We start from the raw sequence: 144,179 nt of genomic DNA on the forward strand, positions 1-144,179 counted from the left end.
TGATCGTACGGAGCAGCCGTAGCAGCACGTCTCTTGAAGGCCTCTGCTGCCTGTTGTCAGGTGTTTGACTGTTCTGAGACATGGGAAGATGCATACACACGCAGAGAAACATGTATAGAGGAATAATGAGTATAACTGCTTTAAAAATAAGATTAAGATGAGATCAAAAAATGAACCAGACCCTCTCCTTAGTCTTCAACTGTACTGTTAGATTTTTACATATTTTTCAAAAATCCATTTAAAAAAATTCCTTTTACTGAAGAGGTATTGTTTTCATGTTCCCCTCAGTTAATCATTTTAGTTCTAACAAAATATTGTCTTTCAGATTCTGGCTGATACTTGTATTTTTAATCTCCCTTGCTTAGATAATGCTCTTTCACTTCAAATATTTTTTTAAAAATATTAAAATGACCGGTTTCTATCTTACAGCTAGATGTTTCCCTTGTAGGCGTAGGCAGACGTGGTGCTTAGGGACACGGTTTAATGGTGGGTTTGGCAGCGTTAGGTTAATGGTTGGACTCAATGATCTTGAAGGTCCTTTCCAACCTAGATGATTCTGATTTTATGATTGAAGTTTTAATTCTTTAACTTTAGAGACAAGTTCAAACCTGCTGATGTCTGTGGTCTATCATTTGACTTCCAAATTCCTAAAACTGTTTTTTAATTTTTGCTGTTTTAAGAAATGGCCAGATTTTGATAGTAGAATCATATCTAAATTGATAATTATATCAATTTAACAGGCTCGGCTGAACCTGCAATGGCTCAATTTAGCCAAATTGTTTTACTTGGTCTGTTCCTACCTATCTAGAATCAATATAAACAGACATTTCCATACAAGAACCAATTGTTTCCATATTTATCGATAAAGATCAGGGGTTTTGCTGCTTACCTTGGGATTCTGGCTATGGTCTGTCAAAGGTTTCTTGTAATGTCAAATAGACCGTTTAAAAAACACAAAAGTGAATAGGCTTGTCTAAAAATGTACCCAAGTTATCTTCGTTCAGTACTTCCAAAAATACATTGAACCTTAAATCTTGATGGCTGGGTAATGGAACAATCGAACAACTAGAATAGTTTCTACTTTTTAGTGGAATTTTTTTGTCATAGAAACAAATTTTATTATGTGAAATGGAGAGAGTATGGAGACTGTAAACCAGTTAGATATCCCAGTAAAGGGAAAAGGCTGGAAAGAGACACCAGTTTAAGACACGTTTCTACTTGTCACCAGAAACCAGCTAAAAAAATATGCCCAAGAATGTGCCTTTTTTACTGTCTTCTAATTAATTTTATAAAATTCTTCCAACGAGGCTGAAGGGATTTCATTAAACAGAATTGCCGTATAAAGATCAGTTAGGGGAAAGCAATTTAGTGAGCCACTTATTGACACAAAATAAGCCTTTATTTAAAAGATAGTGAAATATATTGCAAAACTGTAGGGTTGCATCTTCAACAAGGAAGGGAAAGAGCCTTTCGATGTATTGTAACAAACCGGTAAAATATTTCATCCAGTATTTTATGCGCGGAAACAGGGGAGGGAGGGAGGGGGAGGATGCAGCAGGGGTGGCGGGAGCTGCCGGGCTCTTCCTGTTCCCTCTGTTCCCGAGGCTGCTCCCAACCCTGCCTGGCTACGGGCAGAGGATGCTGCACCGCCGCTTCCATCCCCAAAGCCCAGGCAGGAAAGGCATCAGCTGAAGCACGTCTTGGAGATCAACAGAGCTTTGTGGTTTGTACTGGCTTCCTCTGGCGCCCAGAAACTCGCTTGATGTGCAGTCACCAGGCAGGGGAATGCAGCAGGACTGGGACCAGGGCCAGGACAAGGACCAGGACAAGGGCCAAGGCGAGGGCCCCTGGGAGATAGCCGGCAGAGGGGGCATTGGCCAGCCTTCCTGTCCTCCTGGCCAGCACCAGCAGGAGAAACCACCCCTCTGAATAATTTCCCCTCCAGACAGCCATATTGACGAACCTGGGCTTCAGAAGAATTGCTGATGGACAACTGTGGAGGGGTTGTTGGGTTTGGGGTTTTTTTTTACAGCTTTAGGACCCAGTACTGGAGGGAAAAAACACCCCTTCTGGAGGCTTCAGGCTTTTAGCAAAAGGCCACACTTGTTGGGAGGGGCTATGTGTCTGTGAGCAGCTCTGCAAGAACCATTTGTTGTAGTAAATAACCACAGAATAAACTGAAATCTCTAGAATCCAGAATAAGCTGTGCTGCTAGTTGAAATTGCTGAAAGAATATTTTTTCTTTTCCTGCTTCATGCTCAGCTCTTTCAATACCTTAACAAAACTGTTAATGCAGGGAAGATCATTTTGATCCACAACAGTTGTGCTCCGCTTTAAAACAGCGTTAAAATGTCTCTTAGTATTTTTTTAATTAGGCAATTAATAGTATAGCTACCAAATGATGGCCACGCAGACCCATGACCTTTGGAGAGGCATCCCAGGACACCGGGGTCTCTGCGGGTGACACACAGTGCAGATGTTGACAAACAGTGCAGATGTTAATGGGCACCGAACAAATACACGGTTAGAACATGATGTTCGTCTTGGGTTCAGCAACTTTGTAAGGCTGCAACACAGGGACGATTGTAACGCGGTCTAATTGTGCTAAATACTGACTGGGGATCAGCCTTAAAATAATTACAGGGTGGCAATAACTGCTTTTTGGTAAACCATGGTTTTTGAGTCTGCGTTTAAGCCCCAGGAGTTTCACCTGACTCTGTGTATTGTCAGACCTTGCTGGTTGCCAAAGGGGAACTTCAGGGTCCATGAAGAAGGACGGAGGGGGACCTCGACGTGCCCGTGTTTCAAAATCAGTGTGTTCTTCTAGATGTTGGACGGGTGATACGCTCAAACAATTATCTCCAGAGAATTGGCTTTATGGAGGACCGTGGTGCATTGCCAAATGACATTGTGTTTGGCTGAACAGTTCGAACAAATTGTTTCTTTTGGGATTACGACCAAAATAAATGGAATATTTAACAAAGGAGTTAATGCTCACAATTTGTACAAGGCAAAGCACGCGACCAATTTCTGTGTTTTAAACTAAAAAAGTCTGTGTCACGTTGCTAAGAAACAAGTTGGAATTTGACAGTCAAAGACAAAATATTACGTTACAGCCACATAAGGTGTTTTATTAGGTACCCAATAGTTCATTTTATTTAACAGTTGTATGTTCCATGAATGATATATTCTATGATTTTTTTTTTCTGAAAAGCTCTATTTAGGATAGTTATGCTTTTAATGAGTCCAATTATAAATAGTAAATCAGCACAAATACATGTTGTAAGAAGCAAGATATTTAATTTTCTATCTTCTCAGAGTTATTTATTATCTGAAATTGTTTGATGTCTAGTGACACAACATTTTCCCTTTTCTCCTTTTTGTTTTTAATGCTTCTGGGTTACAAAAACATAAGCGTTGCTTTGAAGCCCAGTCCTGGTTCATTAATGTCAACATCAAGTTCTGGCGGTGGAAAACTGGCATTGTTACAGCTTGTGAAGGAAGTTCGGGTTGCTTTCGGCATTCACGTTAGTGATGAAGAAGTTCTCTCTATAGTTTCTGATGTAAAGACGTATTTAGATATTTAAATTTTGTTTGTGATACATTTGAGATATTCTAACCATAACCGGTTTCTGAAGACGCTACGGTTAACTGATAGATGTGGGAGAGTGGTATTATCAGTATTCTGGGGAGACCTCATAGCAGCCTTCCAGTACCCAAAGGGGGCCTACAGGAAGGATGGGGAGGGACTCTTTATCGGGGGTGTAATGATAGGACATGGGGTAACGGCCTCAAACTGAAGGAGGGGAGATTCAGGTTGGATATCAGGAAGAAATTCTTTACTGTGAGGGTGGTGAGGCACTGGAACAGGTTGCCCAGGGAAGCTGTGGATGCCCCATCCCTGGAAGTGTTCAAGGCCAGGCTGGATGGGGCTTTGAGCAGCCTGGTCTAGTGGGAGGTGTCCCTGCCCAGGGCAGGGGTTTGGGACTAGGTGATCTTTAAGGTCCCTTCCAACCCGAACCGTTCTATGATTCTATGATTCTCTCGGTATTAACAGCCCTCACCATTAACATACCGGCAGGGGAGCCTGTCTCCCGCCCCTGCCTCACTCCCACAAAATGCACTTCCGCTGTGGGGAAAGGGAGTCTTGAAAGAAAGAGATTGTTGAAAAAAAAGTGCTCAGATTCTGTAGACTATGATCTCTGCAAAAAAGGGATCATTTCCTATTTATGCATTAAGCAAAGTACGCTTTCTTCTCCTGACTTTAGATTGTGTCTTTATTCAGCAATTAAAGCATGTATGTCAATTAAAAGGTAAAAAAGCATTTCTGAATTCTTCGTTATTTTTATTTTAAAAACTTGAGTTAGTTTCTCGTATGAAAGAGAAAATGTCTTTTTGATATGTTTGTATAAATTTTGAAATTCAAACTTTTACCACTAGCTGTTTTCTGTTCCAGAGCTTTCCCTTCTCCTCTCTTCTCTTTTTGCAATATTCAACATCCTTACATAGCTTTGTGTAATCTAGTTTTCCTGTCTTTGTGAATTACAGTTTACAGAAATGATTAGGACTGTTGTCTTTCCCTGAGAAAGACAATGTGTCTAATCTGTTACGAAGAAATCCTGGAAAAACTGTAAGGATTTGGTATCGGTCCATTCCCATTAGCCTACATGTTCACTCAAAGTTGGGAAAAAACCTGCCTAAGGTCATATTGAGCACCTCGGCTTTGCAAGAAGGCACACGCAGTGGTCTATGTATGTCCTGGTTTGAGTGACGCAGGACTAATTTATTTTCTAATGCTTGGTAAAACTGCACTTTTAGAAGACTCCAGTGTCTGAATCTCATGAAAATATTTACTTTATAGCCAGCTATGGTATATGGGTTTCAAGGTCTCAGTGTTTTCGAGCCTTGCCAGCTGTGGGGATGAGGAGAAGCGAGAGCCAGGCGCTTGACCCAAGCTGGCCAAGAGGATTATTTCATCCCATGAACAGGACATTCAATACAAATTAGAAAGTTTCCTGCATGGTTCTCTCTCTCCCTTGATGGCAGTGGTCCAGAGAACTCCTTGCCCCGGTGACGGACCCCTGAGCCCTCCCCTTCCTCCCGAAGCCTCAGCACTCACAGTGTCCGACGTTTGCTGTCCACTGCTGGGAGTGCACAGCTTCCTGCTGATATAATCAGCTCAGTATAATCCTTCTGCATTTTATATTGGTATTGGGATCAATATTGGTTCTTTAGTACTATTAATGTTAATTATTTAGTCTTATTCTATTAAATCTATTTATATTTCAACCCTTGTATTTCCTTGTTTTTCCCTCATCCCCTTCCTGGGTGGGGAGGGGTCACCAGGTGATAGAATAATTGTCTAAACAACAATAAATTGTTGTGGGTTCCTCAAACCATGACACCATTATTCCATGCTACTCGTAAAACTCATCCCTACTACTAGACTTTCGTCAAGGGAGGAGTCAAGATGGTAGTTTGTACAAATAAACTTCTTTGTTTTGTGTACGCTAGATCTTTACGCGGCAGTCTAGAACATAGGGATAGGACAAAATAAAAGAATCCTTTCCGGAGAACAAATGGAGAATGCTGAAATCTGGGCAAAGGAAAAAGCAAAGATCCTCTTACGTGGTATGTACAATAGTAATTTGTGATGCTTACACTTTCTCCTAGTTTGTCAGATCTTTTCTGGTCTCTGCAAAATGGTGACATTCTCCCCCAGAGGTTCATCAAAATCTTCATTTTTTTAAGGTGGTGGGTTTTTAATATAAAGAGTAAGACTCTCTGACATGCAAGGTCCATCTTTGCCTATTCAGATGGGTTATTTACCCATTGAATAAAGGAATTTATATAAATACATATTTGTATTTTACTAGTTCAGAAGCAGGAATTGTAATTCTTACAGTTATTCTATCTATCTGGTTTTCATCTCAGGCCTAATATTCTCATAGGTAAGCAATTCTGAACATTTTTGTAAAATCTCAATTCAGTTCGTTGTACTTCTATAAAAGATCACCCTTTTTTCCAAGTTACAGAAGAAATAGCCCTTCATGGATACAGATTTTTTGTTCATAAGTTCCAAGCAGCTTAATGAAGAATATTCACAGTTGAACTGGCCTTTTTTGCGTTTGTTTTTTTGGGTTTTTTTGGTAGAATTTACCATAGAACTCTCAGAAAACTGGACACAACCCAACTGAAACGAGTGCATTCCCGGTGCAAATGGAAGGCAGCTTTTCATTTTTCTCTAGAGTGAAATGTTGCCCCTTTTTTGAAAACACGATGGTGAGATGATTAAATGGCAAGTGCAGGATAAATTTCTCTTTCCTGACTTCAGTCCAGACATCTAAACAGAGAGATGGTCACTGATACTGCTCAGAAAATTGTTCCAATGCAAACAGGTCTCCGCTGTACGCTCCGCTTTTGGTGGGACCGGGCCATGCAAAGGCAGGGTTATTATGGGGCAGAGACATTCTTTCAAGCCTCGATGCTACATTAAGATTTTAGCGAAGGATTAACGCTAAGCATTTCAGCTTTTTATTTCCTTCGTAATATTTATTTTAAATTTTCACTGGCCCCCTTACTTCGGTGTGACTTTACAGGCCACCTGTCAGACCCAAAAGGAGGAGTTGTTAGAATTTAAGAAGTACACCACTTCGTAAAGGTCTTCTTTCCAGCTTAAAGCTCCCAGTACACGGCAACCGCCCTGCTTTGAGGAGCAACACCCGCTGCCGTAGTTCATGGTTTGCTGCAGTCTCTCTCCAGTAACTCTGGACAGGTGCCACATCTACCTCAAGCCTTTATAATTCAGGAGGCATGAGCAAGCTAATTTTTTTGGTCTTGTAGCTAACTGTTTCTTGAGCTTGTCTTTCTTTTTCAGATTACAAAAATATTAAGAATGTGAAGCTGGTACCAGTCCTGGAGTGATACCGAAACTCCTAGTTTTGAAGGGTCACAAATCCTGGTTCCAGGTGAAGGGGAACAGTGCTGGTGTTAGCACAGCTAATCCCACTGGGAATGCATCTTTGGAGCCAAATACTTCTCTGAGTGGCTCTTTAGTCCTTCAAGATTGGTCCTGAAGAACTAACTGAAACATAAATATGACAGCAGATAGCAAACCATTAGGAAAGGTTTACCCACTGCTACTGGATGTGCGTTCCAGCTTTGTCATGCTGTACATATTTACCTCTATGGTTGTTTTCTAGATGTATCACTCCAGTAAAGCTTAAAAGTTATGTGCCCCAGGGACATGAAATAAGCATATGGAAAAGCATCAGGACAATGTTCTGCTGCTCAGTCCCTGGTGGATAAGAAACAAAATATCACTCACTCACTTTTTTCTAGAAGTTGATTCATCTCTCCTCTCCTCTCCTCTTCTCTCCAAGGCTCCCTTTATTGACAGTAGAAGGAAACAACAGTTTTAAAGGAAAAGTTAGACGCTTATTTTAGTATGAAATGAGCAACCTTCCGGAAGTTCCTCTTACTCTCTATTGAACCATGAACGGTTTAAAAAGAACTGCTAAACCTCATTTAAATAACAGATAAGGAAGTCCTAGAAAGGTCACATCAGAGAAGGCTAACAAACTTCACTGAATGCAGAACATTTTTATCCCACCCTAACCAAAACTCTCCCAATTTCATCATGAAGGCAGATAAAGGAATAAAAAAAGTCCAGATCCAGGGAAGATCCTGAAGGCTCGTTCATCTCCAGTGCTCAGGGAAGTTCAGCGCATTGCACACAACCCTCCAAGTATCACAACCTGCAAAGCAAGCAGGAACAAAAGTGAACTGTACATACTCTTTTGGAAGATGTAAGCAATGGATGAAATTTCTCTCTCACTTTTTCCCCCCCCCCCCCCGAGAAATACAGCTGTTTGTGGTGAGTCATAATTCCAAATGCTCAAGGTTGTGTATGAAAGTAGGAAGACGGTCTGTTTACAATGACCTTGTAACTGAGGATATGGCCTACAATGCTTTTTTTTTCCTATTACCCCAACCGAAACATAAAAAATCTGAGACAAAGACAAAATACATGTTGTTTGATTTTCTCAGCAGTAGTTTCCATATCTCCTTCAACTTCCTGGGTGATTTGAGAGTAGCTGTCTCTGCCTCTGTAGGACCATCTTGTTTATTGAGTGCCATGTCTCTCACGGTACCTGGCAGTACGTGCCACAGAGCTGTGGCGGATCCAGAGAGCTCCTGTTTACAGGATGTGCAACTTGCCTGCAGAAATTCCAGGAAACAGTCTGCTTGCCATGACCTCAGAGCAGCCATTTCAATCTACCACAAACCATCTGACAACAGAATTGTATTTGCACGGTACACACGTTCACTAGGCTTTTTATGACTATCTGCTGGTCACACATCACGAGAATATAATCTCTCACTCACTCAATTGAGTGATTGCTTGTTCCACTTTTCAATCAACAGCTGCTAAACCCAAAGATTTATCCCAAATGTTTGCTTAAAGAGGCAAATGATTTCCATTATAAATAATTAATCCAGCAGCGTTTTTCTGACCGTGCCCATTGAGGTAAAGAGCAGCTCTATACATTAGGAGCTAACAGGGCTTTAGCTCCTTATTTAGACAGAAAAACAAATATTCTAAAAGTTACTACTTACATTATTTTTAATGCAACAATTACTTTATAGCCACTGGGAAGATTTCAACTGATCCCCCAGAACACCTCTACCAGCCTGAATAGCCTGTTCCAGGTGAGTAGGAGCTTTTTTCTTCCACTGAAAACATACCCAAACATGCCCCAGGAGGCAGTCTTCGATACTTGCTGTGATCACAAGTGTGCTAAATTATTATGTCCAAATGATGTTTTTTTTTTTTAAATTGTGTCTCTTATTCTATTTTTTCCGCACAGTTGATCAGCATGGTTGTTATAAGATAAAAGCTAGTCACGTGCAGAAGCGATTCTCGTCACCTCCTGACTGCAATTTTTTCCTTGTTTGCTGTCTAGCAGGAAGGGAGGGAATAAGCAGACACAAAGCACTGACTGCCTCTGCTCTAGGTAAGGGTGGATTTAGAGATTTACTGAGATTCAGCGAAGGTGAAAGAAAGATTATGTAAATACTAGATTTATTTTTTTTTCATATGTCAATGAAATTATCTGTATTCTCTTTCCTCTGAGATAGCCTATTTCAGTGAGTCATCTCTGTAACTATCACTTCTGAGTTGAAATGGGTTCAATCCTTACATTGCTTGAAAACTGAAACAGAAATATGGCAAGCAAATTATTTTTAGCGTATGGATTAGTTGTGTAATACTGCTGGTCATTAACCACCAAGAATGGTTACATTGATCATTTAAAGACAGTTTGAACTACAAATGAACTGAATATGACTTTACTGGGGATGCAAAATTGCCACAGTCAAAGCCTTCTTAAAATTTAATAAGATATCTGGACTGGTCTGGCAATCAATTTCGGCAAAAAAAAAAAAAAAAAGTTACAGTGAGGTATGAGATGAGGAGAGGAACTCAGTGACATCATGATCTCCAAGATTGTCCCTTGACAGTTTTTAACATACTTCTGGTCACCTTAATCTGCAATGTATTGATTTCCACAAGTGTATTTGTGTTACTCTCGAATGTCCCTTAGCTGTCAAAACACATAACAACCCATCGCTTTGTGTACTCTAACTGACATGCCAAATAGTATTCGGTCGGATAGCAAGATTCTTGCTCCTCCATCACCAGTAATACTGTCTCCTAGCAAGCTGTTTGGCTCCTACTACAGATTCCAGAAATCAAAGTGCTGCCTGAAATTCTTTATTCACTCATTCTGCTATTGTTTTCCTTCAGATTTGGGATCTCCGGATGTGCCTCCAGATCTTGTGTAAACAGATTGAGTCTTTGTTTATTATTGAAATAAACAAAATCCAGCTACAGTCTGCCTAGCCAATATCTTCTAGCTGGAATGGCATCTTTGTTCCCATAAAGAACTCAACAAATTGAAAAAAGCATAAGCAAAGCTTCCATCCAAATAGCAGATTCAGCTGCAATGAACATTTGCTGAACATTCTGTATTTTTCAAGACTTTTTTTTTTTTTATATTTGTACTTTACTCTTTAAGTGTTATAGAAAAAAAACAACCCAAACTTCTGCAATACTAGTGACAATACTGATTGAAAAAACATCTAAAATTAGAAGACAATCAAAAAGTTCTTTGCAGATCTACAGCCCTAGTTCGCAGTTAATGACTGCTCCTTCTCACTGATTGAAGGAGATTTTGTCATTTTAGCAGCATTTTAGCCTATTACCAGGTAATTTGCCTATTTGAGAGATACCTAGACTCTTGGTCATCATCAATAAGAAGATCATACTCTCATCAGATAAGGAAAATGTCTAATTCACTTCCATTCTTTCAGTTCCAGTTTCGTTATTGAACTGAGATAACATCTACAGCCCATGGTGTCTTAGTCCATTAAGGGCTGGGAATACAGCACCACTTAAAATACTTAGTATAGTTTCCTCTTGAGCTAACGACTTTCTCTCCTCAAAACATAAACTTGAGTAACTCAGAAACAACTGACAAGGGGTCCCAAGCCTGGTCCTCTTATCCTGGCAAATATAAAGCCTATAAAATTCCACCTTCGTTTGAGATTTTTGTCAGCACATGGAATTAGAGAACCAGAAGGTTGCAATTAGTATTTTTTTTTTTAATATAATTTGGGTGTAGATATAAGTAACTTCCCTAATCAAGCGAAGACATTTGATCTTTACTCTCAAGCCTGTTCAAAATGATTGTTTCTTTTCACAGCCTTTGTAGAATCTGATGCTTTTTGGACAATTTACTAATAATCTGGTGATCATTGCTTATTTGAATTTATATTAACTTACTGCCAGTTTGTATTTATATTTTTTTTTAAATAAATAAATCTGATTGTATTATTTTCTACCTGAGATTGTGCTTATTATTTCTGTCTCCTCTTTTCTGTTATGTGACCTTCCAGTATTGTTTCATTTTGTGCTTTGTTTCTCTTTTGCCCACCAGGCTTCTTTCTCATCTGTTATTGTCATCTTGTTTCTGTACCTGGTTAATATTTTCCCTCTTGAGTCCTCACATCTACCTGGAGCATTCTCAGCTTGTAGTTTGGAGACACTGTAAAGAGCACCAAATAGCAGTAAAAACATTCCCCCCCCCCACACACATTCTACTGTTCAAAGCTGCGTCCAGGTAGTTTTAGGACTGACAAAATGTATGTATTGGAAAAAACTGTGGGAATGAAACAATTCTGAGGATTATTTCCTCTCCCTTTTCTGTTTAGATAAATCAACGTGCACAACAAGGCTAGGTGGACGATAAAATTGCTGACAGAAATGGCAACTCAAATCAGTAAAATATACATTATTTAAAAAAAAAAAAAGCTTTCTATGAAAGGACGGAAGACAGGACTCAAAAAAATCATCTCAGGTTATCCATACAGCAAGGTACACTCAGAAAAGTTGACCAAGACTGTACAAGTCCATTAATACCGAGCAGGAGTAATGACTGAAAGTAACACAAATGGGTTAACGCTAGGCCTCCGGAGAGGTTTGCTCCCTGCAAAAAAGATAAACATGGGCACCTGTGGGAAAAACTGTTGCAACACTCCATCAACAATGTGGCACATACCACTGCCAGGCCTTCTGAGGCGAAAGTGGTTTTATTTAACAGAAACTGAAGAGAAGCACCTGTAACTCTGTCTCACGCCTGCAGGGTGTCATCATGCTCAGAAGCACCAGGAGGTGTGTGTCCAGCAAGCCTCTACAGCCATGGGGCACCAAGGCAGTGGTGGTCAGGCTGCCCATCCAGCACTGTGATGCCCATGTCCAGGCATCGGGACTTACATCCATTGCAATTCCAGAGGGGCAAAGTGACACCCGCTGTGAAGTCCTCCTCATGTCTCCTGGGTTCTTCTTAGGCTGGCAACCATGCACAGCTTTTGGATGTGCCTCTTTGTAGCCTTGAGCAGCTGGTAGCGATCAGCATCTCCATCCTGTCCCACCTCTGTGAATCATCAGGATTTCTTCATTGCTCTTTTTCTCCAGATCTGGATGTCTTGTGGAACTAACTGCATGCAGATATGCTGGGGTCTTGATGACCTGCTAATTTGGGTGCCATTAGCACAGCCCATGCTGAGAGCCCTTTTGCTGCTGTGACCTCCATCTCGCGTCTCCACACCCAGACATCACCCTTTATTCTCTGTTCACACCAATTCCAGCCTTTCTATTATGGCTGCCTACACCCAGAGGCAGAGAAAACAATCATCTAAATTGTTTTGATTACACTAAGAATGTTAGTACGCTCTGCTGCTGAATGGGGTGGGTGACCAGGAAAAGGCTGAGATACTCAAAGCCCTCTTCCCTGGTCCTTTACTGGCAAGGCCAGCCCTCAGGCCTCACAGATGTCTAGGCCTAGTGGCAAAATTTGGAGGAGGAGACTACTACCAACTGTCGAGGAAGGTTGAGTTAGGGCCACTTTAGCAAACTTGGGTGTTTCCAAGTCCTTAGGGCTGGACAGGAGGTGCTTGTGAAGGCGCTGAGGCGCTAACTCATTGCGCTGATTCCTATGATCTTTGAAAGGCTGTGGCAATCAGATGGGATTTCCAGTTACTGGAAAAAAAGCAAAGGTCACATCTATCATCAAAGCAAGGTGCAGGAAACTACGGGAGAGTCATCCTTACCCAGCCTCTCTTTCAGAGACGATCATAAAGCAGATCGTTCTGTCAGTCATTTCCGGGATGATGAAGGACAAGAAGTTGATTTGGAAAAACCAACACAGTTCTACCAACATGATTGCCTTCTACGATGAGATGATTTGCTCTATGGTTTTGGTGATAAGAGCAACACACATTGATTTTAGCAGGGTTTTTGCCACAGTATCCGTAGCAGCATTGTGGTCCAGTAAGGGAGGCATGGACTGAAGTAGTGGACAAGGTGGGTGGAAAAGGTGGTGACTCACCACCCGCAAGGTGGGTGAATCACTCTACTCAAAAAAGTAGTGGTCAACACTCCGAAATGAAGTGGTTATGAGTGGTGTTCCTCAGGGCTTAGAGGGGTGAGACTAGATGACCTCTAGATGTCATAAATGATTCTGTGATCAAGCCTTGCAGGGCACTCAGCAGTATTTGGGTCCTCATATTGAAACCACAAGTCATTTATGTTCCTGTGGATTAATGGGTTAGGCTGCAGCCCAGGGTCGGTATCTTCCTTGATTCCGAGTTTATACAGTCAAGTCTGTGTGATGTGAAGCAGAAATGCATCGAGAGTTGTTTCCATTTAATACACTTCTCACCGTGAGAGAAGTGCTGCTAAGGTGGCCTGACCATCAGCGACCTCCCCCCCAACTCCAAAACACAAGCACTGCATGAAACAAGTCCATTCCCTGCGTCCTATTTGGGGACTTCTAGTTGAGACCAAGAGGTGAAAATGAACCGACTTTGCAGAAGGATTTTTAACAAGGATCATTTTCTACTTCAGACCCACAGCATTTTCATTAAGCGCTCTCTGTTCGTGTCCCCATCTCACATGGCATTGCGCTATAGGACTCTGACTCCAGCAGCTCCCAGTTAAAACAGTTCACACTTGTCCAGGAAACTCTCCTCTTTCATGTACCCTTTGTGTACCTCTCTCTTTGTATTTTAAATTTAACTAATTAATTAAATTAACAGCTGGTTTCTTTGTTTCTGGCTGGGGAATTTACCCTGCTCCAGCTCCCCTCCCTAAAGTTAAACATCACCGAACAAGCTTTCATAAGATGCAGGCACTTCATTGTTCTCTTTACACAAGATCTGGGCAGATACTGTTGGTCTTTAAAGCCTGTTGTATTCAGCCAACACAAATGATAAAGCTAGGCACAGACTTCACAATTCAAACTAAATTCATTAGGTTTAGACACATTTTCCAAATCTTCATATGGTATATGAGTACTTCAATGTTTTGTGGTGGTTTTTTGGGGAGGTGTATGTTGTTGTTTTTTTTTTTTTCATTAAAAATATGTTTCAGCTAGGATGGAGTATGCACATTAACTGTGTTGCTGGACAAATGATTTCATGCTGCATTTAATAGTGCTATAACAGTTTCACAGTTAGCTTTCTGGATTCTGCTGACCCGCGAAAGCAGCTTATACCAGTCCACTTTATGCTCCTCTCTCCTTTATAGCAAAGGCTTTTCTAAGACTCTTTCAAAGCACTTCTGTCATTTCTTAGGTGATTGCAATAGTTAACAGTGAATGTAATGTTTATGTAGCTTTTAGCACCTGTGCATTGCATATCTGAGATATTAGATTGGACTCGGTCTTCAAAGGCTGCGTTATTCCTGGTTAAGTGACTCAAAACAGACTGGTTGAAAATCCCATAGATTTGGACAGGATAAAGCACGGTATAGATTTTATTCCCATTACAGTGGCTCGATGGAAACTTCTTAAGCACAAGTTTTTTGGGTTGTTTTTTTTTTTCTTTTCTTTTTTAATTGTTTCACCCAGGTCCTAAACACAATTAACTCAGGGTTTAACCTCTGTGAGGGCTTAGTTTTCCTGATTTCAGTTGTATGGGATCAGATTTAAACCACCACTTATTTTTATTTTTTTTTAAATTTTTTGCTTTGGAAGGGCTGTAGTTGGCGCCGAACTGGAACTTTTTCCCTACGTTCCTCCCCTTTGGGGAGCTCTCCTCAGGTGACGGCATCTGTTGCGGCGTTGGCGCGTTAAGGACAAACTTAACGAACTCCAAGGGCTCCTTTCCTACCCGCCCCCCTCCCCCGTCGCTAAAATGTCTTATTTTAAGATGTTTTTTGCTTTTCCTGAACCCGGCTGAGTGACCGGCCGTGATCTGCGGCGCGCTCCGCCGCACACCGATCCCCGGGCAGGGCTGGCGGGGGGAGCCGGCCGAGCCCTCACCGGCGCACCGTGTGGGGAGCGGGTACCGCCGCGGGAGCAGCCGCGAGCGCCCGGTTCCCCGCGGCGACCCGCCGGGCACCCCGGGGTCGCCCCGCCACCGCCGGCCGCCCCCTCCCTCCCTCCGCGGTGACGTCACCGCGCGGTGACGTGTCTGCCGGGCGGCGCGGTGGCGGCCGCCGGAAGCGGCGGGAGGCGGCGTGGGGCCGGCGCTGAGGCGGGTTGGTGCCGCCGGAGCGGGCAGCGTCGCAGCGGCGGAGCTCCGGCCCTTTCCTTCCTTCCTTCCTTCCTTCCCTCCCTTCGCTCTTCTTCGCTGCAGCGGCGGTACCGATGAGCGGGCTCCGAGCGCCCGGCGGGCGGCCGGTGGTGGTGTCGGCGACCGCGGTGCCGACCTGCCTGCTACTGCTGGGGCTGCTCCTGCCCGCCGCCGCCGGCGGGGGATGCGAGGTGGAGGCTGCGGACATCGGCGGTGGCCGGCGGGGAGGACGGGGAGGCGCCGCCGCCGCCTCCTCCTCTGCGGCGGAGACGGCGGCGGTTGTGACAGGTAACGGCTCCCGCGCGTGCAGCCGACGGGGCTGGGGCGGGGGTGGGGGAGCATCCCGCCGGTCTTTGCAGGGGGAACGGACGGACCCGCCGGGATCCACGGTGCTGCCGGGCGCCTCCGAGCCGCCTCCCTCCGCCGCGGTGCGGCTCTGCAGAGGGCGGGGGGGTGGGGGGGGTCCGGCTGCGGCGGCGGCGGCACTGCGGTACAGCCCCGTCGGGGGCCGGCCCTCCCCGGGAAGGAGCCCGCCGCAGGATATCGGCAGGATCCTGTTGAATAGCGATATTGTTGAGAGCCGGAGCCGCCGCTTCCGCGTCGGCGCCCGCGGTGCCGCCCGCCCGGGCGGGTGTCTGGGCCCGGCTCGGCGCGGTCCCCGGCGCCCCCGCCTCGGCTCCCCCCGCCGCCGGGAGGATTCCTGGCCAGGTGCCGGGCTCCCTCCCGGCGGGGATGGGGGGGTCCTCAGCGGTCCCCGGGGGAAGGAGGTGAGGCCGCTCGCCCCGGCCGACTTGCAGGTCCTGCCGTATCGCAGCACAGCTGGCTGCAACGCCGGCCGGCAGCCCCGGGCTGTGAAAGACAAAGATGTCCATCCCGTGCCCTCACGGGGGCTTCAGTTCTCCAAAAAGGCGTGGAAAGCTTTTTGGCCTTCATTAATTCCCCCCCCTTTCCCCCCCCCGCCAAAAAAAAAAAGTCAATGTATTCATACTACTGTACTTAGGGCAAATGGTAATGCCTGCAGTTAAAAACAAGTTGCACCAAACACATTTGAAATAAATAATTTCAGCAGGCTTTGACGGCTCTGAATTGCTTGTATGCATTCTGAATCTGTCTGGTAATGAACAGGAGGAAGCTTTATGGTCTTTTGACTGTTCACTTAGGAAAATGGGATTGGTGTGTGAGGAAATGCTCAAAAAAACATTTAGAAGTTTGTCATGTCTCATAACGTACTTTTTGAAAAGCTCTCTAATTGGAGGGAGTGTGCAGAAGGTGGAAGAAAGAAGGAAAAAACCATACACTTTCTGAGTCAAAGTAGTGTGTGTTTCTTACCAGAAGAAAAACTTCTGATGTTGTTTGGAATAGTATTACATCCCGAGCTAGAATTACTGAACTTCAGTGGATGAAACATGCGTGGGTTTCTTCTCGATATAACGTGTATTTTAATTATAATTAGGGAAACTTCAACGTTATTCCTGAAATAACTCCTGAGATGGAGATGCAAGGCTACATGATCTAGCAATCTTTTTTGAGGACACAGCGTTTCTGAAATCTAAATTGTCCAATCTGTTGTCTGGCCGTATAAACTAAGGAAGCTGGAACATCCGCAGTCTGTGAAGCAGCAGTCGTACCTCCCAGGGGTGTTGAGAAAATGATGTATTGGAACAGCTTCCCCCCGCCCCCCCCCCAGACTGTAGTTAATCTGGTTGTAGGTGGTATTAAACGGTTCTTGCTATGTAAAGTGCCGATGCTGTCTACATTTCATGCTTAATCAATTTTGATGTGTCAGTCTGTATGGAAAAAAGTAATTTTTTTTTTTTAATATATTTTATGGGCTGTAAAAGTACTGAGATGCTTGTCAGCTGTTGTGGTGCCCCCCCAGCAGTGAATCTGGTGAAGAAATACAGTCATTTGAGAAATCTAACCTGTTATAAGTGGATTTTTTGTGTTACATGACAGTTTGGTCTGGAAAATACGTATGGGTAAGAGCCATCTTAGAATCAGTTTTAGTCTTTAGGAGGTTTTTAACAAAGTTCTGCGTTCACACGTTTGATAAATACGGTATTTCAGTTGATCACATAAGTTATTTGCCTGTCTGGTGACTAACCCCCAAATAGTCTTAAGTTACTCTTTGCAAAGCTGAAAGAACTCTTGAAGGTTGGGAGAAAACCACGTGACATATTCAGGGGGTGATTTTTAGTTATGTTACCTATCACTCTTTCCTTAAAAGATAAAACTTGCAGATGTGCCTTCGAGTTAGGAGGGACTGCCGACACGCATGTGGAGAAGAACAGAATAAACTTTTAATTCAGTCATTTTGATAGGTTTGAGAAGTACAATCCAGAAGATAAAAAGCTGCTAAGTATAAAATGCTGCACTAGGAAGAGGCTAACAGGCGCTCGAGTAGAGGTGTATGGGCAGCACAGCTGTAGGAAACAATCCAGGAGTCTTAGTCATAAATTGATCTGAAAAAACAACATTATGTAGCTTGCAAAAGCGGGTGCTGTCCTGGGATATGTCCAGTTTAAATTACAGAAGGCTTTTATTTTTTTCCTTTTTGATTGCACTTTGTGTCTAGTCTTGAGTATTAAACAAAAAAGTACAGAGGAAAGTAGCAAAGTGGATTGAGAGGCTCAGAACCAATGACTGATGTAAAATAAAAAAAAATTGCTTTATTTTGGGGGGTGGAAAAGGCTGTGGGGGTGTGTACGTAAGAAATAGTTCACATAAGCATATTGATTTTTTAAAAAAAAAAACTTTTTCCATTTTCTCTGTGGTTAACATGTAGGTTAAGAGGAAGTAAATTGTAGTGGGCGAGATTCAAGTTAAATATAGGCTGGAAAGTTTTTACCTATAACAGTCAGATTACGTAGATTGTTCAACAAGTTCCCATTATTGGCAGCTTTTATTGGATTAGAGAAGAAGCTGGCAAAGATAATCTAGACACTTGACAGAAAAGGGATGTGTGATGAATTTTAGGGCTAGGAAAGAGCCTAAAATTCTACTGCTATATTTCACCAGATATTCAGATATTTACTTAATTGTTTATGTAGATTATGATTACTCTTGTTTTCCTCTGTATATGTGCCTTTTTAATGGTAATTTATAAATGACAGCTGTATACGTAACATCTGACACTGCGCTGAAGGTATTTAGTCACGGTTATGAAAATCAGATCAACAAAACTGTTTCCACTGGTTGGAACCCCGTGAGCCTATTTTCTATTCATTCTGTCTCTGCTCATTCACTACTTAATTTGGTAGAAAGTTTTGAGGAACCTTCTGCTCTGAGCCTGAAGATAACACCAGCTTTTCACATTCAGTTTATTCATTGACTTTTAATTAAGTTGCTTTGTAATTCTGGATAATTGGGGATTCTTTTCTTGTTTAAAAGTCTAAATTTAATCCATGATCATGGATTAATCTGGCTGCCTTCCAGGTGAAACAGGGAACGTGGACCTGTATTTGGCTAATAATTTTCTCTCAAATAATGTTGAGATAGACCATTTTTAACCACAGCACTACATTGTATTTACTGAAGAAAGAATGGACAACGTAAGGTAACCTTTTCCTGAAAGTCATTGAAATACCTTTTTTTTTTTTCCCTTTTAATTGAGTTTCTGTTCTGGAATTTATGCATCATCTTAACACTCTGAGCTCTTCAAATTAATCTGACTTCAGCATCTGAGAAACGAGGGTTTCTAGAAAAAGTGTATTTTCAGCTGCAACTTCACAATTGGTTTAAGCCATTCTAATGTGGGTGGCTGTTGAAGGGTGGCTTTCTTCTTTGGAGCTGACCCCAGCTGGCCGTGCAAGCAATATTGTTAGCACAAGAGAGCTAGTAGGATTAGGCATCCTCATCCCGGTACTCGCAGCCCACAAGGAGGGAGGCAGTTCCTGCTCCTTTTCTGCTTTGTGCCCTCTTTGCCGCCAGTGTTGTGCTGGGCACTGTCTGCTGCTTTAGCTTGCAGGAATGTAAAAAGAAATGCAGGCAACAGAAAACCCAATGGATTTGTTATTAGATTCTTTCCTGACGTGCTTTAAGCACTAGCACCAGTGCAAAGAAGAGAGAGGATGGGACTGTGCAGGTGGGGTCAGCAGTACAGAAGGGTGGCACGAGCCTAGCTGTCCATAGAATTGCATCCCTAGGGTGACTGTGAAACTGCGGTAGTGACCTTTTTGGGCTTGAATGATCCATTTGGAAGTTGGTGGCTGTGTGTGAGACTTTATGTACGGTGGAGCAATACAAAGAGTGCAGTGACTCTTGTCACGTAGCAAAATGATCTTTGCATGATTATTTTGGCATGCACTGGTCTTAAAAGGTTGTGAGCTATGAGACTTCTGTCAACTTGCCTGGCAAACTGCTTTTTAAGGATAGTAGATTTCTCTAGTGATGAAAAATGAATATTTCAGGCTTTTCTTATTCCATGACTTCTATTTGTTTGTCTCTAGTTAAGCTCTTCATGATCTGGTCTTACCATTTCTGTTGGGAGGACAGAAATTTTGAGTCCTTTCCCCTCTAAGGGATGTCAGCTTCAAGCTGTTATTTACTTTCTGTCAGCATCTTAATGCAGTTGTCTGTCCCTGGAATCTAATTAGTTTCTGCTCTGTTATGTTTTGTTACGTTTTTAATTTCTTGGAATATTTTTTATTTTTAGTGATAATCAATAGGAGAAACCCAGCAGTAGGAGAAATCCAGCAAAGAAATGCTGTGCAACAAGGTTTCCAGGTTTTGATAGCTCAATCAGCGGCTGGTGAATTGTCACAACTACAAGATAGAGCTAAAACAGCTGTAGTTGGCTGGATTTGTAGAGGCTTTTGCAACAAAGATTAAAAACCAGTCAACCAGGAAAACCCCTGGCCTTTAAGTAGCTGGGTGGCATTGGAATCCCACTCAGAGATAAGATCTCAAGCATTTGTAACTTCCTTTGCCCACAGCTGAGTTTTTTTGCCTTACAGCCTCCCAGAATTTTCATTGTAACTCTTCAGCGCTTCTGCTAGTGCGGTCCGCACCTTCTGCCCTGTGAACTTGTTTTCTTGACCGTCGGCCTCACCTCTTCTGAAGATTTCTCTGGGCTTACTGTTGGGAATTAGCCAGGTTATTTAGCTGGTGTGTTCTGTTTCTTGTCTTGCAGTAGTCTGTAGTAGACCCTTTTTTAAACCCCCTCGGTGTCCCTCCGTGAAATTCTTTGACTCAGTATCATCCCCCCATCAGCAGGTTTTTGTGTTGCCCTTTCAGCTGTGAGCTTTCTGAAGGCAGCTCTGCTTTTCTGGGGACCTCCTACCAGATTCTGGCTAGCTGCTCCTACGCACCTTGGGCATGACTCATTTTCTTCTAACTAACCTCAGTGATGCTGATCTATCATAACTAGGTTGAGCTGCCATGGATTTGTCAAAGGAGGACTGGACCAAATTACAGAGGCAGTTGATCTTGATAAGATTTCCCATGATGATAGTATCACTGTGAAAAACACCTGAAAATGTGCTTTCCTTTTTTTTAAAGTGTGTATGAAGTAAGCAATTTGATATCCTTTTAATTGATTTTTAGCTTGTGTGCTGTAAATTGTATGTCCTTTTTGTATGTAATACCTGTTCTCAATCAGCTTCAGGGGAGAGGAACATACCGCAAAGAGCTGTGATGTTGTTGGAAAGCCAGGAAAATTACTACAGTGGGTTTTTTTTGGGGGTGTAACTTTTAATGCATTGTTAAAAACTCAGAAGTCAAAAGTGTATTATTTTACATAAGAGTTGCCTCTAATTTACTGCAGAAATCCTGGTGCATGGGAAGACTTCATTGGGATTAGACTGTTACATCCTATCTGTGAAACTGGCATTTTAAAATACAGGAACTTGAGATGTTTATCTTGACCACATATGGTATGTGTTAAGAGTAAATAACCACTATTTATGTTGTCTTAAAATAAGCATATACGCATTTTATAAAGTAAGGTGAGTTTCAAGTTATTATATAAGTTAGTGTTATTCTGCCTTTGGATACTACTGAGTCTCTCCTGTTACTATGGAAACTATCTTTGCATATCTGAAAGCGGGGAGGGGTGAATAAAATGATAATGCACTGTTAAAATTTAGAATCGGCCGAAACAGAATGTGATGATTGTCTGGGTACTATAAAATTTGCATTTGTTTACTTGATTTCTGTGAGCACTTCAAACTTAAATGAAGAGAGTTCATTACTGTGTCTTTCATGGCTTTTTTGTTTTGTTTTTCTTCTTATGGACCTTGCTCCTTTTCCTTCGAATCGCAAAAGCATGTAATTTTTCAGAGACCTGTTAGAAGAATCCTTAAATCTGTATAATGAAAAGTACTCTAAGAGCTTTAACTAGAACCTGTCTTGGAAATTGAAGATAATGTACTTGTCAGAACAGTTAAAAATTTGATTTAGCAGCACTCATAATAGAACTGTTGACTCATTTGAGTCAACAGAATTTGAGTTATTGGGTAGGAACCACTGAGTTTTTGAATCTCATTCTTGTGATCTCTAGCAAAGATTAAGTATATCAGGAGCAAATTTCCTCTCTATGCAGCAGTGTTGCACTACTGCAGGTGAATCTGGCTTCTCGGGTGATTCCTGGATGCAGAGGTGGGAGGGAGCTCGTTGCTGACTATTGCAGCTTTTATCGCAAATCGTAAATAGCACCACAGAAACTCGTGTAAATTGGAATGGGTGTTGAGGGTGCTTGGGTTGGGTGAAGCTTTAACTTCTGCAGTAGCTCAGAATTTACAGGAATGCAAAGATAGCTTTGATCCTTTTCCTCTAGGCAATGCTTTCTGTTTCCTACCTCTTCTTCTGCATCATAAGGCATTTAAAAACTGTCACCAGCCCGGCCCTCTGGTACTGTCTCCAGTTACAATTTTAATACCTTGTTTTTGATGTACTTTGTTTCTGTGGTTATTGTTAATTTGTAAAAAATTTTCATGTGCTCTGCTTCTAAAACTGACATGAGCACTAGAAGAGTAATTTATCTCAACATATTTAAAGCTGTGTTTAAAAGCAAACAAACCTTGTGGTAGAGTAGTAATTTAAACAATTTTTTGTTGAATAAAATTTGGTGAAGACATTTTGGATTTCTTAGCTCTGTGTAGTTTCTCCTTAGAACGGGAAACTTTCTGTACCTGAAGGTGTGGTATGAATGCTCTTTCTGGCTTTGTGGTTTAGAATAAAGAAAGGGGTCAGTTGTATGTAATTGTTAAGCACATTAATGATGTTACACAGATAAAGGAACAGTTTTTCTCATTTCCATCAGGCGACTGTATGAACTGAATTAGTTAAAATTCAGAGTTCTCTGCAAGTTAAATATGTTATTTAGGATGGAAATTTTCAGACAAATGTTATTTTTTTCTTAATAGTAAATAACTCCTCTGTGCTCCATTGAGATTGGTCGTCAGTAACTCCTGAATGTTTCTTGATTATTTTTCTGTGTGTGTAGCATTTCATGAACGAGTGAATGGCTCAGTAAGTGATTTTTGGTTTTTTAGATTTATACTGCTGTCTCTGTTTACATGTTAGAATATGTTCAGTGAGCTTTGCTAGGAGATTATCTACATAACTTTTGTCAATCTGCTGATTATTTTTTTTTAATCCCAACCACAGGATTTTACTTGAAATGCATTCTTCCCTCCTACCCTCACTAGATGCAGTAAGCAGGTGAATTTTGTTTGTATGCCTAGATCTAAAGCAAATAAAAAGAATAAGTCTTATGTTGTTTCTCTGTAATTATAGTCTGAAAATTACAAGTCTGATAAGCTTTTCCTCAATTTGAAATGCTACCTAGTATTTTTATTTGAAGAACAAGAAGTATTATACTGTTAACAAATAAACAAAAGTACTCAAACCATGTGGTCTGTGATGATTTTGAAACAAATATGAAAGTTAATTATTCTGAGTAGGAGACTTCCTTCTACTGTAGTTTTAATCATAATTTGCTATATATAGAAGATTGCAGGATAACTTTTTGCTGTAACATTGTAGCCTACATGAAAAATACTGTTGTCTTATTTTCATTGCCTAAAGGATTAAAAATGGTTTTGAAGTGGAAATTAATTTTCTTTTTTTAGTGCTAAGTATTGTTTACACTTTCACTAAATATTAAAACTGGACTATATAATATCATGTAGCTCCAGTACTTCTAGCATGATGTGGCAGGAAGGAAAAATATATTTATAGCCTTTCCTACTTGTGATTTTTAGTTGCAAGTGAAATGCATCATGACAGCCCTGTCTTCCCCAGAGTATATTTTTAATTTTTCTTTGAAAAAACTTAACTTTGCCTGTACTTTTTTTGGCAAATGGCTGCCTCAATTTCTTCTCTCCTTCCTCTACTGAAACACTGCTGTCAGAGCCATAGAGAGTATTGTAGTTACTTTGGAAACAGTGCAGTAATGTGCCTGTTTAAAGTACAGCTAAGAGACAGTGAAATTGATTAGATTGACTTCAATGTATGAACTGTATTACGTATTCTCTGGGATTTCTTTCTAAGACTGCATTTTAAGTAAATTAATATTTTTGTTTTGATACTATGAAACTGCACTCCTGATAATTGTCTTGCTTTGGTTGTGTTGCAGGCAGCGATAGGAGACCTGTAGTTCTGCAGCTTTTGAAGGATGTTGCTTTGTTATTGATTTAAACTGACCTTGGTGTGGGCTGTTGCTGCAGAAAGGGGTGCTCCTCCTTTGTGCATGTTGCTTTCTCTCCGTCCCTCCCTGTTCTGCGTGTTCCAGCTGCTCCCTTAACATTATCGTGGCTGGAGGTGAGCTAGCTTGGGGAAATTGGTTTAGCTGGAAGTTGGTATTAATTTTTTTTTCAGCAGGTTCTGGTCCTTGCTTCAGGTCAGTGCACAGCTGCACAAGGGCACCTTTGAGAAGATAACAGCTTTGGAGAAAGGTGGTATTAACCACTTTAGTAGAAGTCCATGCATGCCAAGTAAATAGTGATTGAGAAGGGTGGATAAGGGAGATTTAGCTTGTCATGGAAAGCAGTGTTTTAAACAGATGTTACCAACTGTGAAGTTGAAAATGGTATTCAGAATTGGTAAGGAAATATTTCAGCAACCCATAAAACTTGTAGAGGGAGACTTAGATTAGCAATAGAGTCAAAGTTTCAGTAGGGCTTCTTAAAGAGATTAGTTATTGCAGAAGATAGTAACTTAGATTATAGGAAAATCCAGGTTTTGGAATGAAACCTTTGTTTTAGGAGTTAATTTGTTTTTTTACCAGTTGATTTATTGTAAGAGAGAGATCATGTCTCACAACTCGAATTACTTCCAGGCATAACTATTTGCTTCTATAAAGCAAAACTGATGAAACCTGATTTTATTAATACAGGATAATGACGACATGTCCCATTCTGAGGCAGCTATAGATGTTTGAAGGAAAAAACCCCCAACCACCTATCTGAGCTCTAAATGCATCCATTTGACTACTTTTAAACTCTGTTATAAAGGAATCCAAGTAAAACTGGTTTGTTTCCTTTATTAAGTAAACATCCTTCCTAGGAAACTATGCATCTGTGTTGTGTTTCTTTTTTGTCACAAACGCACTCGGACACTTGTTTTATGTTGCTTCATGTCTGTTTATAGTATCCTGTGAACAGTAGTCAAGGCTCTAATTTCTCTTGATGTTGACGAGTGATAAAACGTCTTTATTTCAGCAAAATGGAAGCTCAATACACAACCTGGTCTGGGATCTTGTCCACAGAAATTGCTGTTTCATTACACAAGTGATAAGCAATCACAGGTAAAATGTTACCTTAATGGGAAGGTAAAGGACGTGTCTTCACAGTACTAGATGGTTACAAGTGGAGCGTTATGCTATTTAGCTTAGAAATGAGTGAAAGTTTGATGTGTAGTGGGATGATGAAGGGGGATTCAACCTAAACTGTTGTTGCTCTGAGAGATCTGTGATGGTATTTAATGATACTGTGTGGCAGAGTGATGATGGTAGTGTTAAAGTGCAAAAAAGTGGGGCAGGGAGAGAAAGGAGGAAGGAGCTTATTTTATTCAGTGCTTTCATACTGTTAAGTGTATACTTGGACTGGATTGAAATGAATAACTGGAGCTCTGATTAGCTGTTATACTGGAGATTTTTGGGAGTAATAGTGGATTGTTCTTTGGAAAAAGCTTGGTTGTTGGTCAGTAAGAAATACTACAAATTATGAAGAAAGGCAAATAGTATACTAATTGTTGTCACTTGAAAGGATATGTAAAATTAGAAAAGGTTTGCATAAAGCTTGCCAATGCTTTTGTATATATGGTTTTTTGTATGAAGAGAAATGAGGACTTCTTGGTTTTAAAAAACCTGCCCTGTGTCTGTAGTTCATTGGAAGTTAAAGACAATATATATTGGCAGCTGTGGTTTAGGCCTTCAGCTTGTCCTCTTCCTCATGCTGAGCTATTTCAGTTTAGCTGTTGGGTTAATTTTCTGCTGGAATAACTTGCTGAAATTGGCTAAGCAAAGGTCGAATGAACCCTGGGCTGGAAGCAAGGAAGGCCAAGGAGGTGGAGGGAGGGACAGATGGATGGATGGAAGAGTGCTGTGGTGGCCAGATGAGTTTCAGGTCTTAGGGAGGATGTGGTAGACCTCTTTGAAATCATGAGTATTATAAAGGAGGCAACTATAGGAAGACTGGTAGTTATTTTCATGCCGTGAGACCTGGGGCATTCATTGAAAATCAGAAGAAGGTTTAAAAATAGGTATGTCCCCCCTCTTCCCATTTTCCTGGGGGAAAGGAGACAGCAAACCTGTGTCAACAGGTAGTATTAAACTAGGAATCTCATTGCAGTGAACTGTTTTGCAAACCAAAAATGTGTTGTTGTAGGGAAAAATTGTTCTTGCCATCACCCTTTGTAGTGCACCATCTGCTGCGAACTGGTGCTGTGCAAGGTTGATCTAGGCGGACACCTTTGAGTCAGCATGGCCAGTTCATATGTTTTTGCTAGTCTTCTGTGAAAGTGCAAATTGCCATTGTGTTGTTTGAGACAAGACAGTTTGGCAAATCCTTGCTGTTTTCCATTAGCACTTAATTTTTGGTTTTGTGCAAATGTTTAAAGTGACTGCTAATGTAGGAAAAATAAGGGTAAAATGGTTAAAGGAGAACGTCACTAATGTTGTAAGCTGCATCATAATTTATACAATAAATGTTTGGGAGGTGCTACTAAGTGGGGGTTTTCAAGTTGAGGACTGGCAGAATTTTTGCTGGAACTGACTCACTTTGTAAATTGATTTTATTGAACTGTGTTTCTTCTGTTGATTTGTATTGGTTTGCAGTCTTCTAAATTGTATCCTAAGGCTGAAATTTATTTCCTGCCAGAAGTTAGTAAAATTACAATGACTTTTTTGTTTTTGATTTTTTTCACCACTTCTAGTTTTCTATGCCCACAATGCTGTCAGCAGCAGATTAACATTCTTACAGAAGCCAAAGAACAAGACAGCCATTGTCTTGTTACCCAAATTATTGCATTTATTCTTTAAATATGAAAGTACTAGTTGATTAGTCATTCAAGTAGAATTTTTGTAAGTTTTAGCACAAATGTTTTAGTAAGTACTTCTTTAATTATGGTCATTTGTTGCTCTGATACTGTATTTTTTGGGTCTATGAGGTGTTTGAGAAGACTTTAGGCAGAGGAATAAGCATACCAAGTGAAGATACTGAGTTTTCAGAATACTATTGTTAACCTGCTTAAAGCCTAGATGCGTAGTGCCTTGCTATCTGTGATAAAAGAACCTGTCTTTAGTCTTTTACCTTCAGACCTGACTGTAGGCTGAAGTGGAGATTTTAGGTAGCTGTAGTGTTGACAGTTTTGAAGATCAATCAAGCCGTTGCTGAAGATCAGTCAACCGAATTGGCTTTGGAAAAAGGGGTTTTCACTCTGTAGCTCCTACCAGGCCACTCTCATCTGCAGGATGTTGAGGGAAAATAAATAACTTTTCAGACTTTGTGGCCTCTTGTTTGTTTGTTTTTTTTTTTAAATTTTTTATTTTTTCCTCCAAAAGGTTTCTAAGGCTTATTGGAATGAAAATAATTGTTTAACTGCTTCTTGTAAATAGTTTAAGTGAAACTGTCTGGTCTTGCCATGGGTTTTGGTCTAAAAACTGACTGCAGAGGTGTTTCATGAATGTGTCCTAGTTCAGTTTGCCTTTTTCAAAATTTTTTTGGTGTACACAATAAAAATGAAAGTGGAAGTGAAACATTCTACTAGTAACAAGGACATTTTGCACATGAAAATTAAGAGAAGTATGGTGTACAAAGGAGTGAAAATTCAGCTTGCTTTTCCATGTCTGTGCTGTATTTTCAGTGATCATAAAGGACAAACTTAATTCTGGTCTGTTGATTGGGAGCATAGTAAGAGACTTGTTAGAAGCAGGAAGGAGCATGTATTTCTCTATCTAGACAGAGCTATAATTATGTTTTCCTTGGCAAGTTTTGCATTCATAATTTTGGAGAAGACAGACTTAAATACGAAGTTCTCTGGAACACAGGTGAGAATTGGAAACATCAACTGTAAACTGCTGTGGAAAACAACAGCATTTGTCTTGGGATCGCCATGGAGGCTGCCATTGTATAACTGCTTGGATATTTCAAAGAGTGCCTTCTGTTTGGCTAGGTAGTGAATTTAAGATCAGAACTTGAGTATAGATCGTTCTGTATTGTGTGGAACTAAAGCATACAAGGCATTTCTCTTCAGTATTTTACTTAATCCCTGGGTTGTTGGATACCTAGTGGAGGGCATACTTCCTGGATATTTTCTTGACGTTAATATGTGAAGTAAGTGTAAGTTAGAGGCACAGTAGAGTGGATTATGACGTTCATACTGGTGGCAAGTACAGGTGCCAACGCTAATAATGAAGCTCTCAAAGTATTGCAGTTTTAAGTGTTAGGGTGAGGTAAATACTGTACTTTTCCTGTGCATTTTGTCCAAGAGTTGTAAGTAGCCTGTTATATTTGCATGAATAATGAGCCTTTGTCTCTGACATGTTCACTTGTTTTACGAAATAACCTCACATGATGGTCTCGGATTTCTCACTTAGAAGTGTTTTGAAACTTTCTTCCTCTTTGGCCTATCTCAAACTTCTGTTAAACACAGATTACTTCAAAGTGCAAGTTCTAGTTAGTTGGTTTGTTAAGCAGGCAAACTGCTTGATTTTACTGATTGGATATTAGTCATTTTCTGTTTACTAATTGAAATGGATATGAACTTCAGTGTAATGAAAGCTACCTCAATTATTTCTTTCCTAACCTAAAAGATTTTAAAGATAATGGGGTATACCTAGATATATCTGAATATGGGTTGAATACTTCTGCTATCAGAAATTTAGATTTTATTTTTATTATGGTGTCATCATCCACAGGATGACTTTCAAGCATCTTCTAGCTCTTGTCCGGTTGTCATTCCTTTCGGAGGAAATAGGGAAATAACAATTTGCATTTGGTTGGGCAGGCAGAAAGCTTTGCTGTCGGCTTCCATGCTGCTTCCAGAAGGGGTTGAAGCATGTAGGATGGTTACTGGGGGCGTACAGGGCCCAGAGCAGAGGGAAGCAGCCAGCCCCAGCAGCAGCTGTTGGTGCCCACACTGGTTATTTCCAGCAGTGAGCCTGCTTCCTTCTCCTTGGCTTTTGTGCCTGGCTGTTGCTCGTGCTGAGGCTATTGTTGTTATACTGGACTTTGAGAATGTGGCATCATTTACGAGCTGGTGTTTCAGACCATGCAAACTTCATGTTGTGGGGGGAAAAACATGCTTAGGTAGCAATTGCTATGCACAGTTTCCTGCTTCACCTATTCGTTATTTTCATTTATTGTTTAACACTGTTGAGTTTGTAGGGCCCAGACACGTTAGTGCTTACACATGGTGTTACTTGATCAGAAGCTTTAAGGATGGGATTCGTTTCACACCTCTTGAGGTGTTGGCATCTGAGCTAGGAATCTGGGCTCCTTCTATAACAGAGTAAACTTGTTTTGCCATGAGGTAGAAAGCCCTGTTTGGACACGTGGATCGCATCACTAACTCCACTCGCTGTGTCAGTTAGGTTTCTGTTGAGCGTGAAGAGGACACTTACTTCAAATACATGGAAAAAATGTTGCTCTCGTAGCTTTATATGAGAACTGCTCTAGAAGCAGTGCCTCCTCCTGTTTAAGGAGCCTCTAACCTGTTTAGTTATAAACTTAAAAATACATGACTCAAATAGTGTTTACCATGTTTCTTTAATGTGTTTAAGTTTTTTTTGAATGCTACAGAATGAATAATTACTGCACAGGTTGGATATTAATTTGGTATTTATGTTCACAGTGCTTCTTAAGTGCACTTAAGTTTTGTTTTCTGTGTCATTTAGCTTTAAAATGTTGCAGGATTAGGTGTCAGCCAATCAGTAATACTACCTAGGAAGCTATAATTAATATGTTACTCAGGAGGGGAGGTGGTGTTAACTCCTTCTCCCCAGCTTTGATAGCCTTGTTAGCCATAATTTATTACTTTCAGAGGGTTTGAGACTTCTTAGTAGATGACTTATTTACTAGAGAAGATGATCTATGCTTGAATTCACTTCAGCTTTTTAATGGTTTTACAGACCTGAATGGTTGGGTTGTAGTGTAAGGAAATTAATTTTTTTTAGGATGTGAAGTTTCATAATGTATTTTGTAAGATTCTTTTAAATACCTTATCTGTTAAGTCGTGCTGTTGCATTTGTCTTGCCTTGCCTCCTCCACCCCAACAAATCTTGTGCATGTTTGGTATGTTCTGATTGAGTACCCCAACCTCCTTAACAGGCCTTCTCACCTCATGTGATTCACCCCTTAATTTTTGCTCCAGTTTAAGAATGGAAAAGGAATACTGAAAAGCTAAATACAGCCATTCTCTATAGCTAAACTTTTTATGCAGGAATGTAAAATGCTGGGTACAATAGCACGTAACTGAAAATGCCATGTAGGTTCCAGAAGGAATTACCATGCTTTGCTAGATTTTTTTTTCAATGAATATAAGGTGCTCAGCTGGTTTTAGATTATCTGCCTTTGTTCATAAGGAGTACCAGAAGAGTAGACTACCATCAGCTGGTGTAGTTCTGAAACTCTTTAACAGAAATATTTCAGATCTGTAGATAAGACTGAAGCATGGCTATGGAAAAAGGAAAGAACAATTCCACCTCTGCATTAATTGCATCTGGGAACTTCCAGTAACACTTTGTACTTCATAGCAGAATGTTGTGCTAAATTAGAAATTGTGATATTCTCGCCCACAATTGTTCAGTATCATGCAACTGTGATTGGTTTAGTCACAAGCAGAATACTGGTCTGCCTACTCTGTCTCTGCAAGCTACCATAGCATTGGAGTTGCTTTTAGTGGTTCATTACTATTCATACGTGTTTTGCAGTAGGAAGGATGAGGGTTGTGGGCAATGTCTTTTTTTCTGATGGCATAGACTTGTCTTTGAAAGATATTAGAAAAACAGAGAAAACCCAAAATCTTCAAGAATGTTTGGTGACACATAATCTGCAGCTTGTTAGGAGGCTACAGTTGTCCTGTGCTTAAGGATCTTTCAGTAGACAGTTGGGAATATCTGATAGGATTATCCTAAGTTTCTGTTCCCTTTTTAGGCTAACATTGGAATCTGCAGAGAACTCTTGCCTATTATATCTGACTAATGCAAATTGCAATAAATCAACATTTATGCTTAAGCTCTGTACTGTACTTCTAAGCACAGCTGAATGTGTTTTGTGTAATAAATAATATATTTAGAAGTAGTGATTTGTCTAATGTAGAATGACTTATCCTGTCATGTAATTTTTTTAATTAATGTCTGTCTTTCTTTTTTTTTCCTCTTGGGCAAAACTCTGCCTTTGGATGCCTGTCCAACATTACCTTCACTTTTGGTCACGTGTGTTATTTGCCTCCTCAGCTGAATGTCTAATGGAACTTGTGAAGCAATGTGTTCAAAAGAAAAAAAAAAAAGAAAGAAATCTAGAAGTAGATTTCTGTGAAGCTTTTGCTTTTCTGTTGTTCATAAGGTGGTTCAGTTCAGATAGGGGGTGAATGATACGAGCGTGAGTACCTGAGAAATCTGGCATTTGTTCTTAATTAATAAGTATGATGCAAAGCCATTTAGATTAGTTAAGGCCTCATTACTGTCTGAATTTACTTGGACTTTTTGTGTCTTCTGCCCAATTAACGAATGCCTGTACCATTGCATTCAGAGTTAATGGTTGACCCAACACTTAATGTTGGGAATGATTTTGGTGTTGTCTAACACACTTAATATATGCAAAAGGACTTTATATGTGGTATTATAGCATTAATATCTCCTCTGAACTGGGACCTTACTTGTGTATAGTGATGCTAGTAAATAACTGAATATTCCATGCATATGAAATATTCCATAATTTAAAGTGGTGTAGTCAGCTTTCAGCAAAAGGTGTGTCAAAACTAACTCCTCTGTTCTGTCCATGCACCTGCTTGGCATAATGTTTAATGTGCCAACCAGCTGCCACTGTTGCTCGACCGGATTTTAGAAAGTAGAGAAGAAATAGGAAAATCGGAGGCAAATTGGAAACTAATGAGAGATTGCCAGTATGGTCCCATGAGTGTTCAACGGAAGATGGATGCTGGCTGAACATGGATAGAGAAACTAAATAAAAGTGAATGGTCAAATGAGGGGCCGGAGGAAAGCTCTGTCAAGGGATGGTGGCAAAGATTGTGTGCCACACAATGCATTGTAAAAATGCTGCTTCTAAAAAAAAAAAACAAAAAAACAAAACAAAAAAAAAAACAAAACAAAAAAACAAAACAAAACCCAACCAAACCAAAAAAACCCAAAAAACAAAACAAAAAAAAAACCCCAAAACCTTGGTATAATGGCAATTAGACTTACAAGTCATTAAGATAGCAGTGGTGACAGATTTGTTTTGTGTAGCATTTAAAGGCTTGCATACGCAGTTCCCTGCAGTAAACAACTTGGGGAAGCTGGGAAATGTTGCTTCGGATTATTCCTTCTGTCTCATTCTTTTGGTGTGTTTGTTCATGTAAGTAGACAATATTTTGTCATAGCTCTTTAATAAACAAGTATAAAGCAAAACAGAAATGCTAAATTAAGACACATCTTTAATTATGTCATTCATTTTTAGATGAGAAATGTGGTGATTCTGAAATTTTCCACTCTGAGGGTGTCTGGCAGGTTACAGTGTGTATCCTTTATTCCACTCATGGCATACTCTTGCATACTTTTGTTACGTGACTGGAAGTTGTTGGCTAATTCACTGATAAAGCACCTCTTGTTTTTAGGGTAGTGTTTACTAATTGGTTTACTTAAAGAAAAAAAAAAAAAGAAGAAGAAAAAAAAAACAACCGAAAACAACCCACAAAAAAAACTTGGTTTAGCAGAATTTGTGTAAGTGTATGCATGAGAGCTGATTGTCCAAAAATTAGTACTGCTGAAATTATGCCACAAGAAACTCTAGAGGCTTTTTTCACTTTTAGCCTTACTTACGAGTACTTGGTTACTTCCAAAGACTTGGATAACAGACAAGGAGGATTGTATGCATGTATCATATTCTTCTGTTACCTAAATCTTTTAAAAGAATTAATGGAATCAAATTTTGGATGTGACTGAAGATCTTTACAGACCACTGAAGTGGTGTATTTGGAACAAAGTGATCCTGGGCAATACTTTTACTGCTTTTATAAGAGAGCAAACTTACGTGCATTTCTACACAGCGTCTGTTACTGTTGTCTGTTATTCAGAACCATTTTGCTAAAATTTCACTTCCTGATGGGGGAGAGGTTTCAATTCCTGTGGTGTCAAGTTTCACTAAAACACTGGTGTCTGCTTCTTTACGAGAAAAGCCATGTATATTATCCATGGTGTTGTGGTGTGGAAATCCATGGAGGTGCTTTAGGAATACTGGAATTGTAGGTTTTTTTCCTGGAGACGGCTCTTTCAGATAACAATTGATGCTATTATTCACAAATATGCTTTTAGTCCTATTGTTGTGTGCTTCTCCCTCCCCCCCACATTGCTCCAGAAGTGATTGGTTAGAACCTTGTTTAAGGACATAATAATTGTTTTACAGAATTGGAGAAGTAGCTTATCTAATATTTTGAAATAACCATCTACCTGGTGCTTGAGAAAAGGATATTGCAAGATGTCTAGCACATAGTTGCAGCACAGTGATTCAGTATAACTTCCTAAAAAAATCCATTTGCTAGTTGCCTTATGTCCTAAAGTGTGAAGACTTGTTCCAGGCAGCTTGATTTTTATCTTACCTAACACAAATGTGGCTTTATGTTCCATCACATAGATCTCACTTTTAAAAAAGTTCAGTGTCTTGGACATGATGATCCGTAGAACTCATTGTCATAGCTGTGTATTACACCATGTAAAGGCAGTTTTGGTTTTGTATGGGTTTTTTTGTGTTGTTTTTTTTTGTGTTTTTTTTTTTTTAAGCTATTAGCTTTTCAAAATATTATCAACTGTAAAAAAATGTTGCCATTTGGTTTATTTTCCTATTCTTTGTTTTCTATCCTATGCCTTTTGCATATGAAGATCTCCCCTTTCTTCCTTTAGAATTATGCTCCTTGTTTGGAGATGAGCACAACAGCACACAGTACTCAAGCAAGCAAGGTGTAATTACCTCTGGATTTCTCCATTTAGTAACTTTTAATAGCTGCTTATTAAGCAAATAACTTAATGGAGTTAACACCAATTAGCAATCTTTTTGGTAAGAAATTCTCTGCTAAAACATTCCGGTGTGTATAATTACCTCAGGTGACTTACTGCGCAATCAGTAAGATCAGCAATGGTCGTTTTCTCTGCACCTTCGCCTCCACATCTGTCTCCACAGCTCGGGCTTGGATTTCTCTTCACATTGTCATAGATGGGAATTGCTGTTAACACGCTTTACTTCGTCGACAGCAAAATTCAGTAGGAAGGAAGGAGGTTGTTATGCTCAGTATCATTTCTGCAGTTGAACTTGTAGCTATTCAGCATTGATGGTGAAAAAGGAAAGTCTCAGTTTTTGTGTATAAACTGAGAAAGCCTCTGAGTAGAAGAGAATTGCTCCATAAGTTGTGTTCAATATTTCTCTGCTGCATTTGTGTCCCAGCTCTGAAGAGTTGTTTTTTGTTTGATTTTACATGTTGTTGTACCATCTCTTCTATTGAGTACAACAGCTTATGAAAAGGATTTTGTACGATTTATTGGCTGTTGGATTTGACTTCAGGTAAAATACTAGATTATCTTCAAGAAACAAAGTCAACGTTTTCCAGACAGAGCTCGATGTGGCTTTTTTTTTTTCCTCCTAGAACATATTTATGCAATATTTATTGTATTGATAAGGGAAGAGAAAACTCAAGGCACTCTGCTACACTGACTAAAAAGATGATGTTAAGGGGAAGTGTAGTTTTTCCGTATTTGGTAAACATTTTATGTTAAACAGCAAACAAATGGAGAACATTGTATCAGGAACCTATTGGCTCTGTGTGACGAAGCATTCTTGTGGCTCCAAACTGAAATAAACAAGGCAAAATTTTCTTGATTTCTGGTAATAAAATGTTTTACCTACCAAATGGTGAATACTACCCTGGTTTTTGGAGTAACTCCTATTAAGAAGCAATATTTTATTTATATATTGTGTGAACTTACATATTGTGCTTCTTTATGCACAAGTCTTCTTTGATAACGTTGCTTAGATTCTAGTGAGTTACAGTATCTCCAATTCTATATGTAATTATGGGAACATTATTTCCTTTAGTTCCATCACATTTCTTGTCTCTCTTTTGTTCCCTAATAGAAGGGAAAGCATCTTTAAAAAAAATAAAAAGAACAAACCCAAACCAACCACATATAAACATGTATTCATGTTTTCATTATGCAAGAATGAAATTCTGTTGTTCTTGTTTTCCCAAAAAGCAACAAAAAGAGAAAGCAAGATGCTTACAGATGTTTGGTGGTTTTATTTTTTTGGGTGTGGTGTGGGGTTTTTTTTTTTTTTTGTTACACTGTGATCTGGTTTATTGAAGGAAGGTTCTAGGTGGGATAAACAAATGGTAAGACTTTGTACTTGTTTGTCTTTTTAACAAGAATACCCCTGGCATCTCTTACCAGTAATATTAATTTGGAATGAAAGAACACAACCACCATTTTGGGGTGAAAAATAAGTGCATGATGGACCAAGTTTTATGGTTCAAGGGAATACTTTGCTGACATCTCTGAGCTAGTGTGAACTTTATCTGGGAATCTGCACGGCACCAGGCAGTCCTAACTGCCCACACTGAGAAAAGCTTGAAAGGCAGCCTTTTTAGTTCATGTACAGCACTGGAACAGATGAACTACCACCACAAGACAGCTTTAAGTATCAATCTGGCATTTCTGCCCTCGTGTTCCTCAGTTTCTGATGGCATAAGGATGTTCCTGTATCAAGTGTTGGCATGCTTAGGCCAATTTAAGATGAGCTTCCATCACAATGCGTAGCAATCATCTTTGCACGTCTTAAAACTTGTCTTTGTCCCTGTTATGATGTTTCCTTCATTCTCTTCTCTGCAAGGTCCTATTTGAAGAAATAGTTTTCAAAATCAAAACCAAAACAAAACGGTTCTGAACGTTGTTTGGAGGAGTGTGTATGCACGCAAAAAATTACTTTGGCTGGTTCAGTGGAAAAAAACCCGAACTGATCAACAATGTCTAAGTATGCATATCTGCCATTCTGTTGCTGATAAAATGAGAAACTAACCAGAATGAACCGCTGTAACATTGCTGGGCGGTGGGAAGGATAAAGAGAAGTAAATTGTTGACATTGCTTTTACAAATAAGAAATTGAAGAACTGAATTTTCAGAAGGAAGAGGGGAAGTAGTGGTCTTTGTAACCAAGTAAGAGCACTGTTAGGTCGCTATATATGACATAAATTATATTTATGGTTTAAAAAAAAAAAAAGGTTAGGAAGATGCAGTAAGAAGATGGATTTAGTATCAGAATGTGAAAACTGTCTGATGATAGTTTGATAACACTCCTTTCACAGATAAGGAGATTGATGAGAAGCTGGAATGAAAACCTTGTGACTGGAAATGAAACGTGGAAGACATTGAGAGAAAACCTGGAAAGGGAAAAAGAACAATATGAGCAAATCAGGGAGTAGCTATGTGCATGTGACAAGGTGAGGGGGAAGTGACACAAATGGGGAAGAATAGCAATCTAATTATTGTAGGAACTGACAGCGTTGAAAGCAGAAAGTAACAAGTTATAGTTTGCTACTCATTTTTAAATATTAAGCTTGTGTATAGTCGGCATAAGAGTTGTGTGCTTCTCCCGTCCCCTTGATTTACATTATAATACTGGTCCGTAGCCATATCTATCTGGCAGTATATGTAGCACCTTGTAAACTTGTTTTTGTGCTAGATAACAAGTTGAGTGTTTGGAGCACTAAATATTTCTGTAGCTTGTTCGAATCATGCTGTTTTCCTGGCTGTGAATTGAGCATGCAAAACGACAGGCTGGTGGTTCCAGCCGTAGAGTGCTCAGTGATGTGCTAAAAGTGATTATGTTCGCTTTGCAAGTCCTGCCTGAGGCGTGCGCAAGCAGAGTTAAATATTTGCACCCATACAGAAAATCTTAAGACCAACTTATGAAATCAGCTTTCTATTGTCTTCCTGAGTAGTTAATGACATACCACAGAGGCTGCAGCTTCAGATTGTGCTGGGCTTGTGCTGGGTTGTTCTTCTCTTTCATGCAAGGGACCTTGGGGTGGCTGGGCAGGGGAGCTTTGATCAGAGAAGGGAAGATGCGAACGAGAAGCGATGGGGTTTTGAGTCAGTTTGCAACCTCGGAGGTGACAGGAAGACACGATGCAGCAAACATGGCTGAATGTTTGGCCTGATTTCCTTGTTTCTGTTTGAAACCTCTCTGAGGTGTGGCTTCTATCAGCCCCATCTTCATGTGGGTGGATAATTCTCTAGACTACAGAAACCGATTAATCAAACTGGTGTGAGGGCAGAACTGGGGTGGCACTGTAAGGTTTGGGTCAAGATGCTAGGGGGGACTGAACAAATTCTGGACTCTGGCATATTTTTTTTTTTTTTAAGGCAAATGTAACACGAAGCTGTTGTCCAGGTTTGTTGTTGTTCAAATTAAGCTGATGGCAATTTAAAAAGCTTGATAACCATTCTCAAATTATTCCTCCCTTGTGGGTTTGACTGGGCTACTGCAGGTGTTTTTCTTAAGTAGGTCAATGGGCCTGTGCTCACTTATTGGTATTTGAACTTGGCGTATACTAATGTAGTTGATGGTGTAGCAATACCCATGGGATTAAAAATAAAAGCATTGAGATAAATGAAGTTCTTAGAGGCTGTTTGTATCAAGACATCTTGTGAAAAACTGCAGCTAAAATCCTGCTTGTCTTCATTTTAATTTTATCTAGTTGCTTGCTTTTTGTTACTTTGGATATTTTTTATTAAGCCATTAAGTACACACTTGCCCTCACGAATGTACTGGCTTTTGTGCATACATAGAAGTATACAATTTGACAAATGCTGATCTAATTTGAAAAGTGCAAGTGGGTGTTTAAGAATATAAAAGATTATCTCCTTTTATGACAGCTCTCACCCTCTTGCTGTTCCTTTTTTGGAGTCATTTCAAATTGACCTGCAGGTAGAAAGCTCTTTCAGGTAAGAAAAGGGTGTGCTTGTGTTCATTTAAGGAGTTTAAAAAAAAAAAAAAAAAAAGGAAGTGTATATATCATGTTGGGGAAGAAATACTTGTTACTTGTTTTTTTTAGGATAAGCGGGATACTTGCTTTTAGAGTAAAAGTCTGTGAAAAATGCATGTTCTGGAGCTGGCTACTTTACTTGTCATCTCACTGGCCTGCAGTTGTGGAATTTCTTCTGTTCGTGTGACCTCTCATGGAAAGGCACAGTTATGTGATGGTGAAAGGAATGATTCTTTTTTGAGGCAGTGTTTTTTTAGCAATATAGGATTACATTTTTAGTAATGTAGACTTTTTTTTTTTTTGAAAAAAGTCTCTGCAGGTATTTGCAGAATTCTGTTGTCATTTAAAAGATTGTACTTGTCTCTCAACTGTCCCGTTTCAAAGAGTTGGTTGTTTTATTTTTTTTTGTTTGACAATTTCTGTAAGTTTTTTGCATTCTGTACTTGGAATAGCAGATCCTTAATTTTTGCCTTGGTCTAGTAGTCTTGCGATCTTGTCTATCGCTTTAAAATATCAGTGTAATATTTATTTTCATTGCCAAGCTAAAAGAATTCTATTATATTAATCAGGTTTTACTACAACAGATAATCCTTTGTAAGGGATCAGTAAATCAATAGTGCATGTGATCTCATATGAAACAAGGGAATTTAAAGAACTCCAGTGTTTGTTTATTAAAACTTGGATTGAAATAATTACCATTATAAAAAACGCAAACGAAAACCAAAGAATATTTTATGCAGTGCAGAGATTCAATTTTACTGCCAGTAATTTACATTACCTACTGATTTCTATATTCTCAAAACTTGTAGATTAAAAAAAAAAAAGCCCGATGAATCTTCCAATTGTGTACACCAGTAAATTTGGTAAACTTAAATAATGTTTGATACATTGTTTTTACATGTCAGTTTGCTGCTTGAGACTGATTAAGTATTGTTATTTGAAAACGTTTGTAGCTTTACTCTGCTTACTAGGTAAGCTTTTCCTGGCAAGTGTTAAGATAAAAGATTTTAGTTAATGGCATTGAAGCCCGCCTTTCAATAAATAATGCTCAAGTTCAGTTTGTGCAGTTACATGGAACAGCTGATGCTGTTCAGAAAAGGCTGGGATGAATTCTTGTTAGTGTTTGGTTTAAACCCTGAATTTGCTTCAGGGTTTGGACCTTCTGTAAGGTGTTGCTGCGGGTAGTTATGCACAAATGAGCTCTGAGCTCAGATTGTTTTCTTGTTGAGGTAGAACTGAACTCTAATAGAGTAGATTTGGGTACCTCTTCAGGGCGTTGGTTGCATTAATTCTGCAGATCTCCTTAATTTCACTTCAATTTTTCTGATTTTGCTTGCTTCTCAGTTTTAGTGCATTTCATATATGCGATTATTTCTACAGCTTTCCAATCAAAATCTGGATGAAGTCTCAAGTTACAAATTCTTATTTTATGTGAATATATTGAATGATTTTTATAAGGTGCTTTTGTTACACTGCTCTAAGTAGATCAATAAAATCGATGGTTTACCATCTTATCTCCTTTTCTACTATTTCCACACCCTTCTGCCTCCCTCCCCCCTGCTGTTGACTTCAACTTAGCTAACAGCATCTCGAATCTTATTTTTGATCAAGATTGCAGTTGTAGTGCAGTAACTTATGTAACGCTTTTGCCTAAATTACTTTTTCTGCTTATAAAAACAGTGAAAGGATTTTGAAACAACCCTGTCTTTTCTCTTCTTCCCTCCTCCTTCTGCATATGAAAATTGTTAACCCTTCTCAAAATCTTTAGCTTTAAACTTGTGTCAGTGTTAATAGAGCCATTAAACCTTTTTTAGATATTTGTCCCTAGAGAATATTAAATGTCTCAAATTTTTATATTGCTGAAGGGAAAAGTGAGGCGTCTTACCAAAACAACACTGAATCTTACTGGAGCTTTAGAAAACTAACAGTGTCATAAAGTTTCTTTAGCTGTGGCACAAAGGTGTAGACTTTTGTAATAGATATCTCACTTAAAAGTACAGGTTGTCATTTACCTGGGGCTAGACATGGCTACATAAAGTAGAATTTTGGCTTTTTTGTCTTCATAATGTCGTGCATACAAAATATCTCCTAATATAAAAAGTATTTCTTATGGAACTACAAGATGCAAAGCAATGTTATACAATATGTAGTGTAGCTTTAAAAAAAATCTCATTCTTGAATGAACATGCCTATTCTAGTTGTGATAAATTCTTTCTTCTGAATGGTTATCACCCTATTGTCAAGCTCTGGGCTTCTACAGGCATACCAATTCTTAATACCCCGGTCTCTTAATTGTCTTTCAGAATGCCTTGGGTTCTGCTGAAACTTGTATCTCTTCATTATATACGATGATTGCTTTGAACTGATGTGATGGTAAAACCATACAGATTTTGCAAAGGCGTTCCTAAGCAGAAGTCCATTTGTATGCATGAACACAAGCCTTCTTTACTATGGACATGAGGAATACATATGCACATTGAAAGGCAGCAAAACCTGTGCATGTAAGATCCCATTTGGGATTTGATCAGGATTTTCCAAGGGTTTCTTCAGGTTTGCGTTGTTCTTTGTCTGTTATCGTTAGATATTTACTTAATACTTTGGGTTGTCAATGTGGTGGGTCAGCAACTTCTTCACAACAGCATGCTTCCTAGGAGTACCCTAGGAACGTATGGTGAGCATACAGTTAACATAAGCAGGAATGACTACTGGTATTACATTTTCATTAGTGAATTGGAGCCCTCAGTTTTGGGGGTAACTGTTGTTCTAGAATCTGCCTTTCAAAACAGGTGATAGAGGTGCGGGTTGAAAGGGACCACTGGAGGTCAAGCTTGTGCTCTAAGCAACAATTGTCACCATTGCAAGAACAGGTCATCTACACTGCTTTCTGGCCAACTTCTGAAATCCTCTAAGGGTAGCAACTCCACGTCCTCCAAGTAGCTTGCCATAATACTGCAATGCCCTCCTGGCAAAAAGGGGTTTCCTGATGTCTAACCTGACCCCTCCTAGTGCATAGTTTGACTGTAGCCCCATGTTATGTGGGCTGTCCCTACTGAGAAGGGTTTGCCATCTGCTGTCAAGCAGTTAGTTGCAGGCTGCTGTTAGATCACCTTAGCCTTCTCTTCACAAGACTACACAAGCCCAGCTTTCTGAGAATCAATGTTCTCCTTGAAATTGTATGGGATTGAAGCTTTGTTTTCTTTTAATTCTAATAAAACTGAACAAGTTCATCGAGCATAAGATTTGGAAAGCAAAAGTCTTAAGAACGTGTAGTAATAATGGATTCAAAATGAGCCTCCAGAACAAAAAAAAGTTGCATGTTGCAAGTATGTGTGTGTTCATATGTATACATACAGTCAAACAATACAACGTTTTTCCTTTAAAAAGTAAAAAAGTTTCCTTGGATATCATAGATTGTCAGTTGGCTTGTTGTAAAACTACAATCTGTTTCTGTATAGAAGATATTTAATGTTTTGCTTCCATCTGAGTGCTTTAAGATGTGCATTTTTGAATGAATTTTCTGCCTGGACGTTATCTGTGTGTTAGACCATGGAATATGAATAATAACAAGTAGTAGGCTTTGGAGAGAAACGAGATGAAATCTCACGTAGAAAGGTTCTTTCATTCAACTGAGTTTAAGAAGGTATGGGAGCAGAAAATAGAATAATTTCTTATTACTCAAGTGAGAAAAAGGAGAGATGGAGAGTTCAGCACTCAAAACATCTAACAAGACTGTTTCTTAAGTGAGTATTATCTTGCATGAGATAGGGAATTAGTAGCTCACAGAGAAGTAAATTTATAGAAGTGTTTAAAAGAAAGTTTTCAATTTGAATTTCTGATATGCCTAGATGGAAGACTACTTTTTTTAATGCCTTGACAGTTTCTCCTTTAAATCTTAAGATTTTAGATAACAACATTAAATTTTAAAGAAAAGGAAGGAAGGAAAAATTGAGAACTTGATGATTGCTAAGATAGTAGGGTCAGTAGTGCGGTATCTCTGGTGTAGGCTGTTTGTATTGTTGCCATAGGTAAAGGAAGTGAGCACGTAATTCTGCAAGATAGTTGTCGGTGTTAGCTTAGAATAAGGTGAGTGTACTAAGCTTTCAATTTGTGATGCTACCATTTTGAAGTAACATGAAACCAATGGTCTTCAGACTTGGGTTCAGTTATCTTCTTATAGTAGTCTCATCTTTGTCACATATACAAATATTGCTGTTCTCTGGTCTGTCCCAAGCACGTGTCTAAGACTTTTGGTTCGTGTCATTGCCAGAGAGAATTTCTGAATAAGAGGGGAATTTTGCTGAGAATATCCTCCTAGTTTGAAAACTTGCTGATTAATTTTTTATAATGTTAACTGAGTAAGTTCAAAAATACTTGTTTGTTTTGTAATTTTAATGGTAATGTAACCTGGCTTTGATTTGGCATGGGTTAGTAAAGTTTCACTTACATGAAAAGACCGTTAGCAAACATGTCAGAAGTTTTCATGTTAACTGGAAACTAGTGTTAACTTATGTGCTAATTTAAATATTACTAAAGAAATGAAACTTAATGAAAAGAGAAAACTGTTTCCTTTGCATTTTAATAGAATAAAGGAGAGAATGTAGCTCTGTGTTATGGAATGTAAGACACAATTATGTTACCCATTTTCTGGTGTCTACTGTATGTTGATTGTGTTCAGTGTTCCTCAGAAATGCAGAATAGACAAAAATTGTCCCCTTGCCCCTAGCAGATGACTTGGTATGAAAATTGCTTTAAAATGGTGACAGACAAAAACATATTTAAAGCGAAGATTTATGACCTACAAATTGTGTTAATATACAAAAAAGATTAAAATGTGTATGCTGGCTGATAGGTGCAACTGACATGGAGTCATTGGTTTTTAGGTGTTGACTTTCTCAGGTATTGTGTTTAGGGCATGAGAATAGACCTTGGAGATAAAGCCTGTAGAACATATGTTCCTTGTATTTGATTGAACCAAAGTGAAACTGCAAGGTCGGATAGCATTACAACACATGCTTTTCTTTTTGACATGTGAACAAAGAACTTCAAATGTGTTTTATTGTCTATGGAGGCCATAAATAAGCAAAAGGACACCTACAAAAAACAAGACAGAAACCCCAACATATTTGAAAACAATATTAATTTTGTAGAAGTGGGGTTTTTTCTATTTGTTCTATTTGTCACGTATTTCTGTTTCTATGGGAAACGGAAGATTTCGTGAAATTTGCTTCCTGGGGTTTTTGAAAATGTGATCTAATTGAATGTATTGAAATAGAATTAATCTTTCATGGTTCTGGTTTACTTTTTCTTAATGATGAACAGGTGGTTTTTTAACTTTTGGAAGTTATTTCCTTTTTGATAATTGAAAATGATGGGCTACCTGTTCATGTTGATATTTGATATATTAAAAAAAAGGTAATGTAGCGGAAACACTTATGTCTGTTGGAATTTGGCTCTGTGCCTGTTTTCCTACTTCTGTCTATTGCAGGGAGCAAATAGCAGCAGAAGCATTGGTAATGCTGTGCATGAGATACCCAGTCCCATTTGCACCACATGTCCACAAGAGTTTAAAAAAAACTCCTAGGATATTATTTTCCGTGCTTTAGCCTTTTCAAATCTGATAGATACAAATCAATAGTAGTGTTTAAAGTCTTATGTAAGACTCTAAAATATGCACTGAAATTTTATGTTTAAATAAGCTAGATGTAATATGTCATAAAATACCTGTAATGGCTTTCATAAGTAAAAGTAGTCATCATCTGGAAAAAGCTTACTGCCCTTCATTTCTTCTTGATTTTCCCGATGTGTCAGAAACATACGTTGGGGCTTAATCTACTTTAGTAGATTATGTATCTCTTCATGTTATTGATTACCTTTTAAAGGTAAACATTCTTTTGTAGTTGGTTGTAACCTCAATTGCCACAGTATTAATTTATACTTTTTTGTGCTTTCCCTTGAGCTTTCCATAAGTAGGTTCCTGGCTGTTTTGTCTCTTCAGAACACTTTCTTGTGTGGCCAATAATAATTAAAAAAAAAAATAAAAAATCCCTCAAACAAACCAAAAAAGCCCCAGACAAGCTCATTTGGATTTATGTAGCCAAGTATCATAGTTTGTCAGCTTTGGGACAGATCCTAATATGTTGTGTGGTTTTTTGGGTTTTTTTTAATAGTCTTACATATTGAATTCTTTCTGCATATTCTGGCTCCTAGGTTTTGGAAACTGGTCAAAAAATTGGAGCTTAAATGAAGGGACTACATAATTTACAGCAATATTTGGGACAGCCATGCTCTTAGCGGGCACCTTGCGCTTGCTGGTCTAAGTTTGTAGAGAAGAGGTATCTCCGACGACCCGCTGTTTATGATGTGGACTGACTGCAGCCAAAGTGGGGTATATCTGGAGTTTGTGACTTCTCTGGACTCATGGGGAGAGCCTTGGAGAAAGGGACAAATTCTGAGCATCCTGGCAGTGTTGTTAGAAACTGTTTTGTTAAATCTTGTGGAGTGTTTTATTTGCGTTTGCTATTACTCTAACTCCTGATATAGTGTTACAAAAGTCTGTGTTTTAGGTTTTATAGGCCACAACATTTACTTGACAAATTGCAAATTGCTTCAAGTGGAGAGTTCAGTGAGTCCAGCCATGAGTCAACTTGTTGCAGGTAATTATGTATATAATTTTTCCACTTAATAGTTAATTGCAAGAAGTCATCTAGGCCACGGCCTCGTCCTATGCCTCCTTGTGGAGAAGGCACGGATCTAAAAAATGGAGCTGGAGTTTTCCCCTCAAGCAGCGTAGGTGGTGTTCCACTGCATTACTTCCATTTTTCAGTTTATTGCTCGCCTACTGTGGTGCTGGCTACGTTCATTTGTAACATAGGGCACGTCAGGACCGGGGTTTAGCAGCAGCACTGGCAATAAAGTGCAGTTCTCCCTGCTTCTGCATGGGTTTCCTCCTCCTCCCCCTGCACCTTTGCCGTCACAAGTGTTTGTGCAGGTGTATCAGGAACCAATTCAGGCAGGATCTGTTTCCTGCTCCTTCCTGCAGCGGGATTGCACAAATGTGCTGATGTTGGTACGAGGAAGGGGATAGTACAGGGACAGGAACAAACAGCGGGGGCACGAACAGTTAGGAATCCTTTTAGCGTTAGTCTTTGGCTTATTCTGCTTTAGAGCATATGTGAAATTACTGCCTTGGCTCTTCCTTGCATCCTGAATATGCTCATGCTGTTGGGGAGCAACTGATGGTATTTGAAGCTGTACAAGTAGTATTTGGCAATGTGTGTTGTTCAGGCAAATGTAGAGTATTTGGGAACCTTACTGTTTTCTTTTGTTTGTGACTTCTCGAGATTTGTCTAGAGGCACAATACTACTACTTTAAACTTGTATGCAAATTGTATCTAACTCTTTTTGATGGGAAAAGCCATGTGCTTGTAGTATGAATTTGATTCTGTGTGGTGGTGTGTTTTTTTTTTTTTTTTTTTTTTTTAAATATCTGGGCTAGTTCTCTCTGGCGTTGTATGACTTATTCTACGTTTTGGAGTTCTTGTTTAATTGAACTGAGTTTCCTCTTTTTCTACTCTGCGTGATTCCAGTGCATGACCTTATGCGCAGAGTGTGAGTGTTTGATGCGTGCTCATTGTGTAAGAACTGGCTTCTATCTTATTGACCACCTTGACAACTAAGGAATACATACTGGAGAACTACACCATTTGCTGCTGTCTTTATGGGCCCAGAAATACATTGATCAAAACAGTATCAACCAAGATCTAACATTCTGATAACTGTAAATATCAGTATCTGTGTTGTCTGTGTTGCTTGAGCAATAGCATAAAGATGATATGTTTTTTCCAAAGATGTGTGACTATCTCATTTTTTTTATATTCTGAAAGCTTTTTTTTTTTTTTTAAAAAAAAAAGGGCTCTCTAGATCTTATTCGCATCAAGAGATGCATCAAATAAACCAAGGTGAACTGAGACACCATCAGTAGATTTGTCAGCCCGGTTTATCACTTGGTGAAATTCATCATGAGAAAAATATTTAGCAGCATATTAGTAGCAGCAAAACTGCCAGTTGTGCAATCTGGAGTTGGATGTGAGTGCTAACTGCAGAGCAGTTCATGTAAGCTTCTGGAAGTAGGATAGTCCTTAACTAGCCAGCAATCTGTACTACTAAATCTTCACAGAAGCTAATAGGACTATTTAAAGAAACTGATATTTATACATCCTTAAAATTACTGATATGTTGAATGGTGCTAAAAGGAAGTGTTTAATTATGGCGTTACTGATTAAATAAAATGGATCTATGCACTCAGCGCCTTTGTATTTCTGAAAGTATAAACATTGTATAGGCTGACAAATAAAATACTCAAATGCTAGAATCTTAACAGATTGTGTATTAAAAAAACAGAGTGCCCTGATGTAAGCTGCCTTTATTGTAAGTACAATGTTACATCTTTTTAATTTAGGTTTTTGGTTGTATAATTCTGATATGCTCTCTTAAAGTATAAATACATCCTGACAACATGTTGTTACAGGAACTCTGAGGGAACTGACGATGCTACAGATGGTGCTCACAGAGGATTAAATTTGATTCCTTGGTTAGAACAGTTAATAATATACGTACTAGATCAGATGGTGGAGAAGACTGAAGTAATTCAGTAATGTCAGCAATGTCATGCTTACATGCCTGATTCATGGATATAGGATATGATTATGAATCACACATGAAAACAAATATATCAGCGGAAAAACTTATGTGGTTAAAAGTATAAATTTAAAGATATATATAATTTGTGTAAAAATAATAAATATGACTTTAATATAGTCCTCTAATTTACAATTTTAGCATGTTTCAGTTTATTTGTCTGAAAGTGTAAGGATTTAGGTCTTAAGAGATGCTTTTTTGTTCTTGAAACCACATCTGTAAAACTTTTTATGCCTTTTAGTGAACTTTTTAAAAATTATGTAAGGTGCTAAAAGCCTTTTAAAGTGCCCCCCCCCCTTTTTTTTCCATTTTAAGAAGTTGTGAACTACCTTTTCAGCATGAAAAAAGCTTGTAGACTTTTAAATTAGCAGCCACATTATCATGGTGGTTATGTTCTGCGGATCACTGTCTTCCAGAAGAGTGTTTATTGGCTCATGCTCTGCTTAGCTCTTGAGCCATATCTGAATAGAAATTGGTACGCTGAATATTGACTATACACTTTCACCAGGGGGCTAAAGATCAGACTTCCAGATTAATGCACAGCAGGGGTGTTAACAAGGATGGAATTCTAAGCAAGATGATGAGGTTTAGGACATTTGCTTCAGAAATCACATGGACATATTGTCAGGCATTTGAAGGTGACCTGTAAATTGCTTTTGTGATTTCCTGACCAAATGCTATGCTACTGTTCTTCCTTAAGAGCTGACAAATTACTGGGCAGATTAAAGTATATAATGAGGGATATACTGCATCTTTTCCAGCTTCTTGCTGGTAGAAAAGGGAGAAAGTTTTTTAGTACAACAGTAAAGAACTAGTCAGACCTAAAATATATAAAAAGCGTAGATGTGTATTGTTACATGTGCTTAGATGTGTGTTATGCACTAATAGCCACTGAATGTGTATGAATGCACATCTGTAGTTTATTTCAGCTTAATGTTTTGTTGACAAATTAACCCAACTAGTAAATTCACAGTCTTGTTTCTTTCATAGCTGTAACTTCTGAACACATATAGGATGTAAGGCAAAAATGTCAACTGTTGTGTTAATTTTGTCTGAGTTAAGGGTATGTTTTTATTCCAGGTGAAGTTATGGATTTAGGTCATCTTTGAACCTAAGTAAATTTGTTTTTTCTTGGAGCTATTCTAATTTTAGATGTTAATAATTACTATAACACACAAAGAGTACATCATATGTTTTTAAAGGTGCATTAAATAATCTTCACTGTCAAATCAAGATACACGGATGAAAACTTAGCTTTAAACTGCATTAAGTATTTCCCTTCTTGGTTTTGTTGTACTAATACATACAAGTAAAGTGAGACAGACTTTCCTTTTGCTGAGAGTAGGTGTCAGACATCTGGCATTTTTTTTAACTTCTTAACTTTTAACTTTTTAACAAATTTCATATGTGTTTGTAGGTTTGCATAGTAAGTACAAGTTGGAAGGAGGAAAAAACGGAGAATTTTTGATGGCTTGCGTAAGATGCGTCTCCCAGTTTCCTTTCATCCTGCTTTGTTAGGGTTGGCAGGAGTTCCTCTTCTAAATCAGTCTACTTTGACCATTGTATACAATAATTGTCCAACTTCCTCTTCCCTTCAAACTGTGTCGTTGCTCAGGCAGGGTGTGGGAAGGAGATGGAAAAGCCATGAATCCATCTTCTTGATTTTTGTTTAGTCAGACAGAGCACAGTTGTAACTTCATAATTAATTTCCTAGCACTCTAAATGAAGTGTTTTTACTGATATTTTGTCTTGTCAGAATAATCCTTGACACGATTAACGTATTCAAACTCCCTTTTGCAACTTCCTTTTTAAATAAGCATTGCTGATTTGGGATAGTTGCTTTTAATACAGTTAAATTAAAACAAAATTAGATTTGACTCAAATTTAATTCTCTAGAGAATTCCTTTCTTATCTTTTTCCTTTGACTAAACATTTTTATTGCTATGAAGTTCTTAAATAGTTTTCTGAGATAGTGTATGATGTTTTTGAATGTCTTAACAGATGATCAGACAGTTAACGGTGTCTGCTGTTCTGCAGTTTGTTTTGAAGCTTTTTATCTAAGAAAGATAAGAAAAGCTTTAATCAAAACCTGTCACTTGATTTTTGCTAATGGCATTATTTTACTGAATTTCTGCTTTAAATAACAAACTGTGATTTCACTTTTTCCCTGCCTATAAAAAAAATGAAATTTGAGTTCAGAATTAGACAGCTTTTTTGTGGGTGTGGAGAAAGCAGAGATGAGCTAATGGTGATTTAAGGAATAATCAAAGCCTTGCTTGCCTCATCAAGTTTCAAGTTTCCATGCGGGGGAAAGAAGATAATCGATTTGCATATATTAAAAAGATACTGGAATAGCAGAATAAATGGACGCTTCTGAATAGTGATAAAACCGGAGGTTTAGATCTCTCATGCGAAGATCACTTGTATACATATTGAAGTGGTAATGTTTTATTTTACGTTTGTTTGAAATGTCATCTTTTTTTACTGAAGGCTGTTTGGTGGATTTTAAAAGTATTATGGCAGCTTTCATGGAGCTGAACTGCAAATAGCTGTGTGGTGGGTTTTTTTTTTATTTTCTTTTTTTAAACTGAATTGTTACCAATCCCTAAGCACCACACGTATTCAGGAACAAGTGCTTCAGATACCAGACCTTGCAGTCAGGAGTTTCATCTATGAGTCTCATCTGCTGTTATTGCATGAGTTTATAAACACAGTTTCAGAAATTACCTGAATTTCTAATATGGAGTATTGGAAAAACCTAATGTGAAACTTTACATTTTGAATTTCTCTGGAGACAACGATGTCCTGAGTCTCCTTTCCCGTTGCACCCCTTCCCCTTTCTCTGCATTTTCCTCTTCAGGGATCTCATTTAAGTAACAGTGTTGTGATTAGAAGATAAGCGTATTCTGCCCCTTTTTGTCAAAATTTTGTCTGTTTTTTAAAAATGTTTTTAGTGGAAAGATGTGCTGCAATGATGAACTTTATTTTTCACTCTAATCATTTAAATAAATGTCACAAATGACATTGTCAAGTTAACTGTTATATCCTGCTCAGCCTACTTGCCATATGGAGGAGTTTAATTATTAAGAGTAGGAGTGATTTGCTTTGGGAGCTTTTAATTGAAAGATTAAATGAAGCTCACTCTGAGGCTGTCTTTTCAAGCAGTTGAAGTTTTTAATGACACCTTATGTAAGAATTTGAGATAAAACCAACATGTTTGTTGCCTTTACTGTGAATACTGTGTTTTGAACATCTGGTGAAATTCTTCAAAACACTTGCTTTTCAGTAATTTCAGTAATCCCTACTGTACCCGACACTCAGATTTGTACTCAGGTCTTTAAAAATCATTGTTCTCTTACAGGTGTTTTTTGCCTTGAAAAGAGTCGTATTGAATTGATGAAGAGACTGTAATGCATGTCTCTGGTGTAAAACTAAAGCACGAAAGAAATGTAAGGAAATAGAAATCCTAGTTAGGTGAAGATTTGGCATTTGGCAAGGGGTTGGGGATATTGTGGCCACCTGCTCTGACTCTGGAAAATGCTAAGAAATCCTACTTCTGTCATCATGGCTTGCTGAAACATAGTTATTTTAAGCTGAGAGTATGTACTTAGGAAGTTGATACTTGTGCATAGTGTTTGCCTTTTCTGCGAGGCTTCCCTTTATCCCAGATGGCTTCTTAGGAACGAGGAATCATGAAACAAGGAGAATATAGTACACTCCGGAATTCATCAGAAAAAAGCAGTTTCAGAAACACTGAGGGCTTCCATAGGACTGCCATATGTTAGCATAAAAAAGTGCTCTTCCTTCCAGGTGAACGCTAAACATCCTCACAGAACAAAAATTATGTGTTGTAGCCACTCTCTCCAAATAGCTCCCAACTGCTAAGTTGCTCTGAGTGAACTAATGGAGAAATTTAAAGGCTTTTAAATTTTAAATTTGGAGGTGTGTATCTGGTTCCAGGTACCTCTGAAGATCATAAAGGTTTTGTGTCCCCCCTTATTTTTAAATAGGCTCTTTGAGGCATCGAAAAGACTAAAGGGCTCAGGCACTTTGGAGTCCAGATTGGAACTGCAAACACCTGGCCAGGGTTCCTCTGTCACAGGCTTTGGCACAGTCATAGCTTTTATGCTCCAGTGTCCATTTGCAAAAGGGTGTGTGTGTGAGATAACTGCAGGATTATTAGCTGTTTGTTGGTCTGTCAGTCCTTTTCATTCTGAAGCCTTTTGCACTCCCAACAGTTTAGGGAAAAGAAAATGCAGGATAGATGAAAGACTGAAGGTGCATATACATACCCTTTTACTTTGGAACTGTTTCTGATGGTGTATTCCTAAAATAAATTTCAAGGGCTTTGCTGACACGAACACTTGAAGATCTGGGTGTAGCTAACTTTCCTTACTGGCTAGTGTTGACAGCATCACGTTGTAAGTTTAACTCCTGTTGCATTCAGGAAAGGGTATGAAAAAGCTGTGATTCTAAAGTTTAGGGGAATTTCTAATTTAAGTTTTTCTTGTAGTCTCACCTTATTTTAGCCTCATTGAAAAAGAGGGGGAAAAAAAAAAAAGAAAAGGAAAAGGAAGAAAAAAGAAGTGTTAAGTGTTATTCTCCCCTTATCTGTAAATACAAAGTTTCCTGGATTACCCAGTTAGATAACTCTGTACTTGGTTCTATGTTAAACTGTCTCCTGTAAGATTGGTCTGTGCCCATGGCTTTGAGCAGGTCCCTGGACTAGTGTGGACTAGTTTCTCGTCTTGGAGCTAGGACAGTTACTGAGCTACTCAAGGCAGGAGGAAGGTTTGGTTCAAAAGCCTCTGCCAAGTTTGTTGAGCCATAAATTTGACATTTAATTATTCAGTAACAAATTCCTTCCTTAACATGACCCTAAGTTCTGACACTTCCTTGCTTCTGACGAACATTAAAAACTGGGTTGTAAAATAACTCCTGCCTAGAGTGACATATGGTGTGCTTCTATGCCTCTTGTCCACCTCATCTAATCTGTATCTCTTTTGTTTGCTCGTTCTTCTGCACTGTTTGTTAAAGGAAGGGTCAAATTCTAAGTTACCAGGTTCACTTGCTGAGTGAACTTCATCTCTGTGTTCTTTCCTGTGATGATTTTGGACTAAGTGTACTTCTGACAACATAACAGATGAGGACAGAAAAATCGGTCCCGATATGAAATTAAGTTTGGCCTTAAAGTACAATAGAAGGCTTGGAAACCCAGGACACCTTCAACAGGGTGGATTCAAAGTGAAAAATAATTCTCAACTAGTGTTATAATTTTTTGTGGGGCCTCAGGTCTATATTTGTGATGCTTGCTTTATCTTGAGACTTTTCCTCTTGACTTTTATCTTAATTAACTGGATGCTTGAGAAGTTTCTAACCATACTTAATGCTAGCATTAATCTGAATTGTTTCTGCCACGCAAATGAGGCAAAATACTGCATTTTAGAATCTCCTGCAGAGCTGCAGATGATTAAATTTCCATCAGCTGTTTTTTGGATTTGGTAAGGCTTCATAGGTGTGCTTGTGAAATGCTTTTCACTTATTCTTTAGATTGTGGCTTTGTAATGTCTGTTGTGGGTTGGTGGTTTTTTTTTTTTTTTTTTTTTGAGATTGTCCTCTGAACAATGGGGATGACAAGGGGGATGACAAGTGTTGTCAGTCTGGGAATATTTCATTTTACCATATGTAAATAAGCTTGAAGGTAAATCTGGATTCTGTTTAGAGTGGGTTAATTTTTATTACAGTCGAGATGTGGTCCTACTCCATGTTTCTCGGTCCCAAAAGGAGCAATTGGAACTCTATCGTCTCTTAAAAGAGAGATCAAGTGTTCCTGGAGCCAGCGCACGGGACATTTGAAGCACAAGCAGGCTGTTTACTTCTCTCAAGAAGAGCCATAGCTCTTTAAAGTGCCTTCATGCTTAAATAACCAAAAATGGCATATTTAAGATAAATAAGTACTCGGATTAAGAAACTGATAAACCTCACTTTTGAGAAAATGTACTCTGAGAAAACCTTTTTGATTTGAAAAGCTGGGCTTTCAGGCAAACAAAATGGAAAAACATTTGAATGGGTGCTTGCAAACTGTGAACAGTATTTATCTGACATTTTCTTCTGTGTAAGAATAGAACTAATTACAAATTAAACAAGTTCAGTGTGTTTGAGGGGCCTGTTCTGACAATTATGCTTTCTTCTAACTTAAAACACAGTATAGATCTAATCTTGCAGTACAAAGATGGTTCCTATGATACGTGATTGTATTTAAGTAGTGTCATGTTCTTTGTTCATGGCTATTGGAATTTAATTATTAGAACTTTGAGGTGAGTCATTACTATTGCAAGGGAAGCCTTTCTACACCAAGCACTCTGTATTATAGGGAAAAGTCCTTAAACCTCCCAACGATCGTAATTTTTTCATTGCAAGGCAAAAATCTAAAGGCTGTGTATTGTGCAAATTAAACCTTTCTAATGAAACAAAGGTGGACAAAGAAACTAGATTTTTTTTTTAATTTTAATTTAAAAATTTACTCAGTTTCACTCTTTTTTTTTTTTTCTCCCAAGACGTACTAGTTGCATTCCAAAGCTGAAAACATTGTGGTTGTCCTGGTTTGATGTTTAGTAATGTGTATTTCTGATTTATACGAAGTAGTTCTAAAACCAGCATGTGTCTGTTCTGGGGCAGTGTCAGTGAGTTTGGTTTTTTTGTAGTGATTTTTCTTTTTTTGTGGTTTTTGTTTTAATTGATACATGGGCACAGATAACAGGGAATTTAACTTCTGTATAATTAAATTGGTGTATAAAGTAAGAATGCTTTGGCTCATGTCTAGCTGTAGGGATCAGTCCTGTTAATATGCGTCTGAGGTTCCAGCTATGCCATGGTTGCTACCTTTGTACTACTGCTTTGTAGCCTTATGTAAGCTGAGTCTTATCAGCATCCATTATTTTTGATTATTTTTAAATTTATTGGTACAGAAATGCTAACACAATAAATTTATTTTTCTGTTTCTATATGTGCTTCCTTTTCATTACTTATATAAATTAGCTTTTAATAAATTCTGGAGTAACATGAAAGCTTAATTCTTTAAATAGACTAGAAGAAGCAAAAATGAGTCATATCAATGCAAATACAAATTGAGTCAGCATAGGAGTAAAGTGGAGTGTACCAGCTTATGGGGCTATTATGGCTATTACAGTGGGGATTGCTATCTTATTAAAGCTGAAATTTCAAAAAATTATTTCTCTATCCTTTTCTACCTTCTGCTCTTTGATGGTGTTTGGTACATCAGAATTAATGAAATAGCTTGCTATGAGTTAATACCAAGGTCTGTGAAAGACCAGTGTTTAATGATGGTTGATCATCAAGCATTGTGGATCATTTGGTGTGTGCCTTGTGGGAAAGAACAGAGAGATGACCATCCGACGTGGTGAAAGCAGAGCCATCAGATGCACACAAATTGTGAGCCTTCAGTAATGAATGCAAATGAAAACGTACTATTTTTGACCTGGAATCCTGGTCCACGGTGACTGCTGGTTTTGGTCAGAGCATACAGGACTGAGATACCGCGTATTATTATCAGTTGAATTTTCTTTATGCTGTGCTTTTTTCTCTTGCAGTCCTCCTTGAATATTTTGCATTCAATAGTACTACTTAACTTTGAATTTGATCTGCAGTGTGGTTACCATCCCTTTGTTATCTGTTTATGAAGCTATGACTGTAGAACATGACAACTCTTTTTCTCTCCCTCCGCTGGTCTCTGTTTAGCCAGGCTTTCAGAAAGGAACTTGGAAAATGTAGTGACTCTATTTGCTATTGCAGTGATACATTATTGGGGTGGATGATAGACAGAAGAAAGAGGTGGAGTCAGCGGTTACAGGGTTGGAAGAGAGAGTCAAATCAAACTATTCCAGCCTATTCTTTGGGCTTCCTTCCTGGATAAAAGGAAAAAAAAAAAAAAGAAAAAAAAAAAAAAAAAGAGTTGATTTCCCCCACTCCCTTCGCTTTTTTGGTAAGAATTATTATGTTACAGCTAAATTTGACATCTATGATGCTATGTGCAATGAAGTACCTGTACACATACAGAAATTTAAGCCCTTTCTTGCTTGAGAGCTTTATATTCTAGGTGACAGTAGCTAATATTTTTTTGTTTTTGTTCTTCCACCTCCCCCCCCACCCCCCCTGCCCTTCAGATCCCTGCAGTTCACTCAGCCCACCGTGCTTTACTGAGGAGGACCGATTCAGCCTAGAAGCTCTCCGCATGATCCATAAGCAAATGGATGATGACAAAGACGGTGGTATTGAAGTAGATGAAAGTGATGAGGTAGGACTAAAAAGCCTTCACTTGTGCATTCATGAGGTCTGTCTTTTTTTTCCGCCTGTTTTATGTAGCTGCTCTTTATGTTCCAGCACTTGAGTAGTCATTGCTGTTTTTCTTAATTCAGGCAAATGTGGAAGGAAAGTCTAATTTCTAGAATTGTCTGAAATGGAATATTATTGTCCGTTGTTCTAGCCTAAAGGAAAGTTTTATATGACTATGTATAAAAGCTGTTATTTTTGTGATTAGTGTAAAAGGTAGACAAATGGTGTTGGTTTAGCTTGCAATGAGGCAACTAAGAGTTGACCTGATCTGCCACCTAGTATTTTCGTTTCTTTTCTCTAAGGTTTTCTTGCATAAGGCATCTCTGGGCTTTCCTGTTTACCTTAGATCTCTTCCAGGCACTTCGTGGTGCAAACCAGTATCTGTTACAGGCAGCAACCTAGAAGGCTTTCCTATGTGTTTTTGCTTACATTTTGCAGGCAAGTAGTAAGCACCTCCTGCTGTAGGTTAATGGTAGTTTGGTTGGAAGGGACCTTTAAGATCATAAAGTCCGACCACCAGCCTAACTGTGCCAAAATCACCACTAAACCATGTCCCTAAGCACCACATCTACCTGTCTTTTAAATACCTCTAGGGATGGGGATTCCAAGACTTCCCTGGGCAGCCTGTTCCAATGTTTCAGACCCTGCCTGAAGTTTTTTTGTGATTGTACTTGAATTGCTTTGGTGGGCAGGCTCCTGGTGGTCCTGGCAAAGGACTTGCCCTTGTACTTAGTCAACTTTAACATTGTGATTCTTAAGATTGCTGGTTGGGAATGGAAATATCCATGTAGTTTCATTGTTCTTGTTTCTGCTACCTGGCAGTTGTTAGGTACAGGCTTGAGCAAGTGAGGGTATGAAGATGTCCCCTAAAAATGAGGGTGTTGCTATGTGACTCTAAAGCCCAATCTCACCAGAGGTGAGTAGGAGAATAACCTAGCCCTGATTTCTCTTCCCTTTTTTGTAACATCTCAGGGAAGATTGTTGTCCCTGAGTGAGTTAAGTTGCGAATTGTCATTGTCAAGTTTAATGTGATGCTAGTTACTTTTCTGCGTGACTGTGTACAAACAGCATCAATAGTGATTGATGCTTGGTTGACATGAGTTTTCTGAAGGAACACGTAGTTCCTTCAGAGAGAAGGTGGAGAGAATGAAGTAACATACTTTTTGACTTTGGAGGAGAAAACCTGTGCTTTAGGGAGTGTCATGGCGAGGTAGTTCAGGCACTGGAAATAGTCTAGCTCTGTTACGGCAGAATATCTGGTTATTGTAAATTAATGTTTGGGACAGGCACAATCCAGTCTGCAAACTGAAACATTGGTAATAGTGTGAAAGCTTTCTGAAGAGCTTCTCAGCATTGTGTGATTCTCGTGACTTGTGCTGCATTTGTTATACGTGGAAGTTAAGGAAGTTTAAAAAAAATACTGAAGTATTTATACATGGGGAAACTTTTTATTGGTATTCAAAAAGGATCTGTCCTGGTTTCCAGTGAACCATCTTCATATCTGACCTTAAGTTTCTTCCTGTTCCAGAGGAATGTCAAGATAAACCCAAGCAACAGAAGCTACTCTTAAAACCTCTTAAGATGACTGGAATTAGAACAGTTCATGACGGGTTATAGCTGGGGTAATGAATGATGAGTGAAACTTCATATTCAAACTACTCACTGTGCATAAAATAAGATGACTGAAACGTAGCCCTTTTTTCTGCTAGCTCATTTTTAATTATTGAAGAAATATTTAATTAAAAACCCACCTAAATTAGGTTTTTTTTGTACATATAGTTTTCATGCAAATCAGTGTTGAATATGTATTTGCATAGGGTACTTTCTTCTAAGACATTAAAAGCAAACCTGAAATTAATGAGAAATGCAATTTAATTGCAAGTTCAACTAGTAACCTGTATGTTCGTGCTGTAGCGCTCTTACTGGATCTTTACCATAATTTTAAAAGATCTGACATTTTAACAATATAGTTATGTAGTTGCCTGATTACAGTAGGTCTAAATGTATAGTAGGTCTGTGTCCTAACATACACTATTTCAAAACCAGATTTGTTTTTCTTCTGTCACAGTGGGTGATGCTGCTTGTTTTTATTAAGAATGAGGACTGATAATTAAAAAAAAAAACTTAATTAGAAGTAAAGCTCACATGAACTACAGGGATTTTACTTAACAGCAGGGTAGTGCATTTCCTGTTTCGTCCTTGCATGGTTTTTGCTTGCAAGACTCCTGAATGACAGTATATTGAGTAAGCTGATTAGATACTCATCGGCTTTTTATTTGGCAGGGGAAATGTGACAAAGTGCAATAACTTTCTGCTGTTTTACCAGCACTAAAACAGTGTTACAAATTACAAGTATATATTTACACCAAGGAAGGAAGTTCTTGTAAATAAGTTATTTTGAGAGGGGAAGGTAACAAGAGCTAAAGTTGTTGAACTATTTATTTTAGCTATTTTAATTTGCTAATCCAGTTGAGAACTCCCAACAGTGATTCCAGACACTTCATCTGCACACTGTCTATTATTTTTCCTAATGTTCCTCATGCCTTGTTTTATGTTGTAGTTTGTTTTTCCTCTGTAACATGAAGTCTCACAAAAAAACATTCTGTAAAGAGAGAATTTCTCTAGGACATAAGGGAATTTGAACTTTTATAAGAAACTTTATTTCCTCAAAAACTGTCTGACACTTGAAAGCCTTTTGTGTCTACCTTGTGTGCGCTGGAAAGAAGCTTGTGTTTGACCTTGATGAAATTGATGTGGGGAAACTTGATCTAATTTTTTAGCATGGGATTTATTAGTCATTAAAACACATGCGGGATTTGTTGAAGTCTTCTAAGGGAGATAGAGGGGCTCTAGTTTGAGCATGGACTGGTTAGATATTTTTTTCCTTATTCTTTGGCCTGTTACCTAGGTTAGACTAGATGGTATAACTTAGATTTATGAAGATGAAAAAACGTGAACTTCTAAATTCACTAAAACATACTTTTCTAATTCTAGATATTACAAAATACTTGAAAAAGGGAGCTTTTGTCATAGCTACTCATGTGTTTGAATTTTTTTTTAATTCAGGATTTACATAACTTTCCAATACTTGCCCTGAATTTTTAATATAGAATTAGGTACTTCAAGAAACATAACTGAAAGAAAAAAATAATTGTTTGGATCATAAATTTGTGTCGTACTTTAGAGTATGCTTTACTTTGCAGTTACTAATTCCTGTCACAGTGTGAAACCAGAGAGTATGGTACAGCAGAGAAGAGAAAAAGGGAAGAATGTGGAAAAAGTCTATACTTACCGTTAGGGCAGGCTAATATGAATTTCTCTATCAAATCTAGCTGCAGCTGTTATTACTTTATTATTAACATACAGAAGATTGCAATTAAGCTGGTTTAAAGAGGTAGACTGTAAAAGCGTAACCAAAAGGGAGAACTTATTACTAACTGATGTTTTAGTCATGTGTTGTGGGAGGTTATCTGCCTCAGGAAGCATCTGTTGCACCACGTGTACATGATTTGTTTTAATGATGAAGACACGCAAGCAGTAAGACAGACTTATCATATGTTAACTATTTACATAGGTTTTTCCTGTTTCCAAATGACCTCTATATGTAGATCCTGCATGAAGTCACTTCGTCAAGGAATCTCTCTGTAGAAGTAGAATAAGTTGATGTTTTTGAAATATTAGTCTCTCACTGAGTGTCTAACGTCACACAAAGCTAATGGCATGAATTCACAGCTTTGCGTGGGATCTTTGGATAGATCACTTAATATCTTGATATTTTGCTTGCGTTTTTTTCTGTGATTGCGCTTGCATCATTCCTTAACAAAAAACCCCAATGTAACATACCCCCACAAAAACACCAAAAAACCCCAAAACCAAAACAAAAAACACTGTGTAGAGAGGAAAAGACTGCAGTATTGAAAGCACAAAATGATCAAAGAATGACTTTTAACAGTATAGTCAAAGAAGTTGGAATCTGAGGGGTGATATGCAGAAGTGCCTGACTTAAAATGTTGTCTGGAGGCAAGAATCAAAAAGAATCTAGCTTTAGTGGCCTAAAACAGGGAGGAGGATTGCCTTCTATAGAGCAATTAAAGCAGAAGAAGTAGCTAGTATGATCTGATGAAGAATAGCAATAGTAATATATAGCACTTTGTCTGTAGTAAGTTTGACAGGGGCAGAATATTTGATAGCCCAAGATCTTCCTTTGAAGTGACTATTTCTGAATGGGTGGGCTCTGTGAAGCTATCATTTGAGGTCATATTTGCATCCAAGATGCAAATAATCTGAGAGGGAAGATGAGAGGTGAAGTCTAAAAGAGAAAAAAAAGTCATAGAATCATAGAATCATAGAATTGTTGAGGTTGGAAGGGACCTTTAAGATCATCAAGTCCAACCTTTAGCCTACCCTGACAAGAGCCACTTCTAAACCATGTCCCTCAGTGCCCCATCTACCCTTTTTTTAAACACCTCCAGGGATGGTGAATCCACCACCTCCCTGGGCAGCCTATTCCAATGTTTAATAACCCTTTCAGTGAAAAAATGTCTCCTAATATCTAATCTAAACCTCCCCTGACATAACTTGAACCCGTTTCCCCTCGTCCTATCACTTGTCACCACGGAGAAGAGGTCAGCCCCCATCTCTCTACAACCTCCTTTCAGGTAGTTGTAGAGGGTGATAAGGTCTCCCCTCAGCCTCCTCTTCTCCAGGCTAAACAACCCCAGCTCCCTCAGTCGTTCTTCATAAGGTTTGTCCTCCAGACCCCTCACCAGCTTTGTAGCCCTTCTCTGGACACGCTCCAACACCTCAATGTCCCTCTTGTAGCGAGGGGCCCAAAACTGAACGCAGTACTCGAGGTGGGGCCTCACCAGTGCCGAGTACAGGGGGATGATCACTTCCCTAGTCCGGCTCACCACACTATTCCTGATACAGGCTAGGATGCTGTTGGCCTTCTTGGCCACCTGGGCACACTGCTGGCTCATATTCAGCCGGCAGTCAACCAACACTCCCAAGTCCTTTTCTGTCGAGCTGCTTTCAAGCCACTCTGCCCCAATCCTGTAGCGCTGCATGGGGTTGTTGTGTCCCAAGTGCAGGACCCGGCATTTGGCCTTGTTGAACCTCATACCATTGGTCTCAGCCCATCGGTCCAGCCAAAGTCAAAGAAAGACTCCAGAAGGAAATAAAAATGGAGAAGATACAGAGCTCAAGTGTAAACAACTCAGTTAATAAATAATTTATAGAACTGGGGTGAGTTCAGTATGCGTCAGTATACCCTCCCTTTAGTGCTAATTTGTCGTTAAAGGTTTTATGATAAAGGAGAACCAGTTCATGCACTTACTATTTATTTTTATGATGTAATTAATTTGCTAGTCAAATTCTTGGTTATTTATGCTTCCTTTCTTTTAGCAATTAAAATGGTATATGCATCTGTACATCACAATTTATTTTACAGGCTTGCTAAATTAAAATAATAATGCATAAGTATTACTATTTTAAGAGAATCTGGATATACAAAATTTAACATGGAACTTCAATATGAAATAATTTTCTGAATTACTGCTGAAATAGCTGCCTATTCAATGTGTGTAAAGATGAGTTGGTGAAGTAAGTGTGGATATCTTTGTTCTTTAATTCTGTAAGAGATATTAAAAAAGAATGAAACATGATTTACTAGTTTGGACCAGAGACCTGTTCATTTCAATAATGTGTTCTGGACAGTAATGAGTACTAAATAGTTTGGGAAAAGTGGCAAGAAATTCTGTGACAGGAAATCCTGAAGAACCTAGTTGCCAAGACAGTGTGGTACTCCCCATTTTAAGTATGTATTTTGGATATTAGGAGCATAAAGGTGAAAAAACGCTTTCAGAACTTAATATTAAACTCAGGATGGCTCTAAGTGAATAGCCCTTCTGTATTCTTGAACAAAAGCAAATTGTTACATCTTGGAGGGAGTAAAGATTTAGCAGAAGATTTTTTGTGGGAGGGAGGGAAGTACAGCTATGTATGGAACAGATGTTAAAAAATAATTGATGACATGGTTCAAAAGCTTGATCTTCCTTTGTTTAGTGCATCTTGGGACCTCATTAAACTTCAGAAACCTACCCCAAGTGTTATAATTTCAGCTGGGAGAGGTTCCGCTGTAGACCGAGCTCTTGCTTCATTTTCTTTTCTGCAAATATACACTGGCAAGATGCTAAATGCCCTTTAAAGTTCCCTTAGTATTCTGTTATCCTTATTCTGATATCCTTATCATTTGTATAATAAAGGTCCTTAAACTGGTGTTCATATTTGTGTAAACTTGTTTGTACTTTGTTGTCAGCCAATTAGGCAAAATTCTATATGGCAGAGAAATACCTGCTGCAGTGGTTCAGAAACTGAAAATGTTACAGCTGTTGTGCACACCACTGGGGTGGCTCCTGAGTGTGTTTTACATCTCGCTGTGCAAGAACATTGTTATGAACGTTGAGCTTTTCCAACGAGTATTTTGAGCTTCCTAACCAGTGTAGCGAACCTTTTCCCCCAAAGCTATTGGGTTACTTTGATTCCCTTAGTCATAGATCTGTTAATAGAGGTCTTTTTTTTTGCGTTGAATGTTATCATTCAACTGCTAGTGTTTTGTCCCCATTCAGAGTGTCTTTTAGCCTCCTGAAGTTTTATAAGCAACTCTGAGCATGTCTACACAGTTTTTTCAGAACAGGGTAGGTAGGAGCCAGGTCTTGTCTGAAAACATTACTGTGACCGTGTTAGTCTGTGGCTGTGCTCGTGCAAAGAAGTGGTGGAGGGAGGCAGCGGGTGTTATCATGGGTACGGTTGCATAGAAACCTGTTCCAACGTGATTTGGATCAGACCTACCTCATGCCTTGCCTGCCTTGGAACTACTTAAGCTAATATGAAGCTGTCTGCACCTGGTTATGTAGCACTGCAGGCATTTAGTCCTGCCACAATGAAATGCCCCCTTGGAAATTCTAATGTGGCTTTGAAGAGATTGCAAAGTTTACTTTGCAGTAGAATAGCTACAGTTTTATTTTGAGCTGCAATAATCTTTTTTTTTTCTCAATAAAATTTCTAGATTACTACTTGGTAACACTTTTGAGGCTATGTCTATGTTTTTCTAGTAATGTTTTTATTAGGGTTTAATACATTTTCTTATTTTACTGTGTAACATATTTAGAAGCCATTCCTGTAGGGTAGGCAGTTGCAACCGCTGTCATACCTGAACGTTGCCTTTGTTGTCATACCATAGTATGTTGCCTTTTAAAACCACACTTGCCATCACAACTTAGTCTATACTGCACTGCAATAAGTCTGGTAGCAGTAGACAGTAGGGAATGTATTAAAAGCCCGTGTAACGGTGACCTGCTGTATCTGAAGGTAGAATTATAGGAAAACTGAAGCTGTAGGTTTTGCAGGTTTTCTTTTGAAGGATTAAAACTGAAGGGAATAATACTGTTTAAGGAATAGATGCTCAAGGAAGACAGTAGTATTTAGCCAGGCAATGTTACTAATTGCTTTTAAAGTAAACTTGTCAGTTAGAGGGTCTATTTTAAGTTGGTGAAACTGAAAATCATAAACTTGAGCCTTCACCCAGAACAAAACATAAACATAGCATATGAGTACTTCCTTCTGCAGTTAGCGAGTGTGGTGAATTTTACTTTTCCACTGGTGTTTGCAAAAGTATGCAATTGTTCATTTGCTCCTGAAGGAGCAAGCATCTCTTGCAACTTCCAGTTCCCATATTTTAACATATTTTAACTTTTTGTATTGTTGCATGTGGCTTTAGTTTGTAAGCACTCTCTGCCTGTCCAAGCAGTATTGGATTTTGGTGCGGTTTTTTTCCTCTTTTGGAAGGGTCAGAATTTTTTTTTGTGGTTCATGCATCAGGTTAGTTTTCAGTTATGAGTCGACAGGATTTTGATGAATGTACTAAAAGCTTTCTTTAGAGAAAGGAAGGTTGTGGCATACATGACTTTGTAACTGTTTTCCAGGGCTCCACAAGTCCTGTCCTCTCTAGAGAGCAGAAAGTTTCCTCTCCATCTATTACACTGCTGAACCTTGGGCTTTGGGATGGGAATCTTTGTAGAGGCAGAGTTGTTATGGTACTTTTGGGATCAAACCTCCAGTTTTGAGTCGAGGTGTGGTGGTTTTTTTTTTACTCTCTACTTGTTTTTGAAGTAACTACTTTGACAAATGATTTTTTGTTTCACACAGTTTTTACGTAACTTATCTGCTGCTTTCTTGGTTTCAACTTTGTAGTCTTAAAAAACTTTCTCCCTCTTAAGTAATTATGTTGGCTAAGATAATCCTTAGATATTTTTTTTGTTAGAGCTTATTCTTTTAACCTCCCTATTTTAGAATTATTTTTCTAACCTTTTCTTTGTATACTTAATGACCAGGGCAACAGAAGAGAGATTAGCTGCCCTGACAAGGAACAGAAAAATCCTCTTTTTACCAGAGTTGTTCTGTTTTTATGACTGACTTCAACTTAGGACACAATTCCTTTTGTTAAAGGAGAACTTCCATATTTGGCCACTTTTGAAACAAAGATCTTTTAAACAAAAGAAAGAGGTTTGATGTCATATATCTCTTCATTAGTAAATGCATTTATTCTTTGAAATGTGACAGCCCCTTTCTATCTCTGCATCCTGTAACTTTACCGTTGTGACCGTCCTGTGTCAGAGGACCTCGCTGAAGAAGTCATCAGGGTTATTCTCACAGGATCTGAGAGCAATATGGGTAGGATTGAACAGAAAAGAGGCTCTTTTCTTGAAGAAATTCTCATAAATGCCTAATCTCTCCCTCTGAGGAGTAACTGCGTACTGATTCCTAAAAGCAAACTGCTTCCAAGTTTGTGTGCTGGCAGTCCCTTTTGAAAAAGGGACAGAGTCAAAATACTCTGAGCAGTCTCTCAGTATAAACCAGATCTTTTCTACTGTCGTCCTCTTCTCCCGGGAAATCTTGTGCTTCGATCTTGGATTTGTTTTCTGTATTTGTGATGAAGTTTGAAACCGGGCTTTTCATTTGTTCCCCTCAAATTGTTGGCGGAGGCGGTTGTGTCCCAGCGCTGTGTTGCGGACGTGAATTCATGCGTTGACTCTTGCTCCCTCTGTGGGCTCCATAGCAGAACGACATCAAATGCTGCAAGTTTTCCATGAACTGCTGTTTGCACTGCCTCTCTGGTTGCCAAGGTAACCTACGTCCACCCCATTTTTAAAATCCGAATGCTTTCTTATAGTACCTTGTAGTGCTTTGGGGTGAGATATAACACCTTGAAAATTTTCTGTTTATCAGCTGGCGTCTTCCTTCTCTTCTTTATTCCTAACCCCGTATGTAGCGTTGTTACCAGCAATTCAGACTTTCCTTGACAGCATCTGTAACTGTTCAGACTTTCTCATCCGAAAGTATTTTACAACTTCTGCTGACAACTAGCAGTAAAGATAGAAGCAAGTTTGTTTCTTACAAACAAAACCAATATGAGGTGTGAGTTTTAGCTGAGGAGATGCAAAATGTGCTGAATCCTTTCCATATAGCATATATTCCATTCTGTTCCTCTTCAGGAACTTGATCCGGCCTACGTTTGGTTTTTTTTTTTTTTTTTAAAAAAACAATGTCCACACCCAACATTTGGAGCCTCCCAGGGCAGTGCACGGCCAGTCCTTAGGAAGCTGAAGAGCGAGAGTTAATGTGCACCTAAACCCACGTATGAAGGGAGACAGTATTCAAAGGGAAGGACCTATATTATATTTTTCTCTGTCTTTTTAGTGCATTTTGCAGAAGCAAAAGATGTGTTGGGGGATGGTAGCTGTAGGTACTCGCAGTCTGAAGGGAAAAGGTGAGGTGGGCAAACAGCAGCTCTTTCCCGCTGCTCCAACTGTGTGTACTTTAATCTGGAAAGTCTTAGGTACGTTAGTGGTTAAGAAGATTTCTTTGTTTCTTATTCTTTAATTCCTTCAGTTTACTCTTTGATAAACACAGTGTAGGAACGAATAAAATAATCCACCTTTGATTGCGTGTTAGCTGTGGAAATTGCCAGCTTCATGGTTGTGGTGACCAATTGTACCAATTTGGCAATTACTCAGTGCACTTGGAACATGGAATATGCAACAGGTTATGCAGCAGATATTTTTATATTTGCATGTAGTTACAGCAGTCAGTCCTTTTCTGTACTTACTGCACCCTTTGCAGTTGCTGGTCCATGGTGTTTCAGTTCTGTAATTGCCCCTGCCCCAACAGGCTGCTATTTTCAATTGTTCTTATATATTTCATACATTTCTCCTATGTTTATCAAGTATATACATGTATGCATATTTATATCTGTATTTATGCCTCTCATATGCATAGGCAAGAGTAGTTAAAAATGCTTGTGCAATTTGTATGGGCTAAATGGAACTATTTTAGGAATCAAAAGGCTTTAGAAAACTAATGTCTGAAAACCAAAAAAGTTTTGAAGTGGTAGATAAATAAGAGGGTTTGCATCCAATCTGTATTTGGAACCAAAAGACACATATGGTTTTATGATTGGATTAGGGAGGGCAACTACTATCCCAAGTCTAGCAGTTAAAGGAGAAACTTGAATGCCTTCCCCTATTTTTAGACTCACTTCTTAGTAAGAATTAAGTTTTTAGTAAAGGGAAATTGATAAGTGTTAACTTTTTTTGTGCATATTTCTGCTATCATACACTGCCTCTACTTATTAAAGAGTTAATATTATGGTTTAACATTGACTACTTTTCAGTCTTTCCTGCAGTTTCTTCAATGACGTAATCTCTAGGTTTGTTAGAAATGAGGCCTGTGTGCGAAGCTCTGCAAAGAAACTGTTACCAGGACTAAGTTTTAAGAAGTGGGATCTTCTGCAGTGCATCGCTGGCTTGGCCTTCTTCCTCACCTCTGCTTGAAGTCGTGATTACATACGACCAGCCAAATAAAGAGCTGGTTTTTGAGTTAGCTGTCATGACTACCTATAGCTGGTTTTCCTTGAGCAGTTTATTCTTCAGGAACTGAAGAAAGCAAGCAGCCTACTGTGGAAGATTACTTAGCTCTTGCGTTGGTTTTCTGGTGCTAATGTTGAGATCTGCATCCACAGAGACAGCTCATGCTGTGCTTTTAGGGACTGATACCTATGGAAGGTTTCCACTGTTAAGGATCTTCCTTTTTTTATCATGTTTACTAAAAGGCAAAGCATGGTATTTTGACATAGGCTTCCTATTAATTACTGTGAATGAAGCAGCTTTGTGTAATGCTTCTGTGCTTGGAGTGTAACCACTGAGGAATGATTAGCAAGAAGAAAATTGGCCCTAAGATGACTTCTGTTTTTTAACTTGATGATAGAATCAAATTTTTGTTGTCTAATCAAAATACTTTAGTAATACTTAATCAACACCTTTCTCTCATCCCTCAAACAGTTGCATTTAACTGGTATGGCAGGATTCAGGTATTACTCACGTGTAAAGGACTGGCGTGTTTTCAAATCTTACAAATCTTATTTTCAAGTAGGTGAAGTTGGTTAAATGACTTCGGAATAGAGAAGTACACAGTATGACTTGTGTGGTGCGTTCTTGCAATCACTGTAAATCTAAGCCACACTAATGTTCTCGTTAAACCAATGTACTAGTAACTGCACCTTCAGTTTTTCTAGGATTTAATCAGATCCTCTAAGAGTGTTTAACTTGCTTTCTGAGTCTTTGATGTAGTCCAGCTTCCATGAATTGTATGTTGCTTGCACGGGGAAAAGATAGTAAAGATTCTCTTCTGCCTGATTTCCTTGTTGTTTCTGTTTAGAAATTGTTATTTTGGCATTTAAGATGATGTTTTCCTCTTTCTCCAGTTCCTAAGGGAAGATATGCAATACAAGGATGCCTCAAATAAACATAGTCATCTGCACAGAGAAGACAAACATATCACCATTGAGGATCTGTGGAAGCGCTGGAAAACATCTGAAGGTAGGTAAAGAAGAATAGTAAAAATAATAGTGGTTATTGAAATAGACATAATTCAACAATTTTTCCAGCAGGTTGTTTAGAGTAGTAAATGCGTGACCTCTTAAAGCATCTTTATGGGTCTGTTTTGGTACTGTTATTTATAGGCGTATGTAAACCTGACTAAAAGCTCGTTCAGTCCAGCTAGTGTTAATTACCTCATGACATGCTGGGTGTATTGTAAGTAAACTAAGCTAGTTTACACACTCATCAGTATGAGGTTGTAATTTATGAAGGTAACCGTTGCAAGCGCTGAATTCCAGATAAGCATGTTTTTAATTTAGTAAGCCCTAAGGGCTGCTGTCATGGTGTTTTTAAACATTTATGATACATTGTAGTAAGTGGAAAGTCCAGTGTGCTTCCACTTCGATGTAAATTTTCTTTGTGCCACGAAGAGCTAGAATTCTTAGTCCAAAGCATTGTGGAAAGTGTTTTTAAACTTGGGATACAGGAAAATGGATTGACAAGCCAACAGCACCATCCCTCCCCTGCTTTGATTTGAATGAAATAAGTAAGTTGAGCCAAATATTCTAAATATCAAAAGACAGTACATAATGAGCAGTACAGTGTTCATTGCCAAATATGTTCCAGGATATACTGATTAAAAAAGAAATTTCCAGAGGTCTGGAATGTTAGAGTTGTTAGGAGAAAAATACTTAACTTTTTTTTCCTCACACCATTCAGAAGGTGTTGTGCTAATGGTGATCATATAGAGATCTAAAAGTTGGTATTATTCAAACAGCTAAAAGGAGGAATAAAAGAGGAATGAAACTAGGAACATGCCATTGGTTCATCCTGCTAATGTAGGAAGTCATTTAAGTACAGTCTGAGGTAATGCATTGGTTAAGTGTTTGCTGTGTAGTAAATATCTGTGTTTTAACTAGTGATTTTTAGGCCCATCTCTTCAAATATTCTGTAAATACTTATTCACTGAAGATCTTGTTCAATTAAAACATTGCAAATAGATTATCAGAGAAAATTTTCTCCATACAGTTCATCTAACTTCTGAGTAACTCTTCAAAAAATTTAGGCTATAGTGATATCAGAAGTATCTAATTTGTCTGTTGCGTATATCTTTGTTCCAGTTTTCTTGAAGGTAGCGAGAAGTGTGAGTAAGACTCGAAAGACTTTTGAGAGGAATGTCTGGTCTTATTGTGTCTGCTTATAATGTCTTTACTGTGCATCTTGTTGAGGAAACTAAAGTTGCACCACAGGGAGGCCCTTAGGATGAGACTCCCCAGCAGTGTTAACAGTGGTCTGGTGACTGTCAGAAAGCATGAAGCCTCTCAAATAATAAACTCTCTTCCTTTAGTATCAGGTAACATGGAAACTACTGCGTTTTGCTTTCTAGATGTTTTAGGAATTTTGATTTATTTGTTTCTTATGTGCTACTAGTTTATAGTGCCAGTTTAGTGTAATTTGACAGCATTAAACAAGAGGGTGGAAGGTAGTGTAAATGACGGTATCAGTAATTTGAAACTTTAAGTAGTCTGAAGTATCTGTGTGAGAATTACAAGCTCTAAATAGTGCCCTTGACAGTGCCCATTAGTGCCGATGCAGAGGTGTCTTGTGGATCTGCTGCTGCTTAGTTTATGCTGAGTAGAATTGCCCATTCCTGCCCATAAAGCTTGCTCTATGTGGATGTTTGCCTTAAGTCTTTGTCAAATAGCTTAAAATTGCTTTCTGTTTTAGATATTGGTGATGTGAGATAAGATTTGAAGGAAGAAAGTGAAAACATTGTTTATGGTATAGTAAGTGCCCAATTGCTGTTTGGTGTCTCCTTTTAGGACTAAGAAAAACAAAGGTTATTTTTAAGTAATTGCTTAAGAAGGATTTTATACAGTGAATGGAACCCTGAGGACTGGCTCCATTCAAAGCTTTAAAATTTGCCTAATAAAATAAAACAGCTTCAGAATTTTGCTTTTTAATATTTCTGGCACTGGACAGGCTTTTGGTATCCCCACCTGGTACAGCATCCTTAAGGGGTGATCCGTGCTGGTGCAAATTAAAGGAATTTCAAGGCTGCTAGAGGTTTTACCTGCAGGGAGGGAATCCTATTGTAGCTTAAATCAGCATCTAGCGTATTGTTACTGTGTTGTCACACAGTTTCAGTGAGCCCTTTAGTACAAAACAAGACTGTCAGTTTAGTTTAATTGATGTTACTTATGCTTTCTGTGGCCATTTGAATTTTTTAATCTCATAATCTAATTCTGCAGAGAACTCCCTTTAGAGGCATGGCTAGGAACCACCACAGCGTTCAAAAGCATAGAAAACACTGCTTTCTGAAAGTCCTTTCACTTGTGTTATTGTGTGTGTCTGTTCTTTAAATTTAAATGCTGGTATATGCTTGTTGTACGGTGTTTGCTTTGTCTAAGCTAAGAAATATTTATACACCTACAGAGTCTTTCAGCTATTTCAGAGTATCAAGCTTAGTAGTTAATGTTGAGTTAAAATCAAAGGTGCATCTTCAGGTTTTTTTCTACAAGGCCATTTAAGAGGTCTTAGTTGTGAGTGCAGCAAACGTGGCAAATGAACATTTATTTTCACGCCTGAAAACCTGTCTTTGTACAGTAGTCTTTGAAAGTTCTATGTCTCAAGGGTGTCTGCCTTCTTGCCCCCCCAACACACTCTAATGGGTGAAGATCATATGAACTTGCTGTCTGAAGAGAGATGTGTAGGTATTTAGTTTCAATAGTAAGGGAGTCTGTAAAAACAGCACAGGGGCCTTCGGCTGGGTAGTTCTCTGACCTGTCTTGGTGAATAGGTAGGGTAGGGTGCCGCATCCTTGGTGATGTAGCGTTGCCCCTGGGGAATTGATTTTGTAGCAAAGTAAAACTGTAATGGTTGAACCTGGAGTTCATAAATGATTTACTATTGTCAGACTGACAAGCTTATTTAAGCTTATTTTTCAGCTATGCTAGTGTAGACAAGAGAGCTAGAAGTCCTTATTTTCAGTTTTAGTGCAAACTGAAATATGAATTTGAACTCATAAAAAATTTTTACTTCCTGCAGCTTACCTGTCAAGCTTTGAGCACCACTTTGTAAAGGATCATTGTCAAAATTCACCACTGAGAATGTGCTCTTGTGATAGGGTTTCTAAAGAAATCTCTGCCTAGCATTGTCACATGCAAATAGTTTTGGATAGAGAGATGTGTTGGTGTGTTTTTTTTTTTTTTTTAAAAGAATAAAAAATTGTTCACGCAAAGTTATGTCTGTCCAGGAGGAGGTGGTCACTTTATTTCTTTCATGTGCAGACAAACTTTTGCAGACTTTATAAATGGATAGAAAACTTCCGTTCAGCACTGTCAGTGTGAAGCTGTACGCTGTAGCAGCTGGCGTGTAAAAGCCAGAAGTGTGATTATTTTTTTTTTCTTTGTAAAATCTGTAGGTAATATTTCCTTACTTTCTTAAAGCATCTGTAGCTATGAAAGGTTATGTAGACTGATGCTGTTATACAGGAAAATTGATAATTATTCTCTACATATTTAAATAATTTTTTTAGTGGGACTGTTATGCATGTTATATAGGTGTTTTGGGCATATATGAGAGAGATTTAATTGTTTTCCTGTTAAATTTTTTTCCGTCTTTCAGTTTTTTCTTTCAAACTCCTCTTCTCTGCTCCCATTTTGTGGTTAGTAGGCACGAGCCTCTGTGAAGATTCTTGTGAAAACAAGTTCTTAAGCCGTCATCCTAGGGAAGGTCTTGGTGCATTGCCTTAAATGGCTACAGCACCTGCTGACACGTGTTTTAGTTCTGCAGGGTTAGCAAGGACAAAAGGATTGAGACTGAGATCAGTTTAAGTAGATAAAAGTCACAAGATGCTGCCCTGATTTAAACTGAAGCAAAACACTAAATTATTCTGTGGAATTTTTAATAAAGAAATGTTTCTACTGGTTCCATGCCTGTTTGTTTACAGTTTGTCTAAGCTTCCTCTGAGAAGCGTATAATGAAAAAGGCAAAATGCCAGAAACACCTTGGTGAATGTCGGTGCTAATTTTTCTGCAATTATATTTGGCTAAATGCTCTTGCTCACTGTAACCTGCTTTCCTACTGCTTGTCTTCTGTGCCTTGATATTGTTTTTTATAAAAATTAAAGGTAATTAAACTGACTTTTTCTTCCAGTTCATAACTGGACTCAAGAGGATACTCTTCAGTGGCTGTCAGAATTTGTTGAACTGCCCCAATATGAAAAGAATTTTAGAGACAGCAATGTCAATGGAACAACACTTCCCAGGTGACGGTTTCTTCTGGATTAGTTTTAAATAATTCCCTATAGGTTGCTACTTTGGTGGGAACGCTATGTGAACTAAAGTCTAACAAGATATTGTCAAATGCAAGAAAAGACAAGTGTCCTTGCAGTTTTGAAGTGCTAGCTCCGTTTTTTTTCGGCCAAAATATTTCAAAATATAAATGCTTCTTGCCACTCCTTTCACTTTAGTTTTTTTCTCTTGCTGTTGAAGCTTTTATCTGTGATCACATAATTCTGCATGGTAGTGAACTTTCTTTTGAACAACTTCCAATCTATTGTATGGGTATCCATCAAAAACTTTCCACAGAACCCCTTTTCTTGAGCGTAACTACTAAATTTGAGTATTGCATGTGTTTCAGAGAGTTGGTGTCAGAAGTCTACAAATATACCATTACCTTTAACTATGCCACATGGTTTTATTTTATGATTATGCCAGAAATAAAAGAATAGGGAAATGATTGGATGTTCTTTGTTTGCCACATGCTGATACGCTTTTTTGATAGCGCTATTGTCATTGTATTATATTTCTCACTCTAATTGCATAAATATAATCTATATAACTGTGGGAAATGCTGTTAACGTATTTCTTTCCATAGACTGGTTTTGAATATAGCTTGTGGAATAGGTAACATTTTGTTTTATCATTAACAGGATAGCAGTAAATGAACATGCTTTCATGATCTCTCACTTGAAAATAATTGACCGGAGCCATAGACAGAAGCTTCAGCTTAAAGCCTTGGATGTTGTTTTATTTGGGCCTCTCACACGTTAGTAACTTTTTTTGGAGTTTTTTCTTATCTCTTATTTGTAAGAATTCAACAGAAAATACTTTCAGTGGCACCTGATAGTGTAGGTAGGACAGCTTATCTGTTTTGTGGATGTACTGATGGATTGCTTGACAGGCGTGTTGGAACTGGGCAATGAATTTAAAAAGGTTACCAAGATGCTGGGATCAGGACAAAGGTCCACTTCTGTGTGTAAGATTACATAGAAATTTTATTAGTGTAACCCTAGTTGACAGATTGATGTTGGCTTTTGTGTCACAAAAAGTCCTCTAAGTGTTGACTGTTTAAATTACACTTACAGCTAATGTTGCATTCAGTTCCCATTTAGCTAAGGCAGTGTAAGCTGGGCTGCTGAAATGAGAGGGGATAACCTCCCCCAAGGAAGCAAAAAAGGAGATGGTGGTGCAAATCCAATATCAATGTCTCTTGTGCAGACTCGGGTTTAAGTGCAGTTAAATTTAATGCAGCAGTTCTGCATCTGACCCATTTTAGCATGTGCAGGTGTTTCCTTACCGCATCACCAGTGGTCTGCATGCTTGGACACAGTTACAGATCTACTGTGCGTGTCAAGTATTCCTGAACTAGGAGGTCTTTCCAGAGCTTGGTGGTCAGTTTGGAGAGTAGTGAATGACTTTGCAAAAGTTAGGCCAGATGTGAGCTGTCCTGACTGATTTGAGTTAGCCTGACAGATCTGAGCTGAAGATTTTTAGGGAAAAAAAAAAGCACTTTGTGTTTGCATTATACCTTTAATGCTAGCAGGAACTGTCTTTTGAAAAGTTTGTTTAACAAAGGTGCAAGTGACTATAAAAGTTGCACTAACAAGTGTATGTGAATTTTGGATGTGATACTTTGACAATCCAGGTTTTGCTTTTAAAAAGTGCTGCAGTTAGCTACTTACCCTTTTAAAATCTACTTTCTTTTATACAAGTAAATTTTTAACTCAGCATAGGGTATTCCAGAGGGTGTAGACTGGGGAGAATTTACTCAAACGTAACTGAAGTTCCTACTGGTATAATAAAGTGTAATTGGGGAAACTCTCTCTTAACTAATTTAAATAAAGATACGAACTATGTACTGTAAAAGTTTAGTAAGCTTTCCTTAATCTAATGTATGTTTTAATATAGAATAAGTAGATTGTATTAGGGCAGAGTTGCTTCTGTTGTATGGAAAATTCTCTGGAATCCATTTGAAAGGTTGAAGGGTAGTTAGAGATGGTTTGAGGTAAGTGAGCTGGAATTCTGTTCAGCGTCTGGTTCTGTCACGGTTTAGTCTTGAGGAGGGGGAGAGGAATTCCATAGTATGTTGTCTGTGTCAACGAACTAGCTAATGATTGTGTTATTCTCCGCACAGGTCCCCCTCACAACTGGATGAAGGATTTTATATTAACAGTTTCTATAGTTATTGGTTTTGGAGGCTGCTGGTTTGCCTATACACAGAACAGAACCTCAAGAGAACATATCACAAAAATGATGAAGGACTTAGAAAGTCTCCAAACAGCAGAGCAAAGTCTTCTTGACTTGCAGGAAAGGTATAAAACCTAAAAAAGTTAATGTTTAGTTGTCCTTTTGTTAAATGCAAATACAGATCCTTTACAATCATAAATTATTTGCATTAAGCAATCTGCCTTTGGATTTTGTTCATCTTCATTTTGCATGAAAATTGTGGTTTTCGTGACTGTTTTTTTGGGTAGAAATTGCTCCTGGACATTTTAGCAGGCAATACAGACCTGGGAATTAAGGTAGAGAATAGAGGTTCAGTCTTTCTTACCTACTGATTTAGAAGTGTGTACTGTTATTTTCAAATAATTACAGTTTATTTTGGAATCCTTGCATACATGGAAATGAGAACATTTGTCCTGTTTTTGAGCTCTTAAGATTGAAATAGACATGGACTGATTACTTTCTATTGCTTATTTAGCAGGGTGAGAGTTGATAGTCTTCTCTGGTGCATCTCTAACTCAGTTGTCTATAAAGGCTTGTATTTTGATCTTCTTACACATTTAATGAAGGTTCACCTAAAAGTTTGCATATTTTGTCTGAGGTGGGCATCACATTGTGTGATGTATTTGCTGCTGATTCGTGAAGCTTGCACAGTCTTTATCATCACAGAATGGTTGAGGTTGGAAGGGACTTCCGGATGTCATCTTGTCCAGCCCCACCTGCTCAAGCAGGATCATCTGGAACAGGTTGCCCAGGACCATGTCCAGGCGGCTTCTGAATATGTCCAAGGATGGAGATTCTACCACCTCCCTGGGCAACCTGTGCCAGTGCTCAGTCACCCTGATGGTGAAAAAGTGTTTCCTGATGTTCAGACGGAACCTCTTGTGTTTTGGTTTGTGCCTATTGCCTCTTGCCCTGTTGCTGGACACATTTTCTCCTTCTGAGGACTGCAACTTTTAACAAATATGCCGTGTTATTTTCTCATATTTCTTGTTCAATTGTGAAGGCTTGAGAAGGCACAAGAAGAGAATAGAAATGTTGCTGTGGAAAAGCAAAATCTGGAGCGCAAAATGATGGATGAGATCAATGATGCAAAACGGGAAGCTCATCGCCTAAGGGAGTTGAGGGAGGGAGCTGAATGTGAGCTCAGCAGGCTCAAATATGCAGAGGAAGAGCTAGTACAGGTATCTGAAACTGTTTGTAATTTTAGTGTTGACTTTAAATTCATCCTGGTTTTATTAGATCTTTAAGAGTGTTTAAAGCAGCATTTCTCTAATGCTAGACTTGAATGGAAAAATTCTAACACCACTTAATGATTGTCTGTCAATCATGCTGTTGTCTAATAAAATAATCCTGAAACTATAAAAAGACATACACTTTGTATATTACCTTATCATAATGTTGTTGGATTCATGGAACAAAATATATACAGAGCTTTTTTTTCTATCTTGTTATCAGATGAGAGATAGTAGCTTTGTCTCACTCTTCTGAGTAGAAATAGATTGGATTTATTATACTAAATAAAAATGCTGTCTTACAAAAACATTTAAGCTTCAAGTTGGGGACTATAGGAAAAAATATCTGAGTATAATATAGTATATGGAAATTCATATGCTGATTTTCCTTCCTGACAGCAATTGGCACACACCAAAGCTCTGTAAAGCCGTAGTACGTTGCTGTGGGGTATAAGGGTGCTTGTATTTCACTTTCTTCTGCTGTCAGTTCTAGTGGTGCTCTTGGTGATGCTTTTATTTCTTTTTGACTGCTAGGTTCGCATGGCTTTAAAAAAGGCTGAGAAGGAGTTTGAGCTGAGAAGTAATTGGTCTGTTCCTGAAGCTTTGCAGAAGTGGCTTCAGTTAACGCATGAAGTTGAAGTACAATATTACAATATCAAAAGACAGCATGCAGAAATGCAACTAGCAATCGCTAAAGATGAGGTACCAACTCTTACTCTTCAGCTATTTAAAGACTTTTCTCATCTGTTGCTAGATACATGAAGTAGTAAATACAAATTATTCAGATAAATATTTGGAAGTTTTTTCTCCTCTGAGTTGTTTGCTACCTGTCAATATTGCTAATGTTTTGTCATCTGTGTTAAGTATATAACTCCTAGTTTCATATGTTTCACTTTATCTTTCTTTTTAGGCAGAAAAGATAAAAAAGAAGCGAAGCACTGTATTTGGAACATTACATGTTGCACATAGCTCCTCCCTGGATGAAGTGGACCATAAAATCCTTGAAGCAAAGTAAGAGTATTACCAGAATGCATATTCTTTTGTAATTATTTATTCCTGGAACAATAGAATTTTTTGAGAGTTATGGAATGTAGTGTCTTAGTGTTTTTGCACTTTTAAGTAGAAACATTTAAAAGATATTAAAGTGCAAGTATTTGGACAGTCCTAATGGATCTTCTGGCATGCTAGAGTGACTGCGTTTCTGTTGCTTTGCTTTATCATTAAGAGCAGTGTATCTGATTTGAATGTGTGCTTTTCTTCAGGAAAGCGCTCTCTGAGTTGACGACATGTTTGCGAGAGCGTCTTTATCGATGGCAACAGATTGAGAAGATTTGTGGTTTTCAAATAGCGCACAATTCTGGACTGCCAAGCTTGACCTCCTCTCTCTACTCTGATCACAGCTGGGTAGTTATGCCTCGAGTTTCCATTCCTCCTTACCCAATTGCAGGGGGAGTTGATGACTTAGATGAAGATACTCCTCCAATAGTTTCACAATTTCATGGTAAGTGGTGAACTCAGTAAAAGGAAAGGGGAAAAGTTCTGGTGGTGTGGGGTTTTAAAGTCGGGTGGGAGAAGAGTGCTGAAATTAAACCGGATTGGATGAAAGTCAAAAGGACCAAAATTCTGTCTAGCATTTCAGATGCGTCTTTTGGGACTTGCATAAACTGAAATCTGGGTTTTTCAATTAAGATAACATGAAGAGAAAGCCTTCATGTGATTTAAGTGGAGAAGTGGGGGGTAAATCCAGCTAAGGTTTTGAAAGTCTGCTTGTCATGCTTGGATTGTGACTTAGACAAAAAATTATAATGAGTAATGCTGAATTTCTGTTAGCACGTTTATTCTTTCAAATGGAGGAGATGGAATTAGTCTAGGGTCCCTTGAGCTACTAGGAAGATCACACCCTTTGAGAGGCTGCATGCTACGTAGCTTTTCAAGCATTCTTTAGTAGCTGGAGCAAAATCCTGTTGTTGTCCAAGGGAAGCTTTCAGGCAGAATGTTTGTGTTTTGGATACAGTGGGTTGTTCGAGTGTGAGGCAGAGAGGCCAAGTGCTGGAGGGAGGGAAGGAAATCCAGCTTTGGTTAAACTATGATCAAAAGATATACACTGGGGATTCAGACCACCCTCGTATCTTGAGTCATTGCGTCAATACGAGGGCCTGTTTCATGTGATTAACTGGACTCTAGAGGCAAATCAAAAAGATGAGCTCCCATGTAATTATTCAAACAAGCAATATCAAGCTGAGGAATGAGTAGGGAAGAAAACTTTTTCCACATGTGTACGTTTTTCTTCCAGGGCTGGGATTCTCAGAAGAAATTAGAACTGTATTTTAAAATGATGTAAGGAGAATGGTCGCCACTTTGCTGCATTTAGCGTGCCTTGGACACACGTTTTTCTTCTAAATGTACCAACCTTTTTTCTACAGGCCACATTGAAAAGTTCATTAATCCCCTTGCAACACTACTTCAAGTTCTGATCAGTCTTGTCTCTCTAGTCATCTTCACTGTGAAGGTTTTGATTTACACCTTAGCAACAAATTTCTTGCATGGCCCAGTAAAGTACGGATGCCTAGAGCCAAACTTCCAAGTTGGCATGGAGAAACCTGTGGTCTGATTTCAAAATGACGAGCTCCATTTACTATCTCAACTTTCCAGATGGTCTAAAATGGCAAAACACTTAGATATGTATGTAACACTTCAGACTTGTGATTTTTTTTTTTTTTTTAAAGTCACTCTTCTCATTCAGGTCTTGCATAGCAGTGAAACCCGAGAGTAAAGTGCAGTTCGTTCAGAGGAACTACAATTAGAGGACTATATACAGTTTGTAAGAGCATACTTAGTTGAAACTTTACTGTATGCTTTTGCAATTATGGTTTAATTTTTTGTTCAGTTCATTTGGAAGTATTTAGCTAATGGATGTTGTCTCAGTGATGAAAACTATCTGAATCTTAGCAATATTACAAAAAGTTTAAATGTGTTTTTCTGAATTTTCATAAGGCATGAGAGCCTGATTTTGCTGAAGTGACCACATGAAGAAAGTAGCTTCTCCTTAACTGACTAGCTTTTAAAATTGCTACTCAGTAAAAAAAAACCCTGGAAACACTTGGAAGTGGGGAAAGAGAGGGGAAAATATGCTGAGTGATCTGTTGTTGAAACCAGTTCAGGACTCAAATTATTGTAGTTTAGTTTGGTAACTGCTAAATTATTCACATCGTTTAGACAAAAATGACAAATGCACACGAGGAAGGACAGAAGCAAAATGGCTTTTCTTACTCATGAGGCTTCAGGCAAAATGCAGTGTGCAGACAGATCAGTTATGAGCAACGCTGCTTCAGTCTCTGGACCTGAGCTGTCTGGGCTGTTACCTTGCCCCAGCATCCTTTGGTTCTTAAGACTGACTAAATTTGAAGCCTGACAGACAAGGTTCTTTGTGCCACAGGAATTGGGATGATAGGCTAAAATGGTGTGAAGTAATAGATCTGTTTAATCGATCCCGAGCTGAAGAACAAAAGGGAATAAAGAAATAGGTGTGTGAGACTGGAACAAAGTCATTACAGTAAGGTGATGGTGAAACTTCTACTTTTCCATTGACTGGTTAGGATTCATCTGATTCCTTGATTTAATGCGTTTCATTTGTACTAGAAAATTCTAGATGTTAAATTGTCATAGCTGAATCCTTCATAATCTGCTGTCTATGCACCTACAAGGAACCAAAATGCTTGTAACTTCTCTCAAAATTCACTGATGTCACAGTCTTGTTCTTTTTTACACCAGCGAATAGGATGGCATCTGATTTACCTGGACACATAGTACCAATTTCCTAAAGGGATTCTTATTCTCTTATCTCTGTTCACATTTGCTTTTTTAGGAATATTTTTGTAATGACAGAAACTTATTTTTAAGCTGCCAACACCTGCTTTTCAGGTCAGTAGGGAGTTCATCATAAGTAAAATCAAAATTTTGAGTTACGTGACAACTGTCACGTTGGGACTTGTAGACTTTTCTCTTTTGCTCAGCCCTGTAGGAAACAAAGTCAAAGCGTTGGTGAAGGTGCAGCTACTTGCTGTTTTGTGAAGGTTGTGATTTCCTGCACTAAAAGAGGAATGACAACTCAACCTTTTCTGAGATTCCAGGAAGCGAATCTGTAATTTGCCTGATGCTAAACTGGCATCTCAAAAAACAAAATGCGTTTTGTCAGGCTAGATGTCCTTGTCTACAAAATAATTGAATTCTTTTTTAGTCTGTTGTGCTTGGTAAATGTTTTGAACATCAGTAAGCGTATGGTCTGTCTTACCTAAGCAGTGATGCATTCTGTGGGACAGTTTGAGGAGGGTTGTGAGAAATCCGGAGGTTCATAGCAGCCTGAAAACCGGGTTGTAGACTTATTTCAGTAGAAGTATTGCTCCCTAATCATCTTTTGAGGGAGGAATTGGATTAGGAACATTTTAGTTTGTCACTTCCCATTAGATACTTTTCTGGTCAAGTCTTGTGTTGCTGTCTCCACCCATTAGTATTTTTGTTTCCGGAAATTCATAGTTAGCCTGGCAAAAGAAAGTGTTATCAAATAGGAAGTTCTTGAGCTTAAAATACGGTTGAATTATATATTTTCTATCATGTTATATAAATGAAGTTGGTCTTCCATGTCTAACGTGACTTTCAACTTATGCAGCTGGCTGTTTGGTTAGGTATACCTACGTTGCAAAACTTTTACATATTCTTTTAAGCTCCAGATAGCCGCACAAGTAAAATACAGGATATTGTGTAACATACTAATTTCAGCACTGCTATTTTTAGTTTATAAAGGGTTGGGAATTTCAGTAAAATCTTTCTCTTTGTTCTCGAGAGAGCATAGTGAGCCAGAGCTTTGGTGCACAGGGTCAGAGTAACATTTGACAGGCACGAAACTGCTGCAGTTGCATCTGGCTTAGCTGCTTCATCTAACTGTAGAATGTATAAGGTAATGCCAGTCTTTCTTCCCTCTAAACAGTCTAGCAACGTCAAAGTTGTTTAAGAATCACTGTGGTTGAAGCAGAGACCTGCTATTTAGTCTTCAGAGTAGATATTGTTAACATCAATGTCATTTGGAGGGTTTTGGTTTGCTTTTTCTTTGCCTCAGGGTCCATTGTAAAACCTCCCAGCACACTGGCAAGAAGCAGTAGCTTGTGTCGATCGAGACGCAATGTTGTGCCATCATCTCCACAGTCTCAGCATGCTTTGCACTCCCCTGACCCTGACATCCTTTCTGTGTCGAGCTGCCCAGCTCTTTATCGAACTGAAGAGGAGGAGGAAGCCATTTACTTCTCTGCTGATAAACAATGGTACGGAGATTAGCAAACAGCACTCGAAACTCTGATAGGATTATTTGAGACTAACAGTTTAGAATTAGAGGTTGAACCAAGCCAAAAGTTAACGTAATCTGTAGGATAATATAAATTAATATAGTCCGCATGGAACAGAGAGAGTTCTTGTCTGGTATGTGTATGTAAATAGCTAGCATGTCATATACAGTTAAGTAATGTTACAATCCAGGGTGCACTGAACTAACCCTGATTCTCCATTACAATATGTTACTGGCTTTTACATCTGAAACTAGGATCAAAAGCAATGTCAGCTACTGGGCGAAGAGAAGATGGATGGTAACACAATTCTTACAGCATGTTGAGCGTGTACCTACTCTTGTTACATGGCCTCATAGGAAAAGGTTAAATTCCTTTTGGAAGGAGCAAATGAGCTTGTTGAAAGGTAGGGACACTTGTCCTGAAGAAACTTTTTGTATATGATAGGCTTAATTCTCCTTCTTTCATTTCATAACCTTTCTGACTTCACGTGCCAGAGAGATAGTTTTTGTTCTTTGAAGTGAGATACAAATGACTGATTCTGGGCAGATGATGCTGCTGCCCAGAAAAACAAGATTGCACAAATTAATTATCTTAAGTTTAGATAATAAAATGATGTAATACAAGTTGTAAGTTAAAATGTTTAACTAATGTTTTTTGTTAATTAACTACTAAGGAAAAGTGTGGGTGGTGCTTTTAGACTAATGTTATTGATTTTAAATTAATTTCCTTTTAAACTGCATGAAAGAAATAGTAGTTTCATTATGTTTTCTTCTCTCTTTGCTCTGACTCAGGGAAGTACAGGAAACAGGTTCGGAATGTGACTCCTTAAATTCATCCACTGGAAGGAAGCAGTCTCCTCCAGCAAGTCTTGAGATGTACCAGACCCTTTCTCCTCAAAAAGTATCCCCGGAAGAATTCTCGCTGGAGGAATCATCTACAGGAGACTCCTCTTCTCTAACTGCAGATATTTCTAGGGGCTCTCCTGACTGTGTAGGCATGGCAGAAACTAAGAGCATGATCTTTAGTCCTGCAAGCAAAGTTTATAATGGAATCCTGGAGAAGTCCTGCAGCATGAACCAGCTTTCAACTGGGATCCCAGTCCCAAAGCCTCGGCACACCTCGTGCTCTTCAGCCAGCAGTGATAGTAAACCCAGCCACGAAGCTGCTTCTGTCCCTAGGATAAGTAGCATCCCACAGGACCTATGCCAAAATGGTGAAAAAAACAAAAAGCCATCGAAAATAAAAAGCCTCTTTAAGAAGAAGAGTAAGTGAGGTGGGCGGAAGAAACCTATAGTAATGTTATAAGAACTCTATTTTTTAAATCTTTAGGAATGTAATTCCATTTGAGCATTTGAGAATGGATGCCCTAATGGAATGCTCTGTAGGTCAACTATATTTAACTGACTGTACTGTCAAAGGTCGTGCCAGCTGTCAATGAGAAATCATTAAAAAGTTCAGACAGTTTACATTCATTTCTGCCTATTTATTTCTCTTTTTTTAGTTTGTCTTTTTTAGTGTTTTTTTTTTTTTTTTTTTTAAATTTAGTTTTGGGTTTTGTCTATTCATAAACCCATTTTTAAGCCACTTTGGACTTCTAAGCTTTAATGGACTAGTAAGCCCTCCTGGGCTTGCCAAAGTTTCTTGTTTACCGGAGCATCTTCCTATCTTTCCGTAGAGCTAGGACATTTATCTACTGGACTTTAAGAAAAATAAAAGAAGTAGAACTAATTGAATTGCACTACTGTTTTACAGACTGGAAAAGTCTCTCTGCAAGTGAAACTGAAAGACTTGTATTTGAGAAGATGAATCTTTTCACTTTTAGATCTTTTGGGGTTTTTAAGTAGAATTTAGGATTTCTAATTGACTTGATTTCTGGAAATGGAAATGCCATGCTTTTATTATGGGAAGCTTTGTTAGATGCAAAACATTTATTATTAGAATGGTTCAAGTCCTGCTGTAAAGATCATGTTTTTCCCAGGACATTCACTGTGATTTTACTTCACTGCAGGCTGTATGACACAAAAAAAAAAAAAAAGAAAGAAAAAAAAGAAAAAAAAAAGTAATTTCACAAGAGAAGAGGCTCTTGATTCCTTATGCAAGTGATGGATATGAAACTTGACTGAGGACTGAAAATATTCACCCCCTTAAAATAAGGAGGGGGGATAGTAGCTTTTGTTTACAGACTGACAGACAATGGACATTGGGTTTGTGAAAGTTTGTACTGTGGCAAAGATAATAAATTGGAAACATTATTGTGCTTGGGAATGTTCCAATTTTAGCTGATGCTTGTTTCAGACGTGTTTCAGAGATCCTGTTAATTGAAAGCTGTTGTAGGCTACATTGCTTATGCTTACTGCTGTGTATAAGTTATTATATTTTTTGGATTAGCTCTTAATGTCTTAATGTCCTCCTTTTGTAAGATTTCATACACTTTATTTTTGTATAGTTTGAAGATTTAGCTGTTCAGACATGTCTGAAGTAAATGGTATAATTTTATAATGCATACTGTTATACTAACTCATAATTTTAGATATAAAGATAGATATAAAGGTGAGACTCGACATGCTTCAGATAAAAGTGGTTTTTGTGTTAAGCTTTTATAGGGAGAGGTGAAATTACTGCGAGGTAACAAGGAAGCCTTCTTAGGGCAACAGTAGCTAGTTGTTCAAAAACATTTTTTTTTTTTTTTTAAACAGTTGGAGACAACAAATGTACTGCTTGAGCAACAGTGCCTTTTACTCAGTTTGTCTGAAAACATTAATACTGAGCAGGAATTTCTTTTGAGGTACATTCCAAAGAAATACTTCTTGCTCTAGTGAACACAAGCAATTTACCCAGTGATGATAAATAGTTTCAGCTCTTCCATAGGGGTGTTCTAGTTGCCCCAGTAACAGGTGCCACTGCCACGGACCTGTGATTAGGGGCTCACTCCTGGCCAATATGTACATGCTGTACTGTATGAAAGAATTAATTCACTGACTGCCTAAATTTTTTTCTAGTAAGAAGCCTTCAAAACCTGTAGCTAATTGAAATCAGGCGATACATGTTTTTTCTATAGCTTCCTATTTAGGTTCCACTGTACAGAACTGATGTTAGTTCTGTGCTCAAGAAGCGGTGGTGATGTTAACAGAAGCATTTACTGTGGGTAGTGAAACGGTTAGAAGAGAAGGGTTAGAAAATGGGATGGAGACCTTACATGTGCAAGTACCTCAAAAGTCCTGGTACATTGACTAATTCTTTAAGAGAACAGAAGGAATCCAGAGTTTTACTGTCTAACAAAGAACAATTGTATGTCATCTATACAGAAAAGCATAGGAGGAATCAACTGTGTGGTGAAGTTTGGAGAAGAGAAAAATTGGTGAAATAGAAAATAATAAGAGTATGATATTGTTCAATTATTCTCTGAGTCATCAGACTGAACAGCTATAGCTGCAAAAAAAAAAAGTCATCACAAGGTAAAAGTGTTCTCTTTAAAGAAAGATTGTGCACTCTGTACGTAGTAGACAAAACGCAGCGATGTAAAAAGACTTGTGCCAGAGAACCACCTCAATGCTGAGCCTTCAGAGTTGTAGTTAAAAGCCTGATGAAGTACTTGAACATGTACAAAGGGAACTTCTTTTGCCTCCCAAACAGCGTGGAGAAGACGACTACCAGAAAAATGTTCAATTTTGATGTCTGCACTTGAGAAGGCTATAGCAATAATTGAGTTTAAAGTAAGATCTGTGTCTGGATATAGTAGATCTTGCAGTGTGAGATTTGAAGAACTCTGCCTCTGTCATTACCAAAGAAGATGAAGCGGCATTTTGATACACATGGAAGCACATACTGATACATGTTTGATACACATATTTACACGTTGGAAAAAAAAATGTGGTACTGAGGAGTGGGAGGACAGCACTACTTAATCCTTACATCAAATTCAGGCAAGCTCAAATATTGAGAAGCCAAACCAGACAAATTAATTTTTCTGTAGTAAGTATAACTAAAAATTGAAATAGAGGAGGTGTTGGACTCTTCATTGGCTGTGAGTTTAAATGTTAAATACCTTTTTAAAATACACAATTCTACTGTCTTCTGGAAAAAATACGTTATGGCGGTGTACAAACCGATCTGATGAGATTATCGTAGTGATAAATTTTGGCTTTGAAATGGCAAACCTTTGGAGCACAGACTGCTCTCAACACTCAGTTTATCACCAGCTGTCCTGTAACTTTGTAGCTGCTACTTAATAAATATTATAGAACTGAAAGCTTCGGTTAATGTGATCAGAAGTGGCGAGTATGGTATGTTGGAGCACAAGCTGTAATTCATAGTTCATAGAGTTGGGTTTTTTAATTATTATTTTAATAGACCACTTGCACATCTTGCCACCTAAATTTGTCCACAATCTAAGTGACTTGCATTGCTCCTACTAGGGCTACTGTAGAAATGCTCGTCTTCAAACTGTTAGCATCCTTTTGCTAAGGTATGTTGAGAGTACTGGGTCAAAGGTAGATCCTTAGAGTCAGGCAAACATCAAATCCGGTCTTAATGATGAAGTACCTGGCATATGTCAACATCTCAGAAGTGAGACAACGTGCTTTAAAAGGTCCTCCATTTTTTATCTGTTTGCTGAATGGTGTAACTTGAACTGTCTGGCAGTCAGTGAGTCCAGCCAGCATTCCAGCCACTAGGATTTCTCTAAGACGTGTCAGTCATTCAAGACAAAATTATCTAGTGTCATCATTCTTAAATGGCTGAGGACTTCCGAAGCTCTAAGCTCAGAATGGTTGTGATCAGAGTAATTTTTTGAGCTTTTATAGCTAAAATACACGTTCTATTTTAAATTCTCCAGTATTCTTCAGAAGATGAGGATCTTTGCTTTCTTAAATATTTTGTTAGTCCTTTGTCAGGACAGCAGCCCCTTTTGTGGAAACTGCCTAAAAGGCTTCTCCCTGAAGAGGTTCCCATTTAAGCCTTTCACCTGTAAAAGGAAGAAGTGTCAAGTGTGTGGTTCTATATATAGAAGAAGAAAAAAAACACCAATTCTTCCAAAACTGAACAAATCATACCTTTCTACAATTCTTACTAAAGATACGTGACACTTCTTTTCTAATAGCATAAAAATTTTAGGAAAGGCATTTCTGGTTGCTATGGGGAATGCTTTTGACCAATTTATGGTAGATTTTGAGGTTAAAACAATTGCTTCTTTTTCCCTGCTCAGTGATGGAATTTAAAATTGCTCATTGGCAATTCCAGGCATACGTCAACTTTTCTTTCCCCACTGCACTGGTACCTGGGTAGCAGTGAACCCTCCACTTTCTGATGGGGCAATTTCCTGAAAGAGAAGATCCTCCATCATAGTCAAGGTAATAATGTTATGGTAAGAATACAGTTCCTCATTTGGAAGCCTTGAAGATAGCAAAGCGAAGGATACTTGCCTTAAGTTTTCTTAGGATATTTATGGATGCCAGCTTGATTTAGGCATTAACTTAGGGCTGACTGAAAGCCTAAAAAGGTAAAATTAATTAGAAATCGAAGCTTTTAATATTTTACCCTTTTGCTTCCCAATATATAGGAAAACAGCTCACGCACAGGAGAGAGATGATCTCTAATTAGCGTTTCTCATACCACCAGTTTTTAGAGCTTCAGAATAGTTTCATTCCATTTCCCAGATACATTGCTGGAGAGGGATTGCTACCTTAATTTTATAATGTATGCAAAGAAGCATTATTTTTCGTTTACTTACAAGCAGGGAAGAAGAATGTAAATAAACTGAGTGCTTAAGTTAAAAAAAAAATATTTTTTTTTAAAGTCTAATAGAGAATTACTGGTTCTTGGACCTCTTTACTATTTGCTTATCACCTTGATCAATATGTTAAGTAGGGTGAACATGGTTTTCTACTCTGTTCCAGTTGCACTGACTGAAGTGATGCGTTACTGTCTCATGTTTTAAACACTGCTTGCTTGGAATTGCTTTAGGCATTTGATCCTGGATGTCGCATCTTCATTGAATAATGGTTAAGCCTACCAAGGCTGTTTAATTCCAAGTGCTGGTAAACTTTTCTACTAGTGGCTTAAACACAGCTGTTGGTATAACCAATAACCAAAAAAGGCTTTTGCCAGTAGAGTTTGACTGCCTGGTGGCATGTCGGGATTTAGATAACTGTTCTTTGAGGCTTCGGTAGCAGTTCAACAGTGTCGTACACGTTCTCAACACACAGCTTTCCCTTCCAGCCCTCGAGAGGTGGTGCTGATCTGAAGCTCCACTTAGTGCATAAACACAACGCACTGATTCCTATAAATTGTAACAATACTAACCTTTAAGCTGTTAATCCCAGTTGCTCTTGCGTCTGACACTACTCATGCAAGATGGCAGTATTTATCAGTCCACTTCAGTCTTTCAGAAATAAAATGGATTTGGGTTACATTTTTTTTCCTCTACAACTTTGAATCCCGAGTTTTCCAGACTGTGTGGGTGTGTTCTGTGTATGTAATGCTTCTCTGAAATGAAAGTGGGAAGATTGGTCTCTGCTTAGGTGCTAAGGAAAGTACATTTGAGCAGGGTAAAAAGAAATTTTTCTTGCTCATTGCAGAGGATGAAAAAGAGCTCAGAGGTGTTTCATCTGCTCCTAAGTCAGAAAACTAAGGAATGCTTACAACTTATATTGCTGGAGATGAGAAGTACATCCAATCTCAAAGCATTCGGATCAGTAACTCTTTATCCAAGAAAAGCCTTTATGCTTTAGATGTACTGTGCAGGGCACTACCTTCGCATTTCTATTCCATTTTTGACCCAGCATTAAATTTGGTAGTTACAGCACTAACTTACGTGATTGCCAGACCTCAGAGCAGTTTCAAATGATTTCAGTAATGTGTCTTAAAGTCAATTTTGGTTTAATATGTGCTAGACACATCTGAATTAAGACTTTCTCCTTTACATTCCTTTTAATTCAACTCAGTTCTTTGTGATCCCTCTACTGTTACAAAAATAAACAGGTACTGATAGTTGATTCATGTTCATGCTTAGAATACAGTATTTTTTTTTTAGCTGAGAATTGCTAATAGATAAGTGGTAGATATTTGCTTTTTAAAGACTAGATCATGGTTGGCTATTGTTGTAAAAATGTACTGCTGTACTTCAGTTGAACTAGGTACAGCATCGACTGGTGCAATTTGTGTATGAGTGGTAAAGTCATCATTCTTAAATTCTCCTTAGTTTGTTCTTTATTTGTATCTTAACTTAATGCTGCACAATTGTTTTCAGACTTGAATTTATTTAAAATTAAGGGTCAGTATGTCCAGCCCTACAAAAGTCAACCTTCCGTTGTCAGCCATCAGTCCATTCTTACTGACAAGAATGAAAATCTTGAATTTTTGTACTAGCTTATTAGCCTGTTGGGTGGTAGAATGGATTCCTGGAAGTCTTCAGGTGGAAGGCAGAGAACTTCTGAAGTGAACCGGGTAACCTGTGTTCTTTATCAGCTTTCCAATCCATCTCCCAATAAGACTGAGTCTCCCCAGGGGAATGTAGATGTATTTACTGCTTGGAACTTTGTAGTTAATTATATTTGGCTATCTAATTCTAATAACTTGCATGTGCGCTCTGCTTGCTTGCTTTTCAATAACTGACAAAAGCTATAGGAGATCTTGGGGGTTTGTTTAAAAAAATTGCTGTTTAAAAAAAAAAAAAAAGACTGGCAAGAGAAATCTGTCAGGCTGTGAACCGACTAGAAAGAACAAAGATCCCAGCTTTTTGTCTAAAAGAATTGTTTAAATAGTTCTTAATGAAATGAATTTGGTAGCATGTGTATTTTCACATTGCTCTTCTCCAAGCAACAAAAATAATTAAAATACCGTACATTTCAGCAAGGCTATTTGGGAGATGTCTTGCCCTGTTTTTATTTTTAATTTAAATATCATTGAGTTGTAGTGAGTGTTCAGCATATTAATGCCTGACTTAAAAGATTAGTGGAATTTGAATGACTTGCATTGTTTTGTTTAATTACAGCTTTATAAAAATGTAGATATTTGCATAAAGCCTGTCATTGGATCTAGGTATGTTTCAATGCCATAGCAAGAAGAGGACCAAGACAAGTAAATACGTGCACAATTTAAACCTTACTTAAGATGCTTCTCTGTTCTGGGAAGAGATGTCCGTCATGCAGATTCTGCTCTTCCTCTATTTGCTCTTAGCTTCTGTTTGTTTTCATTACTTGAACTAAAATAAGAAACAAAGCCCTCAGACTGACTAGTTTCTGTCTCTCTAATATATACACACTGTACTTGCTTTTAACCTCATCTACTGCATGTTGTTAATGCTGTACACAAACGCAGTTAGAGTATTTCTTTGGTGTTGTACAGCATGATGCATTTCATTCCCCTTCCTAGTTTACCTCCCATTAGCTATATATTGCTTTACAACTGGAAAAAACTGAGTTTTTGGGAATTGAGTCTGTTTGCATATAAAAATCATTTTTTTTTCCTGTGAGTCTTATGAGAAATGTCCTGCTTGGAGAGTCTCGGACAGTATTTTCCTGTGTTTATTCATGTTACTTTGCTTTATTTTATAAGTGGATATTGATTTCTGATGTGTTGTTACACTTAATGTTGAATAAATCTGACTTCCATTTTGAAAAGTGAAACTGTGTTAGTGAAAATGTTATGTAATGTTAATTCATCTTAGACTGTTCCCAGAGTATACAAACTTCGATTTATTTATTATTTTTTTTAAAAAAACTTGAGATCAATTTTCATTGTTCTGCTTAGGATTCTGGCCAGTATTTCTTTGCTTCATGCTACTGTTAAAGCTTGACAGCAATGTTACTGGGAAGGGAAAGGTGGAGACAGTTTTGTTTGGCAGCGAGCGTGCCCCAGTTAGGCTTGGAGATCCTGAGCCTTACTGCTTTTGCTTGAGAGCCTTTCTGAGTTTTAAGTTGCTTCATATTTTGAAGATTTGGGATTTTGTGTTTTTTCTTCCAAACAAGGTGAAAAGCCTTTCCAAATGACTGTTGGAATAGTGCATAGCCTTGTGATTTTGAGCGTGAGGATTAGTTTGAGAACCTGTGGCGCTCTACCAAGAAAGTAGAAAAAGTCCTTGCTTTTCTTTAATATTCCTTATAACTTGTAGCAACTGTGAGAAGGAAGAAGCACTAGCTGTACATCAAAAATAGCTTTTTAAAAGTGGCTTCTCTTGCAACCAAAAGTCCCACCTGTGTAGAGGTGACAGGATTGCAGTGAGATAAATGAGTGACAATACAGGTGTGGACCATGGGATCAGTGGGTTTAGAAAACTTATAGCGTAAAATAAATTAGTTACTTTTACCTTGATAAACATATACAGATTCAATTACCAATATCCTATAGATTATTTTCAGTTGTAGTTGTGTAATACAGCCCTGTTCAGAAGCGGTAACTTGGTGGGGGTGAGTCGGTCACTGCTTTCACTTCAGTTTGTCTTCAGTGTTCTTGATTAAACAGTGTTGGCTGTTTATCGAGGGGGGAAAAAAGCATATAGGCTGGCAAAGCCTAAATCAGCTCTGCATCTTTGGAGAGCCAAATACCTTTCTGTTGGGGACCTACTATTAATTTCTCCTGCAAATTTTGATTGAGCCATTATAGCACAGCTTATGAGAAATGCCTTATTTTACTGCAAGACTTGGCACCCAAGCAAGTGGAACAAAGAGCAATCTAATCCCACGGGATATTACTGAACTTTGGTTAATTAACAACTTCAGCAAGCTGGTACTCAGTCACTGAAGTCAGGTGTTTTTTCTAGGTGAACTGCTTTTGATTACTATTGAATTCAAGTCCATTTCCTTACCCTGCCAAATTTAGGCCTTTAAACTGACAGTTTTACCAGTTCCACTGGGTGATGGCATTACTTGTGAAATTCCGTAGCATCCTGCTTGCCCTCGGGGAGAATGTGAACAGGGTTGAAACGGGATGGCTAATCTCTTCTAAGACCCTTTGGGTGTTGAGCTGTTCCTAGGCATAGAATGCTCCTGGTTAAGCTGGTTCTGGGTCAGTTTCATAAAGGTCTCCCCGTATTCCCTGTGCCTTGTAAGGATGTGCTAAGTCTCCACTACCATAGCTATAGAGTAGAAAATATTTCTGTATTCAAGGAATTTATCTGTATTCCAAGTAAAGTTTAGCTGAGTCTGCTATCCGTGTGATGCTGCAGCACTTGTCTGCTTCAGTCCCATTTCTCTTCTACTTCTCTACTTAAAACTATCACTTTTTCCCCAGTGTTTCCAAGAGGAAGTTAAATGGTGAACTCGTGAATCTAAAATATAAATATAGTTAAGTTCTGAAGGCCAGGGTTTGTCTGTATTCTAAGAGGTCTTATCCTTCAGTTCGTGGCTGTTAGCATTCTGAGAGTAATTTCTGAACCTCGTGCTGGATTTCCGTTTGTTCTTTTTGCTACTTTCATCTTATAAAGCTCCTCATTCTCCAGTTTTTCTCATTGGTTTTATACAGGGGAGGCTTAGCAATAGGAAAATATTCCAGAAATTGTAAGTTACAATTACAGCATGTGGGTGAAGGGATCTGAATACATGTGTGAGTGAAGAAAAAGGCTGGGGCAGGGGCACAGGAGAAAGAATATAGCATTATTTTTTTCTTCTCTGAAATGCAGGAGTCTAGAAGAATGATTGGAAAAATGAGGTGTATATGAGGGAAGTTCAAAACACAGACTGTGTAACTGCTGAAATGTGTGCTGCTCCGCTGCCGCCCCCACCCCCCACCCCCTGCCTGCCCCCCGCCGTTTTTAAGGTGTAAAATAAAATCCTAAAGAGGACTGTGAATGAAAATATTTCAGGGGTGGTTGGGGGGGATTCCATTCTGCTTTCTGCTCAACCTACAGAATGCATTAATCTTTTTGTAGCAATTTTAGATAAAATAGTTTGTGAAAGATAAATAAAGATAACACCAGAGTTAAGATTCTATCTCCAGTGGTATATAGAATCATGAATCATAGAATGGTTCGGGTTGGAAGGGACCTTAAAGATCATCTAGTTCCAACCCCCTGCCCTGGGCAGGGACACCTCCCACTAGACCAGGCTGCTCAAAGCCCCATCCAGCCTGGCCTTGAACACTTCCAGGGATGGGGCATCCACAGCTTCCCTGAGCAGCCCGTTACAGTGTCTTACCACCCTGACAGTAAAGAATTTCTTCCTAATATCTAATCTAAATCCATCCTCTTTGAGTTTATCTGATTTTTATCTGCCAGGAATGCTCCAAGATAGATGGCTAACCTAAACCTAGACAAGAAAAAACACCTGTGGTGTTTAGAGTGTTTTCTTTTTTTAGTATGCTGTTGCTTAGTTAGAGCATGTAACAGCCTGGATAACTGTAGTTTACATTGCTAGAGATTTTGAATAATTTCTGTCTGGGGTGGAAGAAGCAGCAGAGACAGAAAGAAACACTGAGTTTTGGTGAAAGTTGCTATAAGTTACTGTATCACCAGTACCTAACAAGAAAAGGGGTTCTGAACGTGGACTTTTTCTAATGAGGTTCATGACACTTCAGAAAGTCCTTGTATTTGTATGTTTAGGCATGGCTGAATTGCTCAACCACAGGTGTGCTTTAATGGTATAGTTTCTGCTTTGATATATGCCTTCAGATTTATAAACAGCAAAACCTCCAGATTTAATATGTAGAAGTAAAATACCCCACAAGCCTGAAAACCTCAGTTGGGAAACTTCAAATAGGAAAGAATACATCCTTTTAAGACAAGCTTTCTACTGTAAAGTAGCTAAATATAACAATTAGTTGTGCATCAGTGATCTTGATTTCTTTTGACAAGCTGCTCAACCCATCACTCCCAGCATGTACCTCATCATGAAGTTGTGTTTTGTAGTAAATCGGGCTTCTTTTTGTTTTGTGTAATACAAAGAAAAGTTTCTGCAGTGCAATTTATGCCCTTAAGTGTATCTCTGCAACCTCCATTGTCTAAATTGGGCCTGGGATACCTCTGCTGCTTTGCTGTTGTCAGTGTATCTCCTCATGTTGCGAGCAAACCTCATGGTTTTTTGCAAGTTCAGAGGGTGGTGTTTTTTTTGGTTTTTTTTTTTTTTTTTAATTGGAATTTTGTTTTGTTGAGCCTGGAGTACTTCACTCCTGGCAGGTCTGGCCAGAGTTACTGGGCATTGCCAGGGATTGCGTGTTTGAGGCAACTGCTGTAGCCGCTCAGTGGCTAATAGAGAAGTATACTAGTGTCATTGGGGCTCTGCAGAGGGTAGAGAAAATTCTCATTCACCAAAATATTGAGGCTTTTTCTATCTAACTTTTGCCAATATAAGAAAAGTCCTGAAGGAGCTCTAGTTACTGCAGCCTTGAAAAGAAAAAAATAGTATTACTTTGTCCTTCAACATCCCAACGTAGTGTGAATAAAGGAAGACATAGTAGTTCCTCTTGCAAAGGGCTACAAAAGAAAGTGCTCGTGACACAGCAGCCAAGAGTTAAGAAATTAAAAGGAGTAACATGCTTGATAGCCGATACGAACAGTGAGGGCACCTCAAGGTTCCACCAGATTTACTAGATTTACCAGTATTTAGCTTCATTAAAGATGGAATGTGTATAAATGAGTGTACAAGAGTGGTTTAATGATCAGTTTTGATAAACATTTGTTATAAATGTCAACTACTTGATCCCTAGAGTGCTCTAGATGTAACTCAGAACTCAGGAAAGAAACTTGGCAGCCCAATGTAGAATTTGGTCTTGAGCTGCTAATCAACTTGAACATGCGCGATGTTAGGATTGGAATTGAGTGTGTAGGAAATACAGCAATAAAGACATTTAAAATGTGGCCAGTTGTGCAAGGTAACAATTAGCTGCTGTGATGTTAATTTCTTTTATAAAAGCTAACTTTGTTCTTTTTGAATCAAACATATTGAGAGATGTAGTGAACTCTTCAGCATTAGAGCAAGCTAAAGAGAAAACCAAACCAGGCTCCTCCACATGTCTGAAGAGACTCCTGCTGTTCAGAGCCCTCACTGATGTGATGTTGAATAGTTTGAGGAATACCTGGAGATCCTGTAATGTGGGAGCCGTGCAAAAGCAGAAAGTCCTGCTGGCATTTTCTCTAAACACAGCTAAAGACCATATACTTCCCCATGCCTCGCTCCGGAGCGTATAGCAGAGAATACAGTTCTGCTGCTTATGCTCCCCCTGTTTTATCTAGAGCTATTGAAATTAAGATCCCCAATAACACATACTCATTCATTCGTTCCTTTCTCTAGATTCTCTTGGATATACCCTTTGCCCCGTGCTGCTTACCTGCCATACACAGCTTTAGGTAAAAGGTGATGTATTTTAGTTCCGATGATCATCTTGTCTTTTTGGCTTCTGCCAGGTCTTTCCATATTCCTGTGGAAGCAAACTGTTCTGCGATTTCTATGGAAATAATTCATCCTTGGCACTGATTCGCTGCAACTGCAAAGGCTATTTTGGATTTGTATCTACTGTAGTTAAGAGTTCTCAAGTGTCCTATTTTCCAGGGGAGCTCAGACAAACCTATTATCAAAGAGCTGTGATTGATTTTGTTGCATTACAACCAAACATTAATTTTCTTCTGTTGTTCCAGAGGGAGAAGGGGGTGTATGTTTTCCATCCCTTTAAAGATGCTCTTCATCTCCAAGCACTGTGTAAGCTGGCATATGTTAAATTCTGAACATCAATGGAGAAAGCAGCACTGTAATTCACACATTTTGATTTGACAGCTAGGTCGCAAATATGCTAACATTCAACTTGTTGGTTATTATTGCTGCTCCTTTTCACAAGGGAAAATTGGTATGCACATTAGAGGATGACTTCTCTACAAAGAATTATATAAACTAGGCAGGCGGCTCAATTTCTTAGCTGTTTGTGAAAAAGCCTTTTATTTCTTACTGTATTCCCCGTTTGGGAGAATTCAAATATTCATTTGAACAGAAAGACTTGGAAATAAAACAAATAGTTCCCTCACTTTAAATGCAGCCTGAACTCTGTGGAAACACTCGCTGTTTCCTTTTTTTTTTTTTTTTCCTTGAGCGTCTTGCACTGGTGAGTCACTGTTTTAGTGCTGTGTTCATGATGTATCACATTCATAATTTGCCTACTGAAGACTTCAGGGAAATCTGTGTGTTCTACCAGTGGATGCTTTGCCATGCAAGAAAATGGGATTGTAGCATCAAAGGACACTGCTTAAATCAGTTCTCTACTGTAGGGTGTAGTTGGAGCAATGAAGAATCTGTGGAGGAGAGAAGACTAGAAAAGGCAGGAGTTCAAAGGTTATATTGGTATTACTTTTCAGGAAAATACTGTTGGCTTGTGAATCTGTAATTGGAAGACTCCTTGAATTTTTATAGCTTACTGGTATGGACACCAGAAAGATTTACCAATACCTTTGGTTTTTAAGTTGGTTTAAAATAGTATCCTATAAATTTGAAACACTTAAATAGTGCTACATATGCTTTCCAACTTGAAATTATGGCTCATGCAACTTACTTTGTGTGTTTCTTCCAAATTGAGCGTCTTCCAATAAGATTATTACTAATGCTTCTATTACACTTCTGCCCCCATCTCTGGTAGTACGATGTGGTCAGCTGAAACTAGCAAATTCTTGCGAAGTCATCGTGGAAGTGCAAACAAAACCTTAATTACTGATTTGTTTTGTTTTGGTTTGGTTTTTTTTGTTTTAGTGCTCCACAGCACTGTAGGAATATATAGAAAATGGCTGTTGTGTACGAGACTGAACTTTGCATCTTTATAGCATAAGAATATAACTTACTATTACGTATGCTCTGCACTATTGCAAATAATTTACCTGTCCTTAGTGGAAAATGAGGTAGTGTGGTGTTCTTTATTTCTGTTTTTCAGCGGTAAAACATAGCAGTAATGTCTTTCTTACAAGTGTGAAGAAGTTTGCTTCGTGAACCTTTCTTTACGCAGCCCACTTCATCTTATGTGGTGTGATGGCTGCTCTGGAAATACTCTACGAAAACTACAGGTCTTTCAAAGCTGCTTTTAATGAACCAGTAGGACTTTGTTCTTTTCTGTTTCGGCAGCCAGATAAAGCAGCCCCAGCCGAGCTTTCCCAGTACACTCCAAGATAGTGTTTGATCGCTCTGCTTAGACTGCTACTGATTGTGCTTTGTGCGTTTTGAGGGCCTCACCTGACAGGACCCACCCCAGAGCAGCTCAGCCAGGTTCAGTCTAAATGAAGTAGCTCCTGCCTAGGACAGCAATCTTCACGGTAAAAAGACAGGAAAAAAAACCCCAGGAAACAACTTCCTTAAAAGAGAATTGACGTTTTCCACTACAAACTCAGCTTCAGCTAACTGTGTGTATATGCATACATATATATATATATATGCATAAAATAAATATATGGCTATGCATAAAATAAATATATGGCTAAGGGTCCATATAAATTCCGCCTAACACCTTAGAGTAATGAATCTTTCCAATGAAAAAATTCTGTTGTTTTGTGTATTATCACTTTGAAGTGAAAGATTTCTGTTGTTTTCTGGCCCTTCAAAGGTGAGTATCGACAAAGGTAGTAGCTTTGGATCTTTCCTTTAATGAATGCATACAGATATCATAAAGTATTAAGTTTCAGACAGAAAGTTGAAATCTAGTTCTTACTGTCACTTGTTTGCTTTGTGACTTTTAATTAGGCAGTTCAATTGTTCTGTAAAATAAAAGTAATAGTGGCAGGCTTCCTGCAAAGGGCTGAATGAATGTTAAGCTTCTGTTAATTGAAAGCACTATTCTGAATTCTAGATATTATTAGTAATTCACCAGATTAAGGGATAAAACTCTTCTGAGAGCTAAGCATTTTCTCTCGCAAAGAAAAGTATTGATTTTCAAAGCTACATTAAACTCTGCTCTGTCTTTCAGGATACTGTAATCTATTCATTTTCGGGGCCGGGGGGAGCAAGGGGGAAGTGAGTGGCGACTAAAATGAAAAGCCAGGAAGGAGTATTATATACAAAGCAGGTTTGACCTTGCTTCATCTTAAACAGGTTGTTTCATAAAGTGACATGATGGAGGGAAGGAAGAGGCACAAATGTACAGAAGTTTTAGGATGAGAAGGAACCAACCACTGGAGACTGTCTAATCTAACACCCCTACTGAAGACAGGGTCACCTACAAGAGGTTGCTCAGGACTGTGTTCAGTTTGGTTTTGAGTATCTCCACAGATGGAGACCCCACAGTGTCTTTCTGGGCAACCTGTACCCGTGTGTGATCTGCCTCAGTGTAAAAAAACAGCATTTTCTTTGAATGGAAATTCCTATTTGAATTTATGGCTGTTACCTTGTGTTCTTTCACTGCATATCACTGAGGGGAGTCTGGTTTAGTCTTGCTCTCATTGGGTATTGATACACTTTGATAAGGTCCCCCTGAGCCTTCTCTTCTCCAACTAAAGCAATCTCAGCTCTTTGAGCCACTCTTCAGATGTTCCTGTTCTGCAATCATCTTCATGGCCCCGTGCTGGAGCTGCTTTGGTTTGTCCACCTCTCTCTTGTACTTGGGAGTGTAGGACTGGTTACAGCACTTACGGTGTGTATCAACAGTGGAACTATCATCTCCCTCTACCTGCTGGAAAGGTTCTTTCAAGTGCCTCCTGGAAGACTGTTGGTTTTTGTTTCAAGGGTACAGTGCTGACTTGCATCCAATTTCTTGTATTCCCTGGCCCTTCTCTGCAGAGCTGCTTTCCTTCCAGTTGCTCCCCAGCCTGTGCTTGTGCATGGGGTTATTTTACCCCAAATACCAGCCTTGAAATTTCCCTTTTCTGAACTTTATGAGGTTCCTGTTGGCTCCTTTCTCCAGGCTGTTGAGGTCCCTTGGAATGACAGCATATCCGTCTGGTTTATCAGCCGCTCCTCCCCATCGTTTATCATCAGTAAACTTGCTGTTGGTATGCTCATCTTCCAATTCATTAATGAAGAGGTTAAACAGTACTGGCCCCAGTATCAACCTCAGGGATACAACATCAGTGGCTGGCCTCCAGATAGGCTTTGTGCTGCTGATCACAGCAACTGCTTTGAGCCTGGCAGTTCAGCCGGTTTTCAATCTATTTTATTGTCCACTTATCTAGTCTGAATTTTGTCAGTATGTCTATAAGAAAGTTACGGAAGACAGTCAAAAGCCTTGCTAAAGTCAAGATAAACCATATCCACTGCTCTCTCCTCACCCGCTGAGCTCATTGCTTTATTGTGGAAGGCTATTAGGCTCTTCAGGCGTGACTCCTGCTTTGTAAGTTCATGCTGACTCATCACCTCTCTGTCCTTCGTGTGCTTGGAAATGGCTTCCAGGATTATTTGCTTCATCGCCTTGCCAGGGTCTGAGGTGAGATCAATTGGCCAGTAGTTCTGCAGATATTCCTCCTTGCCTGTCTGAAAGATGTGACACTTACTGTCTTCCAGTCCTCAGGAACTTTCCTCAATCACCATGACCTTTCAAAGATAATTACGACATTGAGCAGCTCCCTCAGCACTTGTGAGTGCATCCCGTCTCTACTGGCAGTAAATTTCCCTTGCTCTAGATTTATCTGCTCATTTCAGGAACCTGAGATTCCTGAAAGGCAGATCTTGCCAGTAAGGACCAAAGCATAGCAGGCATCGAGTATCTTAGCTGTATCCATTCTGTGTGTCACCATATGCTGTGTGTCCCATTCAGCAGGCCCATGCTGCCCCTATTCTTCCTTAAATTGTTGATATGCCTGTAGAAGCCTTTCTTGTTGCCTTTTATGTCCCTTACTGGATTAAGCTTCAGATGGGCTTTGGTGTACCTAACCCCATCACTGCACACTTGGACAGTGTCTCCATATTCCTCCTGGGTCACCTGTCCCTGCTACCATCTCTTGTTATGTTTCATTTTGATAGATGAGTTTTGTCAGGAGCTCCCTGTTCATCTGTGCAGGTGTCCAGACTCTCTGCACATTGGGATGGACAATTCTTGAGCTTGGAGGAGGCAATCCTTGGAAAAAAAAACAAGAACAAACCACAGCTGTCCTGAACCCCCTCTTTTTTCCAGGACCATACCCTGTGTGACTCCTCCAAGCAAGTTGCTGAACCCATCAGCTTTCCTGGACCCCTTTTTCAGGATCCTGAAGTCCACTCCTCATGGTTGCTGCAGCCAAGGCTGCCCCCAGCCTTCACACCCTCTGTACTGGGCCTGGCTGGGATGAAGTTAATTTTCTTTATAGCATTCTGTATGGTGCTGTGTTTTGGATTTGTGATCACCAAAGTGATGGTGATAAAACACCAATATTTTTGCTGTTGCTGAACAGTGCTGACATAGTGTCAAGGCCTTCTTTGTTTCTCACTCTGCCCCCCACAGTGAGTAGGCTGGAAGTGGACAAGAGGCTGGGAGAGGACACAACAAGGACAGCTGACCCCAACTGACCAAAAGGATACCATACGACATAGTACTCAGCAATAAAACTGGGGAGGAGTTTTCCAGGGGTTGGTGTTGCTCGGGGACTAGCTGGGCATCGGTTGGCTGGTGGTAAGCGATTGCTTTTGCTTATTTTTCCTTTGTTTTGTTGGGGTTTCCCCCCCCCCTCTTTTTCCACCTCTTATTAAGCTGTCTTTATCTCGACCTACAAGTTTTCTCGCTTTTGCCCTTCTAATTCTCTCCCTCATCCCGCTGCAGAGGGAGTTAGTGAGCGGCTGTGTGGGACTGAGCTGCCTATGGGAGTTAAATCGCAGCACCCCTGACTAGTTCTTTTCTTGTAAGTATAAAGCCCAGCAGAGCATCTCCCCTTGTTGGCCGCTTGATCACTGGTACTCCTGAATCATCCTCAATTACTTGTGCTCTGCTGTGTTGTCCCTCCACCAGATATTGGGGTGGTCAAAGTCTGCATGAGGACCAGGGCCTGTGCATGTGAGGCCTCTTCAGTTGTCTCAAGAACGCTGCAAAAATTCAATACTTCCTCCTGATCAGGTGGGTTGTTAGCAGACACTCACTACAGCATTGCCAATTTTGATCTACCCAAGGACATGGACCTGTTGGAGCGAGCCCAGAGGGCCATGAAGGTGATCAGCAGGCTGGAGCACCTCTCCTGTGAAGACAGGCTGAGAGAGCTGGGGTTGTTCAGCCTGGAGAAGAGAAGCCTCCAGGGAGACCTTATAAGCGGCCTTCCAGTACCTAAAGGGGGGCCTACAAGAAGGCCAGAGAAGGACTTTTTACAAGGGTATGTAGCAATAGGATAAGGGGTAATGGTTTTAAACTGAAAGAGGGTAGGTTTGGATTAGACATCAGGAAGAAATTTTTCGCTATGGGGGTGGTGAGGCACTGGAACAAGTTGCCCAGAGAAGCTGTGGATGCCCCATCCCTGGGAGTGTTCAAGGCCAGGCTGGATGGGGCTTTGAGCAGCCTGGTCTGGTGGGAGATGTCCCTGCCTGTGGCACAGGGGGTGGAACTAGATGATCTTTAAGGTCCTTTTGAACTCAAACCATTCTATGATTCTGACCCATAAGCTATCAGCTGGCTTGTCACCCACCCCCAGGCAGAGCTCCATGCATCCCTGCAGTGGTCTCACATCAAGGGCATCTCCACCTCCTCATCATCATGCCTTATATCCACCCGTTGCAGTAGCTGAGTTGTGTGAGCTATCCCACCATGTTTCCGTGGTCCCAAAGAAATCATAGCCCTGCAACTGCTTGTAGACATCTAAGTCTTGACGTCTGTTCTGCGTGCTGTGAGTGTTAGTGTACAGGCATTTCAGTGAGGGGCTCAGTTGTGCTGGTTTCCTGCTGATACCATGACTGATGCTACAAAGACCTATCAGAACACAAAACGCACCAGTTTTGAAACTCTGAGGACACGTCCTTCAGTGTGTTTCTGCTTTAATGGAGGTGAGAAGAAAGCAGTGGAGGACAATGAATGCTGGTTGCTGCTCTCTGCTCCCGAGATTCGCTATGCCTATTTACTCCCTGCTCCTAGCAATAGAAAGCGATTTGCTCCCCAGGGAGTCAGAAATGATCAGTGCAGTATTGAGAAATGTGGTAAAGGTTGAGAAAGGAAAATGTCTCTGACTTGTGGGGGGAATGTCAAGTGAAAGAAGAAAGAAAGACTGTGAGGGATAGGGTGTTTGGAGGAAATGTGCTACTCAAAGGACAAATAATTGGAAGTAGGTCAAGACTAGCAAATTTGACAAGAAAGGTGAATGTACTCAGGGTTAGGAAGATAAGAGATCAGAATAAACAGAAATAATAAAAGGACTGGGAAATGTTAATATATAATCTCTCAAGTGACAAGAAAAGAAAGAATGGTCAGAAGAAACAAGTCCTTTTTAAAGCACCCGTGCTTCACAAATCATGTAAAAATGAAATGCTCTGTTCTGAGTAATCCTTGACTTGACTTTCTTTGTCCTGGGGTGGATGTAGGTTGATGTGATCTGAAATGGAACCAGAGTCATTGTGCTTTCAAGGGCTTGCTTCCCTATACTTTGCTTCAATGCCTTTCTTTCCTGCATCCCTTGGGTGTGATAATGGCATTCTGTGAATCATAACAGCAGTGCAGAGCTTAATTAATGTTTGCAAAACACTTAGATCCTCAGATGAAGTGTGCTATGTGCATCCGGTGTAACATATTATTGCCAATAAGCACAGGCTATTTTTAATTCCAGCAACAACTAATTCTTGGTGCTTTTCCTATCACAAAACCAACCACATGAGGGATGGCCATCGTGGGTCGTGCCAAGGTCCAGCTATCTCACTATCTAGTCTCCAGGAGTAGCAGGTGTTTAAGGAAGAGAACTGTGAAAAAGACAGATGCTTTATCTGGCAAACCCTCCTGGCTTCTAGCAACAAATATTTTAAAGACTTTGTGATCCAGAGGTTACATCCAAAACCTGCCCCTGAAGGGAATTCTTGTCCGTGCCTTTTTGACCAGCAGTTGGTGAGCTGGGGGATTAACCTTGTATACCTTCCATAGGGTGTTCTTTTCTGTCTGAGACAGAACCTAGAGGAAGAAAATCATATTTTTAGTCTGTTTAGTTGGAAGTAAATCTCTATCTACCACAATGACAAATGTCTTTCAGTCGCTGGAGGAAAAATTATGTGCTATTTGGTACTTTGACATAACTGCTCGTGGAAGAGCTCAGCATATGTCCTTTCAGCCCTCAGAATAGGATGATTTATTGCTTTAAATTTATCTGAATCTTTAAAACCACAGATTCATATCCAAGGAGGCATCAGTTTTTCCACCCTCGTGAGCTGGAGAATTGGAGGTAGATGCCTTAATTCATATTAATAAGATGCTAAAATCCTAGCTTTTATATAAATTAAACTAAGGATCATCAACTGTTTGTAAGGAATGGCTCCGCCTTGCCGTTGCCTCACCTTTCCCCTCCCAGCTAATGGACAGTGTTTTACATATCAACTAGCAGCAGTTTTTGGCTTCAGAAATAGAAATATTTGGAAATGTTGGAGGTAGATATATATAAACTGGAACCATTTTTCTGTTAAATCGGCTTACAATTTCCTTATTTGCCCAAATAAACCAGTTCCTAATTTAAAACCTTGTTAAGGGAATTCTGTCCCACTTATATGGGGAAATGGATAACTACTTTGTGAAGTTTTGGAAATGTTTGGAGATGTGTGTAATGAAAGGGCCAATAAAAATGTAAATTATTTCAACTTTATTTATCATATATTTCACCTAGTTCTCTGGCAGTGCTGCTGATTTTGATAGCAAGCAGCCTCCTAAATATTTTGTAGCATGATTTAAAAAGATGAATAAACCTAAAATATTTACATTTAATTATCTGCCACAGAAGGTATGTCTTCCATTTCAAATTAGTCAAGCAGATAGTGCATGTTCACCAAAATCTTTTTATCTTAGTCCTGGATTTTACTCTAGGTGGCAGAATTGTTCTATCTACAGCACATGAAGAATAGATTAAGAAACAAAAAATGGTTAATGATGTATACCTCCTCAGTGCGAATAATTCTTGTTTCTTAAATCAGCTGCCTTATTTTTCCAATAGTGTCAAAATTATCAGTAAGCAGGTAGAATTCATAAGCTGTGGTGTTTTTTTAAAAGGGGGGAAGAAAAAAAAAGCTTTTCTTCCTAAAAACCGCCTGACTCAATTAGAAGCCGCGGAATGTTTTGTAAAGTGTAATTGCAGTGAAACGCTGATACTTGGAGCAACTTTTTGGGTATGTGTATGAACTGCCACGGGTGTATAGTTTCCTAGGGGAGGGTTGGGGGAAGGGTTAATCTTTCCAACAGTGTTATGTCAAATCCTTTGCATATGGAGGAATTAAATTCTAACACAAAATGGCTGTTAAACAGGGAGCTGGTGCACTTTAGACGTGTTTGTAAGGAAGCAGCTCTTTCAGCCAAAAAAATAGGTATGTGTATGCTGAGCAACTGTGGGTTCTGTCTGTCAGGTGCAATTTCAGAGCCTAGAAGGATTGAGCTGGTCTGATGATCGCACGGTTATCTAGATTAACGCTTTGTCAAAAGCTCCACCTTAGATCCTCTAATTCAAATAACTTTGTTTTGGAGCATTGGACATAATTTCTTTGTCACTCAACGTAATAAATTTTAAGCATCATCTCTTGTGTCCTCCTGACAGTGTTTTTGAATTTTAGATTCCAGGAAAAACAAAGCAATAAATGCTTTCAGGAGGAGGGAGAGGCGAATTAGACTCTTTAGGAGATCAGACATTTGAAATCTAGAAACTCTTTCTGGAGTTGTGGAGGTGAGTAGAGAATTCCAAAGATGTCATGTTTTCCCTCTTTCTCCAGCTTTAACAATGCCAGTTCTTCTGTTTAGTATGTGTTTTCATTGCCCACATTGTTACACTCCCTGGCCACCCTTGGCCAGTGTGTTATTGCTACTCCCAAATGAAAACTATTTAGGAAAATCCTCTCACTGGGCTTACCATCTGTTCTAAGTTTTGTAGCAGGGTTGCTGTTGTGGAAGTTTGAAACGCTGCTGTGTGGTGCCGCTCCAGAGTCTGGTGTTGCCCTTCTTTGCAAGGTGGGGAGCGTTAGCTGGGCACGTAACTGTAACTATTGGAACACGAGGGAAAGAAGCATTAAGCTTTCGTTCAAAATTATGCTATGTTTGACCAAAACATTTCTACATTTTTAGCGGCTTAAAAAGAGAGTGAAGCAGCTATAGCATTGACTTGCAAACCTCTCCTCAAATTTGGAAAAAGTGTAATTTTTTTTTTTTCCTCCCTCTCTCAGAAAGCGGAATTGTTGACTAAATTCTTGCCTTCAGTTTGTGGAGTAGCTAGGCTTTCTTTTTTTTTTTCCTCCTCCTCTAAGATTGGCATACTGCAGTAGAATCTGCCTTGTATTTTGAGTTGAAAGCACCCTTTACTCACACTGAGTATAACTTTCCTCCCTGAAGGATTCTTTGAAATAAAATGGAGCCACTTTGTAAATGCAGGGAGTATAAATTCTCTACACGAGTATGAATACAGTCCTTGTCTGAGCACACCAGAAGCAAAAATAGAAGGTGGAAGATTCCCATGGCAATTTATCCATGGATCCTTTTGAAGTGCATTTTTTACTTGATTTCACTTGACTTCAGTGATTAGGGGACTGGAACATCTCTCTTATGAAGAAATGCTGAGGGACTTGGGTCTTTTTAGTCTGGAAAGAAGACGGCTGAGGGGGGACCTTATCAACACTTAACAAATACTTAAAGGGTGGGTGTCAGGAGGATGGGGCCAGGCTCTTTTCAGTGGTGCCCAGGGACAGGACAAGAGGTAATGGGCACAAACTTGAGCATAGGAAGTTCCACCTAAACATGAGGAGGAACTTCTTTACTCTGAGGGTGGCAGAGCACTGGCACAGCTGCCCAGAGAGGTGGTGGAGTCTCCTTCCCTGGAGACATTCAAAACTCACCTGAATGCGTTCCTGTGCAACCTGTTCTGGGTGACCCTCCTCTGGCAGGTGGTCGGACCAGACGATCTCCAGAGGTCCCTTCCAGTCCCGACCATTCTGTGATTCAATCAGAAGTCTGTAAGGGTACGTGGGAGCATGCAGGGGTATGTCACACTAACTGATAAAGGGTGTGGGGGAACCGGGGAACATTTATTTCTGTAAGATTATCTGTTCAAGGACTTTGTCAAATGTGATGAAAAGGAGAAGGGAGGAAGCAATAACCAAAATACAGGGCCACAGACCTGACAGACAAACATAATGGGACAGAGACAAGAAACAAGCAGCAATTGATGTGCTGTCAGGAAACTGCAGGCAAACGGATAAGGATAGGATGCAAAGGTGAGGGTCCAGGATGTTGCAGGGCGTCGGTGGAACTCCACAAACTGATGGGGGAATGTGCAGTTCCTGGGGGATCAGGAAGGAGTCCAGGGGGCATAGACAAAAAGGGGTATAAATGGGTTGGTCCCTTGTAAAACGGGGCTGCTCAACACTCTTGTCCGACTGAGCCCTGTGCCTGATCACCACGGTCTGAGCGTGTGCCCCTGCCTGTGTCTCTGGGACACACGTGCAGCTTCGCTGCTGGTTGAACGTGCAACGGGAGAAGCAGCAGCCGTGTCCCCCAGCCTGGGCAGAGACCGCAGGCACCAGCACTGAGCAGGACGGTCCTGGGCTGGAGCTGCTGGAGGTGGCTGCTGCTCCCAACATCCCTTAACACCCTTCTTTTGTTCTAGAAAATATTAAATGATAGGAAAACCATGCTGCTGAGGCTGTGGGTTTTTTTAAGTGTGAAAAGCAAAAGGAAGCTTAAATAACCAAAATATTTGATGTAAAAGTTTCAGGAAAAAATGAATATTTGAATTTATGAAAAAACTGCCAGTCAACTTGGCTCAAAGACTCTTAAATATTTTTAAACAGGAATGGAAGAATACTTTGCCTGTTTTTGAGCTTCAGCTTTATTTATGTATAAATCCTTAAAGCCTACAAGCTTAGCATTTCTATAGACTGTAAAAACAGCTTTTTATTGACTAAAACTGGTAAGAATTTGTACTCTTACCGCTTCTAAAAAAAATAAATCAACCCCGTTACTGAATGAAATTGAAGACTGCCTTGAATTGCTCAATTTGTTTGTTAGAAATTTGTTGTGTTTACTTTACAAAACTGTAATCGGTGATATATATTTGTGGGAATATTTTGACTCTCAGGGGGTTTTGGCACTCTGCATGCTAACTAGTGCAACTGCAACGTACCCATTTATCATTAGGGAGTCTTGAAGGTCTACGGCATTAATGTTGCTATGCACTGCTTGATATGACAAGACTGGTGTTTCTATAGATTACTCATACCCTGTTGTCAATGGGAAAGGTCATACAAAACTGAATTCTGCTTAACGAAATCATATTTCTTAATTTGTAGTCTCTTAATTTTAAACAAAACACTTTCTCCTTGCTCTAGGACAATTGAACTAATCCTCTTTAGCTTGTAACTGCGATTCTTGTGCTGTTCTATTTTGGGAGAATAGGTTTATATTATCACTTCTCTATAAAACTATTCAGAGGTCACCTTTTGCGACATCGTTTTTCTTCTAGCTTGCTGTAGTCACCATGAGGAGATTCTCTTCTCTGTGAAGCGGGGAGTTCTATGCTAATATTGTTTAATGTGTTTTCCACAGGGGTTTGCTATCAAGTGACATAAAGCGATGCTCAGGAGGTGAGGGTTACTACCCTTGTAGCTGCTCTCTGTACTAGAAGAATGTCATACTTTTACATCTTTTTAATGTTAATGAAGCTATCTTACAAAAGGTTTTTGACTTTGCATTTTATCCAGGAGAAAGCATAAGTGAAACCTTTACACCCACCACTTTACCAAGTATTGCACACAATTTTATTTCTGAGCTGCAAACAGTATCGGTATCTATTCCACCCTTATTAACATGGCATTAAGAAAAACTGGCTTTGCTTCTCTCTGAGATGTCAGTGTGTGTGTTTTGACCTTCCTCTGTATCAATGTTTTCCTCATTTTCCTTTAGCAATATCCTGTCAGTGCGTTGTACTCGGACACAGTGACTGAAACGATTTCCCTTGCTTCTTGAAACCGATGTGCTGTGCTTCTGTCTGCCCGCCCTGGGGAGCCACCTTGATGCCGTGGAGCCCCTTGGGAGAAGCCCAGCGAGGGCTGCTTCCAGAAGCTAAAGCCAGGTGACTGGTGGGGCTGCTGTAGTTCCACTGACAAAACCTGGAGACAATTTAGTAAAAAGTATTAGCTCAAATATCTTGCTTTTTAATCAAAAGAGAGAAGTCAGTCTTCAGAAGGTGGTTTTTTTTTTTTTTGGCCTCAATTTGAGGCTTTTCTCCCTAGAAAACATATTTTAACAGAAGCATGGGCCGTTTTAGGGGGTGGTTCTAGCATTATATCTGGTATGACCTGCAGAGGAAAGAGAGGTGTGAGAAATCTGTGATTCAGGGAGAATAAAAATAAATATTTTGGAATTAAAGTTGTTTCAATGGAGTTTGCATGCTGGAATATGGCTTAGTTATGAATTGTTACATTTCATCATTGTTGGCTTACCTAAAACATGTCCCTAGCTAAAGTTACCTTAGAGCTTTGGCCTTAAAATGTGCTGTTTATGGGACGTTAACTCTCCTTACATTTTGAAGAAGAGGGAGGGTCTGGTCTTCCTCGTGCAGCCACTGGCAATCTGATGAGTCTTTTCTTCATTTAAGGCAGTCCTGAGAATCAGACTGTTATTCTGCTAGCGTTGCCTGTCCTTCTCCCATACAATGGAGATATTGCCCAGACCCTAAATGCCTGATTTGCCTGTGTATTTTTGGCCCAAAGTGTTTTTCTCTGTCTGGGAGAAGAGAGAGCAGATGGCTGTGTCTTTACTTGCATTTTAAGGGACAGTTTTTCTTTAAAGGGAAGTGAGAATAGGATTTGTTTCATATTACAAGAACACAGTTTGTCCATTTACAGCTCTTCTAAAGAAGGTAAAGCTGAGAAAACCAGCTTCCAGGAGCAAATAATAACCAGAATCTTAGGATATAGCTAGTATATTCTTATCCTCATATGGAGGAGAGGAGTCAAGGGATCTGCTTTCAAAGTGCTAACTGTGATTCCTTGACTGATGTAAGAGACCGTTTAACTTCAGCCTAAGACCCAGTGAGGTATCAGGTTTTTGGGAGAGGAGGATCACCTCACAGCTAATAAAAGGTACAACCTCCTGCTTCAAAATCCACGCAGATGCATCATTCATCTGCTTTTGAGGAATGATTGACACTGGAACATTATCAATGATTGAAAATGGCAAAGTCAAGATTGGATAGGTGGCATGCATTGGAAGGACTGGAGATCCTTGAGCAGAGTGAATGCAGACTGGATTTTCAGGAGTTATGGAATTTTCTTTTTTTTTTCTTTTTTTTCTTCAAAAAAGGCAATTCAAGTGAAGATGCTACCTAAGAACTTAACAGTTTTAAAATTTTACTTCTCACAACAGATTTTTCTGACTGAGAGAAGCACTTGTGCTTGCAGTCTTACTTAACAGAATTGTAATGAGTGTTTAAAATCCAATTCGAAGGAAAACTACTCTTGATTCGCTTGAAAATGAACTTCTGGGGTGGAGGGAGAATGGAGAGAAACAGAAAATTATACGGAAAAAAAGACTATTCCATCTTAAACCATGCTTAGCCACATAAAACTCTTATCAAAGCATACTCTCTGGCTGCAGGGAGTAATTTCTGGGTGTTTTTTCTGCGTGCAGCACAAGAATGGGATTTTTAAAGTTTGTTCAATATGCTAAAACTCTCTCCGTTACATGTTGAAATAGGCTTTTAAGCTTCTCTTGATGTAGCTCAATACCAATTTGCCTGTATTTCAGAAGTTTGTTAGCATTTATAGTGTCTGCTGAGTAATACACATGAATACCTGATGTTTTATGTGAAGAGGCCTGTGGTAATTCTTGAATCATAGAATTCCAGGTTGGAAGGGACCTCAAGGATCATCTGGTCCAAACTTTCTCAGCAAAAGCATGGACTAGACAAGATGGCACAGCACCATGTCCATCTGAATCTTAAGTGTCCAATCAACATGGAAAAAAAACCCCCAAACATTTCAAGATCTGATTACAAAAATAATTTCCATGCCCTTCATCTGCACAGATTCTTAAAATACGATATTTATTTGTAGTAATTGGAGTGGAAGGATTTTAGACAGCAAAGAAGTCTATCTTTCCTAATATTTAGGATGGTTGAATTTGTCTTCGGTTCCTCCATTTCTGGCAATGACGCCCTCCCTGCTCTGCAGACCTATATTTGCTATTGTGTTAATTTTTGTTTTGTAGGCTTCAGGGTTTTTTCTCCCTTTACGTTCTTCCTCGTCTATAATGGTTACTGGAATGGGGAAGGTAACAGCGGGGCAGATTGAAAGCAGCCCAGTGTAAGCCCCAAAAGCAGCCTACCTGGCACGGTTCGCTCTGGTTTCTATGGGTCTCCGCGTCTCAAATGAACCTCCTGAAGCAGCACACGTGGTTGGTCGCAAAGCGCAGGGGGGACAACTTACGCCCAGAGGCAGGTGAGTGTCTTTGGAGAGACTACACAGGTTATATTCACAGAAAAGAGAACATACCAATGACCTAGTGCAGCTACTGTGTCTGTAGCTTGGTAATGTGTTTTTAATGTCACGTGCTTTTTCAGAATTTTTTTTTTCTTCCTTTTTCAAGGGTCAGATACTATTCCTTCTGAAAGTCAGTGGCTTTAAGTGTCACCTTCACTCTTGTGTGCATGTGTCTGTATGTGAGAATATACTTACATGTGTTTTCACAATTCCTAGGTAGTATCTTTGAAAAATTTTGGGGTTACAAGTTTGTATCCTTTGCCTTAATCCCAATATTTGCAATGTTATTTCCATAACCGGGAATGCTGTTTAACCTGCAGTTAAGTCGTTATTGGTTATGATAACCAGAAAACCAGCAACAGGGAGAACAGAATATGTGGGTGGGAAAAGGGTCTAACATGTTCTTTAACCTCCTACAAAGGCCAAGCAATCATCTGGAGAGACTCCCTTCTCCTGCAGACCAACAATTTGGACACCCACACTTGTGATGAGTTTGTACACTAGTCACACCTAGTCAGTACTCAAATACAACTGATTTAAAAATATATCCTACTTATTGTTTTAAGGTACTGCTCTGTCACACTGTACCAAGAGTATAAATATTCTGGTGGTAAGAGGGAGGGAACAAAAAAACCCCCTATTTCCCACTTTACACAGTGAAACCTTCTAAACGTTTGTTGTTGTGGTGTGGTTTTTTTTTGTGTGCTTTGTATAGAACACATGATTTTTATACAATTAAAGCTTATTGCCTAAATTGTAGGCATACAACATAGGAAGTTCCGTTCAAATACACGGAAAAACTTCTTTACGGTGAGGGTGACAGAGCACTGGAACAGGCTGCCCAGGGAGGTTGTGGAGTCCCCTTCTCTGGAGATTTTCAAGACCCGCCTGGATGCAGCCCTGAGGGATGTGCTTTAGGCAATCCTGCTCTAGCAGGGGAGTTGGACTAGATGATCTCTAGAGGTCCCTTCCAACTCTGAAGATTCCGTGATTCCGTGAAATTAGAAATCCTTTTTTAAAATTATTTGGGAATCTAGCTTGTCTACAAAGAACTCCAGTGCTCTATCCAGCTAGACTTTTTTGTACTCTGTTCATCCATGTGATACCTCAAAATTAACTTGTTTAAAAGCAGAGAGAACCAATAACTTCTGCTTTTGACTTAATCTAAGTGGTATTTAGGCATGTGACTCTGAACGGGGAACAAATTTGCCTGAAGATCTTCAGTAGGTCCCTTCTGAGGAGTACCCCAGCCTGCGGACAGAGCAGAATACTGCAGCCAACGTCATTTTCCAATGACAGCAGTTACCTTATTTCACTGCGTTAGAAAAGCTCAGAGGCTGTCAACACAACTACTCCTCGTTATTTGGAAAGACTCTTTGGAGTGCTGGAGACTGTGCTCCATTATTGTTAATTAAAAAAAAAAACAAACCTCCTCACACGGTATAGCCTATTTAAAAAAAAAAGAAAAAAAAGGCTTATGCTAAGCATATTAAAGGCAGCATTAAGCACTGCCGGTAGCATTGTTCCCCAACATTGCTGGCCTGGGGGCAGTGATATTGAATGAGTCTTGTGCTGCAGGCGTATTGTACTTAGTTCTTCCCTTCAGCCTGAATTCAACTTTTTAATTTCCTCTGCCTATGAGCGGTGTTGGAGGGTATCATGGGCAAACAGCGCTCATGAGCGGTAGGGATGGAGGGCTGGCCTACAGTGCCTCTCCCTTTGCTGCCTCTTATCTGTCACATTTGTGCTGCTCATTATGGAATTATTCCCAGAGTTAACCAAATTCTATGAAAAGTTTCAGAAACTGAAAACTAAGTCGGCGGAGAAGCACGTAGTGTGTTTGAGACCTGGCGTATGATGTTACTAATGCACACAAGGGGGCACAGTTACGCTTTCCCATGAAATTTTAATGTCTTAATCTATAACATCTCAGGAAATTAAGGAAACCTTCTCCTGTTCTCTGAGAATACTGGTGTGTTTAGTACAAGAATATATTAAGTTGTTGAAATTCTGATTTGGCATTTCTAAGATGTTAAACTGTAGTTTAAACCCCCTCTCTCCAAACAATTACTACAAAAAATAGATTATGGATCGTCAAAATATATCAATAGAGCCTATTTCATGTAGGTATTGCACAGTAACATTTGCACACAAACTGTGAGTTATGTGATCAGTTATGAATTGTTGGGTTTTATCCACATTAAACAATTATAGCTGATCTTGATAGCCCAGCTTTCCTTCCTCATGGGTGTTGAGGAAGGTTAATTTAATAATCTGTGTCACTTTAACTGTCTCATAGTTGTTTTGTGCAGTATTATATTGACTTTAGATTTAGATTTACTTTAAATTTAGATAATTTATATTTATTTTAGATCAAAATATCCACTTTTTCTCAGGTCCTTTGCTTTAGGAAAAACCCAAAACTAGGCCAGCACAACTCTTCGTAGTCTGATGGAGAGCGCAACAAACAATCAGTTGTGATGCTACTGGAAATAAATTTGAAACACTGATGCATGAACGCTGAAATGTTTCTATCATGAACTCTTCGGAAAGCTTGTGTCCCGTTAACATATACCATCATTTATAAGAAGTATTGGGTGAAACTGGAGCTACTGACATTTTTACTTATTTTCCATGCAAAAACCTGCTCCCCTGGAAAAACAGTAGGGACTTGATCGTGTTTGATACTTGAGGCGAGATCAGATGGAGTTTCTAGTGTAGACTCAAATGATGCCTACATCTTGCAAATACTAAGTTAATTCAACCCAAAATAGTGGGAAATAAATAATAAAAATTGTATGGAATTTCATCTTCAACCAAAAATTCAAGGATGGCTACTTCATGCACTTCATTTAATTGTTTTCTGCCTTCAATGGAGAGTTGGTTCTGATAGGAACAGGCTTAGGCATGAAAACTTGATGCTAGGTTTTTAGACAGGGACTTCAATATTTGTGTGTATATATATATATATATATATATATTTGCTAATTCCTATTCTCCTCAATGCTGTATCTTGTTTTTCAAATAACAGCACAGTGAGATTTTTACATGCACTGAAGAAAAGTAGTTGTGCCTGAATTGTCTCTGTGGCAATTTATACAAGTATGCAATTATTGTCTTAAACGCTCATAAGTAGGGCTCAATCATGTTGAAGTGCAAACACAAAGCAATAATTAGTCCTCATCTCAGAGATGCTATAAGTTAAATGGACCTGATGGGGATACAAGAAGAGTAAGCAACATGGTGGTGGCAAGCGTCCATGTTAATGTCATGATTACTTAAATGATCGGATTTAGTTAAAGCTTTGCTGAATCGAAAGTCAAGGGAAGGCAGCAGGTGCGTGTGAGGTCCTGTTCTTCAGTCATCAAGGATAATTCTAAATATGTTATGGTCATGAAGATGAAACATTTGCTAAAACCCAGAAGTGTGGAAACGTGGTGAGGGAGAGGTGAAAGTGTGCCCTTCTGCTGGGCTGTCTCTGTTTCCAGCACTTATGTGTTCATACAAGAGTGTACTGTTGTTTCAGAGAGCTGCTTCTCCTTCCAAAGAGACAGGGCTGAACACATTTTGGGAATCTGAGCATACTGGAGGGTGGCCAGAAGGCTTGCGCTGTAAAACCAACCAGACCACTGAAACCAGCAGGACAGGTTGTATAAGGTAGGGCCTAGTTATGATGTTGAAACAGTATATTATCACTCTTCGTACTTTTTAGAGGCTGTCCTAAACACGTCTTGGGGACACCTTCCCAGCTATGTAGCTTCACGTAGTAGACATCCATCATCTTATTGAGGGCCAGCAGTAACCATTTCCCCTACCCTTGGCATTTCACTGCTTTCCTTGGGAAAATAGGTTTGTATTTCACTTGAAAATGAACTGGAATACCTTTCCGTGAACCTGCTACACAAAGGACTATTTCTGCCTATCTTTGAAAATGGCAACATGCAGTAGAAAGTTTTGTTGCTGTAGAAAGGTCAAGACTTTGGTTTAAAAGCAAAATTTTGCCAATATAACTGGTGTAAAACAAGCTTGGATTCAAAGATGTTTGAGAACCCAGGGCCTGCCGGCTCTCAAACGCTTTGCTGATACAGTGTTGTATTCACTTAACATAGAAGTGCTTATATGTGCTTTGGCACAGGCATAAGCTTTTACTGTATATGAGGTCTAACTGGAAGCCATTATCATTGCAGCAGAGAATTATTTATAGTATATATTACTTTATATTGAAATTGATATTATGCAAGATCTAAACATTTTATGCATATAGCTAATTTTCAATATATACACACGCATGCGCTTGTGAGTGGAGTGATATTAATTATTGGCCAACTGTGCCTGTCTGATCTTACAACCTAACAGTATTCTCCAGTGTAACACTTCATGTATTTTGATGATGTGAATTTCATCAATAATGTCTGCATTTCTTTCGAGAATGCCTCTGCAGCGCTCTGTAAAAAAAAAAAAAAAAAAAAAGTCTGTAGATACTGAACTTATACTAGCCTACTGCAAAAGGTCACCATTAACTTTTAGGGAATATATGAAATAAATTTTACAAATATCTAGACATACCTATGCTATTATGACTGTACAGCAGCAAAAAAACCTCCATAAAATCAACACGTATCATTTTGAGCAGTAGATAGACATTTCTAATTCTTTTGAATGCAGTGAGTTTTGAATATAGGCTGAGGCACAATGGAGTTAGCGGCCTAATTTTCAGGACTGTTGAAGCTAAGCTGCTTTTGTGTTGTTGAGCAAGTAACTTTTTTATCACAAAAATGCTCGCAGTTTCATGGCGAGAATCTTTGTGAGGGGAAAATGGTTAACCGATTCCCATCTGCGATCAATATGAAGCTGACACAAAGTCGTTGCTTTAGCAGTTCCAATGGAGGTGATGAGCTGCTAGATGAAGGGTTTATACTAGTGTTATTTTTGCTCCTCCACTTGTGTATTATGTGTATGTGATGCAAAGGGACTTGAACGTTTTCTTTGTTTCTTCCCCTCTGCCTAGAGGAGCTTGCAAGATTAATTTGTGGTGCGTGACAGAGTGTTTCTGGCTCTGAAGGCTCTTTATTCACAGAGAATCCAAGCGATGTCTCCCAAAGACTGCATGTAGGTCGATGTTGTTGCCTGAACAACACCAGTTGAAGATTTTTTTTTTTTTTTTGTCCATGAAGTGAATGCCTGTACTTTTTGTTGAACCTGAGGTTATCTCTGAAATTACCTTTATGTATCATGACTGAATAACCACATTCACAGCTTGGGGAGAATGCTGAGGCAAATTCTCGTTAGCCATAATAAACAGTAGTCAGATAAAGGAAAAAGCCATACCCAGACGGGCTGTGATTTCTAACACTACAGTCAAAACAATGAACATGCAGATCAAAAAATAAGTATAGGTAGTAGCTGTATATAGAAATACAGCTAGGAAGAAGCTGAGAGGAGCTGCGTTGACACATAACAATGTGTAGGAATCTCTAACTTACAGCTGAGGGGACAAAAATATCTTCAGGACAACAGATATTCCTTGCTTTTTTTTTTCTTTTTCTTCTAGTCAAATGTTTTATGAGAAAAATACCTGACCTTGGAACAGCAGTATGTTGCGATATGCCTCAGTGTGAAGAAAATCTAGGAAGGGTTAAGGCAACTTCTCTAGATGGAGTTGAGGGAAGCTGTTGTGTCTGATCAAGAAATGATCAAAGGGAGATGATTTCTAGAGATGTAAGCTTTCCTGTTCTTGGCTACTAAGCCAAAGAATGCCTACATTGTCTGGTTTCTGAGAAATATAAGTCTGGATGTGTTGTTAGAACTCATTTTGCTAGTGTTCACTGATCTTATTGATCTTTTTAGATAGCCTCACATGCTGTACAGAATAATGCTAGAAACAACCTTCAGCAAAAGCTAGAAGAAACCATCTGAAATGATGGAAGGAGAAGTTTTACCTGGTGAGTCTGCACTTGATGGAAAAACTTTCCTTTTACTAAAGTCCTGTCTCCATGATTGCTGGCTGTAATAACCGAATATCTTGGTGTTTAATCAGCTTTCCTCATAGAATCTGTGAAGTACAGAATGATGTTTTATCTCCCAATTTATAGATTTGGGGTGGGTGAGGGAAACAAGTTGCTTAACAAGTTTTTGAGCATCTCACTTTAAGGTCCTTGCTCAGGACGATAGCAATTTGATTCTCTAACGAGGCAGAGGTCTCCCAGGCTTCATCAAATTCTTGACATACATGCATAGAAGTGTTGGAATTAATATCTTTTTGGGTCCCAGCCAAAACAGCTTTCATAAAGCCAACAAGACTGGAGTGCCTTGTGTGGATGGCTTTCTGTGAATGTGAAAATGATAGTTTTCAGAAGTTTTCAAACTGGCTGATGCTGATATTGTAGTGGGTCTCGCAAACATTAGGAAATATTTCCTTTAACAGTAAGACTGTCTCCAGCTATGAGCTAGGAATTGGGAAATTAGCTCCATAGCTTTGTCCTTCAATTGCAATCTTATCTTGCTATTTAGTTTGCTCTATTTGTTACTCTGTGTTTCTGTCTTTAAAGTGGCTTTAGCATCTCTCCTACTGGATGTTCTGAAGCACATGTATACTGCCTCGAGGCTTTCAGATGAACAGTGAAATGGAATTGCAAAGGTTACTAGTTTTACTATTTGCTGGCAATCTAGAATGTGCTTGTATTCCTAAGGGTTAATGCAAAAATAAATTTAGCTTAGCACAGTTGTCAGCCAATTTAAGGTGAAGATTTCGGAGATTAGTTCTGACAATCCTGTGGAACACACCATATGTCATCTTTTGAAAACTGAAGACACTATTCCTTCTGGTCTTTGTTATGAACTTAATGAGGTTAGAGAAATGTCCTCTGTCTTTCACAAGACACAAGGGCAGAAGGCCTCAATTTGAAAAATACCGCTCAACAATGTATCTTTAGTGAGAAAACAAATTGAATTATGCTGCTGGTTTTGTTCCTATGGTGCCTCTCAATAAAAGTTTCATCACAAAATGATTTAATTGTAATTGCTCATAAAAACCACAATTTGTTACGAGCCAGGGTGGGATCCAGTAGGGATGACTGACTGCTCATTTTGAGTTTGCTTACTGTGTTTTAGGATATCTAAGCTTGATGGGGATAGACTAACAGCTATAACAAAGGTGTAGGAGCTCTTGGCTGCAGAGCTGTTTCTGGGTGGGGGTCACTGGAGGAATGAGCCACAATCTTCCTCCGACTGAAAGAATTGACATGCCCCAATGCCGGCCTCCCCCAGGCCAATTACAGCCTGATGATGTTTTCACTGTTTCACTGCTCCAAATATAATGAATGTTGCTGCTATGACAGAGAAATAGTCTTTAATACGAGAAAAGAGACTGGAAATAAATTGTGCATCCAGCTGCTTTGCTTGCTGTATTTTTTTTTTTTGCTATCTGAGTCTCTTAAATGACAACTTGAAGGCTACCTAGTTGCCGTGCTATCTGCTCTGATCATTTTGGATATATGTATCTCTTTAATCTATCAAATAGTTAGCCAAAAATGCTTCTAAGTAAAGTTTTCAGTGTTAGAGGATCCTGAAAACTGAATCTTTAGCTTTTGACTATTGTTCTTATGTAGTTAGTATTCTGTACAGCAAATTGGAGTCAAATGTTTGTATTTTATATCTATGTATCTTTAGCAAGTTACAGTTGAGAAGTACTTGTAGAGATTTTTCTTCCATTTTTAATAAAAATTGCCTCATTTAAACATAAAACTTCCACACTTTCTGCTGTCCATTTGATCTCTCCTTTTTTAATCGAACCTAAATTTTGAAATATAGGATTTAGGGATTGTGCTAGGTTCTTCTTTTTAATTTAAAACTAAACCAGGAAAATAAAGGAGAGCTCATCACGTATTTTTTTTCTTTCGCCGTTTAAAGTATTTCAAGCAACCAAAATGAGAAATATGTCATAAATGAAACCAAGGTGATGTTAGAAATAAAGTTTTTTTTTTTTGAGTCTGTCTAGGATTTAGATCAAGAGATTGGAAGTTTTTCTGACTTTGCTATTGATTTGCTAGGTGATGGTGTTTAACTTCGTATATTTCTGCAGTTGCTCTTATCTCATAAGATTTTCTTACACTTTGCATCTGTGTTTTTTTATTGACTGATATGTGGAGGGAGGGGAAAAGTAAATAAGGTGCGAAGGCAGACACTGACTCCTTATCCAAATACTATCAAACTATAAGAAATCTTACTTTCTGGAAAGAGTATTAACCTGCAGAATATGGCACTGATAAATCTAAATGGATTGAAGTCTGTGTATATTTAAGATGAATGATCAAAAGAGCCAAGTGGCACAAAGCACAAATGGGATATGAGAAACAACAGTAATAATGAAGGCAATTAGTTTACTTTCTCTGAGAGAACAGGATGCTTGCTGCCAACTGAATATCAAATTGCTTGGCAGCTGGGGACGGTGCACGAGGGGGCAGGAGCAGAGTGGTGAATTGGCAGCGGTTTTCCTTTTCTCTGTTTCCCAAAGAGGTTCTAGGGCTGGAGCATATGGGGGAAGGACATCCCTTCCTGGACAATCAGGGCTGGCCTGCCTTCCAGGACAGAGGGAACCCGTGTTGGTGAGCTGAAACTTGCTGCAGGTAGTTCTTCTCAAGAGGTTCTCCTGGAAGCGCCCCCAGCCCAGCCCTCAGGGATGAATTAGTACTTTCCTAAAAGCCAGAATATCAGGATGCCTTTAAGCCTGATGAGATGAGTTTTTTGACAAGGTGAATGAGGTCGGAGGGTTTGGTGAGTAGAGACGGACGTTTTCCAGAACATGAGATTTGGACATCTGATTCCTACATTGAAAATGTAGCTCAGGGTGATGGCTGAGTCTGCCTGTGATGTGAAACGGAAAGTACGTAAATGGTGATGTACCTGCTGAAATGAGGAAAGCCAGACGGCTAGAAATGGTGCCCTGTGGCTGTTGGCCTGTAGGAATGGATTACTAATAGTTGAATAACAATGGAATTTAAATTCTCTAATGAAACTGTCCTTGGACAGCTTCGTAGGAAGTACATTTTGGTCTTAAAAGGCAACTGAACTGAGTCATCCTCTCATACTCCAGGAGCTAGCCTGTGATGGAAACTCTTTTAATTGAGGAAAGCTACTATGAACAGCTTTGGTTTTTGCTGGTAATGCTGCTGAGTGTGAGGGTATTTGTTTGTGTTTTTCTTTTTTCTTTTTTTAAAATGTTTTACCATATCTTTATGGTGAAATCATTCATGAATTGCAAAGTTTGGAGACTTCCTGGCCTGGTTTCAGGAGTTTCAAGTAAATGAGTATATATGACCTATGCCTGCTTAACAGAAACCTTTTCTTACATGAAGTTATCCAAATTAGAAGTATTTCTTTGTACATTTTGTACAGAAAAAGCAAGAGCAGAGAGATGAGCCTTTGCTTTCCCTGGGGGAAGGTAGCTCATCTGAAGCATGCAGTGGGAGAGGCAAGGGTTTTTTTTGGTTGTTGTTGCTTTCCTTGTTACCTGCAAGAGGTGTTTTGTACACATGTGTCAAGATAGCTTTCATTAAGACTGCTTTAGAATTAGAACTATTAAAAGCAAACTATTGGATTTAAAATTTCTATGTTGCTAGGATTTCTCTGTTGTGGTAAAAATTTATAAATTATTTTCACAGAAAAGACAAATGCATGAAAATACTTGTTACTGTGAGAGACGACAGTTCTATGGTGGTATATTTCGAAAAGCTGCCAAAAAAATACTGTATGAATAACTGGCAATGCTCTGAAATGTCTAGTGCTGTGCCTGCAAATTGTTCCTTGGCATGAAATGTGTTTTGCAGCTGTTATAAAGGTACATCAAAGCCTGGGCTAGGGGAAAATTCAAACTGGCGGGCAAAGAAAAAAAGTCCTGGGTGCAAATAGTTGATCTGCCCAGAGTGAGATGAAGCCAAATATTGTTTGCTCTGCATTGTTTGACAGAAGCGTTGAGCAAAAAGTACACGCAGGCCAAATTTGCTGCTTGCATAAACAAGCTGAATGTCACTGGAGTCAGCTGTTTGCACCAACAGTGAATTTGCCTTCCAGGTTTTAAATGATTCTTACATCCTTTAATGTCAGAACATTAAAACAACGTTCATTACAGCGTCTAAATTAAGTTATTATACAAGTTTCCTGCTTCTCACTGGAGAGGTGGGGGGAAAGCTCCTTGTTCTGCTGAGGAGCCTCCTGCCCTGGTTTGCATCACTTGGATCTGGCACAGGGAAGTTCTCTGTGGAGCCGCTCAGGGGGAGGCGGATACAAAGGGCAAGGGGGGTCCTCGCCCAAATGCGAAGAGATACCAGTGGCAAGGCCCACGGTGGGGGGTCAAACTGGAGAACACGAATGAGCTGTGAGGCTGCAGCAGGTGAGCTGAGGAAGCGTTTGGTTCCTTCTCTCTTGGCTGGGTCACACTGGAGGCCCCTGAGTGCTGCCTCTCACCGCTCGGGTACGTGTTATAGCCCTCGGCTCTGCCCTGTCTGTTCAGATCAGTCCCAGAGGTACTTTCAACTGACTGCTGTAAGGACTGCCCTAATCTTGCTTGTCTTTCGGCCCTGCCATGTGGGTGGGTGGTGTTGGGAACCTGCGTGGGGGCTCAGTTAGGGGCCTGTCAGAAGCAGCATTGCTGCCACCCCCCCACCTTCCCCTCCCTCCCCTGCTCCTGCCCCGCTGCCTGCGAGCCGCAGAGGTGGATGAACAGGGAAATCACTTGTAAGCAGCTAATACTCTGCAGGAGGCATCCTGACACAACGGACTCGATCCTCACCAGGTATAGGAATGCGCTGGTAATTGAAATCTGTTTTACTATTCAAATCCCTAAGTATTGATACTGACACATTAACTTAATTTACAAGCAAAGAGAATAGTTTTGCCTGATAACAATGGCGTAATATACTATCCACATCTGTTAGTAAGGTCCTCTGGGAGCTTCTCTCTATTTAACTCTCTCTCTGAAATCATCTTGCTTTCACTGTTGTTGGCTTTTATTTGATTACCCATCTTCCAACAAGAGCAGAAATTATTATTTTTTTGTTTTACTGGTTCCGTTTTGCTGTTCTTGAAGGACTGATTGTTTAAAATAAAATAATATTAAAAAAACCGCTCCCTTTCCAAAACAACGAAACTACTTAGGATGGAAAAATTGCATTTAAAAGCTTATTGGTTGATGATTCTTGTTACTTTTTGAACATGGTCAATTTTCTAGAGGAACGTTTTGCCTCAGAAAAAATAATTCATAGTTGAAATGTTTTGGGATGATTCCACTTAATCTTGTTCTTTTCAGCTGCCTCATGGGAACTAGTGGTAGCTCATGAGCTGGATTGCCTTGCTTTGGTCTGCCCTCTGTGTTGCCATGTCCTCCAGGAGGGAAAACCAATAACAAAAAATATTGGAAATATCTATGATGCTGGGAAAAGCTCTTTTTTTTTTTTTTTTATTTTATTATCTTGACTCTGTTTCTTAACCTTTTATTACTACTTTTACTGATTATTGGTGTACTCTGTGCTTTACAAAACATCTGACAAAGACCATGCTTAGTGGGTGGCTCTTATAAAATATCTGACTGAAAAAGCAGAGTGAATGAAGTTCATGAACTTAGTGACACACACACACACCCCCAGTCACATGTTTAAGCAAGCTGAGTTTTTAGGAAGGGTTTGAATGAGAAGTAATAGTTCGATAGCTATGGAGTGCTAACAAGGGGAACAGCAGTTTTTGATTTGCCTGACAACAAAAATTTAAGCTCCTGAGTGAAAACTTGGCGTCAGGGCAGAAGTCATCCTTTATTTGAAACTGATTCTGTATGTAGTTAATATGTTTGTTCTAAAGATTTAGCTTCAGTAAAAGGCATAAATTATCTGGTGGATGAGGAGCTTTTACAACGTTAACTAGCGCAGGTTGCTGTCTATACGCTGCTTTCCCCTGAGCTGTTAGCAGAGCTGCTACGGGTGCTCTGGTTAATATGCCAAAGCCCATTCCCCTGTCAGTGCTGCCCTAGAAATAACAAAATCTGCTTGTGGAACCTGGAGTTAGAACTTTGAGGCACAAGCAAACCATCCTCTGATTTGGGATGAATCCCCATCTGGAGCCGCTGTGGGGAACACTGGTGCCACTGGTCTGAACTCCTGATGTTTCCTTGACGGAAGCTGTAGCTTTTTAACTGGGAACGGTACAGAGACAAATATCACAGCAGTGCCTGAGTAAGCAAAAGTCTTAAGAGATGGGGATGAAAAAGTTGGTTATATGAACTCTGTCATTCAGCTTCATAACTTCCTTTACTGCCACAGAATTTCTGTTCATGAGCGTATTTCAATGCCTCAAATTTTTATATATAAAATGAAGATTAAACTACTTCCATACCTCGCGCGTAGGCATTGTGAGGAAAACTACTCAAAAGACTGAGGTTGTCCATTTCATGGTAAGTGTTGCATATTAGAAATGACTCATGGTGAACGCAGCCATTAGAAATAAAACCTAAACAATCCCACCCATTTACTAGTCTGTTTCTGCATGTTTTTTGCCCTTCGCATATAAACCATATGTAGGCAGTCCTACTCCTGGTTTCAAAATGGCATTTTTTATTCCATGTATATAGACTACCATGCTTAGGTGTCTGATCCCAAGCTTACTAATAACAATGGAAAGACTGCTATGGAGTTTGAAATGGTTTGGATCAGGCACTTAATGGGATCTACTCTAATGAAAGAAGATATTAAACTCAGTGGAGCAAGAAGATTTTGAAAACCCTATTGTCTGTCAGTGGGTCACTTCTTGAGCTATGTATCTTGATTTTCAGACCACTACAGTCAACGAGTTTATTTTTCTACAGCCTACTATTAAAACGGCTGTATTTCCCAACTGCTCTTTGCTGCAAAGTCATAAGAGAGCTTTAAGTTTTCGTTATTGGAGAAGGCGGCAGGACTGCAGGGAAGAAGGCAGGGAGGTAACCATCAGAATTTCACATAGAAAATATTAAATTAATTTGATAAATAACAGGAATCTCTGGGACTTGGTCACTATAATTTCTGAATAGAATCTCTCTGGAAGCACGTTCATTTTACTTGGCTTTATTGTAAAAGTAATACTCTAAATTTTGGGAGAAACTGGAGCTGTAACTTCCAGATTAATGGTATCTTCTAAAGACGTTGTGTTCGATTTAATATGTGTAGTTGGATTTTTTCTAAACCAATTCAATCTAAATACCTTGTAGATCTAGGTCTTAAAGTTTCATTTCCATCTGCATTGATTGCTCTAGTAGATCTTTGGATAAATGTCTAAAGAGCTTGGAAGGCAGAATAAGTATTTGATCCGCTGAAATCTTCAGCTTTCTCTCAGAGAAAGATCAAGTTATGAGCAAATACTATTTTTACTGCTGCTTTCATGTGTATGAAAATTACTGAAAAGACATCTGTAATAGCGTTCAAGGAGAATGGGTGTCGCATCCATTATGCAAGTATTATAATGTTTCTAAAACAGATAAAAATAATGTACTCAATAGATACTACAAAATGAACTCCAAACTAATTGCTCTCAACACTATATTATATCACTCCCATTTGCACCTTGCTAATGATTTCAAATGTTCAAACAAGCCATTTTTAAACTGATCAAAGTCTATTGCAGTTCTAACACTGATTCATTTCACCATCTAATCGGGTTTCCGACAAATTCCTAAGTACTTATTTCCTTGGAAGTAATTTGCAAGTGGTGATACTCAGGCTATTATGAATTGTTGCAACATCCGGCTTCTTGCTAAGAGATACAGCAGGAAGCCTGTGTTTAGAATAGCATAAAGGAGAAGCTCACTTAGTCAAACATGTTTTTCATGTTATGGCAATACAGCAGACTGTGCATGCATGCTTGAACGTGGCTTCGCACCTGGTTTGTCATGTCTTTTGTAGATGTGTATCTGTTACAGCATCTCAGAATATGAATGCCTTTAGCATTCTTGCTCTTTGAAATGATTGACCGCACCGAGGCTTTTCTGGGCAGGGCTTCTTCAGAGGAGGGTCGCGATAAGACAAGCCTTTCTCTGGCACTGTCCTGTTCATATGTATGACAGATGTATGAAGATGATGTATTAAAGTCTAGCTTTACTGGACAGGAGGCATTTTCTGTGTTTGCATATATCCAATCGTCTAAGACTATTGCTAACTAAAATTCTCCTGGGCTTCCGCCATTCCTTGTAACAGAACATGCTCTCATTTATTTTTCCAAATACTGCACTTGTGCTAGGTCTTGGGGAGTTCCTTCTCATCCTGCAGGGAAGTTGTGGTCAGGGTGTCTCTTCCAGAGCGGTGTCTTGGACAACAGTTTTCGTTTTCTCAATGTGTTCCTGAAGGAGTGTTTATTTGGTCCCTCAAGTGGACTGTCTAGTGCTTAGTGATTGTCATGGATCACACATCTGTTTCTAAATAGAAACGAGGCATTAATTTGTATGCAGTGAAAACCTATTATCTTGACCACAGAGGTAACTAGAATTGCAAGGCTCTGGTAACCTTCAGTTTGTATTGTGATGTTATTTCATCACCTCTTCTTTGTCTTTTACATCGCATTTCCCTCCACAGAAGGCTGCTTAGTTATGCATGTTGAGGAATTTGCAACACTAAGCTGCACTGTATTGTACAGATTAATGAATTTCCAGGCATTTGATATTGCTGTTTTTCCAAGGAAACTTCAAGTACGCTTTTATTTTATTTTATGTTTCTTCATTGTAATATTTAAAGTTGGAAATAATTGCTTTTCATATACATTTTGCCGGCTTTAGTTGACAATGCAATCTCCAACACTTTAATGGGTCTGAAATAAAATTCTGCTCATTCTACTTACCCGTCCTTCGTAAGTTTGCAATAGGGACTTTACTGATGCCAGAGCTGAGCTGACATCAGCAAAGTGGTGTTTGCTAGCCTGCTGCCTCTGCTCAGGGAACGCTAATCAATTAGACTAGAACCACTTAGGATGCCTACATGCAAAAATTCTTGCTGTTCTTCATCATTTGTTAATTTAAAAGACAAAATTCTATCTATAGGTAAGGATAGCTACTGTGTTAGCTAATGACTTGTATGTGGACTGTAACACTGCAGAATTTCTCCCTTAGTGATCTTTTTAAAATACTTACAATTGAGTAGAGATTGCTAACTAGATAATAATGGTCTTTACACATCAAATTAAGTCCAAGTATGTCAAGTTGTTTAATTTGATTCAGGAATGCTTTAAACATCAAGCTTCATAAAAATAACACACCTCAAATATGAAGAACTCAAAGAACTTTGCAGATAGAAATGATTTAGATAGAAATAATCTTCAGTGGGGGTGGATTTAGATTAGGAAATCAAAGGAACAAGGAAGAAGGAATCAAAGAAATAATAAAAACCCTGTAAATGGACTCTAATTTTGTTGTTTCAGTTGACAAGGTGATTAAAACGTCTCAGAGTACAGAAAATTGCCCAGAAAACTGGTGGAACTGTGGGGATTTTGCATCTCTAAGTCAGGACCACTGCTCGCCTTCATCCTGGTTCCCACAAGCACGCACATGTTGGTGAGTGTTTAAGAGTTCCCTCGCATGGGGAAGTAGGCACCATCCTGACTTTCACACAGATCTTGTGATATTTATCCTGTAGAATTAGAGGGGGCACCACTCCTTTGCTACTTTGAGATGCTATCGGGTCTTGGATCTAACAGGCAGATGCCTGTTATCAGTAAGGGTTCGTTAGTCTTGCTGCACCAAGAGCAGATGCAGGGCTGGAGCGTAGCCTCCTTCAGGGGGCTTAGCCAGAGGAAGAAAATTTTGTTGGGAATGTCGATGCGTCTTGACCATCAGCTACAGGTGCAAATTTATGAGCTACTGCTCATGACCTGCTTAAAAGGAGGTTTTAAGACTTTCTGCAGAGCCAAAAATTTGGCGCTGTCTGCATTTAGATTTGTCCTGTGGAGAAAAGGGTTCATTCTGTCCTTCAGGAAAGAAAATTCTGGAGCTTTTAGTTTAATCTTTTATCTTCCCTTCCAGTAGAAGGTGTTTGGAAGACCTGGAATGTTTGAGAGTTGCATTTGCCCAGCACTTTGCTCCAACGTGCTCCACTGGAAACACCAAATAGCAGGCTAGGTTGGGTGTACAGCTTTTCCCTTGCACTGAGGCACTGTGAATAATTATCTTGAAAAGACAGCATAATTTCATTAAATAATTATTAGAATTCAAAACATCTGAAAGATATTTTGAGGATCCTCCTCTCAAACAAATTACTTTGACATCAAGCTCCATCTTAGCTTTTGTACAAACACTTCCTACCAAAATTAGGCTGGGGGAAACTGATATTTAATAATAAATTACATGAAAGAATGTCTGTATTGTGAAATGGAGCTCAAAAAAAAAATATCCAAGCCCCAAATTGAGCACCGGGTTTCCAACTTTAACCACAGGATTTTGGCAGATTTCACAATCATTCTCCATAGCTGTAGTACTTTCTTAAAGAACAGGAATAAAAGATACCTGAGAAAGAGGTATTATGTAGTGTAGGCTTAAAAACCATTTAATTTTAAAATATAGAAATGAAAGAACTACAGATTTGGTGTAAATGAACTGCTGAGATGACTGAAAATACAGCTACAAATTCGCATATGTATTTAAAATACTGTCTATTTCCTGTTATAAGCATGGTGAAAAACTGAAGCATCTGATGAGCACCAGTAGGGTAAAGACTGACTATTTTTATTATTTTTTGAAATGATGAATCCAATGCCACATTGAGTGATAAGTGATGTGATTACTAACACCTCCTGTAGTCTGGCTTTTCTAGGCACAAAATCTCAAAATATTGTGAATTATATTTACACTTAAAAGGAAATAGATTTGACTCTTGGCAACAGAGAGGCTGCGTGGATGTGAAATAGTATACAAACGGTATAGCTCCAGTGACAAAATGGTTTTGTGGACAAGCTACCCCCTAAGCCTATTATGAGAAGAGCTACAGCAAGTTGTTATGGTAACTGGAGCTGTACAGTAACAGGGTAGGATTAAATACTTGATTTCTTTTTTCCCTGTGTGGACTTTTGTAAAGCATTGTTTTCCACATATAAAGAAGAAAAAAACATTTCAGAAGAAAATTAACGAGGAAATAGCCCAGTTGAATGTTTGTGTAAATTGGCTGTTGTACTTTCATGAAAGGCCTTGCCCCTCATAAATGATAGGTCTTGCCTCCTTTCAGGCGGAGATGAATATATTTACTCCACTGAAAGTCAATGTTTGTTTTGGTTGGATGTTTTTAATACATTTTTGCTTTTTGCTATTCCAGTTTTATTATTTCTGGTACGGTGCTTCTTTTATTGTTTCCATAGTTTTGCTTAGAGGGTGTTTGCACCATGAAATTTTGTGTCTCTGGGGAAACGTGCTCATGTTACAGCACCGCTGCAACAGGCGGCCTGGAAATTGGAAGGGCTTGGAAAGTGGCTACTACCTCCATCCTTCTTGCGGAGCCCTTGGCAACTGCGTGGCACTGTAGTTATTCTGAATTCCCTTTGATAAAGATGTCTTTCTTTCATAGCTGAAAACTTGCTTCAACCATGTTTAACAGTGACATAAATGTATTTTTCTACGATCATTTTCAGTGCAAGTCATTTGTTTCGCTCCGGCTTTTGTGTGCAAGTGTGTAAGACTGCTTGTTACCACTGTCGCTGTGCCTGTTGCATCTCTTTCATATGTGTTTATGCATTATTTTTGAGGGAGGTGTCATTTTTTCATCAGTATATCACAACGTTTGACGAGGTCCTAGTACGTCCTTTGTCTTGTGAGAATTTTGGTTGCCTTTGTTTCATGAAGCATCTTATTTTTTTTAATTTATTTTGCAGAACAAATACACTGACAAACTGTACAGCACTTCTGTCAGAGTTCTGACCCCGGCTGTCTGAGGCTCTTTTGCATTTAAAATGCTTAGTAATATGTTGCTACCAATGCTGAACGCTTTAGAGTTTAGGTTGCTAAACAAGCTACACAAATTGCCTTGAACCCACTGGTTACCAACTCATTTGGATTTGAACTGGTCGATTTTATCATGGGTATTTTTTTTCTAAAGCACTTTACTCTTCACGTTTGCAGTCCACTTGAATTATAGCACTGCCCAGGAATAAGAGTTAAATTTTAGTGGCCATCAAAGCAATCCTCTGGTAACCTAGTAGACTCTCTCCTCTTTGGAGTTAAAAGCTGTAGCTATATAAAACCCTACAAATCACAGGTTGAGTCAACGTCTTGCAAAAATAAAGGGAGTCTCACTTATGTTGGTATTTCTTATGTTTATTTCTTGTGATGAACTCCCCTCTTCAGATGCATAAATTTAAACATGTGCCACTTAAAAATTTAGGCTTGCTGATTAGGGAACATAAAGCAGACAGTGCGTATATGATATGCCGGGAAATAAGAAAAGAATAACAATGTAGACTGCAAGATATTAACCTGATAGAGAATAATAAAATATGCATGCTTCAGATGACAATAACACAAATAAAATGCAACATTTTACAGAAGTGAACCGCAGCTCCCGACATAGCTCTGGCACTAGCACGCGAGTGGTGATTATTCAAATGTCTCCATGATTAATTCAGTTTGTATTGATGCAAATAATCCTAGAGGAGACCTGTGAGAGCTAATGCATTTCGGTTCTGTGGCTTTCCATTGAGAGCACAAAACAGCAAAGAGGAAAGTCATTTTCGTGATATTAATAATGGGATTACAGAATCAGGTCATTTAAAAGAATGGTGCTGACTCAGCAGTGGTGGTGCAGGGTTGAACGTAGAGATTAATTCTTGAGCATGCTACACAAAAATCCGCCGCTGGATATCTCATTGCACTAAAGCATATTTCCTCCTTTGTAGGAAATATTTAAAATGACAGCAGTTGATTTGATGCCTTCTTCCCTGCTGCTAGGAATTCTTTTATAATATCAGAGCTCTTTCTGTTGAAGTATTTACCTTTACCCTGCGAGAGCAGGCTTGCCTTTCTCCCTCCTCCTTTCCAGGAACTGAAATCGGTTCCTTCTTTTGTAATTCCCTGAAGGTCAATGAAAAGTCTGAGGGGATCATAACTGCTCTGCATGAATAGCTGTCTCAGCCAATGAATCTTATTAAAATCAGTGATGAGAGGGAGCAAACATTTCCTTTTTGTGAAAGGACATCTTCATAGATGTCACTGGAGGCAGGCTTCTGGCTGGCTCTTGCTACCTTAGGCAATTCTAGTGTTAGACGCTTGTGCTTTTATTTTGCCTTTTTTTTTTTTCTTTTTTTATGGCCAGGCCAATAAGCTTAGCAGATATGCTGAAAGGTGATTCTTGCACAAGTTCCTTTGAGAGAGAGAAAAAAACCACGTTGACAGTGATTTTTTTTATTTTTAAGGTGTAAGTTACAACAACAGTTTTGTTCCCTGTGTTTAAAAATGCAACAAGGAAAAAAAAGACAGACTTGTTTAAGTCAAAATGCTTAAAAGGAGCCTCTGCTTGTTGTTTTTTTCTTTTTTTTCTCCCCCCCGCCCCCATATGGAGTTCTTGGGGACAGGCTTTAAAGAAATAGTGAAATAACTTTTATACCTTTGCAATGTACTGTTTCTGCATTAGTGATATTTTTGCTTGTTTTGATGGAGGGAGCAGGAAAAGCCTATTCTTCCTTTGTGGAACTACAAAATTATAGCTGAGTTAAAAGTTAGAAACACATCTGCCCCTTTGTTATTGCTTTCTAACATTGCATCTTTCTGATGTCAACTGATTTATGTTTGAGTAATATATTACTTATTTCCAAAGTAAATAAGAAAATAATGTAACGCGATCTAGACAAAACCATCGCTGTATTAAATGGGGTCAGTTCAGGAGATCTGTGGTTTGAGCTTGCTGATGACCAGGAAAAAAAAAAATGAGAGGGGAGAGCATTAGTGAAGGGTATTAGGATCATCATCTACTAATTAGAGACATGAATATTTCTGAGATTCTGTAACAGTGCTGGAAATCGGGAGACTTATTTTTCTCCTTAGCATCTTGGGTGGTAAATAATTGGGCTACTTTGGCCTGCCTGCACTTGAAAGTAAAGCTCATATTTTCTTGCTGAGAGTTGTTTCCACACTTTGTGTTTTAAAATAGGTCAGATGCGTGCCATCCCCTTTGGCTCTGTATTAAGTCACATCACATAGCTGCAAACTCCCTGTCTTCTCTGAGAAAGTTGCAGTTTTCTGTCTGGGAATGCAGGCTTTGGCTGGGAGGATTAATTCTTACTGAGAGCGCAGCGCGATAGACTCGCTCCCACAAGGGCTTGTTCCACACGTACCATGCTAAGTTCCCTTCCCAAAAACCGAGATATTTTTTGGGTAGGATTCGGATGAGGGGTTTGTGATAAAGCCTTTGGTGTTGATTCAAATCATCTGCCTCTTTCGGTACTCTTGCCAGGTTGGATTTGTACCTTGGTGCATTGCCAAGCATGGTCTTTGCTGTCCTGCTGATGCCCAGCCCATAACAACCCAAAATAGTCCCCACCCAACTTCACTGGCCTCGCTCACCCCTTGGTGTTCCTCCACTGGGTGCAGGTCTCACCTCCTCCTCCGGCTCTATGCCAGGGGGCTAGTGCCATCGTCTGCCTCGCTGACTAGCTCCTGCAGTCGAAAAAGAATGAAATGCAAATACTTTTGAAAGGTTTCTACTCTCTATCGCTAGATCATAATTGTGGTCATGCTGCCCTGAAGGCTGTCACAGGTCCACACGTGGCCAAGGGGGAAGGGAAGGCAAGAGCCTTGGGAATCTGTACGCCCCCTGTCTTGGTCAGGTTTCCGAAATGAGATCCCCTCATGAATTGATCATGTTTTTATGAAAAACATAGTTGAACGTCGAAATACTACTATGTCAGCCTGCACTAGGCTTCTGTGGAACTGGATGGGGGTTGTGTGCTATTGGATGCTGAGATGTGTGAGATTTGGCTGCGTCCCGGGAAGTTGTTGTCATATTTGTCTGCGTTGAAGTACTGGAAATTGATTGGTATATTGCCTCAGAGTTTGCACAGGTGGGAGGATGACGTGGAAGAGTGAGTCATATCGATTTGACATGGAAGAAGGGGCTAAAAAGCATTGTTTTAATGTTTGTTTTTCCTGTTGGTGTGACTCCCTTTTTAACCACTTTATTATTCTCTGTAGTTATTTTTTGCAAAGGCATTTGCCAAGGATTAGTTTTTGTTTGGTTGCAAATATTGTATGGCAGCTGGAAGCCTTTTTATGCGGCTTTCAAAAGCTGAGAAACTGGTTGTCAGTGTGTGAAAAGTTCTTTGCTGGTACTGTAAACTGCCTTTCATTAGGATGTTGTATATTTAATGATTGCTAGCCCAATGGGGCATGTAGAATTTCCTGCTGTGGTCTTCTGTACAAATTTATTGGAGAAAAACATTGGAAAATGTTGCTGGTGTGCAACAATGCATGGAAAACGTTCGCATTTGTGTAAAAGTGATGGAAATCCTCAGGAACAGTTGCTAGATCAGAACAAAGCCAAAACCTTTGTGATTCTAGATGAGTTATCTGCACACAAATATTGGCAGGTAGGGTAGATGTTAGGTTTTATCGCTGCCTCTGGGCAGCCAGAAAACTTTCAAATCCAGGACTAAACTGTTTTTATTTTGGAAGAGTAACATACTGTTTTCTCGTTTGTTTGCATGCATGTGCAAAATTACAGAACAGCAGCTACAAATTGAACCATATAACTTACAAACAGAAGTTCGTCTTTCAACTCTTACATGAAATTTTGAGCTGTGCCGGCTGTCGTAAATCTTGTCCCAGCTTCGCTCTGTTTGCTACTTGTCAGAGTCTGACTTTTTTTTTGTTGTTGTTTGTTGCCATATTGGAAAGGCAGGGCGCTCTGAATGCAGATGCCACAACAACCAGTGAACTGGATGCATTGGATCAAATAGGTCTGACTGAGGAAAATGTGATATAGCTCAGGCTAGAGGGGAGCTGACACAGTTCTAAACTAAAACTACTTGAGTAGTTTTCTGAAGTCAAAATGTCCACAGATAAAAAGGCAATTTTTAGACCAGTAGCTGGAAAGGAAGTGACTGACATAAGGGCTGCAAAAAGGATATCCTGTGTCAGCCTCAGCTTTAGGTGGTATTTGAGGGGCGCTTTGCAGGTTGCTGCTCTTGCTTGGAGCTAGAGTATGAACAGCAGAGTATATATTAAAAATACATTCCATATTTTGATTTCTAGCATTTCAGTTTGATAATGAAACTGTGATTATTCTGTTGATGTGTCCACTTTAGATTTTAGCTGTAAACCCAGAACTTGTATGTGTTTGCTCCAAGACAAATATTAGTATCAAGAGCACTATTCATCTGCTAACTGAGGTCTCGTGTGGCTCAATCCTCTTCCAGACCTACTTAAAGTTTACATGGAGATGTTATGAAGATCCATTAGGATGGCATGGTTGACTGCAACATTATGCAACCTGACGATATCTAGAAAAAGCTGAGCTAAGGTACGAGCAATTTAATGCATGGCACGGTGCATTGTTCATCTGTGTAAGGCGATATAACTCCCATCAAAACGATCCAGAGGTAGGCGCTGAAAGCACAACTGTAGCTGAATGGAAACAAGACACGTGCCAGGGGTTTAGTGCAGACCTAAACTGTGCTTTGAGGTATTTTCAGCCACAGCCCAGTATTCCCTGGGGAGAAGATAAATTCTCTGTGCGAGCTCTTGCATAATAGCATCTGAAAGACCCTCTACCATTTCCTGTACTGTCCCGTCCAGCAGATGAAGTCTTAGCTGCAGCTTTGGAGTCTACAGTAATATAGCACATTTAAATGTGAAACCCAGTGACTTAGGAAGTTTTAACTCAGAACACAGCCATGTTTCCATTAAGTAAATACATAATTTACTTATTGAGAGGGTCTGTCAGTGGGATGCCAAGATGGGGTACAGGGCGCATACCCTTTGGGAGAGCTGGGCTTACTTAGTCATGTAGAAGCTAAGGAGTGATCTAGCAGACGTCTGCAACTCCTTTAAGTGGGGAGTTATGAAAATGAGAGTACCAAACATTCCTCAGAAGGCAGATGATATAACAAGGGGCAACGGCCACGATTTCTGCATGGGGACTGTCAGGTTTAGCTGTCCTTTCTTCCTGGGAGTGCAGTGCAGGACCTGGGCAGGATGACCGTATTTGGGGTTTTTCTACAGGTGACCTGATTCAGTGCTGCTGCTAAGCCTGCTGGGAGGGCGAGACTGGACTGGAAAGCTTCAGAGATTTCTTACAGAAAACATTTTGGTGATTCTGTTTCCAGTCACCTTGACCCAATTTGAACCCCCCAAGATTTTGAAGGTGCTTAAAAGCTGGATCCGTTCATCACTCCACAAAGTACAAGTTTCATAAGAAAGCCTTCAGACATAGACAGTTTGGCTCTTTGGCTAAGTGTAGTTCTTCAGTATGAAAGTAAGCTCTCTTTCAGCAGAGGTTGTTTAATTGTCTCCTATAGGAACCACAGTGGGAGTTGCTGCTTCAAATGAAAGTATACTTTTTTGACCTTGACTTCTCTAACATAAGCACGCAGCAGCATGTATATATTTATGCAGGGGAAAACAATTCTACCACATCCTACTTTGCATATATAATTTAGTTACAGGGAAGAGAATGAGAGAACAAGCTGCTTGTGGCAAATGTAAATAAATTAATTCATTACTGCATAGTGCTTCTTGCTGTGGCATGAGAGGGTGTTTTCAAATCTTGTCGTACCAAGTCTTATTGTCTTGGTTTGACCAGATGGACTAATGATCTTTTGGGTCCTATTATCCATGATCTGATGACATTTTAAATTATTTGGAATCTGCACTAGACAAATTTTGAATATGCCACTATAAGAGACACATAAGAATGTGGTTGGTTATTTTTCCTGCATTTTTTTCTGATTAGAACTGTATGAGTGTAAAAAAAATAAAAAAAAAATTCCCGATAAGTTTCTATGAGGGCGGTACTGATGTAGAAACACAAGCAAAGAGACAAAGCTGCTTGCCATGGACCACACAGCAAGTCAGATGCTTCTTTCCCTTCATTAATTACGATGATAAAATGGATGTGAAATCAATTCTTACACTGATCTGGAACAGCTGTTGAAGATCTTTTAACAGAACCCAAATAGGAATAACGTCAAGCCAAAATAGCTCTCTAAGTAATTAGACACAAATTAATAAAACCACAAAATGTAGATTCATAGTACGAGCTCTGATTTGATCCCAAAGAGAAGAGAACTCTGAGAGGAATTAAAATATTCTTGATGTGTATGTGCAGTGTCTTCTGTCTAGGAATTTATATTCTTCTAGACAGTGTAAATGCTAAGTACCTAACCAGGCAAGATCGAAGTGATTTCTGTGGGGGAGGATTGGGGAAAGCAGTTAGAAACCATGCCACAGATGATGCTGCCCAAATTCTAAGGACATCTTGTCACCAAGATTTGTCAGCTGGATACACTTATTGATACTCAATTGTTTTGGAGTTTATATGTGATAGGACTCTCCTCATTTTTCAATTTTTTTAAGTTTTTTTTTTATTGTGCAGCTGAAAACGTTCTTAACAGTTTATTTCAATTTGACTTCCTTACTGCAGTACAATTTCTTCCCAGGAAAGCTCTGCAGAAGAAATTAGCTTATCACAACATATCACAAAAGACAGGTAGATCCCTGTACATCAGGAGTAATATTCAAGCATCTGAGAAACAAGCTCTTTCGTACCACTGCGGTGTTAAGATTATCAGGGAGTGAAATCAGAGCTCGTTTTGGACATATACCCTGTTTTGGAAGGGAGGGAAAAGTCTGTGGTGTGAGCAAAAGTCAGGTAACCAAAAGCTCTGGTGATTTCAGATTTTTTCGTGTAATTCTTGACAGGCTTTTGAGTAAGTCATATCTCTTTATTTTTGTGATTAAAAAAGGGATAAATCCCACTTTTCTTTTCCTTTCACTGTGTCACAGAGCACTGATGATTTGTTCACCCCTGAGGAAAACACGAAGTCCTGCGATGACGTAAAATCGCGTGTCTGCATGTGGTTAAATAACTGCAGTTTTCAGCAATATCTGTTGCTGTAGCTGCTGACTTTGCTGCAGCGAGCTGTAACTCCTTGGATGGATATCAGGCCCTGGCACTCTGGTCTAAAGCCTCAGAAGAGTGGTAAATCCCTTTCTTAACATTTCTTTTCCTAAATCGGAAGAGAGTCACAGGGTCTCACCCTTTCTTGCTGAGTAGAGGAAAGGAGGTCTGGAGTCTGGGTGTCCCCCGCGGGGCCGGTGACGGCTCCCGGGCAGGGTCCGGGCCCGCTGTGTTGGGCTGATGGCATTGCAAGTGTCCTGGAGGGTGGGAGCCGGAGCCCGGAGCTGACACCACAGTGCTCCATCCTCTGCGGCAAGGTCTCCTCTGTCGCAGCTCTGCGGGTTAGAAGGCTGGAAAGGACCAGGACTAACGATACATCGATCTAGGACCTTACTGGGTTCGCTTTTACCGATTCCCATTCCCAGAGATGCACAATCCGCTTCAGCCACTAAAGTTGGATGCAATCGACTGGAGGGAGATAACGACATATTTCCACATGAAATCAAATCTGCCAGAATATTCTCTGCGCTCAGCCCCGGCGCTGCGTTTTGGTTTTTTTTTAAGGCTGGGCTATTTCCCGAAGCGTGCGCTAGGGGGCACTTTAAGACTGATTAAGGGAAAGCAGAACACTTCGCAACACTAATTCCACATCATCATGAGCAGGGTAAACAGTCTGGTGCAAAACAAAATATAAAAAAAACATAAGCAATTAAATATGTATTTAGCAGCAAGTGTGATTCGATTCCTGTTTTTTCCCCCAGCAACTGCACTTGCTGAAAGTGGACATGCAACTGAAAATTACATTCTTGTTCTAAACAGATTGTATCATTGTCGTCTTGTTCTTCTAAATAAATGGACTTCGCTTTTCAGCATCTAGCCAAATACAGGATCAGATGCTATATTTTTTTCGTTAATCAGCCTCTGTCTCTACAGCTATCTGTGATGGTAGGTTTGCATTTTTTTTTCCGTTTCTTCATAAGAGGTGTTGAAATTTCTGTTCTCCAACACTCTTGTTTATTGTATTTCTTTCAACTGGTTTTATCTGACTTAAGCCCATCCAGAACTAAAGTTCTGTTCCAGGACAGCCCTCTAGAGTGTCTCCTGAGCATGAAAAACTGCGTTTGCTGCCATGTTAATGTCCATTCCCCTGCCAGAAATATATGTTTGCCAAAGTGTTTGAATTCTGTAATGATTTGTCTTGTTAAGCACATTAGAAGGACATAATAATCGTAACTCCTAATTCTAACAGAGTTTTTCCTTACGAATAGTTTAGGAAAGCTCAGAAGTAATCAGATTGATCTGATAGATGCAGATAAACTAACAGACGCATAGCTTTGTTATACATTTCTTTCCACAAAATGACAGACCATCCTTTAGTTAAAAATTTGATTTTATAGTATCAGTAAGCTATAGAAACTGTGAAAAGGTAGATAAGAATGACCCATTCAATTCTCTGCAACAGGAAAGTGTACAGACCTAGCTGAGATGACTTGATGTCTCTCAACAACAATAGGTTTATACTGGTTAGCATACAAAATAGCCAGACAATAAATGCAAACCTTTTTTTGAGTTTCATTTGTGGGTTACATTGTCGCTCTTTGCTTTCTTCTTCCCTGCCTCTACTATGCATATGACTGCAGTTCACTGTGCCCGATGCTGATGCTTTTGCCTATTTTAAGCAGCAGGTAGAACTGTTCAGCATTACTGGATGCACTTTTTTTTTTCAGTCAGGAAATACTATTTTGTTGAAGCTGAAACATTTTGTGGAAAGAGTCATTTTAATAAAACTTTGTCAGGAAGGCGTCTCAGCATCAGGAATACTGAGATAGTGCTAAAAATACGTTCGCCCCACAACAGCTAACAGCCAGTCGCTGAGGATAAGTGCTGCTTTTAGTTTGGTACTTATGCTGTACGGAGGCCTCCATACGGCCCCTGTATAAAACTATACCTACCTCAAGTGCCATCCTAACCTCTTATGTAAAATTATTCTAAGAAAAGTCTGAAAAAGTTAGAAAACTAATGCAAAGAGAGAGCTCTGCAGGCACGACCCAAGGGCTGCTTTCAACTGTAGCATCTGCACAGTCTGATGCCTGCTCTGAGCCGACTTCAGCCTGAAGCTTTCAGACTGGTGAGTGTGCAGCTATGCCTGCTGTGAAACGTCCTGCTCCTCGGGTGGACACCTAGGCACGGGCAGAGCCAGGTGTGGGGCTGGAGCAGGCTCACAGCCGGCTGCCCTGGGGCACATGTGGGGCCCACACGTGGCTGCTCTCTCCGAGCAGAGAGGAGGCACATCTTTACAGTAAACAAGAAGAGCGTCTGACTGGAAATCGATAGGTTGAGCTTAGCAGATGAGAAATGAGGTCTAATTGGTGATTAAACAACACGGGTGGTTGAAACAATTAGATGTCGATCCATTTACGTCTCTCCTCTCTGGAGGGAAGCTAGATGGAAGAGCTTGAGTTTCATAGCTCCTGCCACATCCTGGGATCCCTCAAGATACTGCTGGGTTTTGGTTAACCTGGGCTTGGGGGAGAGACAGAGACTGATCAGACAGTTGGAGTAAGAAGGGATCCTAGAGGATGTTTTGGTTAAAGGGCCTCAGGTGTCTGAAATGAATGGCTTACTCTTCTAGGCTCCCCGACCCTCTCCGTGACCGCTTCTTAGACAGGTAAGACTGTGCCTTCTGCAACATTGTGATATGAACCTTTGAACGAAGATGCAGATAGACGTTTCTTAGGTATGTTAACATAAGCTTATGAGGTTGCTGCCTCTTTGGCAGCTCTATAGTCTGCTCCTTTTCTTTGTCTGTCCATGGATGGATGATTTATGTGCTAGAGCATATCTTTCTACTGGTATTGAATAACTATGCCTTGTGCCAATGTATGAGGTTAGGTTTAAACTTTCTATTTCAAATATAGTTGTTGTTATTGCTTTGGAAGCATAGGTCTTGGTAGGCGTTACCAAAGGGTCTTGAATAAGTTTGTCAAGTAGGTCTTCCAGTCTGCACTGAGCTGTTGTGATTACGCTGACAGCAACAACTATCACCTGGTGACTTTAAAGCCAGCTTTGGGGTGTCTACACAAACAGCAGTGATATCACATGTTGCTGTGCATGCGATGTGTATGTATACATCATATAACTCTAACCTGTAGTGGTATAAGACTCACAAACAGGTATCGTATGTTCTAACTTTTTGATTTTGTAGGTGCTTCTTATTTTGTCTTGTTCTTTTTTTTTTTTTATTCTTAAAATTAACCTAATTCATCCCACAGAATGCCTTGCTCTCCTAAAAAGGAATTCTGTTAACATTGTAATCATCCTGTGCAATGAGCTTGGTCGTGGAAAAGTTTCCCTCATAAAACAAACAAACCCTCATCTAGAAATACCTCCCTTTAGATATCAACTTCTTTTTTACTTATTTTTATGTTTTCTATACAGTGTTAAAAAATGATAATTGTTATTGTCTGCTAAAGGTTAAAGTGTATGAACCTTAGAACTCTGATTTATTTTAGTGCTTGATATTGTACAGGGATAGTAAAGTCATATTAGTCCCATAGACTTTTTTCTTTTCCTTAACGTGTTCCACTGAATTTGCCCATAATGCATTGACTGGGATTCTGGAGACCAAACTTCAAGTCCTTGCTTTGCTCAATTCAGAGCAGGAGAGTGGATCTCCATCTCTGCTTTCCTTTGCAGGTGCCAGAATCAATGGCTTAATCTGAAATGGGATTTTCTTTTTTGGGTCTTTTTTTTTTTAATGATGATTTCTGATTCAAACCAATGTGAAATAATAATTAAAAAAAAATCGGAAAAACTAGAAATACTTTGCAAACTATACAGCCATTTTTGTTCATCCCTGGTTCTAGTGAATAATATGTTTTCAATCTGCCTAATTCTTTTGTCAGCAAGTACAGTCTGGTACGTAGTCAGACTGGAGAACGGATGCAAAAATATTCCAACACAGAAAACCTTCCTGGGGAGTTTCCACATCTCTGCTGTTATATTATGAACTCATTAGATTTTGGTTTTTTTTTTGGTGAAGTTTGAAACCCTCAGTGGCAAATTACTGTAAATCAGAGTAATTCTTTCTGTGTGTTCCACTACCAGCAAATACAGCTTTGAATCCATAGCTAATTATAACGTTTCTGTTATCGCTTAAGCTTTTTAACTAAAAGAATTGACTCCATCAGTGGTTCCTGATGTTTCTGGTGCAGTGTGACGTACACGTGTTCCTACAGTACTCCAGGGCTTATAGGTCATGATCCTCTTCTGTTATGGATGTGAATGCACTCTTGTAATATAGGTAAAACAGATGAGTGTTCCCATTGAGTTACCACAAGTGTACACATGACATGATGAAAGGTTCCTGTGCTTTTGGTCACGTGTTTGGAAAGGCGACCAACCTGATCACAAAACCGCAGACTCGTTGAAGTGGGAGGGGACATCTGGAGATCATCCAGTCCAGCCCCCTGCTCCGAGCAGGGTCAGTTACAGCAGGTTGCTCAGGGCTGTGTCAAATGTGAATTTGTATATATCCAAGGACCAAGACTCCACAACACCTCTGGGTAACCTGTTCCAATGTTTAATCTCCCTCCCAGTAAAAATGTGGGGTTTTTTTTCTTTTTTTTCTTTTTTTTTTTCCTGATAGATTTTATTTCATGTGTTTGAACTTGTGGCTGGTATCACTGAGAAGAGTCTGTCTCCACCGTCTTTACTCACACCATGAGGTGTGAACCTTTTTTTCTGCAGGTTGAAGAGTCCCAGCACTCTCAGCCCTTCCTCACAGGAGAGAGGCTCCAGTCCCTTAATTGTCTTCATGGTCCTTATATGGACTTACTCCAGCATGTCCATGTCTCTCTTGTACTGGGGATTCCAGGACTGGGCCTGGCACTCAGTGGCTTCACCAGTGCTGAGTGAAGGAGAAAAGTCACCTCTCTCAGCCTGGTGGAAACGCTCTTCCTAACACAAACCAGGAGAGTGCCCTGTAGATTCCCTGACAGATTCAGGTCCAGATGGGTTTTGGTGTACCTAACCCCATCACTGCACAGTGTCTCTGTATTCCTCCTGGGTCACCTGTCCCTGCTGCCACCTCTGATTATTCTTTTCGCTTACTGAATTTTTCAGGAGCTCCCTGCCACCTTTGCTTGACTTTCTGCACATTGGGATGGACCATTCTTGAGCTTGGAGGAAGTGATCCTTGAAAAATCAAACAGCTCACCTGGACCCTTCTTTCCAGTATCATAGTCCATGTGATTGTTCCAAGCAGTTCCCTGAACAAGCCACAGTCTTCTCCCCTGAATTCTAGGGCCATGATCCTGATATTTGCCTTGTTCCCTTCTCCATGGATCCTGAACTCCACATCTCATGATCACTGCAGTCACGGCTGCCCCCAGCCTTCACGCCCCCAGTCAGCTCTTCCTTGTTTGTAAGCGTAAGGTTCAACAGAGCATCTCCCCTTGTTGACTGTTTGATCACTGGGTGTCAGAAAGTCACCTTCAGTGCACACCTGAAACAGTCTCGATTGCTTGGGCCCTGCTGTACTGTCCCTCCATCAGATATTGAGGTGGTCATAGTCTGCATGAGGACCAGGGCCTGTGCATGTGAGGCTTATTCCAGGTGGCTGAAGAAGGACACAAAATCTCATATTTCCTCTTGATCAGGTGGCTGGTAGCAGACACTCGCCACAACGTTACTGATTTTGGTCTGCCCAGTGATTCTGACCCATAAGCTGTCAGCTGGCTCATCACCCGTCTGGTGCTCTTGCATCAAGGGCAACTGCGCCTCCTCACCACACTGGCCTTCCTAATAGTGGATCCATCTGGATCCGCTATCACCTTCCTAATAAGCCTGTATCCACGCATTGTAGCACTTGAGTTGACTGAGCTACCCCACCATGTCTCCATGATCCAAATGAGGTTGCACCCTGTAACTGCACACAGATGTCTAATTACTCCTGCCTCTCCCCCTTGCTGCTAACATTGGTGTATAGGCACTTCAGAGAGGCATCAGTTTACTGTTTTCTGAAAAAACATATGCAATCTGCTGTCCTTTTGGCATTTCATTTGTGTGCATAGATGTCGGGTGGCCCCTTCAGCCCAGTTCCATTTATTGAGGTGTCTCCTGTACACATAATGCTGCACGCTTTACTTGCCAACCCTGTCCATCGCTCCCTTGCTGTATTGGGTGTTGCCATCTCTCCTGGCCCCCTTGTTCCTAATTTAAAGCTCTCCTCACCAGGCTGGCTAGCCTGCTGTCAAAGATGCTTTTGTTCCACTTGGTTGGGTGGATCCTGTCTCTTCCTCAGTCCTCAGTCATCAAAGAGCATGCTGGAGCTAGTTGTTCCAGTCACTGGTGGGGATTGGGCCCTATGTCATGTCACTGCTGCTGTATAGGTATATATAAAGATTTTTTTGGCCACCTTCTGCACAAACTTCTATGCTCTAGGCCTCTCCCTGGTACATGCTGAAAGGGTGGTGGACCCTTCCTAAGCTCCTGATGAGGGCTTGGACACCCTTTGATCAAGAACAGCTGCCAGATCTTGCTAGAAGCGGCTAGAGCTTGTTAGCAGATGCAGCCTCCTGTAGCTATCCTTTCCTGGCAGCAGCAGGAACCTTGATGTTCCTCAGAGAGTTCCCAGAGGTCCTCCAGCAATCCTAGGAGTTCAGGAAGGTCTAGAAGGAGAGCCCAGAAACCGATGCACAAACTGCTGCGTCTGAATTTAACACTAAGGAGGTCAGCTAGAAGCGGGTTGTAATTGCCTCTTTGAGGCATTCATTTCCCTTCCTGCCTGTGCCTAATGTGTTTCTGACTGAAAAACAGCAAGTGGAGAGGTAGATGAATTGTGCTTATGCACTACTTCTGAACCAAGGCTGCAGGTTGACTGCCTCTTTTATATTTATTATATACAAAAGGATAGGACGTGGAATGAAAGCCTTCCTTTGAATTTTGTCCTCGGTTGACTAGTTTTTTTTTTTTTTAATCTTTTCTGCATGTTTCAAGTTGCTCAGAAACAGCCTACTCTGGATTTAAGAAAACCAGCAACATACCTAATATTGTAGATGGCAGCAGACTCTGCCTACTGCTGACACTTTGTACTGTTTTGTCATCGCCAGTACAATGGAAGAGCACTCTTGTTGTTAAAACTTTTCTTTCCATCTGCTTATTCTGACTTTAAGCATAAGCCTGCTTAACACAAAGGGACGGCATCCTATCTAGCAAGGAGAGGTTCAGGAGGGTTCACTGTAAACAAACTGATGAGATGAATGTAAACAGGAGCAGCGTGTTCTACTACAGATGGCTACCCCTCCCTCTTGCCTTATAATTCCCATGTTCATAATGAAACATTTTCATTCCTTAGAATCCCAAAATTAAATGTGAGTTAGCAAGAAATGGATTTTTTTGAAAATAAGGTTGAATTCTTCATCTGCTGCCAGTGATAATGGACAACTGAAGAATTAAAACACTGACTTCATAGCTGACCTTGCTTTGGGAAGGATGTTGGTCTATATTACCTCCATCCAACCTGAATTTTCCTGAGATTTTATGAATTATCTCCTATATGAGAAGCTATAGCAATATTTTTCGATATAGCAGTTTGGTATTCGACTGCACCGGTATAGATCTTAGTGCTGCTATCAAAAAGTGTATTTTTTCTGTAAATTGTAACTGGATGAATGAAGGAATTTGTGATGTATTCTATCTAGAAGCTAATGTTTCAACTACTTTAAAGATGGTGAGGGGGCTGGAGCACTTGCCCTGTGAGGAGAGACTGAGGGAACTGGGCTTGTTTAACCTGGAGAAGAGATGGCTTTGGGGAGACCTAATAGCAGCTCCCAGTACCTACACGGAGGTCATCAAGAAGATGGACCCAGGCTGTAGGAGTCTGACCTCAGAGTTGGCCCTGCTTTGAGCAGGAGATTGGATGAGAGATCTCCTGAGGTCCCTTCCAAGCTGAAATATCCAGTGATCCTCACATAACAGGCTCTACATGTGTTAAGAAGATGATCATAACTCCTGTGATGAATCTCCAAGCTTAGCACCTGCTTAGATAAGGATATATATATAAGGCTCAGGACTCAGGAATTTTTTTTTTTTTTTTTTTTAAGGCTAGCAGGAATATAAATGTAATTAGGCTTGAATACTTGGGTGCCTTGTTTTTTGCCCTCCTGGTTGTCAGAGGAGACTTGACTATTGTCATCTATGCGGTGATGTCATCTGAAGTTTGTGGAGAGAAGCCAATGGATGAGGACTTGAAGTTGATAAATTCAAGGGAAAATGATGATTGTTACCACTTTTGGCCCCAAGCAGACTAGACTTCTCATCTTTTGATGGTACGGTCTCTTAGTTTAGTTCCTAACTGGGTATTCTGGTCCCTCCCTCTATCTTTGTCTTTTTTTTTTTATTTTTTTTTTTTTATTTCATGTGTCAGGCTGTGGTGAGGGGAGGAGCGCATAACTCTCCCCCTCAAATTGAGGTGCTGCTCATGCAAGGAGTGATTAGTACCATAGCTTTTCATTTCTGAGCTTCCTGCATATCTGGCTTTCTTGCTTGCATTTTGAACATAATTCAGACTTACAGGATTTCTCTGTAGCAGTGATGGCTAGAGTTGTGCTATTTTCTTCCCCTCACTCCCCCAAAGATGAAATTCCATAGAATTAGAAGAAAGCTGCAAATAATGTGCAGGATCCACGCATGATCAACGTTTATACATAATTTGAACTGTCTCTGCTTTCCTTCCCCCCCAACTACTCAGTGCCTGTTCCCCTTGTTACGTCTCAGCAGAACACTGAAGTTTCACACTGCTGTTACTGATGTTGACTTGCAGATATGCACAGTCGATACTCAGTCTGCTGAAAAGCTGGTGGAATCACTTTGAATTGATATCATTGAGCAGCTGTTCTTCATCTTATCTTCTTGATTTTCGATCTGTTTCCAGGCTAAGTTCAGAGAAGCCGGAGCTGCTGCTTCTCAGAGGAGAAGGGTTAGCACAAAGGTACCGGTTCCATTCCCTGTCCTCTGCTATGATCCATACATTTATTTTGTTTAAATGGTACCTATCGTCTACCACTGTGTGGGGTCTGGGAGAAGCTGTTGCTTTTGTGGCTAGGGGAAATTGCTTGTGCTCCAGACTGTATTTCCATGCCCCATCCAAGCCCAGATGGTGAGATGACTGGCAGAGCTGCAGTCTGTTCATATCACTGAAATGTAATCTCTGCCTTGCTGCTTCCATTTCTGGGTGAAGCCTGGGCTATTGCTTTTGTGGTGTTGGAATTGCCCGCATATATTTGGAGGCACAAGTGGGGCTTTATTATTATTGTGGCGACTTCATATCTTTGTAAATGATTCCTGTGGTGAAGAAGAGAAAACGAAGAAAGTTTGCTCCCTTCTGAGAGTGTTCAAAAATGGGACATCAGACTGGATATTAGCAACTATACCTCCTTTTGATTTAAAGGAATATTTATAGAAATGCAATGAGCAGGTTTTACAAACTACAAGCAGAGAAAAAAGCATTTTTACCTGCAGAAATGCATATTGGAACGCACAGCATTCCTTCCAGATGAATTCTAGGACATCTGTATGTTGTGTCTTTGTCTGAGAGGAGCCTCTCAGTTGCCCTGAATTTCTCAAAGCCAAGCTGGTTACACTGTTCTTTCAATCTTCAGTGCCTTTGACTTCCAGTTACTAAAAACTGATATACAATAAAGGAATATTCTAAATCACATTTATTCTTAAATCTAAAGTGAAGTGTTGCAAGCTAAAGATTTGTATTTATTCTTTCACATTTATAATTAAAGAGGCCTCTTTCTAGCTCTAGGAACTTATAAAAATTAAAACACACTTGATAAAAGGGAGAAAGGTTTTAAATGGATGAAATGCCTCAACATATCAACATTCTCTCTCTGTCATTCCAAAAAGTTGTTGCCTATTGTACTCACTCTGAAAAGCTTTGCAGATATTTTCTATAACTCTTTTATTTAGGCCTGCGTTCATTTTGAAATGGTACCGAGAAGTTGTCTGAATGGAGGTAAAGCAGGGATTTAATGAATAGCCTATTGCAATAGATGTCAGAAACATTATGCAATCTTAATTCCTTTTACGCCTCAAATATGTGTGTAAATGTATGTATACCTCACCCCCGTTCTGCTGGCTTGTCCAAAAATCGTCACATCCCAACCTCCAAGTTCTTCATCTTGGATGGCGGCAATTGATGTTTCTTCCCTCTCCCACATCCTCAGGAACTTTTCACCACAGGCTCTGATAAAGCCAGCTCTTTCCCTTGTCCTTGATTCCTGTTGCTTCAAAATAACAATAAACTTTTGATGTGAAGGAGAAAATTTTAGGAGGAAGAGGGTGGATAAGGCAGAAAGGGATAGAGAAGATACAAAGGTTGAATGACATTTTCCTGGGAAGTTTCCCATCGAAATTGGCCTGAGCGCTACACCCTTAAATGTCTAACTACAGAGTAAAACGTAGGTGCAATGGTAGTATGCTAAGAATAAAATGGATGTACTTATATCTCTTCAGTTACATATGCAACAACACAGGGGCTAATAACTAAAAATCAAACTCTCTGGGGGTTGCAAATATGTGGTTGCCAATCTGTCATTGCATCTCCATTGCCGTATTATGGTGCATATTGAAGCTAGCACAAAGATACCCGTGTACGTTTTATTCTCTGATGTAAACTGTCCTATGAAACTGGAGACCTT

At 39.4% G+C, this 144,179-nt stretch overlaps 1 protein-coding gene across 3 annotated transcripts; it reads left to right on the forward strand.

Moving 5' to 3' along the window:
- The first annotated feature begins 15,041 nt into the window (after nucleotides 1-15,041).
- On the forward strand, nucleotides 15,042-82,393 carry STIM2 (stromal interaction molecule 2). 3 transcript variants are annotated; one of them, XM_074587754.1, is made up of 13 exons: nucleotides 15,042-15,426; nucleotides 54,711-54,841; nucleotides 66,698-66,812; nucleotides 70,971-71,082; nucleotides 71,749-71,864; nucleotides 73,233-73,410; nucleotides 74,328-74,505; nucleotides 75,091-75,258; nucleotides 75,467-75,567; nucleotides 75,819-76,057; nucleotides 79,670-79,871; nucleotides 80,147-80,295; nucleotides 80,684-81,912. In XM_074587754.1, exons 1-13 carry the CDS (start codon nucleotides 15,213-15,215, stop codon nucleotides 80,719-80,721), a joined length of 1,941 nt encoding a protein of 646 aa, XP_074443855.1. In that variant the 5' UTR covers nucleotides 15,042-15,212; the 3' UTR covers nucleotides 80,722-81,912. The 3 variants fall into 3 exon arrangements, with proteins under 3 accessions (XP_074443855.1, XP_074443853.1, XP_074443854.1); XM_074587752.1 differs by lacking the exon at nucleotides 80,147-80,295 and having other exon boundaries at nucleotides 15,046-15,426; nucleotides 80,684-82,393; XM_074587753.1 differs by lacking the exons at nucleotides 15,042-15,426; nucleotides 80,147-80,295 and adding an exon at nucleotides 20,463-20,647 and having other exon boundaries at nucleotides 80,684-82,393.
- The last annotated feature ends 61,786 nt before the right edge of the window (nucleotides 82,394-144,179 follow it).

The sequence above is a fragment of the Larus michahellis genome, chromosome 5 (genome assembly GCF_964199755.1).
Source record: "Larus michahellis chromosome 5, bLarMic1.1, whole genome shotgun sequence".
Taxonomy (NCBI): domain Eukaryota; kingdom Metazoa; phylum Chordata; class Aves; order Charadriiformes; family Laridae; genus Larus; species Larus michahellis.

Bases quoted from the DNA above. Each gene is read 5' to 3' on its own strand.
- STIM2 (XM_074587752.1), top strand. From the start codon at position 15,213: ATGAGCGGGCTCCGAGCGCCCGGCGGGCGGCCGGTGGTGGTGTCGGCG. The intron at 54,842-66,697 runs GTAGGACTAAAA...CTCTTTCTCCAG, and splicing joins AAGTAGATGAAAGTGATGAG to TTCCTAAGGGAAGATATGCA. The intron at 79,872-80,683 runs GTACGGAGATTA...GCTCTGACTCAG, and splicing joins TTCTCTGCTGATAAACAATG to GGAAGTACAGGAAACAGGTT.